Below are 144179 nucleotides of genomic sequence, written 5' to 3'. Positions count from 1 at the left end.
TTCCTAATTAGCAACCTGACCCTAGCCTCAACTATCAATAGTAAAATAAGCTGCTTTTGAGACAGCCAAGGACATGAAGGCTTTGTGCCTCCAAACGTTCCTCTGGCAGAGGTCATCTGCAGTTTGAGGTCCAGCACAGCACAAATGGGGGGGGCACACATGTTCCCCCAGGAGCCCCAGAAGGGCAGGGACTTTGATTCAGAGTGGCTGTTTGGTCTTGATAGTTTGCACAAACACCTGAAACTCTTTTGTAGGCAGGACCCAGGAGAGCTCTCCTTCCTGGGGCACAGCCCACACTCCCAGCCCCTCTGAGTGACCCAGCAAGGGTGAGGGAGAGGCCAGGAGGCTCCAAGGCATTGACAGGGATGCCTTCCAGTCTGTGCCAGCAGGGCAGCTCCTGGGTGTGCGGCCCCTCCTTGCTCCCTGCCCCACCAGGCTCTCTGCCAGAAGGTGGGCCGTCTCCGGGAAGGGCCCTTCTTCTCCTGGGAAAAGCCCATCGAGATGTCAGAGAAAAAAAGTGAAGAGCTGTCATGCTTCTGGCATTGCTGCCCAACTGGACTTTGAACACGAAGGGAAGAAATTAAAATTCCTGATGGCCTTTTCGTGAGGCTTAGCACTGCTCACTGTGGTGGTTCCAGGACACGGCTTAGATGGCTTTACAGGCACTGCTTCTTTGCTCTTGCTAATTTACCTTGTGCCTAAAACAGCTTGAGGGGGTCCCATAAATGGCAACGCTGTTTTCCCAGACTGAGATCTCAATGTATTGAGTAGCGAGACAAAAGCTGGAACTTTATTACTGAAAAGGCTGATACAGAAGGATATGGCTGAGGTCCACGGCAAAGGACTTTCTCATACTGAAGCCCAGAAGTGAATGGACAGCAGCGCTGGCCAACCACAGGCCCTCACGCTGACACCTGCCCTGGTTACGCTTCCTAGTCCGCTCACCCCGAGGAAGAAAGGGGCCGAGCTGCACGTGCCCATTCCCTTGTCCCAAACACACCTGTCAGGGAAGAAGCCAGGAGGGTTGTACTAACTTGTCCTCCACATGGAAGGGAACATCAGAAATGGGGAATAAAAACTGAAATGAGCATAGAAATTTCAAAAAAAAAAAACCAATGGGGAATAAGAGTTTCCTCTAATGGCCTCCTACCTGCTTTGCCAAACCCTACCCAGCCTTCCACACTCAGCCCCTGGGTCTTCTTTTGTGACTCTGGTCCACGTCAGTGGCTTGCATTCCACTGAAGTGTTAAGATCTTCAAGGGCCAGAATAGTCTTCTTCATCTACACAGTGGCTCGGAGTGTAGGCTATGTGACTCTGCATTTACTAGCTGTGTGGCTTCGTAAAAGTTACTTAACCTCTGTCTGTGGGCCTTCATTTCCTTTTCTGTAAATGGTGCAGTAATAGTGCCTACCGCATAGGGTGTTGTGAAGATTATTTGAGATAGTTGTTGGAACAGTGCCGGGGCTATAGTTTCGATGAGGATGGTGGTAGTGGTGATGGTGGTGGTGGTGATGCTCTGTGTTGCCAATATTTGGCAAAGGCTCATTTGTAGAACGGGATAAAATGGAACAAAAGGGACTGCCCTGCCCTGTCTCCTTCACTTGACCAGCCTGGCTCCCACAGGTTCTCTGGCAGCCTCCCGCCCCTCATCTGCCCCCTTCCCTGGTGGCAGGCCAGGCCAGGGCCCCAGGCCTCACAAGGACTTGAGTAACCCAGGGACCAGCAGCCACAGCAAATAAAGATGAGGACATCTCAAAGGATATTGCCCCAACCTGCTGGTCCAGCTCCCCTGGACCAGAATATGTAACTCAAACAAAAGAAATGAGAGATGAGCCTTGAGATCCCTGTTGCCTATGAGTAATGACATGGGCCACGACAGAGACCTGGAACACCTGTTCCCAGGTCCCAAAGTCTGCTCCCTGCTGGGAAGCCCCAGGGCCCCAGAGTGGGATAGCTGAAAACCAATCTCCTCACTGAGCTCGAGGGATGGGGGCCTCGGAGAGCCTCCTATAAAAACAGCTGTAGTGGCAGCACATTTTCCTGACGGAGCCCATGAAGTTGATTTCCACAACGGGAAAGCCAGTAACCTGGGGACCGAAGTTAAAACCCAGGCTGGCCTGGTCCAGCTCTAGCCCCAGCCCCAGACCAACCCAGCCCTGGCCTTAGCCCAAGCCCAGCACCAAACTCCCTCCCTCCCAAGCTGAGGCAGACTCCTGGGCCTGAGGGGTGGGTTCGTACATCTGGGTCTCACAAGCCCAGAATCACCAGATGATTAAACTTGCCTTTTATTGTGGCCCTGAGGGTTATAAACAAGCAGGACCAACATGTGGGTCATTCCTGATATTCCTGCTTCATTGCTTTTAAGGGCCCCTTGGTGGTAAAGAATTTCAAAGCTGCTGACTCCATAGTATATTAAAGTGGAATAAATTCCTCTGAATGGTCCTCAGGTGAGACCCAGTGCTTAGCAAAGGCCTCTCGGCTTCCTCTTGAAGGACACAAGACTGACCTCTGGTGGTCTCTTAGACCAGCTGAAGCACGGCCTTTCCCCATGTCCATTTTTGAGACTCTTCCCTGTCTGACTCTGGCTCCCTCTCTCTCTCTGTCTCTCTCTCTCTCTGTTTTGGTCTTTCTCTCTTTCTGTGTGTATCTGTATATATGTGTCTTTCTCTCTGTGTCTCCCTCTCTTCTCCCCATGAAGCTCCCAACCCCTTAGAAATGTAGGTGTAATAGGATTTTAGAATGAGACTCTTGCCTTAGTTTCAACGGAGGCAGCAATCTGTGATAAAGCAAACAGGGAGATACCAGATACCAAAATGAGTATAAAATCGAACTCTCCAAATATGCAAATTTACTAAGGAAATAGTCTCCAGAATTTGTTCCATAGCCTTTTAGAGCCCCTTAGTCAGTTTCAAAAGGAGGTTGTCACTAACCTTTCCAGCTTCCTTTGCATTACATGCCCACTCTCCCTGTGTTGTATTGCTGGCGAACTGCTCACCTCTGTGCCCCAGCAGGCTGGAGGCTGTCAGGCCTCGCTGCCTGGGTTTATCCTGCCTTTTCTCCTTAGAATACCTTCCCCTGTCTAGCTTCTCATATTCCTGTTTATCCTTCAAAGCCAACCTCAAATGCCTGTCCTTCCTAAAGCCATCCCTTGTCCCCCAGGGATGAACCGTCCTCTGGGCTCCCACCTGGGCTTTTACCATAGCTCTCAGTTCTTCGCACCTGGTATCAGAGAGTTGTGTGTGCACACCTGTCTCCCCTACCAGCCTCTGAGATCCTTAGGGCATGGGCTACATCTGGGTCATGCCTGTCAGAGTGTATGTACATTGGTAAATGCTTGGTGAATGAGTTAGTGAGTGGATCCTATTGGCAGGGCTCTACATTCTTAAAGCAGAAGGATTGACGGCTCTTTAAAGATTATCTCAAGGTTTTTGCTAAACATGTGCAGGCTTTGGCTTTAATTTTTTAATTGAATTTTTAGGGTAATTGTAGAAACATATGCAATTGTAGAAATAATACATAGAGATACTTTGTATACTTTTCCCAGTTTCCCCCATGAGTAAAAAAATATTTTGTTTAGTTTTGCAAAATTATAGCATAATATCACAACTAGCATATTGATATTGATACAATTTACCCATCTTATTCCAATTTCCTCAGTTTTACTTGTACTCATTTGTGTGTGTGTGTGTAAGTTCCATACAATTCTGTCACCTGTGTAGGATCATGGCATCCACAACCTCAGTCAAGACATTGAACAGTTCCAACAACACAAGGATCCTTCATTTGCCCTTTTATAATCACATCCACCTCCCTCCCATATCTCTTCCCTTCTCCTAGTCCTAACCTCTACAAACCAGAAATCTGTCCCCTCATTTCTAAATATTTTTCATTTCAGGAATATTATATAAATGGAATCATACAATATGTAACATTTTGGGATTGGCTTTTTTTGCTCAGGAGAATTCCTTTGCAGATTTATCCAAGTTGTTGCATATATCAATGGTCTGTTCCTTTTACTGCTGAGCAGTATTCCATGATATGTATGAACCACAGTTTGCTTAACCATTCACCTGCTGAAAGACATCTGGGCTGATTCTAGTTTTTGGCTTTTACAAATAAAGCTCCTATAAATATTTGTGCCCTATTGTGTGAACATAAGTCTTCATTTCTCTGGGATAAATCCCAAAAGTGCAATTGCTGGCTTGTATACTAGTTTTTATTTAAAAAAAAAAAAAACTGTCAAACTGTTTTCCAGAGTGGTTGTACCATTATTTTGGCATTATATATATTCTAGCCATTTTCTAATTGGACTGTTTGGTTTTCTACTGTAGAGTTTTGAGCATTCTTTATATACTCTAAATACTAGTCCTTTGTCAGACATGCGGTTTGCAAATATTTTTTCCCAATCTATAGCTTTTTTTAAATCCTCTTCATATAGGCTTTCACAGAGAAAAACCTTATAATTTTAATGAGGTCTAATTTATCCATTTTCTTTTTTTCTTCTTTGTAAAATTTATTTTCTATTTTATTTCATTGAAATCTAATTAATATACAATATTATATAAGTTACAGGTGTAAAAAATAGTGATTCACAATGTTTAAAGGTTATACTCCATTCATAGTTAATTTGTCCATTTTCTTATTGTGCTTTTGGTTTCAAGTCTGAGAACTCTTTGCCTAGCCCTAGATCCCTGAGATTGTCTCCTATGTTTCTTTCTAAAAGTTTTATAGTTTTATTTCCTACAATTTTCCACTTTGAATTAATTTTTCTATAAAGTGTGAGACTTGGGTTGAGGGGTGTTTTGTTTTGTTTTGTTTTGTTTTTTGCCTATAGATGGCCAATTGCTCCAATACTATTTGTTGAAAAGGCTATTTAACTTTCATTTTAATCTAGGCTAAATCAAGGGTATTTGAGGTTTATAATTATTCCCCACACAAACAGGTGTAAACAGCATAGAGTTTGTCAATGGTCAACATAAGTATACATATTTATAGCTAGTTACTAACCATCTAAAATAGTGATATTAAACCTTTTTTCCAAAAAGAAATATTTGCAACACATGTCTTAGTTAAAGGTCTAATATCCATAATACATAAGGAACACTTAAAAATTGAGGACACAGGGGCCAAACACCTGAGAGACAAATGGGCAAAAATTCATGAACAATTTACCCCCCAAAAAAGATATTAAATGGTTCTGAAACTTATGAGAAGTTCAACTCATAAAAAGAGAAATGCAAATTAAAACTACACTGAAATATCATTTATCATCTATCAAATTAGCAAAAATTTAAAAACTTGGCACTACATTGTGTTGGCAAGGCTGAGGAGAAATAAGCACTCTCATCCACTGCTGTTAGGAGTGCAAAATTATGCAGCCTTATGGAGGGGAATTTGGCAGTATTTAATAAAAATATATATGCACTTACCTTTTGTTCCAGAAATCCACTTCTAGGAATTTACTCTGAAAATACACCTGCAACAATACAAAGTGATATATACACAAGTTTATTCATTGCAGCATTATTTGTAATTGCAAAATATTGGAAACAACTTAAATGTTCAAACATAGATGTGTTGAATAAATTGTATCCACACAATGGAGTACTGTGCAGTGGTAAAAGACAATAGGGATGGTCTATGAAGTGATATGGAGTGACTTCCAGAACATATTTTGTAAGTAAAAAAGCAGACAGCAAAAGGATATATATAGTATTCTAAATTTTGTGTGAGAAGAGGAAATTAGAAATTTACACGTAATTGCTTACTTAATAGCAAAAGGAAAGTGAGAAAAGACAAACCAGAAACTAATGAGAATTGTTAGCTACAGGTGTGGATGGGAACCAGGTGGATAAAGCAGTAATGCTTCAGTGAGAGTAACTTTTTATACAGTTTGGAGTTTGGAATCATGTTAATGTTGTTTTTTTTTTTAATAAATTTATTTGTTTATTTATTCATTTTTGGCTGCACTGGGTCTTCGTGGCTGTGCATGGGCTTTCTCTAGTTGTGGTGAGTGGGGGCTACTCTTCCTTGCGGTGCGTGGGCTTCTCATTGCACTGGCTTCTCTTGTTGCGGAGCACAGGCCCTAGGTTTGCAGGCTTCAGTAGTTGTGGTGCACGGGCTTAGTTGTTCCACGGCATGTGGGATCTTCCTGGACCAGGGATCAAACCTGTGTCCCCTGCATTGGCAGGCAGATTCTTAACAACTGCGCCACCAGGGAAATCCCATGTTAATGTTTTAAAGACTTTTTTTTAACAAAATAAGTCAAATCAATATGGACGTCAGTTTGAAAACTCTAAAGTTGAATATAAGCAGAAAGAAAAATGAACCTAACCATAATTTAAAAGAATAACGTAACCATAGTGAAGGAGAAAAAAACAAGATAACAAATCCAAGTAAGATTTAAGCACAGTGCTTTGACTATGTACCTTCAATATAAAGGCAAAAAAAACCATGTAAATAAATAGTTCTACTATAGGCTTTGTTCTTGCGGTATGGGTTAGCAATTCTGAAACCACTTTCTGTGAAAAATTGGATTGAGCAAATGAACAAATAGATTGAAATGGTGGGAGCCAGGTGTCTCACTGTGAGAGACAGTTGTTACAAACATGGAATGGGAGTTTAGGATGAACCCTGTCGTGTAGAATTGGAATTAGAGGTATGGAATAGAGAGACAGATAGCTGTGTGTGTGTGTGGGGGGGTGTTTTCTAGATCTGTAAGCTGAAAGGGCCTAAAAGCAATGATATGCCAGTAACAATGAACACACCTATTGCCCAAATCTTCTAAATATTATGTCTTATAATAACATACCAAACCAGGGTTCCTTGGAGAAATAGCTGATTCCAAGGTTGAGACAAGAAGGACCTAGAATATCTTGTCACAGAAAGTAAAGAAGTGCTCAAAAAATTATAGAAGCATACCAAAAAATATAGGAACCAACTTGAGGGGGCTCCCACTAGCCAAATCTGGGTCAATGTGAGTATTAAAATAAATAGTGATAGCAATGACTTATAACCCATTGAATAAAATAAGATCTATAAGTGTATAGAAATACAATTAAATATGTGACTAAATAAATGGGAGATAAAAGAAAGAGCTCTTTTATAAAATTATGCCAACTAATTAATGTAGAAGAAATGATGGAGTTAGAAAAATCACCATTTTGCAATCATTATAATAATAATAGATTCAACTAGGAATTATCAATGGATGCTAAGATAGTTTGATAAGGAACAGGATATTTACATAGGTTTTTGTTGTTGTTGTTGTTTTTAACATTTTTATTGGAGTACAATTGCTTTACAATGGTGCGTTAGTTTCTGCTTTATAACAAAGTGAATCAGTTATACATAAACATATGTTCCCATATCTCTTCCCTCTTGCATCTCACTCCCTCCCACCCTCCCTATCCCACCTGTAGGTGGTCACAAAGCACTGAGCTGATCTCCCTGTGCTATGTGGCTGCTTCCCACTAGCTATCTATTTTACGTTTGGTAGTGTATATATGTCCATGCCACACTCTCACTTTGTCACAGCTTACCCTTCCCCCTCCCCATATCCTCAAGTCCATTCTCTAGTAGGCCTGTGTCTTTATTCCCATCTTGCCCCTATGTTCTTCATGACCATTTTTATTTTGTTTTTTTAGATTCCATATAAAGGTGTTAGCATACGGTATTTGTTTTTCTCTTTCTGACTTACTTCACTCTGTATGACAGTCTCTAGGTCTATCCACTTCACTACAAATAACTCAATTTCATTTCTTTTTATGGCTGAGTAATATTCCATTGTATATATGTGCCATATATTCTTTATCCATTCATCTGTCGATGGACACTTAGGTTGCTTCCATGTCCTAGCTATTGTAAATAGAGCTGTAGTGAACATTTTGGTACATGACTCTTTTTGAATTATGGTTTTCTCAGGGTATATATGCCCAGTAGTGGGATTGCTGGGTCATATGGTAGTTCTATTTTTAGTTTTTAAAGGACCCTCCATGCTGTTCTCCATAGTGGCTGTATCAATTTACATTCCCACCAACAGTGCAAGAGGGTTCCCTTTTCTCCACACCCTCTCCAGCATTTATTGTTTGTAGATTTTTTGATGATGGCCATTCTGACTGGTGTGAGATGATACCTCATTGTAGTGTTGATTTGCATTTCTCTAGTGATTAATGATGTTGAGCATTCTTTCATGTGTCTGTTGGCAATCTGTACATCTTCTTTGGAGAAATGACTATTTAGGTCTTCTGCCCATTTTTGGATTGGGTAGTTCGTTTTTTTGATATTGAGCTGCATGAGCTGCTTATAAATTTTGGAGATTAATCCTTTGTCAGTTGCTTCATTTGCAAATATTTTCTCCCATTCTGAGGGTTGTCTTTTCATCTTGTTTATGGTTTCCTTTGCTGTGCAAAAGCTTTTAAGTTTCATTAGGTCCCATTTGTTTATTTTTGTTTTTATTTCCATTTCTCTAGGAGGTGGGTCAAAAAGGATCTTGCTGTGATTTGTCATAGAGTGTTCTGCCTATGTTTTCCTCTAAGAGTTTGATAGTGTCTGGCCTTACATTTAGGTCTTTAATCCATTTTGAGTTTATTTTTGTGTATGGTGTTAGGGAGTGTTCTAACTTCTTACTTTTACATGTACCTGTCCAGTTTTCCCAGCACCACTTATTGAAGAGGCTGTCTTTTCTCCACTGTATATGCTTGCCTCCTTTATCAAAGATAAGGTGACCATAGGGATTCTGTTGTTTTTGGATGGAATGTCTTATAAATATCAATTAAGTCCATCTTGTTTAATATGTCATTTAAAGCTTGTGTTTCCTTACTTATTTTCATTTTGGATGAGCTGTCCATTGGTGAAAGTGGAGTGTTAAAGTCCCCTACTATGATTGTGTTGCTGTCGATTTCCCCTTTTATGGCTGTTACCATTTGCCTTATGTATTGAGGTGCTCCTATGTTGGGTGCATAAATATTTACCATTGTTATATCTTCTTCTTGGATCAATCCCTTGATCATTATGTAGTGTCCTTCCTTGTCTCTTGTAATAGTCTTTATTTTAAAGTCTATTTTGTCTGATATGAGAATTGCTACTCCAGCTTTCTTCTGATTTCCATTTGCATGGAATATCTTTTTCCATCCCCTCACTTTCAGTCTGTATGTGTCCCTAGGGCTGAAGTGGGTCTCTTGTAGACAGCATATATACGGGTCTTGTTTTCGTATCCATTCAGCCAGTCTATGTCTCTTGCTTGGAGCATTTAATCCATTTACATTTAAGGTAATTATCGATATCGATATGTGTGTTCCTATGACCATTTTCTTAATTGTTTTGGGTTTGTTATTGTAGGCCTTTTCCTTCTCTTGTGTTTCTTGCCTAGAGAAGTTCCTTTAGCATTTGTTGTAGAGCTGGTTTGGTGGTGCTGAATTCTGTTAGCTTTTGCTTGTCTGTAAAGGTTTTAATTTCTCCATCAAATCTGAATGAGATCCTTGCTGGGTAGAGTAATCTTGGTTGTAGGTTTTTCTCGTTCATCACTTTAAATATGTCCTGCCACTCCTTTCTGGCTTGCAGAGTTTCTGCTGAAAGATCAGCTGTTAACCTTATGGGGATTCCCTAGTGTGTTATTTGTTGTTTTTCCCTTGCTGCTTTTAATATTTTTTCTTTGTATTTAATTTTTGATAGTTTGATTAATATGTGTCTTGGCGTGTTTCTCCTTGGATTTACCCTGTATGGGACTCTCTGTGCTTCCTGGACTTGAGTAATTATTTCCTTTCTCATATTAGGGAAGTTTTCAACTATAATCTCTTCAAATATTTTCTCAGTCCCTTTCTTTTTCTCTTATTCTTCTGGGACCCCTATAATTCGAATGTTGGTGTGTTTAATGTTGTCCCAGAGGTCTCTGAGACTGTCCTCAGTTCTTTTCATTCTTTTTTCTTTATTCTGCCCTGCAGTAGTTATTTCCACTATTTTATCTTCCAGGTCATGTGTCCGTTCTTCTGCCTCAGTTATTCTGCTATTGATTCCTTCTAGAGAATTTTTAATTTCATTTATTGTGTTGTTCATCACTGTTTGTTTGCTCTTTAGTTCTTCTAGATCCTTGTTAAACGTTTCTTGTATTTTCTCTATTCTATTTCCAAGATTTTGGATCATCCTTACTATCATTATTCTGAATTCTTTTTCAGGTAGACTATTTCCTCTTCATTTGTTAGGTCTGGTGTGTTTTTACCTTGCTCCTTCATCTGCTGTGTGTTTTTCTGTCTTCTCATTTTGCTTATCTTTTGTGTTTGGGGTCTCCTTTTTGCAGGCTGCAGGTTTGTAGTTCCCGTTGTTTTTGGTGTCTGTTCCCAGTGGCTAAGGTTGGTTTAGTGGGTTGTGTAGGCTTCCCAGTGGAGAGGACTAGTGCCTGTGTTCTGGTGGATGAGGCTGGATCTTGTCTTTCTGGTGGGCAGGTCCACGTCTGCTGGTGTGTTTTGGGGTGTCTGTGAACTTATTATGATTTTAGGCAGCCTCTCTGCTAATGGATGGGGTTGTGTTCCTGTCTTGCTAGTTGTTTGGCATAGGGTGTCCAGCACTGTAGCTTGCTGGTCGTTGAGTGAAGCTGGGTCTTGGCGTTGAGATGGAGATCTCTGGGAGATTTCTGCCATTTGATATTACGTGGAGCTGGGAGGTCTCTTGTGGACCGGTGTCCTGAAGTTGGCTCTCCCACCTCAGAGGCACAGCACTGATGCCTGACTGGAGCACCAAGAGCCTTTAATCCACACGGCTCAGAATAAAAGGGAGAAAAAATAGAAAGAAAGAAAGAAGATAAAATAAAATAAAGTTAAATAAAATAAAATAAAGCTGTTAAAATAAAAAATAAAAAATAATTATTAAGAAAAAAATTTTTTAATTAAAAAAAAAATGGACAGACAGAACCCTAGGACAAATGGTAAAAGCAAAGCTGTACAGACAAAATCACACACAGAAGCATACACATACACACTCACAAAAAGAGAAAAAGGGGAAAATATATATATATCTTTGCTCCCAAAGTCCACCTCCTCAATTTGGGATGATTCGTTGTCTATTCAGGTATTCCACAGATGCAGGGTACATCAAGTTGATTGTGGAGCTTTAATCCGCTGCTTCTGAGGCTGCTGGGAGAAATTTCCCTTTCTCTTCTTTGTTCGCACAGCTCCCGGGGTTAAGCTTTGGATTTGGACCCGCCTCTGCATGTAGGTCGCTTGAGGGCGTCTGTTCTTCGCTCACACAGGATGGGGTTAAAGGAGCAACTGATTCGGGGGCTCTGGCTCACTCAGGCCGGGGGTAGGGAGGGGTACGGATGCGGGGAGAGCCTGCGGCGGCAGAGGCTGGCGTGACGTTGCACCAGCCCGAGGCGCGCCGTGCGTTCTCCCGGGGAAGTTGTCCCTGGATGACAGGACCCTGGAAGTGGCGGGCTGCACAGACTCCCGGGAGGGGAGGTGTGGAGAGTGACCAGTGCTTGCACACAGGCTTCTTGGTGGCGGCAGCAGGAGCCTTAGCGTCTCATGCCCGTCTCTGGGGTCCGCGCTGATAGCCGCGGCTCACGCCCGTCTCTGGAGCTCCTTTAAGCGGCGCTCTTAATCCCCTCTCCTTGCGCACCAGGAAACAGAGGCAAGAAAAAGTCTCTTGCCTCTTCGGCAGCTCCAGACTTTTTCCCGGACTCCATCCCTGCTAGCCGTGGCACACTAGCCCCCTTCAGGCTGTGTTCACGCCGCCAACCCCAGTCCTCTCCCTGGGATCCGACCGAAGCCCGAGCCTCAGCTCCCAGCCCCCACCTGTCCCGGCGGGGGAGCAGACAAGCCTCTCGGGCTGGTGAGTGCTGGTCGGCACTGGTCCTCCGTGCGGGAATCTCTCCGCTTTGCCCTCCGCACCCCTGTGGCTGCGCTCTCCTCTGTGGCTCCGAAGCTTCCCCCCTCCGCCACCCGCAGTCTCCTCCCGCGAAGGGGCTTCCTAGTGTGTGGAAACCTTTCCTCCTTCACAGCTCCCTCCTACTGGTGCAGGTCCTGTCCCTATTCTTTGTCTCTGTTTTTTCTTTTGCCCTACCCAGGTAGGTGGGGAGTTTCTTGCCTTTTGGGAGGTCTGAGGTCTTCTGCCAGCGTTCAGTAGGTGTTCTGTAGGAGCAGTTCCACGTGTAGATGTATTTCTGGTGTATTTGTGGGGCAGAAGGCGATCTCCGCGTCTTACTCTTCCACCCTCTTGAAGCTCCTCCTATTTACATAGTTTTAAAGTATCTTTCCACAAATTACTTAATTACAAACAGGAAAATGAGAACTTACAGTGGAGAAGCCTGGAAGACACCACCTCAATCAAGGGATGAATGTTACCAGCACCGATAATGGGAAAAAGCAACATCATGTCCCTTCCAATACAATGTTCGGAAAAGGACACAGCATCACTTCTGTGATATTCAAGCTAAAAATGCGTGATCTGAATCCTGTCCTGAGGAAACACTATCCAAACCCAAATTGACGGGTAATTTACAAAATAACTGACCTGTACTCTTCAAAAATGTCAGGGCCATGAAAGACAAAAGCTGCGGAAATATTCCACATTAAAGAAGACTGGAGAGACATAACAACTAAATGCAATGTGTGAACCTGGATCAGATCCTGGACCAGGAAAAAAATAGCTATAAAGACAATTGGCAAAATTTGAATTTGGACTGTGGATTGGATGATAGCATTTGGTCCATGTTAAATTTCCCAATTTTGATAATTTTACTGTAGCACAAATGACAAATTACAAAATGCCCTCATTTTTAAAAAATACACACTGACATATTTAGGGGTAAAGGGATTATAATTAATGCCTACTTACCCTCAAATAGTTCACATATGTTTGTATTTCGAAAAAGAGAGCAGTGATCATGTAAATGGGGCAAAAAGCTAACTCTTGGTGAATCTAGATGAAGGATATATGGGAGTCCTTTGTACTACTGCAATTTTCTGAACATTTAAAATCATATCAAAATTAAGAGTGTCAAAAAAATTTTTTTTCACCAGTGGAATATTTTCTTAAATGAAATCCAATCTGGAAAATCAATGTGTTCAACATACAAACTCAGAGTTATTCTGAATGAAACAGGGATGTTGGATCCATAGATCTGCACTCAGACTCCCTCCCACCCTCCACAGATTTTCCACCTGAAGTCAAGACCACAGAAACTTGGCTGTTCACTGCCAGTCCCTCTGCACCAAAGCACTGGATTTGCCGAAGGTGGCACCTCTGGCCTCATCCCTGTGTGGATCCTCTTCCCTGAGCACCTCTGCTCTCCAACTACCTCTGACCTACGCTCTCCATACTTATCTGGCCTTTTCCTAGTATTTATGCAAATATGTCAATTGCCGAGAATTTTCAGTCTCTGTGTCTACAATTGCCTACTGTCCATGATGCTCAGAAATGTTCTTTCCCCACTGCACAGATCTTCACAGCTGCTGTTTCCATGTCTGCTTCCAGCTGCAGCAGACCATGCCTATAGCAAGGAGGAACTTCCTGAGGAAGGGAATGCCCTATGCTGACCCCCTCCAGCTCTCCTTGCCCCTGGAAAATACTTCTGACTGCTGCAGTGGAACTCTTTGGCATCAGGCAAGGAAAAGATACTTGCATTCTTTTCCTATGGCTGCTGTAACAAATTACCACAAAGGTGGTGGCTTAGAACAACACAAACTTATTATTTTACAGTTCTGGTAGTCAGAAGTCTGAAATCAGTTTCACTAAAGTCAAGGTACTAGCAGTGCTGGTTCCTTCTGTGAGAGGAGAATCCATTTCCTTGTCTTTTCAGCTGCGAGTGCCTGCCTGAATTCCTTGGCTTGTGGCTCCTTCCTCCATTTTCAAAGGGCATCACTTCAGTCTCTGTTTCCATCACCACCTTGCCTTCTCTTCTTTATAATCTCACTCTGCCTCTCTCCTATAAAGCCACCTGTGGCTACATTTAGGGCCCATCCAAAGAATCCAGGATACTCTCCCCTTCACAAGAGCCTTCACTTAATCACATCTCTAAGGTCACTTTTGCCCCATAAAGTGACAATCACAGGTTCTGAGGATTGGGATGTGGATATCTTCAAGGACCAGCCTACCACAGATACCTAGATTGATTACTACTGTCCAACAGCCTTTCCCTGTTACTCAAACACCCCCAGTCTTTTTTCTTCCAGTTTTATTGAGATATAATTGACACACAGCACTGCTCAAGTTGTACAACATGATGATTTGACTTACATTATGAGATGAGGACCACAATAAGTGTAGTGAACATCCGTTATCTCATATAGGTACAACATTAAAGAATTCGAAAAATATATATTTTTTCTTTGTGATGCGAACTCTTAGGATTTACTCTCTTAACAACTTTCCAATATAATGTACAGCAGTGTCAATTATATCTATCATGTGTGCATTATACCCCTAGGACCTATTTATCTTATAGGAAGTTTGTACCCTTTGACTATCTTCATCCAATTCCCCCTTCTCCCACTCCCCCAAATATCCCCAGCCTTTAGGATTATTTGCTGTCTTTCACTTAATTGTTTCCCCCAAGTCCGCTGATTCAAGTTCGAAACTGCCGGTTTGCAAGAGTCCGCCTTACTTTTACTGCTCTGTTATGCCCCCTACCTGTAGATGAAGTTACAGAGCTTGTGTCTACCCAGCTCTTCCTACCCCACCCTTTATCAACTGAATTGATAAATTGCCTTGGTCTTGTATAGCACTAGCCAGGGATGGAAGCCCCTGAAAGCAACAGAAAAGGGGTTGAGCAAGAAGATCCTCTGCTAATTTTCCAAGGCTATGGCTGGGGTGGGCTGAGGTCTCCCCAGGAGCTCTCGTCAACAACAATCACACACATAAATCAAAAAGGAACTGAGCCACTGTGCTCCTTGAGAATGAAAGAGAAAAAAGAACATTGGTTCATGTTTGGGCTGATTCTAAATTATATGGGAATGAAAGCCTTTGGGGTGATGAATTTCCCTTTAATGCTGTCACATCTGTAGTCCTGGAGGTTTAACCTCTGATTTTTGGCTGTAAAACCAACATTATTTCTGCAAACTTGATACCAGATGCTGCCAGGGAGATGTAGCTGAAGTGATAAAAATCTATTTAACAGATTTAGTGAAGCAAATACAAACTAATTAACGATTTTGGAATTGGGATTAAACACTAATTCTTTTAAACCATAAAAACTGAGATGAACAAAAGGGAAAATGTTCTGCCTCTGAATAACTCAAAGGAGCCATCTGTTTGCCATTGAGAAAATGGCCCAACTGATAGATTTTGAACAAATTCTGACATATTTTTATCTGGATTGGAATGCATATGGACAGCCATCCCAGAAAGAAGGCACATTACTTCCTGGCTAACATGTCAATCTGAGCTTCCCTGAAGCTCCAGAAAACAAGTTATTTGTGTACCGACTCACAAATGAGGAGACAAAGAATAAAGTGATATCTTCATAAATTCTGCCTGAGACATATGTTTCCAGCCATTAGGAAGGAAAGATGGCCTGAGGTTCCTTCTAACTTCATGGCGCGGCAGCCACTGGTGGGATGAAGCTCTTTGGCTGTGCCTTCAGTGTCATCTTTCAACAAGAGCGGAAGGGCCTCATCCGCTACTGTTCTGAGACTTTCCAAATTAAGTGAGGTCGGAGCTATGAGACTGTAGAAACTGAACTTGCTGTCCTCCCAACTCCCCACCTGGACACTCTCGGCATCAAAGAGCAGTCTAATTCTAGAACGTAAGCTCTCTGCTAATCCCACCCCCATCGGGGTTGGGTGATAGGGGAGAATTCTGTTTGCTCTGGCCCCAAAGTCAGTGGATTGGGCATCAAATTAGTCCAACCGTTAACCCCACTCTGAGTGGCTCCTGAGAAGACCTCAGATCTGTTATGAGCTACCTGAGGGTGGAGGTTGGCAAGCACTCACTGCAGGAGAGGTCTGGCAGCAGACAGTCAGACACAGAATGAGAGTCGAGGATCAGAACTCGTACGAGTAGTTAGGCTGCCTCTGTTTCCCCAGTAAATCTGAGAGCAGACCAGCTTTGAGGAGATATAGATTAAAGCAGATAGAAACTAATCTGGGCACCCTCTGACAGTTTAAGAAGTCCCTCGTTCTCCCCTCCATTTCCCACACCAGGGAGACAGTCAGGCCATCGGGCTTTTCACACTCGTGTTTCTCAAACTATACAGCCTTGGGACATTTTCTCTGGGTTCATGAGTTTTTGACATTTTATTTGAATTCTGTGTTTTCATTTTGATGAAAATCTAAAAATAATCAATACAAGTATCTTGTGGATCAACTGGCTGACAAGCTCAACCACAGAATTTCCGTATCCGCATGTAGGTTTGTGTTTATGACAGCATAGGGGACAAAGAGAACTGTTTGCTAACTCAGGCTAATGGAAGTTGAACAGGACGACTTCCACACAAATGATGTGGTCATTGTCAAGTGAAAAACAAATGCCCTCACTACATGCTGTAGAAACAAAGATATCATGATATTTATAATGGAGGCTATTTAGAATAGAGGAATATTGTTAGATTTGTGGATTTGTTTATACTTTATAAATTTGTAAAGGTTTATCTGAATGATAACATTTACACAGTGTTGTTTTATTTAAATGTATACATTTGTTTTGGTTTTTAAGGAGATTATACCTAGGTTAATGTCTACACATATTTAAGTTACTTATGATAATAAAATAACTGGTCAGCATTTTTTCCTTTAAAAGGGGTCCATACATCATTTAAGTTTGGAGCACTATTATTTCCTGAACATTACATCATCAGTTTCTCTGATACAGTGGAGTTTCCCCTCTATTGGCCAGTGGGTATGGTAAATATTTTTGAGGGGTCAGACTGACTTCTTTACTTTTTTATGGCCTCCTTGTTCACAGTCCTTTCCCCTGAAGAATGCTGAATGGGCCAGCAGTTTGAATGGAGAAACAGTTCATCTGAGCAGTTTAACTGTTCTAAATAGGAACAGAAAGTTCTGGAAGGTCCTCAAGGGCTAGCATTTGGTCAGAGGGACAAAGCAGAAGCCTCACAGCAGATCAGGTAAGAATTAGATCCAGGTAGGCAGCAGGACAGCCTTCACCCCCATCCCCGCAGTATCTTTCCTCCCACCTGCCCCACTGAAGACAGGACCAGCTCCAGAGCCTGGAGGAAGGAGGCTGGGAGGACAGAGCCTGAAGCTGAGACTCCATTTACCCTGACTGTGGAGGGGGTGAGGGCTGGGAGGCAGGAGCCTGACTAGTAGACTCACAGATCATTGGCTGGCTGCAAAGAAAACAAATTATTTTAGACACAGTTGACTGTAGACAGTGAAACACCAAGGCCATCCCAATAAAAGATCACATTGCTTTTGACTTAAGTTGAACTAAAGAAGGGAAGCAAGGATCCATTAGAAGAAATTGTTGAAATGTAGAGGCTTTGCCCCTAAGTCCCATCCATGGCCCTTTCAATGCGGGCAGCCTGCTCGTGGACAGTGCAGGGACCTGGGAAGGAGGTGCCACCAGGGAGGGGGGACAGTCAAGGCCAACAACGTCTGCTCTAGGACACTGCTCAGGGCTGCTCCTGCGTATCCTGAAGCAAATACCCACAAAGCCCAAGAAAATACTGTGAGTGAAGGAGATGGCCAAGCTCTAAGACACAGATAAACTTGGTTTATACATAAAACACATATGAATGTTTTTTAATCCCACAAAGAGGGCTTCCCTGGTGGCGCAGGGGTTGAGAGTCTGCCTGCTAGTGCAGGGGACACGGGTTCGAGGCCTGGTCTGGGAAGATCCCACATGCCGCGGAGCAACTAGGCCCGTGAGCCACAATTACTGAGCCTGCACGTCTGGAGCCTGTGCTCTGCAACAAGAGAGGCCGCGATAATGAGAGGCCCGCGCACCGCGATGAAGAGTGGCCCCCGCTTGCCACAACTAGAGAAAGCCCTCGCAGAGAAACGAAGACCCAACACAGCCATAAATAAATAAATTTTTAAAAAAAGAAAAAAATCCCACAAAGAAATATTCTTTCCACTGTGTTGCATAAAATACGCAACCCCTTTTTGGTCAATTTTTTCATTAGTGTTACTAAAGATGTGGGTGTAAGGAAATACTTCTCTATCATAAGGAGAGCAATAGTGTAAAGGTGATGCAAAAGATAACGGATGCACAGTTTAAGGTCCAGAGACGATTGAGCATGGTGGGGACTGTGCTGAGCTGAAGAGCACTCGTTCTGTCTGAAGATAGCAGGCCCTGCTCAAGTCTGCTGAGACTCCTGCTTGCTTTGCTAAGGCAAAAAGTTCTGCTCAGCATTAATTCCAGGAGTCTGCAAAGGGATGGAGGATGATGGCTAAAGGGCCATCCATCCTTCAAGTGTGGGCCAAGCACTGGCCGATTTAACCAGTTTGGTGCTGAGCCTTTTTTCCATAATACATTTATCAGTTAACAACCTGTAACAGGTAATAGAGGTAGATTGCTGATGCAGAACATTATTATGTGTCCAGCCACATGTAATGAGGCCATTCCCACATCTTGACCAATGGCCCATAATAACACAGCTCTGCTGATGTGAGGATCACGAATTCTATTAAATGAAGAACTCAACATAATAGCAGCTATTAATACCTTCTAATAGTAATAGGTGGCATTCATCTTATGTAACAGAATCTGTCCAACTTAGCAGGCACTTCATTTCGCAGCTCTTCCCCAGCTTCTTTAAGTGTCTTCTCACCACACTGACCACTGTCTGCTGGACACACTCCAATTTGTCATCACTACTAAGGTGGGGACAGGAAGGCAGCACAGAAAAAGTAGCCCAATTTAGGACTCTAAGGCTCTCCTCTTCTCACCTAGAACCTCATCCTTCAGATGTCAGTTTAGGTGCCGCTTCCATCAGGAAGCCTGCCCTGCTTGTCTCCTGCACCTCAATGACAACAAGAACTGAATTAAGTGCCCTCCATTAAGGTTCCCAGAACTGTTGGTTTGCCCATATCTGCCATCACCCTCTGTAGGCTCCTTCCAAGCAGGGTCCTGGCATCCCCGGACCAAAGCATAGAAAGCATTCAAACAAATGAAAAAATAATTGAATGGATTATTAGGTGGATGAATGGATAGATGTATGGGAAAGTGGATGGATGGATGGATGGATGGATGGATGGATGGATGGATGGATGGATGGATGGATGGGTGCTGTCTGCCTTTTTAGAGGTTCTACATAGAGGAAGTGATTCTCCAATACGATGTTTTAATAGAGATCTCTCCACAAGATGGCGCTCACAATTTTCTTATTGTTTTTTATAGAAAATTTTCAAATCTCAAATTTTAAGCTGTCTTAGAATCATTATGTAGGTTTCACAGTCAATTTAACTTGTTTACCATACTGTCCATGTTTCTTGTTCCATCACATTTCACACAATTACAAACATGTTCTTTCCCCTGGACGTCAAGACACAACCTTGCATTTTGTTTTGACATTGGTTGGGCTGCTTTGTGGCTTGCCTGATGGCCGCAGGGTGTGAGGAACAATGTCAGTCACCAGATAGTACAGGAAATGAAGGCATAGTTTTTCCACGACTCCATCCCCAACAACAAAGAGTCAGCAGAAAAATGAAACCTTGGCTTGAAATAGCTACTAACCTTTGGATCCTTGAATTTTGCCTTAATAAAATAATAACCTCTCACACTGTACAGTGCTTTATGCTGTACAAAGCAATTTCTCATCACAGTCATAGTTTCTGAGCTCCTAAAAACTATGCCAGGTACTTCTGATGTATTATCCCCTTTCAACCCTCATACCATGAGTTAGGACTTAATACCTCCCATTTTACAGGTAATAAAATGAAGGTTCAGAGAAGGGATGTAATTTGCCAGAATGATACAGGTGGTAAGTGGCAGAGCTGTAATTGGGACCCTGGTTTGTCTTTACTCCACATTAATTTGCCTCCCATTAAGGAAGGTATTAGACAATAAGGGGGAAAGGGAATTGCCATGTATACCTCCCTGTGAGGCACCTGTTATCCTGTATTCATGTGTGTGCACACACACCTTGGAGCAGCCCTATAGGAGAGTAATAATTACTATTTTCATGTACCCACAACAGGCCAGGCACAATGCCAAGTGCTTTCCCATACATTTCATTTCATCTCTATCTACCTCTGTGAGGAAGATATTATTATCCCATTTTAAAGAGGAGGAAATTATAGCTCAGAGAATGGTTTTCTCTTATGTCACAGAGGACCCAAGTGCAAGGTCTGACTCAAACTCAGTTCCATCTGACTTCAAAGCTCCATGGCACCATATGAGGTTGCCAAAGGCCACCTGTGTGTGGGTAACTTGGGAATTCTGGGCAGGATTCCTGGAGCTGCCTCTTTATCTGCTCTTGTCAGACTGCCCAGTTTCCCCAAACATTCCTCTGGGCCTTTGCACATTCTATTCCTCTGCCGAAAATGCCCTTCCCTACAGAGTCTGCCTGGAAAACTCCTACTCGCCTTTTGAGATCCAGCTCAAATGTCTTTTTTCCCATGGTGCCTCCTCCGCTGGCCCCTTCGCTAAATATATACACATATCCTCATGCTATGACCATTGTCCTTCCTCTGGGTCCCACCATCCATCCACCACACACACACACACACGTGTGCGCGCACACACATCCTGTGGTTCCTTACAGAACAACACACATCCCCCTGCGTGGTGTCAAGAACTGTGAAGGATCTGAGCTTTCCCCTGCCTACAAGCTAACAAGCTGACCTCCGCTTGCTCAGATGCTGGCAGAAGACCCAGATTCTGTCTTCACTCTCTCTCCAGGTCCTCTAACAGCGACCTGCTCATAGCAGGCGCTCCAGCAGTGATTGCCGAATGACTGAAAGAATGAGTTCAAAGGAAGGTTCAAGGTTCAAATCTTTGATGGTACGTAGCTATGAGACACAGATTATTGGCATATCCATGTGGAGGTGAAGAAGGAAAGGGCAGAAGGGCAGTGAAGAGAAAGACATACACAGCAACAGCAGATGGAGTCTGCGGAGACAGGAAAGTTCCCATCCATGGACCAGTTAGAGCATACGTGTCTATTTGTAAGCACTAAAATCCCCAGCTAGAAAATTCAGGAATCCCTGTGTATTCTTTTTTTTTTTTTTTTTTTTAACCCACCTAGACTTACTCTATGCCAAGCACCAGCTTGGAAAGCTTCAAGTACATTAACTGTGTTCATTTTCATAGTCTTTGTGACTGCCACAGGGCACTGAGTTGAATGTGGCAAGGCGTGACCCTCTGTGGCTTCAGAGGCCGTGTGAGAAAAGGTCATGCACATTTGCCAGTTTCTCTTGGGACGCTTTGAAGCCTTTCACCAGTAAGAATTTCAGCTACCCTGAGGCCACCAGGCAAAGAGCACAGGGAAAGGGAGAGAGGCGCCTGAAGAGCCCCTCTTGTTTCAGGTCCAGCTGCTTGAATGTTTTCAGCCCCTACCTCAGACTGAGAAGAACTTTCCATGTGACCCCAGCCCTTACCACCACTGTGAGAGATGGAGAAAGGACGGCCTCACGGAACCCTGTCTAATCCCAGACTCCGCAGCAAAATAAATGACTCTTACTGTTTTTTTAAAATTATTTATTTATTTATTTATTTATTTATTTATTTATTTATTTATTTATGGCCGTGTTGGGTCTTCGTTTCTGCGCGAGGGCTTTCTCCAGCTGCGGCAAGCGGGGACCACTCTTCATCGCGGTGCGCGGGCCTCTCACTATCGCGGCCTCTCTTGTTGCGGAGCACAGGCTCCAGACGCGCAGGCTCAGTATTTGTGGCTCACGGGCCCAGTTGCTCCGCGGCATGTGGGATCCTCCTGGACCAGGGCTCGAACCCGTGTCGCCTGCATTGGCAGGCAGATTCTCAACCACTGCGCCACCAGGGAAGCCCACTGTTTATTTTGTTTGTTTGTTTGTTTTTTTAACTATTATCATTGACATAACAAAAAGCTGTAAATATTTAATGTATACAAGTTGATGAGTTTGGAAATAAGTATATATCCGTGAAACCATCACCACAGTCGATGCATAAATATATCTGTCACTTCCAAAAGTACAGTGTTGTTGACTACAGGCTCATGCTACTCAGTAGTTCTCTAGGATTTATCCATCTTGCATAACTGAAACTTTGTGTCCTTTGACACAAACCTCCCTGTTTCCCTCAGCCTCCAGCCCCTGGCAACCATCATTCTACTCCCTGCTTCCATGAGTTTGACTATTTTAAATACCTCATATAGGTGGTATCATGCAGCCTTTGTCCTTCTGTGTCTTGCCTTATTTCATTTAGCATAATGTCCTCCAGGTTTATCCGTGTTGTCCCAAATCGCAAATCCACTCAATATTATCTTTTTGAGATTTACAGAATTGATACGTGTATCTCTAGTTCATCCATTTTAATTGCAGTATGACATTTCATCTTATGAATAAACCACAGTTTATACAACACAGTTATGTAACAACTTAATGGGGGACAATTTGGTTGTTTCCACTTTTTCTCTAGTATTCTTTTTTTCATTTATTTTGTTTTGTTTTGTTTTGGCTGCATTAGGTCTTTGTTGAGGTGTGCAGAATCTTTTGTTGTGGCACACGGGCTTCTCTCTAGTCGTGGTGCACGGGGTTCCAGGGCACTTGGGCTACGCAGTTTGCAGCACGCGGGCTCTCTAGGTGAGATGCGCGAATTCAGTAGTCATGGTGCGCGGGCTTAGTTGCCCTGTGGCATGTGGGATCTTAGCTCCCTGACCAGGGATCAAACCCATGTCCCCTGCATTGGAAGGCGGATTCTTTACCACTGGACCACCAGGGAAGTCCCTCTAGTATTCTTCTTAACAGTGCTGTAACAGACAACTTGGCATACACCTCCTGTGCACAAGTGTATGAACTTGTCTCAGGTATGTTCCTAGGAGTGGAATAGCTGGTCAAAGGGCAGAAGTGTGATTAACGATCTTTTGTTCACCCTTCCAGATACTACCCTCCACCCTTTTCATTCCTTCTCTAGAGCCCAGGAAGCTGAATTACGTGGACTAATCACCAGGCTCCTTGCCTTCTGCCTCATGTTGTGTTTGGCCAATGGAGAGGACCAATGGGAGATTGGAGGGGGGAGGAAAGTGAGTCATGGTTTTTATTTCCCTAGAGCCCTCCCTATGGGATTGCAGCTGGCTGGCTAGGTCCCTCCATTAGAGGTCGCAGGTTGACTTCTCCTCAAGGCCATCTCTGTCTCCAGATTCCAATAACAGCTCCCTCATCTTTCCCTTTTGGGCCTGGGTGTGGTAAGTTCCCACTAACACTAGTTCCTGGGGAGTGCACTATTCCTTGTGCTTTTCTGGCATCTTGTCCCTGACTTTCTAAATAGCCCCGTTATTAAACTCTCCTCAAATTATACACTGGAGTGTGCCACCTGTTTCCAGCCAGAACACTGGCTGATACAACATGCATCTTCAATTTTACAGTCTGTAAATTGCTCCCCAAAGGAGCTACATTCATCCGCACCCTCACAGATCTGTGTATGAGATCCCACTTCCCCACATTCTCTCTAAAACTTGATGTGATTTGCTTCAAAACTTTTGCCAGTGAGGATGAGCAGGAGCATCTTTCTTTTTTTTTTAATTTTAATTTTTATTTATTTATTTATTTATTTATTGGCTGTGTTGGGTCTTCGTTTCCGCGCGAGGGCTTTCTCTAGTTGCGGCAAGCGGGGGCCACTCTTCGTTGCGGTGCGCGGGCCTCTCACTATCGCGGCCTCTCTTGTTGCGGAGCACAGGCTCCAGACGTGCAGGCTCAGTAGTTGTGGCTCACGGGCTCAGTCAGGAACATCTTTCTACATGTTTATTGGTCTATAAGTTTCTTCATCTATAAGTTGCCTGCTTGTATTCTTTTCCTGATTTTCTGGCTTTTTCTTTTTCTTACTGATTTAAACGAGTCTTTTTGGTATACTGAATGTTAATTCAACTTGGACTGAAGAAAATCTTCTCCCAGTCTAGGTCTTGTCATTTCATTTGATTTATGGTTCAGCTTTCAGTTTTAAGGTGGTCAGCATCATCGATCTTTTTCTGGTTTTGCTTTCTATAATTTACTTAAGATAGTCCTTCCTAACCAGAAAGCCTTAAAGATATTCTCTTTTATTTTCTTCCAAAAGTTTTACAGGTTTGCTTTTCAATTTATATCTTTAACCTATCTGGAATATATTTTTGCATTTGGTAAAAGGTATGGATATAATTTTATTTTTCCATATAAATAACTAATTTGTTTATTGATAGTCTCTCCTTCTTCACCAATTTATAATGCCACATCTGCCATGCTTCAAGACTCCATGTTTACATGGGTTGTTTCTGGGCTCTCCTATTGTCTATTTCTCTATTGCTCTCCCAATAACACACAGTTTTTATCAAAAGTCTGGATATTTGGTAGAGAATCATCCTACCACCTCCTGCCCAAACCTGCTTCTTCTCCAAAATTATCTTAGGCCTGCTTTTGCATGTGCATTTTGGGTTTTTGATACACTACGTCAGATCATGACAATTTTCTTCTAACTTTCTAATAATTTTAATAATAAATGACAACAATATATTAGTAATATATATTATAAATGATATGTACTCTATTATATGTAATAATAAATTATATATAAACTTATACATAATGATTTTCTGTATTAAGAAAATCATATGAATTTTCTTTTAATTTGTTAATGAGGTATATTACATCAACGTATTCTCTCATATTGAACATTTGAATTCCAGAGATAAATACTGCCTGGGTGTATTATTTTTCTTACTACAACTGGTTTACCTAAAATTTTTGCATTTATGTTAATAAGATAGATTACTCCGTAATTTGTTTCTTATTTTATCCATGTCTGTTTTTTGTTAAATAGCTCACAAATGGTAGCTTTCTTGCTTTTTGTATTATGTGAATTAGTTTAAGAGGGATTATCTGATTTTTGAAGGTTTCCTACAACTCTCCTGTAAAAACATCTAAACCTGGTAGCTTTTGAATTAGATTATTAAGTATTATTTCTAGTTCATTTCATAGTTATAGGTCTAGTCAAGTTTCCTGATTCTTGCTGAGTCACTTTTAGTATGACTAAGTATCTATTAGTATCTATTTCTAAGTATCTATTTCAGGAAAGTTTTCAAAAGCATTTTGTAAAGGAGCAGCTCTGCCATGGCAGCACAATGACCTTGAACATTTCCACATGGGCCACACAGCCAAGGCTTCTCCACGGTCTGACCTATATCTTTGCAGAACACCCTGGCATCCTCCCAAGAACATCGCCAAGATAGGCAGTCTTGTGAGGAACCGTCCTCTCGCTACCTTGCAGATTGTTCCCTACTTTGTGGGAGGTTGCCATGAGACAACAAAGTTTTGCTAAATGAATGAAACTCAGACCTTCCGTCTCCAAATCCATTAGGCTCCCCTCTGTCCCATGCTACCTCCCAGTCATCACAGGAAGGATCAAGCCCACCTGGAGTAGCCTCACACCCAAGTGCTTCTGAATCCCTATTCCTCCTCTAAGGTCAGGGTCTAGCTGGGGCTTTTGCCTTGGTTGCGGGGGTGGGGGGGGCGGGACTAAAGCCATATGTATGGCTGTGTCCCTCTCTAGGCTGGGCACAGTATCTGGCACAGGGCCAATGACATCCCAGAGGCTCAGAAAGCCTGGGTGATTGAGATGGATTGGCTTTTTGATTTGAGGAGCCTCAGGCACAGAATAGTGCTGACTCGAGGAACTATGCTCCTGCCGTGACTCATACAGCAGGACCCTTTAATGGGGAATTATGGAAAGGTACTGCCTGGAGCTGTCTTAATTAAGAACAACCTGATCTTGATAGCAGCCTCTGAGAGGACTCTCCTCCTCGTCCTCCTGTCTCCTTTTCTCCTTGACATCTAGAGGCAGAATCTGGCTTCCTTTGACAAGGCTTTCCTTCTCCCAATAACACTGCTGACAGGCTCAGTTTGGAAACAGTTGAGCTAGTTGGGGATGGCAGCCCTTCAGCCAGGCTCCCTAATGGGCAACTTAAATCAGTGGTTAAGAGAGATCTCACTGCACCTGTGTTGCCCTGGCTCTCAGGAAAGGCTGGGGCTGAGGTTAGAAATAGGCTGAAGATAATCAGGTTGGCTGCTCTTCCCAGCAGCCACTCTCCCTACCTATCCAAAGCTAATTTATCCTGGAGACTATATTCTAACCAGAGAATAAAGATGGACTCCCTCTAGCCCTACCACCTCTCATCTCCAGTCCCCAACATGAGGGCAGGCTGGGCCTGAGCCCCCAAAGGAAGGAAGGGTACCACCATTCTCTCTCCGTGTGCAAGGACATCTTATTAGGATGTTCGGGGGCCACAACAGAGGACTGGGCTTCAGGAAGTTCTGGCTTCCCAAGCCAAGTTCCAAACCCTAGCCCAGAACCAGATACCACCTGACAGCTTCCTGTCAGCCCAGATTCCCTCACTCAGCCTCTCCCAGGAGTCTCCATCACTGGGCTCCATCCACTCCATCTTTATTCAGTGCACATTTACTAATGCATGTGAGGTCCTGACACATTGTGGTTCCATGTCCTTCCTTCCCTTACACCTTCTCCAAACACACACACACACACATTATACTTTTAAAGTCAAGTATTTATTGAACTAATAAGAGTTTCCAAAGAAGCTTTATCACCAGGTACGACTCATCTTTTAGTTGGTGGCTTTAGGTGTCTCTGGTGCCCAGCTTCTCCAGAGAGTAATTAATAAAGTGTAAACAAATATTTAAATCATTTGGGAGATCACTAAGTAAAAGCCCTAGGGGTGAGCTTCTTGTAATGATATGGCCACTCCTTAAATCATCTGTGGGCGAAAACTTCTTAAACAGGGAGCCCCTTGAATAGAAGTCCTACTTGAATGAACAGAGCCATTAAACTTCACCTGGCAGGACAAGATGGGGAATACTGTATATCCACTGTCCTTGATATATTCAGCTGCCCTAACTGGTTCTCAAGGGATACCAGAACGCTAATCTCAGAAAACAGATCCCTCTTACCTGGAGCCCTGGCTCTGCTTCTGCTACCTAACCCTGTCCATTGGCTTCCTATTACCCAAATCGGTAATTCCTGGAGTGTGGCTCCTGGACCAGCAGCATTAGCATCACTTGAAATATATAAGAAATGCATATTCACAGGCTTCACCCCAGACCTACTAAATCAGAAACCCTAAGGGTGGGTCCTCACTATCTCTGTCTTAACAAGCCCTCCAGGTGATTCCAACGAGCAAAGTTTGAAAACCACTGCCCCCAATAGAGGTGCACTCTTAGCAAGATCTGCAAGGCCCTCCACAGAGACACTGCTGGCCCATAGGAGCTTTTTTGTAAATTAGAAGTAGAGCCTCATCTGGGAGGATGTAGCTATAAGCACGTGCTTACCAGGTGGAGCCAGAGCTGTATTTCAGCCCCTCCGCGCCTTGGCAGGTGTCCTCATAAAGCGAACGGCCTGCAGTCACACACTGCGGCCCTGCCCCCAGGACCAGACCTTCCAGCCCTACATCCCACCACTTGCCTCCTCATCCCTATGTTCCAGCCACTCCAAACGTTTTACAATTCCCTGAACACATCCTGGTACTTTATGCTTCCTTCACAACTTTGCCCAAGCTATTCTCTGTACCTAGAATGCTTTTCCCCCGTTTTTCCACCTAAACTACCACAACCTTTAAGACTCGGCTTGGTCATCTCCTTGTCCAGGAAATATTTGCTGACTGCAGGAGAGTCAGATTCTACTCCTCTAGGCTCCCTTATCGCATTGTGTTCACCTCTCACATTGCCCTTGCCTGGCTGTATTTTAATTGCTGGTTTCCTTGTCTCCGTCCTCTGTAAAGCAGGATCTATGTTGGATTCATCTTTGTATCCCAGTGTGAAATTAACCAACAGAAACCTCAAGTAAATAGAGTCAAGAGACCAGAAGACCAGAAGGGGGAGCTCTCATGCCCTGCCATGACAGCGGAACCCAACAGGAAGAAGACTCTTCTATCCTAGCAACAACGCAGCCAATGAAAAGCCATGGACTCTCTGTTTACTGTAGCCCTCCCAGCTTCCTTTTCCCCTCTATAAAAGCGTTCTCCTTCCCTTGTTGTGTGGGGACTTGGAGGTGGCTCTCCATGGTTGCAGACCTCGAAGTACAATTCTCTGCTGGTCTCAAACAAACCCATCTTTGCTGGAGATATATCTGGTAGTCTGTTTACTTGGGGTCAACAACAGTGTCAATGAGTATCTGGAATGTTCATACAATGACAAAATACTGAATATCAATCCTGTGCAAGGCTCTCAGTGCTAGAGATACAGTGAAGATCATGTCAGACAGCTCAACCTCATGGAGCTAATTCATAATTAAGGGCCTGGTACAAAGAGAGGAACAGAGGGAAGGAAGAAGCAAGGCCCTTGCAAAATGGTGGGAGGCAATTGCTTTTCTGAATGATTTAGAATGATTCAGAAGCTGCTTCAAAAGCAGGGTGACTTTCTACTGCTCTGGGAGGATGAAATCCTGTCCTTTCCAGATTCACTTGTGAAGTCAAAAAAGCCAAGACCAGTCCCATGCAGAAAAACATCTTTAATAGGGAGACCTGTCCTCCCACAGGGCTTGGTTCAGCCCCAGCCACTGAAGAGCCATCTTATAGTCCAGAATGTTCCCTCCCATGGCAGCTGCAGCCAGGAGTGTGAAGAGGGATAAGACTAGATTAGGAATCATGATGCCTCTTCTCCTTGTAATTAGGGCTCAAATCACTGTATCAAGACTCAAATCAGGTTGGGCTGCCCCTGCTCAATTAGCGGCTTATCTAATTAAAAGACATGAATTGCAAGTTTCAGCTCACTGCAGTAATGCAATAGTGGGGTTCCTTGTGGAAGCCATTTGACTTCTGGACTCATTTCTACACCCAGTGAGGAATGGAGGAATAAAATAGGAGTGCAGTTTATATGCAGAAAACATGAATTTTCTCAAGTAAAAGAATGATTTGAAGGTAGAAGGGAGGAGACGCTGAAGAGGCTGTTGCCATGGTCATGAGCAGAAATGCACGAGGGCAAGGCAGTGGGGATGGGGAGATTATTGTAGACAGAGAGCTGTTTGAGATATAGAACTGGATGTGGGAGAGAGGGTGAGAGGAATCAGGAGGGAGAAGAAGGGGTCTAGTCTGGAATCTGAAGGCATTGCAGGAATAGTTAGGACAGATGTTCTGATAGACTTTATTAGCATGGTCCCCAGCCTGAGCCCAGGTCTGTGTGCACGCATGACACACACACTCACATGCACACGCACAGAGTTCCACTCCTTTATTGACATGACCGTGCTATAAAACCTCCCCTTTGGAAAGCTCACCAAGCTCAGTCAAAGACCCTCTCTGGGGACTTCCCTGGTGGTGCAGTGGTTAAGAATCCGTCTGCCAATTCAGGGCACATAGGTTTGATCCCTGGTCCAGGAAGATCCCATATGCCGTGGAGCAACTAAACCCGTGGCTCAACGCCACAGCTACTGAGCCTGCCCTCTAGAGCCTGCGTGCCACAACTACTGAAGCCCGCGCGCCTAGAGCCGGTGCTCCGCAACAAGAGAAGCCACTGCAGTGAGAAGCCCCCACTCACCGCAACTAGAGAAAGCCTGCACACAGCAACAAAGACCCAACGCAGCCAAAAAAAAATAAATAAAATTAAAAAAAAAAAAAAGACCCTCTCTGTATTCTATTCCCAGCTTCTTCAGTTTCTCTCTGTAATGACAAATCATTTGCCCTTTGCTCCCTGGTGCCAAAGAGCTGCTCCTGGGGCAAGAAAGCAGATCGTGTGGCTGTCAGAAAGGAGAGAAAAGAAGCTCAATTATGGTGCTTATCCATGTGCTGAGAAAGGCCAATTCTCACATCCTCACTAAAATTTGGAGTGGACTCAGACATGAACAGAGATTCATAAATACACGCATATACACAGTATGTGTACACACATACATAGAGACAATCCAACATGCAAACCGCACACACACAGATTCACAAATACATGCATATACACTGTATATGTATACACACATATACAGAGACACTCCAACATGCAAGACACACACACACACGCACACACAGAGGCTTCCTCACTCAGATTCACACAAACACAGAGAAAACATGAAATTGCATATGTGAACCCATCACACAACAAACAGGCACTCTGACAAATGCACATAAATACATTCACTCACTTAAAACAAGAGTTTGGAAATAATTATTCAGAACATTAAAACAAAAAATAATTGTGTCAATTACCTGGTTTTTTAAAAATAAAAACTGAATTGTTTCCTTGAAATGTCTCGCCCACGATTCTGAACCCTCTCCAGCAACACCTTATATTTGCATGGTACATTTTACTTGTCAAAGGAAATTCACAGATGTATTCTCCTTCACATCTCACGGGGCTCTTTGAGTTGTATGTTTTTTTGTAATTTCCAAATGTATTTTGTGCTGGTTGCTGACTGTTAGCACTCAGCACCATCCCTGCCCCCTGAACTCTTCCTGTATCCACAGAAGCAGGAAACCTAAAGACTACATTTCCCAGATTCTCGTGCGGCAGGGTTCTCGTTTCGAATCCACGAATGAGAGCCATTCCCGCGAGATTTGAAAGGTGGAGGAGAAACGGAAGCCATGATCTCTTCCCAGACACAGGTCAGCGAGCCAGCTTCTGCAGGTGCTGGAAGGAGGTTCTGCCGCGGCTTCCATTCGTCCCCCTATGAATCGCCTACATCAGGGTTCCAGGCAGCTGAGATCACAGGTGACGGGACTTTTGGTAATTTTAATAACGGATTTAAAGCTCTGATTTTATAGAGTTTTAAGCAAAAAATAAGGACACATTCCTGGAGTAGCTCACAGAATTAAAAAGATAAAGAAGTAAGCAGTTGCAGGAGCCGCAGGGGCTGGGTTCCCCAGGAAGCGGATCTTAGATGGATATTAGCATGGAGGAAGTTTGCTCAGGAGAGCTGTGGAGGGAAGGAAGCAGGACTGGGCGGAGGAAGAACCTGAGGTGTGAACCTGTCATACTTGACGGAAGCCCCAGGCCACCTGGGGAGCGTTCTGAAGCTGGGATGACCCTTCACTGCTGAGGAGAGGATGTCAAACCTTTATCCCTGCGTGTTTAGCAGTGGTCCTGAGTTAAGGAAGCAAGGCTTTGATGACCAGCAAGGCAGCTTTCTTTAGCTGAGGCAATCCCTGTAGTAGACGGGCAGCTCCCAGGCAGATGGAGGTAAGCAGTCCTTCATTCCCATTACAAACTGGAAGTGTGTGTCTCCCCCACTCCCCAAATTCAAACTTTGAAGCCCTAATGCCCAATGCGACTGTATTTGGAGATAGGGCCTGTGAGGATGTAATTAAGGTTAAATGAGGTCATAAGAGTGGAGCCCTAATCTAATAGGGCTGGTGCCCTAATATGAAGAAGAGACACCAGAGCTCTCTCTCTGCCCTGTGAGGACACAGTGAGAAGGTGACCAACTGCAAGCTGAAGAGAGAGCCCTCTCCAGCACCTGACCATGTTGGCACCTTGATCTTGGACTTTTCCTGTCTCCAGAACTGTGAGAGTATTAATTTCTGTTGTTTAAGCCACCCTGTCTATGGTACTGCGTCATGACAGATCAAGCAGATTAATACAATTCCTGAAGGAGAATATGGGCAGCACATAACAGGGTCCAGCACAGGAACTGAAACAGGGACCCAGTTACCGTCAGCTTTCTCTCTCTCTCTCCACTCTCCCCACCTCTGCCTTTGCCCCCGCAAGTTGTGAGAGAGATCATGACTACCTCCAGCCCCGCCCCCTTCTGAAACCATAATCCAAGAAAGAAGAGAGCTCTCTCTCAGGCTCCAGTTTGGAAAATCAGAGGGAAGGGCTCTGGTTCACCCAGTCCCCACCACATGCACCCTCCTGGACCAATCCTGGGCCCATGACATGGGGTACTATGACTGACTTTGCCTTTGGCCAGTTATGCCAGATTTGTTATCAAAAGGCAAAGGGCAAGTAAAGATGTTGAGCAGGAAAATAAACTAGAAAGGACACCCTTTATTTTACCAATGATTTGCTCAGTCAGATTTCAGTAATGCACCGACCATGTGACATCCAGCAAGTGACTTCGCCTCTGTGAGCTTTGCTGTCCTCATCCATCCAGGGGAGATGGCAGCGGTTGTAGTAAGGAGGAAGGAGGGAATGCGTGTGACAGGCCTGCCTAGCACAAGGCTGGCACACAGTAAATGTCCAGTAAAAGGTCACTTCCATGGTGGTTTAACACTGCTGTAAGAAAGAAAATATCATTTTGCATCTCAAACCTCTGAATCAATTTTCAAAACATGGAGGAAAAGCAAAATTCTATCGAGGGCAATTATATTGCCCCAGGTCCAAAAACTCTTAAAGTTACCTGGAATATGCATTTCTCAGATAAGAAAACTGAAGCTGCAAGAAGTTAGTAACTAGCCCAAGATCTCACAAAGAGAAGAGATAGGGCCGGGATCAAGAACCCTGAACTCTAGTAATATGCCCGGGTACCCCTCAACCAGCTGCCATTCCACCCTGCCATTGTCTCCACATACACCCTCAACCAGGCCCCTGATGCATCCCAACCCAGGGCTGCAGCCTCTCTTTTCTTTCTCCCAGACACCCAGCCTGTACGTCAAGCCCAGGGCTGCTCAGCAAGCATCGCTGAGATGGAATTGAAACCCACGGAAGTATCTGGAAAGCAAATGGGGTATCTGGAAGTAATAAACTTCCGACTGCTTGTTCATTGGGCACCCAGTGGGGGTGGCACAGATTTCTCTCATTGCTCTTTCTTAAGAATCAATAAAAAGTTAGTGATGCATTTAGCAGAGATCAGATAAATGACATTAGGTTTCTTTTTTAACCTTTTATGGGACTGATACTCTGATCTTACTCCTAAAAGTTACTCTAGGTCAGTCTGACTCATCTTTTGGTAATTGCATTGCAAATTTTAAAGACTGAGTCTCAGTGTGCTGAGAAGAAAAAGAAGTGTTTGATTGGCCAGGGGAGGTGCAAGCAACAAGGAGAAAGTAGCATCTTTGGCTGAGGCTGAAGGATGGATGACTAAGTAGGGGGTGGGCATTGCAGGCAGGAAGAACCAGCAAAGATGTGAAAAGAAAGCAACATGGAATGTGTTTGGGACTGTCAGGACCAAGTGGGAGTTTGGGGATCCTTTCGGTAAGTGTCAGAGCTGACTGGGGTCGGAATAGGGCTGGTCACAGTGGCCAGCAATGCCCACAGGCTAAGGCAGAGGTAGTTGGGCTGCAGACAAGGGCATTTCAGAGTCAGAAACAATAGACTTGGAGGACAAACTTGTCTTCTCTGATCCTTACAGGGGAGTCCTGGAGGAAGACAGACCTGAGTTCAAATTCCGCTGCTGCCATCAACTTGATGTGGGATTTTAAACACATGTTTTTTAGCCTCTCAAAGAACCTCTGTTTTCTCAGGGGCTGGAGGCAATAATAGTTCTCCCCTTAGAGTCTGCAAACTCAATGCCTACAGATGCCAAGGCAGGAAAAATAAATGACTTTTCCTGGGTATAAAATAGCAAGGGATTGCATTCAACTTCTAATGCTAGAAGTAGGCAAACACAAAATATTTTTTAAAACACTGTGCAACCTAAACAAAACACACTTGGCCAACGTATAAACAGCATGTAAATTCTTGATTATCTCATAAGATTGTTGTGAGAATTAAGTGAGATAATGCATATAAAGTGCTTTGCAGAGTCGAGAAGCTAAACAAAAATAGGCGTTCATTTATACGAAGTTCAAGAACAGGCTAAACTAATCTATGGTGATAGGAATCAGAAGAGTGTTTATCTGGGAGGAGGAAGGGCATTGATTGGGTATGCAGGAACCTTTATGGTGTGTTGGAAGTTTTCTATTTCTAGTTCTAGGTTGAGTACAGGTCTGTAAACATGTATAAAAATTCATTGAGCAGTACGCTTAAGCTTTGTGAACTTTGATGCATAAAAGTTACACTTCAATCACAAAGGAAATTTTAAAAGAAGTCCTTCACAGAGTAGTAAGTAATTAATAAATGGTTGTGCTTTCCGGGCGGCGGGGAGGGAGGGCGGGCGGGCTGGGTCCGCGTGGCCTCGGGGGCCGGAGCCCGGGTCCCCGCCCGCCCCAGCGCCCGCTGCCGACCGAGCCCCACCCCCGTGTCTCCATCGTGGGTCGCGGTGGTCGGATGTGCGCCCGGGTTCGCAGGACAGGCGGGCGCAGAGGTCCCTTGTGTTGGCGGGAGTGGGTGCGGCGAGGTTCCGGCGCCTCCGCGGAGCATCGTGGGTCTGGGGCTGTGGGCGCCGCGGCTTGCTATCCTCTCCGCACTTTCCCGGCTCTGAAGCCTCGAGAACACGGCTAGGCAGCAGTAGTTTAATGGGGAGTTTGCCTGCTGGGAACAAGGGGCCTGCTGGGGTCTCAGTTCTTGGCTGGCCCGGGAACACGAGGTTGCCAGGTGTGTGACGGCAGCAGGTAGGAGTGACCCGCTGGTGCAGTGATGAGCAGGAAAGGAAGGACAGTGGCTGTTGGCCTGTGAACCTCGGCAAGAATGACCAGCCGACACAGTCCAGACCAAGGTCCGTGGGCTCAGCTCGGTCCTGTGCGTCTGGTCAGTGGAATAGACCTGCAGGTGTGGCTCTTGTCACTCTAGGACTGGCTTCAGGACAGATTCTGCTGATGCGCCCAGGGCACCGTCCTCAGTTCTGCAGGAGAGTGCGCCAGAGGGGAGCCAGGGGGTGTGCCCGACTCAGCACGGTGGCCACGCACATCCAGTGTGCTGGCGAGGGCACTGGGCAGCCAGGGGAAGTCATGGCCTTGGGAATGTCCTCTGATGAAAAAGAACCTGCGGGCTTATGAAATAACTTTTGTGTGGAATGTTGGTGTGTTGCAAAGCAGTTCTGTGTGCTTTTCCCCCTTGGTGTGGATCAGCAGTGCTGAGGCTGCAGGTGTGATACAGAAGTGTGAGCGGAGACCGTCTGGAATCCCCAGACTCCAGGGAAACTAGAGGTGACAGCCAGCCTAGTGAAGAGGACAGGAGTTGGGACCTGTGGCGGCAGCCCAGCAGGCACCCCTCGTCTCAGGGCTCTAATCCTGGCTCCAGCCGGCTGGTCAGGGGAGCTGCAAGGTCTTCTGGACGAGCAGAGCCCACAGTCCTGAGCTGTTCTGCTCTGTGTTTGGGTCATCTCCCCCCATCCAAGGGGAGAAATCTAGATGAGGTTTAAGAATCAGTGCTTTAAGACTGTGGATCTCGGAGTTGAAACCTCGAAAGACATGTTTTCAGCACAGGGTGTTAAAGTGAATGGAAGGATTCAACCCCTTTTCAAGGAGGGTGTCTCCATGTGGGCAGAACTAGAGAATAAATGGGTCTTGAATAAAAAAAAAAAAAAAAAAAAAGGTTGTTATAGTTGTTATTATCATTACTACTTTTATTCTTAACATTATTATGATGATTATGCCACAAGGTCAGTAAACCAATTAAATGAGCAACAAACATTCGATAAAGACCCACTGTGTGCTGGGTGCTTATGTCAGATTATATGTATGTAAGTATGTATCCCTCCCACATGCATTTGCTACAGTGTGGGAGGTAGGTTCTATGCCCCCTCTCATTGAACCTGGCAAGGGCTTGTGACTACTCTCATGCATAGAGTGCAGCGGACATGATGCTCTGTGACTTCCAAGACTGGGTCATAAAAAGCACAGAGCTTCCGCCTGGCTCTCTGTTGGAACACGTGCCTTGGGAGCCCCTCTTGTAAAAAGCCCTTCCTGTAAAAAGTCTGGCTACCCTGAAGGCACCATGCTGGAGAAATCACATGGAGAAAGCACATTGAGAAAGACACGTGAGGAGTGCTGGCTGTTCAGCTCCTTGCTGTTCAAGTCTTCTTAGCCCAGGCCCCAGACACAGGAGTCAGGAAGCCTGTAAAATGACTGCAGACACCATCTGACGGCAACCTCCTGAGAGACCCTGAGACAGAACCACTCAGCCAAGCTGCTCCTGAATTCCTGACCCACAGAAACTAGGAGGGATAATAAGTGACTATCACTGTTTTAGCCAATAAGTTTTGGGGCGTTTGACCTACATTAGCAGCAACAGGTAACTAATGTAGATTTTGGTACCTGGAAGGGGTATGATACTGTAATAAAAATACTAAAAACGGAACAGTGGCTTTGAGGGCAGAAGGTGGAAGTGTATTGAAGAAACTGTGGAATCTGATGGCCTTCAAGGATGCTACCCATGAGGACGTAAAGGAAAGTAAGGAAGATCACATTGGAAGATGGAGGAAAAGGGATCTTTGTTAGATAGTGTGTTGTTCTGCGCGGGCTGCCATAACAGAATACCACAGACTGAGTAGCTTAAACAACAGAAACTTATTTCTCACAATTCTGGAGGCTGGGAAGTCCAAGATCAAGGGGCCGGCCAATTCAGTTCCTGATAAGAGCTCTTCTGGCCTGCAGATGTCCACCTTCTCACCGTGTCCTCACATGGCAAAGAAAGAGCTCTCTGGTGTCTCTTCCTCCTCTTATAAGGGCATCAGCCCTAGAGATTAGGACCCCACCCTTGCAACCTCATTTTACCTTTATCACCTCCACACAAGACTCATATCCACACATGGTCACATTGGGGGATAGGGCTTCAATATATAAATTCGGAGGGACATAAGCATTCAGCGCATAATACAGTCAGGGAAACTTTAGTAACACTGTCTTCTGTGGTAAAAAGGAGAATACAAAATGTACTAAATGAATTAGATAATCTAGCAATGGCGATTTCCAGGCGGAATATCAAAGGCATCACCTGGCTTCTTCTGGCTGCTTATAATCAAATGTGAAAAGAGAGAGAACATGTTAAGGAAAGAACCATTGAGCACAAAGGAGTCAGGACTCGCTGGGTTTGAAAATTAAAATGTCTTCTAGAGACTGTCATACAGAGTGAAGTAAGTCAGAAAGAGAAAAACGAATACCGTATGCCAGCACATATATATGGAATAAAAAAAAAAAAGGTTCTGAAGAACCTAAGGGCAGGACAGAAATAAAGACGCAGACATAGAGAATGGACTTGAGGACACGGGGAGGGTGAAGGGTAAGCTGGGACAAAGAGAGAGAGCAGCATGGACATATATACACTACCTAATGTAAAACAGATAGCTAGTGGGAAGCAGCCGCATAGCACAGGGAGATCAGTTCTGTGCTTTGTGACCACCTAGAGGGGTGGGATAGGGAGGGTGGGAGGAAGGCTCAAGAGGGAGGAGATATGAGGATGTATGTATATGTATAGCTGATTCACTTTGTTATACAGCAGAAACTAACACACCATTGTAAAGCAATTATACTCCAATAAAGATGTTAAAAAAAAAAAAAAGAAAGAAAATTAAAATGTCTTATTCTCGACTCTCCAGGCAGGAAATGATGCTAAAATTTTTAAATGACCTCTAGGCAAAGATCAAACCTAGGGTACTGTCAGGATGTATGGTCTGAAGATGCCCCTGGGGAAGTGGACATAAAACCCTTTATTAAGACCTTGGAAATACGTGAGGCAGTGATTCAAACAGAAAAAAAAGTCCCTCATAGAGCCTCACCAATAAACAATAGGGCTTCTGATAATCTTTTTTTTTAATTTTATTGTAGTTGATTTACAATGTTGTGTTCATTTCTGCTGTCCAGCAAAGTGATTCAGTTACATACATACATATACATATTCTTTTTCATATTCTTTTCCATTATGGTTTATCACAGGATATTGAATATAGTTCCCAGTGCTATACGGTAGGACCTTGTTGTTTCTCCATCCTTTATATAATTGTTTGCATCTGCTAATCCCAAACTCCCAATCCTTGCCTCCCTACCCCCACTGAGGGCTTCTGATAATCTTAAGTGTGGTGTCCCCTAGCAGCTTTACAGGGAACTCAAGGTAGAAAAGGGCTTATGTTATTGATATTTGTGGTTGTGAGTTTTATCTAATGGAGAGAACAGCAGTAAGATTCATAGAAAGCTCACAATGATTTTAAGGTGATTGCACTGTCTGAAACACTACCTGTTTGGACAAAAAGGTGCAGAGGCAGTACAGTACGAAAATTGGTCTTTGGCCCTGCAAACTATCATATAAAAGCAGGCTGAGAAAATGACTTAGCTGCAAACAATGACCATTTCTTATGGAAAAGAAAGGATGGCTCAGAGAACTTCTGCCTCTGAGCCCAGAGGGTGGAGCCTAGAGCCATGGAGAGCCATTCCCAAGCAGCAGGGCTGAGTTCTAATCCATAAACTACCCATGTGCCCAGCAGAATTTCAGAATTGTTAAGGATCCCTGTGTAACTCTCATTTTCCTTTTTCTGTTTTGTTTTGGTTTTGTTTTTTACAAGAGGACCTATAGTGGTCATCCTGTGCCTCTCCCACGGTTGTATATTAGGTGGAGTGAAGGCAACCTGTTTCTTTAGTTCACAGGCCTACAGATCAAGAGGAACTGTACAGGAGGAGCTGTATTTGAGAAAGTCATCCAAGGAGCCTCATCTGAACCTGGACCTGATTAGATGACAAGACCCAGGACTTCAAGTTGAGGCTTCGGTGGAATGAGACTTTGGGGGACCTTGGAAAGGGGTGAGTGTATTTTCATGTGCGACATGTCTGGATCACAGGAGCCGGAAGGTAGACTGAGGTAGCCAACCTCCAAGGATGCCTGGCTCCTGGTATTCTTGCCCTTGTGTAATCCCCTCTCGCACTGCATCAGGGCTGGCTGGCCCTGTGTGACTAACGCAATACAGAGAAGATGAGGCTAGGTCATAAGGGCCTGGCAGCCTCTTCCTTGGGCTCAGATCTGCTCTGTGGGAAGCCTACTGCCATGATGTGAGGACACTCACACTGCCCTGGCGAGAGGAACTGAGGCCCTGCCTATAGCCAGCAGCAACTCGCCGGCCATGCAAGTGAACTGGCTTGAGAGCAGATCCTCCAGGGCCAGTCAAACCATGAGATGAGGGCAGCCCCAACTGACATCTGCCCGTGGCCTCGGGAGAGGCCAAGCCAGAACCTTCCAGCCACACTGCTCCAGAATTTCTGTCCCAAAGAAAACATGAGAGAGAAAAAAATGATGATTGTTGTTTTAAGCCACTAAGTTCTAGGGTGATTTGTTACACACCCGTAGATGATGAACACAGCTCTGTAGGGTATGAAAAAGAGAATCCAGTGTAATCACTGGCGAGAGTAAAAAGAAAATGTGTAGACACAGGAGAACACACAGTGTCGGGCAGCATGATAAATGGCAACTTCTCTCTCCTGGTGGGTGTTGGCATCAGGGATCAGGAGGTGAGGTGCTGGGGGAGGGTGAGACTTGGGGAGACAGTTTCAAGAGGGGAGCAGGCCTTTTAGATGGGAGCCTTTCCTTTCCTCACTAAACCCTCTCAGGTCCTGGCTTGTTGCTACGAAGGAGGCCTTTCCATTTACAGGGCTCTTTTACATCCATCTGTCACCGTCTGGCAGAAACAGGTCAGGGATTACCAGCCCCATGGCACAGAGGGCAAAACTGAGGGTAACTCAGTTTTGGGTAACTGACTTGTCCAGGCCCTGGGCACTTTCTGCTCCCGTAACAGCTCTTAGCAGCTCAAAGCTGCCTTTGGCTGCCAAAGGAATCAAAAAATCCAAAGAGCCTCAAGGCTGAACCTGAAACACAGAGAATGCAGGCCATCTGCTCTGATGGGAACTCTCCATAAGTAATAACCAACTGTGGCTGCCTTAAAACAATCTTTCACACCTGCTAAAATCTGGGCCTCGGGATGCTGAAGCTGAACTAGTATCATTGCCCTGATTATGTCCTCTTCGCCATGTAGCCTCAGGCCTTTCTGGGTCTCTGAGGCTCTTCCCTGTTATGTTGGGTTCAACTGGCTGGTCTCAAGGCTCCGTGTGGCTCTGACATTGTAGGATTCATGAGCAATTGGTGGGACCTTCAACAGTGATGTTGACATACTAATACCAGACTCCCACTTTGAGTCTCCAATCTACAAAATCAATGCCAAACAGGAAATTGCAGGCAGTAATTTATTCTGCATTTTCCCACCATGGGACTTGCTTTATATACATTGCTACATGGACTCTAATAAAATATTAGGTAGACAAAAAGGTTCTGCCAGCTTCCCCTGCCCCTGACATATCGCTCCCCTTTCTGCCAGACACCCCTGGAGAGGGGACCTCCCTGGGACTGCAGCTGTGATCAAGAATAACTGCAGAGACTTAGAGAGTAGACTTGAGGACACAGGGAGGGGGAAGGGTAAGCTGGGACGAAGTGAGAGAGTGACATGGATATATATACACTACCAAATGTAAAATAGATAGCCAGTGGGAAGCAGCTGCATAGCACAGGGAGATCAGCTTGGTGCTTTGTGACCATCTAGAGGGGTGGGATAGGGAGGGTGGGAGAGAGATGCAAGAGGGAGGAGCTATGGAGATATATGTATATGTATAGCTGATTCACTTTGTTATAAAGCAGAAACTAACACACCATTGTAAAGCAATTATACCCCAATAAAGATGTTAAAGAAAAGAATAACTGCAGAGAGCCAGGCAGAGGTCGGCTGTGAAAACAACCAAGCTCATAAGGTAAAATGAAATGATATAGAATAAAACAATACAATAGGAAACAAAATAATAAGATGAACAACTTAGATGAATGTCAGAGGGCTGTCTGCCCAGCACCCACTCTTGGCGGGTCTGTGGGTCTTGGTGGTCTGTATATCTAAAAGGAGGGAGACAAGTTGGAGTACCGTCCTGTCCAGCCCTACCCAGTTGACTTGGCCTACCCAGGCCCTGGGGCAATGGGGTCACCCTAGCAAAACTGGAAGGTGAAGTGGGGTCTGCATCGACCACAGTCCATGCTGGCACCTGGTCTGCTGGACTTGGCTCTGGGGACCCAAGCAAGCCCTGGGCTGACACCTTGCAGCAGCCAATATGCCTTCACATGGGAGAAGAGCAAACTTCCACTGCTTCCCTGTCACAGTAATCTTTGCAGTAGCACACAGGACCAGGAATAGCTAGAAACCCAGAAACACAGTCATGAAAACTCAGTCATTGGAAGGCTAAATTTTGATCCCCCGAAGCAGGAATGCCTGAGAACTCTGGGTGAGCAAGGCGTCTGCTCTGAAAGGAAAAATGACCAGGGTGGAGCCGTGCAGGTCATGAACTGGAGTGGGAAGCAGAAATGGGCTGGCAGAATATGCAGAATCAGGACAAGGCAGGCGGCGGGGGAACCGGATGGTGCTTAAGTGGCCTGTGTCTAAAGAGGTCAATGTCACCTTGGGGAACTGGGGCTGGCAGTGAGCACATGGCCCTCTCTGAAGTGGAGCCTCGTATTGTGTGTGGCTGACGTTAAGTGTAGTCGTGACGAAGTTAACTGAGTCAGCGAAATGCAGGGGGCTCACTTCTTAGCTAAGCTGTTTGTGGTCTTTACAAATTCCTAAATAAAGGGTGCTTGTTTGTACCTTTGAGGGCACAGGTGAGGTGTACAGTAGCCCCCCATGATTCTCAGCAGGGTCAGACTCAGGAAGCAGGTCCCCTGGCCCTCCCCCACAGAGGAAAGGGAGCCAGCCTTTTCCTGCTCAAGTACACGAGCCTCTCCTTACCAACTTTAATTCCCCTTCTCACTCAGTGAGAGGCAGACCCAAGACGAGATCTCATGTCCAGTGCTCTTGCCGCTGGGCTGTGAAGAAGCAGAACTCAGAGCCTAGGCTCAGAAACTAACACCACATCTCTATCAAGTGAATGTGGAACACTGAAACCAATATCTCCATTTCCTGTCTCGGATCCACATGCCTCCCAATTCCTTCCCCTCTAGAGCATCACACACTTGGCGTGTGTACACACAAGCCTGCCCACTGCTAGGCGTCAGCACCCAGTGTGGATTGTGGGGTGAAGATGTGAGAACAGAGCTGTGGATTAGCCCAGTTCCCAGGGAACACAGAGGCGGGTTGCAGAGGATATGCAGCCTGGGACTTGGCCTGGCTGCAGGATGGCAGATTAAGTAGATACTTTGCCCCCTCCCAGAGATGCAGACAACACACCCATGCACACACCATTCCCTGCCAGCCCATAATCACTGTGTGGACATAACTGCCCTTACTTATCACTAACCTGCCTCCTCTCTGACCTCATCCCCTTCACCATCCCCACCCCAATTCCAGCCCTGGAGATGTTGCTTTTGTACAAGGGCCGTGACACCAGAACCTCACCTCTCCCATGTGAGCCATGACTTAGCTCATCCTGAAGACCTCAAGGCACCTAGTATTCCCATCCAGCTGCACTCCTGAAGACATCAGTTCAAATGCCATCCCCTTGGCCAGTGCCTCTGCAGGCCTAGCTGCCCCGGGCAGGGTAAAGACAGACAACAGGACACTCCCTCTATTCCCTGCACCCAGGAGATTAGGAGGCTACAATCTAAATAGACATTTCTCCAAAGAAGACATACCTATGGCCAACAAGCACAATAAGATGCTCAACATCATTAGTCATTAGGGAGACACAAATCAGAATCACAAAGAGACACAACTTTATGCCCATTAGGATAGCTATTATCGACAAAACAGAAAATACAAGTGTTGGGGAGGGTGTGGAGATGTTAGAACTGTCGTGCACGGCTGGTAGGAATGGAAAACAGCATGGCCACTGTGGAGAACAGTTTGGCAGGTCCTCAGAAAGTTAGATGTAGAGTTACCGTATGATCTAGCAATTCCACTCCTAGGTGTATACCCTCCCCTGCCAAAAAAATTAGAGTAGGCTGCATTGAGGAGGTGTATTTGAGTGCTGAAGACTTGAAGGAGGTAAGATTTCAAGCCATAGAAATATCTAGGTGAGGAACAATCAGGACAAAGGGAACAGAGCAAAGGCTCTGAGCAGAGGGTGCCCGCCACGTTAGGAAAACAGCAAGAGGGCCAGCATGTGTGCATCAGAGTGAGAGGAAATCACAACGGGGGCGGGGGGAGGGGAGTGGCCAGGCAGGTCACAAAGGGCCTGGTAAGCCACTGTAAGGTCTCTCCGTTCTATAAACTTGCTCCGAGGCCCCAAGGCTCCCAGCCCCTGGCAACCCCTCTTGACTTACTTGGGCCCCTGGTGGGAACGTCAGGGCAGGGATGCCTGCCCAGCCTGTTCTGCCAGATGGAGGCCATGGCGCTGTCTCAGGAATGGCTGCCATGTGTCTTGGCACTGAACTTGGCAGCCTAGACCCAGGCATGCAGTGTGGCCCTCACACAGGCTGTGTGCCCAGGGCCTCTCCTGCCCAGTCCCATCCCTCAGCAGGGATCACTCTCCCTCTAGCTCAGCCTATCTCCCCATTGCTGGGCACAAAGGAGGTAGGAAGGAAGGCACTGGCTGTGTCCTGGGTTGTTGATGCTTTTTTCCCAACCAATGCCATTACTGCTAATTGACCTTTATTGCACCCTCCATCACTTGGAAACCCATTATAGCCCCCATTGCTCTCCATGCATATGATTAGTAAAAAATCACTGGCTTCTAACTGAACAATAATTATCTTGGCATTGCGAGGCCAACCAGGTCCCTCACCCTCGCCCATTACCTCCCTCCTCTTTCCAACTTGGAAAAAAATATATGAATCAATGTAAGAAAGTCATTTATTCTCCACTTTCCAGGCTGCACACCAAATAGTTTGTCAAGGCCTTTTAAAAGCCACTCACCTCACGCACATTCTGCTCAGAAGGTTGCTTTTTCTTTTCCTCAGCCATTGATTTTTGCATCTTGTTAGGATTGTTCTGTGCTCCTAAATAATTAATAACAAATTAGCCAAAGTCTGTGAGCTGCAGCTTAGCCAGCTGGGCTCACCTGGACAGCCAGTCTGGGCTCTCTTCCTTTCTACTTGGCACCAGGAGAGCGGGGGTGTCCCCACGGATGGCACCTGGGCTGGAGTACAGCCTCGGGGGGCCTGATCTAACTCTGCATTGCCCAGGAGGAATGGGGGACTGCTCTAGGCTTGATCTTGTAGTCCTGAGGATGGAGTGTAGACCTCTGGAGATAATAGGGGAACCCACAGAATGGTGAAAGTATGTGGTTTTGGAGCCAGACAGATTTGAGTTTGAATCCAATTTAACTAGTTACTGGCTGTGTGGCCTGGGCAGTTGTCCTGGTGTTTCAGGGCTACAGGGGTCCCAAGAGTGTCATAACAATGGGCATCCAGCTGCCCCTCACACTGGGTCTCAGCAGTGGAAGGGCTAAGGAGGGTGATAAAGGATGCTAAGGAAGAGCAAGTCTGGAGTCAGGGGAGGAGCCTGACTACAGAGCAGAGCCCTGGATGGGAGTCCCAGGAGTCCAGATCTCAGTGTCCAGACTGGGATCACTGAATAGTCAGGTCCAGTCCAGGCTGGCTTCAGTGTCCAAAAAGTTCTATGTGGGCCCTTGGGTTCAGAGAAGCACTCTAACTGGGACCTTATACTACATACCAGAGAAGAAACAGCACAGCAGCTAAGAGCATGGACTGCGAGACAGACTTCCTGGGTCCAAATCCTATGCTTAGGCAAGTCTCTTAACCTTTTGTGCCTCAGTTTCCTCATCTGTAAAATAGGTCTAATCATTGTACCCACTGTGGAGTTATTATTAAGATTAATGAGTTAATATACGTAAAGGGCTTAGAAAAGTGCCTGGCCCCTAGTAAGTGCTATAGAGAGTTAACTTAAAAAGAAGAGAAGGGACTTCCCTCATGGCGCAGTGGTTAAGAATCTGCCTGCCAGTGCAGGGGACACAGGTTCGAGCCCTGGTCTGGGAAGATCCCACATGCTGCGGAGCAAGTAAGCCTGTGTGCCACAACTACTGGGGCCATGTGCCACAACTACTGAAGCCCACATGCCTAGAGCTCGTGCTCCACAACAAGAGAAGCCACCGCAAAGAGAAGCCCATGCACCACAACGAAGAGTAGCCCCCGCTCGCCACAACTAGAGAAAGCACTCATGCAGCAATGAAGACCCAACGCAGCCAGAAATAAATAAATAAATTTATAAATAAAAAAAAAAGAAGAGAAAAAAAATAAGGGCTTGCCTATCACAAAAAATTTAATCCCAATTTCCCCTTCCTGTCCACTTGTAGCGTGAGTAAAAATGATGGATGGCTTTACAAACCCAGGCTTCATCTCATGTGCCTCCTTCCCCACCACCAGCCCAACCAATCACCAGGTCTTTCTGCCCCTTCCACCACCGGCCCAGGCACACCACCCCCATCCCCTCTGGACTATTGCACCACCTCCCGTCCTACTGCTCTCTGGTCTCCCTATCTCTGGTCTCACATTCCCCAATCCACTCATCACACTTCCCGCAAAGTGATCTTTAGAAATCACAAATCTGGTCCTATTGCCCACCTTAAGCCATTCTGTGGTCTATAGGAGTCATTGTAACTCTTTGGAACACGAGGTCCTACGTGGTCCTCAACAAAGTCCTGCAGCTTCATTTACTGCCCTCTGCCCCACTGTTTATAGTCCAGCAACACTGAATGGCCTGTTATTCACACCACACACACACACACACACACACACACACACACACACTCTCTATGCTCCATTTATTCTGATCTCTCTGCCTGAAGGATCCTCCCAGCTTCCCCCACCTCCCTCCACCCACCCCTCATCTCAACACGGCCACTGTCCCCACAAGTCTACCCAGCTAGCACCAAGGACCCGGGGTCACTTCTTCCTGGAATCCTTCCCTGAAGCCACCAGTTGGATTAGACATCTGTGTCCACTAGGATAATCCTAGATAACAAGTAAATTCCTAAATGTAAGTGACTTAACCCCTTCGAAGTTTATTTCTCATCCCAGTATAGTTGAATGTAGTGTCGCTAGCCAGCAAGAAGCTTTCCCTCACATGGAAATTTAGGGGTGAATCTTCTGGCTCCATAACCCTGGAATCTCAGAGTCTTCTGCATCCAGCAGATGGGAGGGGTGAGAGGAGCTGGAAGGGGCATATCTGCTTCTTAAAATCCCTGGCCAGAAATGGTACACCTCACTCCACTCATCCCATCGTGAGAACTAGCCACAAGGTCACTCCTGGACGGAACATGTTCCTGTGCCACCTGGTGGGCAGCCACCCCTTGCCACCTCAGACTCTCCCCTGGCACCCTGTCCCTACATCCACCTCAGAGTTGTCAAAATGTATGGCTGTGATCTGTGTACAGGCCCATCTTCCCCAGCGGACTGTGAGCTCCTGAGGGCAAGGGCCCCATTCCTTTCACCTCTGTGTCACCAGCACCTGGCACTGGTGCTTGGTACTGTGTTGGATGAACGGATGAGCTGAATCAGAACCAGCTCCACAACCGGGTGGGTCTGGCCCTGGAGGCAAAAGGTCCTCCCTGGAAGCAGCTGAGCCTGGGGAGGGCAGGGGCTACCAGGACAGAGACTGAAGGGAGATCTTCCCAGGAAAAATAAAAGACAGAGAGAATGATTTGGCCCTTTGGAGAGGTTTTCATCTTCATCTCCATGGCATCTCTTAGGCTGGAAAGGGCTCAAACTCTGAGAGGTCTGAAACACATACTCTTCGTAGCTGACACTTACAGGCAGCCCACGTCATGTGTCAAGCACTGTTCTAAGTGCTATGCAAGCATTAATTCATAAATCCTCACAATTACTCCATTTTGCAGATGAGGAAATGGACGTCCAGCTCAGAAAGGTTCAATGACACCTGATATTCTCTCTACCCGTGGCCTTGTCTTCCTCCTCTGCAGCCCCTAGATGCCCTAGGACAAGGATGGTTTCAGCCTATCTTCCAGCATTTCTCTCGTGGGAATTAGATGTGGGGGGGACAGCAGAGATTTGACATCCTGGAGGCCAAAGCAGACCTTTTGGAGCTTTCTTACCCCCAATCTGATCCTCAGGGCTCAGGTAATAGGCCAGAGGCCCGAGAATAAATTTCCAAGATTATTCTTCACTTTGAATGCTAGGCATTTTGCAGACTAAGAAAGACTGGACTTTCCACTGATGTTTATGTCTCACAATTGTCCTTTGGTCAAATTAAAAAATAGTAGAGGTTGGAGCCAAATAATAAATTGCAAGTATCCAAGACCATCTCAACCTGATGCTTCTGCAGAATTAACAGTGATAATGTTACGACAGGAGGCTGATCTCTCTGCATACAATGCCAGCGCTGAATACCCAGAGGCCAGCAGTGCACCAACATGGCCCCACTCAGCCAGGCTTCGCCTCCCCAACGCTGGGCATTTCCATGGTCTTAGGTGGATAACAGCCACGTCCCCTCCTGCGAAATCACTGCTTTGGAAATGCTTTACACCGATGACAAGAGAAGCAGTTATGATTTGTCATTATAGAAATACCCAATGATCAGGCCACTGAGTGATGACTGCAGCCTCCTGCCCTCGCTGTCATCAGTCTGGGCTCCGAGCTACACACCTGTCATGACTGGAGGCTACCAGGTGACAGCCACGGAAGAGCCGGCTTCCCGCCCCATCACGTTGGGAAGGTCCAACAGCCCCTGCCTCTGGCAGAAGCAGGTGCCTCCAAGGCCTCCTCCTGAGGTATGCGCAAGAAGAGTAGATTATGAGCAGCCACACCTGCTGGCCCACCAACCCCTAAAACACAGCCGCAGAAGTCACTCTTCCTCCTCGCCTTTCCCACAAGTGGATGGAGTGACCTGTGACAAGTTAAGGCACTTGGACTTCGAAGCCAGGCAGGCCTGTGTTCCATCCATGTCTCTAGGACAGCCTAGCTACGCAACCTGCAAGGCACACTGGGGACAGAACCTTCCGTGGGTGGAATGTCCCAGGGAAAAAGCAAGTGAATGGAAAACAGCCAAATCGGTACAATAGCAATAAGCTAACACTTATGGTACTAACTGTTTTACATGCATTAACTCATCTTTACAACAACCCTACACAGCAAGTGCTTTTATTATGTCTGCTTTATAGTTGAGGAAACTGTGGCAAAGAAAGGTTAAGGGACTTAGCCAAGGGCACCTGGCTATGAATGGCAGACATGGGATTCACCCCCAGCAGTCTGGTTCATGGGTTGTGCTCCTAATGTTTGTTTTTTGTTTTTCTAAAAATTTATTTATTATTTATTTTTGGCTGTGTTGGGTCTTCGTTTCTGTGCGAGGGCTTTCTCTAGTTGTGGCAAGCGGGGGCCACTCTTCCATCGCGTTGCGCGGGCCTCTCACTATCGCGGCCTCTCTTGTTGTGGAGCACAGGCTCCAGACGCGCAGGCTCAGTAGTTGTGGCTCACGGGCCTAGTTGCTCCGCGACATGTGGGATCTTCCCAGACCAGGGCTCAAACCCGTGTCCCCTGCATTGGCAGGCAGATTCTCAACCACTGCGCCACCAGGGAAGCCCGCTCTTAATGTTTTATACTCCTCTTAACAAGTGTGACTGTTATCTGTGTCCCAGGCGCTGTGTTAAGTTATTTATACATGTTACATCAATCCCCACAATACATTATCACCAGTGTACAGAGGAGTAAACTGAGGCATAGAAAACTTAAGTAACTTACCCACATTCACACACGTTCTAGTAGCAGAGCTAGGACTCAAATCCAGGGCTTCTGGCACAGTCTGTGTGCCAAGCCAATGTGTATACCTACTATGCTGTGATATCTTGATTACTTGTATGCACACTTGCATTTAATTAATCCTCCCAACAGCTCCTGAGAAAGGTACTACTATTAAATTCGTTATATAAATTGGGAAGGTGAAGATTATACTATCCACGCAACTTACAGTCAGTAATTGAGGATCCAGGAGTCACATCCAGATGTTGTCTGGAACCCTCTATTTAAACCCCTATACTGCAGTAACTTCCTACCCTAACCCAGCACCTGCTCATACACAGAACATGTGAATTTGAATTCACTTGACCTAAAGTATGAATGATCCGCTCAACACCCAGTTCAAATGCCACCTCCTCTGAGACGACCTCCCTGGCTTTGGAGTGGAAACTGAAGAGAACAGGAGGGTGATTTCTGAAAGAACCCAAACCCTTTCATGCTTTGACAATGAAATAAATAGCTATAATCAGACTGCTGTACTCTTGCACCACCTTAGAGTTTATTCATTCATTTATTCAACAAATATTGATCAAGGTCCCACTGTGTGAAAGTAGTTTCACATCCATTACCTCTGATGATCTGGCTTTAGAAATTAGAGGGAAGTAGTGTGGGCTTGTGACTCCCTCTTTCGCCAAGTTTACACAGAGGCCACCGACTCCCCTGGGAGGGAGAGAGTTGTTTCTGGTCCTGTGATGCCAGGGGGGTAGAAGAAACAGAGGCAGGTCGGCCCCTCTGAGCTGCAGTGGATGCTCCTCTGGTGTGTCTAAAATGAGACATCTCACCACCCAAGGGTCAGTTTCCTTCCAAACTAGTTCTTGCCCCCAAGATAAACTCATATTTGCCATATTAATGGGGTGCATGAGAGAATGAGGTAGGATGTGGAAAGAGGTGTCTGTTCTCCCTTTTGTGGAATATTTGTGACCTAGAAAAGGGATGTCGTTGAAGTTCTACACCCTCCCTGATGAGTAGAGAGGAATCTGCGTGGAGTACGGTTTGGTCCTATGAAATATGCCCTTCCTGAGCATGCTCTGCTCACTGTAAGTCCGCAGAAATTCTGGACAGCTCTCCTGTCCCCTCCACAGGGAGCCTGTATCACCTCCTCTACTTGGGAGGCAGTTGTGACTTTCTTGGCGATGTCCTCTTCCACAGGAGAGGTGTCTGAGCTATTTGCCAAGATGTGACTGAGACTGCCTTAGGATCAAGGTTCACGGAGGTAAGACCAATGACTCCTCGTGTGAGGAAGAGTCACCAGGCATCTATCTTCTCATCAGGGTAGCTACTGTAGCATGGAGGAAGAGAGGAAAGGAGGAAGGGAGAGAGGTAAGTTCAAAGTGAAGATGATTCGGAGCTCTCCCTCTGCAGCCTATTTAATATCACACTTGGCTATCAGTCACTCCTTTCATCACAGACTCCCCGAATCACAGTCAAGACAGAGGGGGGACTAGTCAGCACTGAGATTGTTTGTTGCACTTGCCTGTTGTGCAAGTGCACAAGCTACATTTCAGAGCCAAAAGATGAGCTAATATTCTACTTCAGTGTCAGCAGTAGAAAGCAAATAACTTAGGGCATGAGAACCAAGAAATAAGAAGGGAGCTTTAATGCTTCCATAGAGAAGCAAATATTTGCACTTACTAATATCCTGAAACCCATGTTGCCGTGAATAGTTCCTTCTCCTTTTATCCCACGCCTTTTGTCTAACACAGTGATATATTGCCACCCTTTCAAAATCCTGACACAGATGACATTGAAGCAAATTATATACCTCAGCCAGATTTCTCAGTTGAAATGGAGATAGCTGGAGTGTACATTTTTCCATCTAATTAACATTCCACAGTTTGAATAGCTGTTATCATGCCCTGGGTCCCATATGAATGGGTGAATAGCTAGAAAGATCCATAAACAGCTTGGCTTGCACAGAATGAGATTTCTCTTCAGACAAAGAGAAAATGGAAGGTATCATTGTCATCTGGATGGTAGCAGTCACCAGAGACTAGCACACAAGCCCTCTCTCCCCTGTGTGCAGAGCGCAAGTGTGTTGCCTAGCACCAGCAGCCATCTCTGGAGGATCTTTGCCCACTCCCCATCTCTGCATTTGGCCATGTAATTTTTTTCACCCAGGTTTCTGTTTGCACAGTGTGGTGGTCTCCAAAATATGTCCCAGATTTTTTGATACTCCTCCACTCAAGAGGTGTAGATTATTTCTCCTCCCCTTAGACTTAGTGATTCACTTCCAACAAATAAAATATGGCAGAAGTGATGGTATGGAACTTCTGAGACTAGGTCAAAAAGTGCATTGCCCTCTCCCTCTCTCCAAACACTCACCCTGGGGAAAACCAGTTGTCATTACGAGAGGCAGTCCTATATAAGACTCATGCAGTCCTATAGAGAGAAACTGAGGCCTCTTGCCAACACCCACGTGAATAAACCATCCTGGAAGTGGATCCCCAACCCCAGACAAGCTTTCAGATGAGACCACAGCCCTAGCTGACATCGTGACTGTAACTTCATGAGAGATCCTGAGCCAGAACCACCCAGCTAAACTTCTCCTGAATTCCTGACTCTCAGAAACTGTATGAGATTTGCCATATTAATGGGGTGCATGAGAGAATGGGGTAGAATGTGGTGATCTACCAGGCAGCGAAAGCTAACTAATACACATTGTGACTTCTCTTGACTCTCATCACCATATTTATGGGAAAAATTTTTTCTCATATATTTTCTCAAATATTCAAGGCCAGAATGACTACAGCCTCCACAGCAAGACTCCAAAGCCACTGCAAAGTGAGTGTGAGGGCATCAGAAGCTTGCTCAGGTCTTCAACAAGCTAGCCAAATCTCTGGGAACTACACAGCTTGCTGGAGAATGAAAAACAGAGATCGAAGGAAAATGTCAAGGGCATGCCTCGGGCCACTCATTACTCACTCCCTCCTTCCTCTGTGCATCCTCCAAGCACTGTCTCACCTCTCACAGAACTCACCATGTTCTGCAGCCTCTTTCACCAGCAGTATGCATGCTCTTGGCCCCTACCTCGCTCCTTGTACACTGGTCTTCCCCCAGAAACCTGCAGCTGGCCACACTGGTGTTCACACCTGCAGACCCCAGCCCATGGCAGGTCCTGAGCCAAGCCTGGCCAGGACAGGCAGTGTCAGAGGTAGCTCAGTGCTTTTAAAGCAAGCTGGACATGGAGATTCCCATAAGTAGAGTAACTACAAACTAGCAGGGTGGTTAAAGGTCTCTGTTTTGGAGCTAGAGAGAAATGGGTTTGATTCCAGAATCCAGTGTTAACTGATTGACCTTGGACAAGAAGAGTAATCCTTGGCTTCCTCCTCTGTAAAATGGGAGCATAATACTGCATATCTTCAATACAATTATATTAAATCTATGCAACCTCTTAGTACAGGGCCTGACACTTTGCTCAGTAAATGTTTCTGTTAAGACCAGAAGTGGAAGGGTTGATATCACAGCTTAGAATCCCTTCCTAGCCCTGTTCAGTAACTTCATTCCATCTCATTATAAATTCTGGTGATTCCTCATACCTGATGTGGGTGGCTAGTTTGGGGGGTTTTCCCCTGCTGTTTTGCCCATTCTTCTCTGGTTTCTATCAGCTCTGGTCCTGGCTTCTGGCTCTTGCCCTTACTCCCAGCCTATCCCTAGGCCCCCATCATGCTCTGCCCTTGCTAGTATCTGCCCACACGCACCTTTGAACACCCCTGTCTCACCTGGCCAGCCCAGCTAGTCTGGGGGAGATGAAGAGGAGCTCACCACCCGGACCACAACGTGTTCCTACACATCTTCAAAAGGTTTCCTGTCTGTTTTGTCTTTGGGAGGAAAGATGGAACTTAGTCACCTCCCTTCATGCAGGCAACTGCCTATTCTGGGGAGAATCAGCTGAGGTAATTTAAATACCCTGCTTAATTACTTCACTACCAGACTCCCAGCTAAGCTGCCCTAGCAACACCTAGCAACCGGCTGCTGTCACCAGCAGCTTCTGTAAGAGAGTTCTTCTAACTGCTTTTGTTTTTTTTTTTTAACATCTTTATTGGAGTATAATTGCTTTACAATGATGTGTTAGTTTCTGCTTTATAACAAAGTGAATCAGCTATACATATACATATATCCCCATATCTCCTCCCTCTTGCGTCTCCCTCCCACCCTCCCTATCCCACCCCTTTAGGTTATTTGTAGTGAGGTGGATGGACCTAGAGTCTGTCATACAGAGTGAAGTAAGTCAGAAAGAGAAAAACAAATACCATATGCTAACACATATATATGGAGTCTAAAAAAAAAAAAAAAAACGATTCTGAAGAACCTAGAGGCAGGACAGGAATAAAGACACAGACGTAGAGAATGGACTTGAGGACACGGGGAGGGGGAAGGGTAAGCTGGGACGAAGTGAGAGAGTGGCATTGACATATATACACTACCAAATGTAAAATAGATAGCTAGTGGGAAGCAGCTGCATAGCACAGGGAGATCAGCTCAGTGCTTTCTAACTGTTTTATAAACAGTCTTTATTGGTGGCCTTGGTGCAGAAACGAGTAAGTTGAATACGACTCAGAATGATATGTAAGCCAGTTCCCTGCCATCCCCACTGCTTTGCCTCCATTCTCCTGTGTAGGCCCAGTGGCCTTCCTCCAGGGCTGAGCACTCCCATTCAGAGATGGGCGGAGGCAGTCATCAGCAGTGTTCCAGAGCACATCTTTAGAGTCAGATGGACATTCCAGCTGTGTGACATTGGGGCTATTATTTAACCATGCCGTGCCTCAGTTTCTTCATCTGTAAAATGGGAGTGATAATGCACAGTGCCTGGCATACAGTATGCATTCAGTGTTGGCTGCTATGATTATGAATAACCTAAGATGAAAAAACAACGGTCATCTTTCCAAATGACTGCAACAGGGCCAGCCAGTCTGGTTATCTATGTGATTGTGAAATGCAGACAGTCTGCCCCTGGGGTTATACAAACTGTGCCCCTCACCCTCCTGCCTGGTCCCCTAGCTGCCCCCCACCCCTTGTGTCCTATCCCCACTCCACCATGACATAAGCTCCGTGAGAGCAAGAATTTTTGTCTATTTTGTTCACTACTGTATGCCAACACAGTGTTTGACATGTAACAGGTGTTCAATAAATATTTGTTTGATGAATGAATATTTGCAGAATATTGCCTTATGCATACAGGTTCCCGTAGGAATTTCAAGTGCTAGGATATGGGAATTCCTGGATCCCTAACTTTATACATCGTAGAAACATACCAACCCCTAACAGCTGCCATGCTTTGTCTTTGTATATAGCCAGGTCTAAGCAAAACCCCAAATGTAATATCTAAGACCATCCTAAGTGGTCATTTCATTACCAAGACTATGCTATGTGGATATAGATCACAAACTTTTTCCTAAAATTAAAGTTATGAACACAAGGGGAAAACTAAAATGAAATCCAGATTCTCAAGACCTGGTGTGAACTATAAGGCAGAGGTAGAAGGGGGTGTTCCCAGTGTGCCATTCTCAGGTTGTTTCTCTAACCCAATAGATCTGTCCTAAGCAGAGAGTCTAGCGGGAGAGGGAGAAGGAATGTCCAAACCAAGAAGAGAGAGCTTGTCTACAGTATGAAGAGGATGCAGGACCAGAGCCAGGGCCTGCCAGCACCTGGAGTCAAGAAACCAGAGTTTTAAAGGAGGCCAGAGGATCTAAGCTATGTATTTGGAGGAAGCAGAGGAAAAAGCCACAAGTGGGGGTAACAACAGATTCATTGCCGAAGTGATCTGGGAAGTGAGAGAGGCTACCTCCTACAGATTACAAGGATCTTCCCAACTAGGCATCTTTGAAAGGCCCAAGCTTCACCTCGCCATTGGGTCTTCTGTTATAAATCAGAAGAGTTTTGTGAATCCAGAGGTAGCTTATGCTCCCACCAGGGCCAATCTCTTGTGATCTAACCCATGTCCTTCCAAATTTTCATTTTGGAAGCAAAGTTGAGAGGATCCCAGAGTGGAACAGTTAGCAGGCTGCCAGGGTCCCTGCATAGCCTGAAGATGACCCTCCCTGACCTCTGCTACGGGTCACCAATAGAGGGGAAGTTTGCTCTGTTATTCCCAGTGCCTGGTTCCCCTGAATGTGGTCCAGGAAGCAGCCTCTCCCTGCTGAAGGCAGAATGAAGACCCTGCCGCTAGGGTTCCAAAGCAGATGTGGATCAAGCTGGGCCAAATATCAAAGACTCAGCAGCCAACTGCACCCTGGCATCCATGCCCATCTCTCCAGCCAACCTCTTTAGAACACAGGCTTTGCCTCCTAGAGTCACAGCCTGTGAGACCATCCAATGAAAACCCTTATTTATAAAATTGTTAAACTGAGATTTAGAAAGGAGGCGTGACTTCCATGTCACAGATCAAATCCATGGGCAAGCTGGGACTGGGACCCAGGGCTCCTGGCTCCTGGTTCCAGGTTTTCTTCCCACGGCTTCCAGACTCCCCACTAAGTCTCCTGGGACCTAACAATGCATTCCCTGCTCTATCAGGAATATATTAGGTACACTTCACCTCTCATCTCCAGCCCCTCCAGGGGCAACTAGTATAGTGGGGAAAGCATGAGATTAAGTGTTAAAAAAGACCTGATGTAGTGCCCAGCCCACCTCTCACTAGCTGTGTGATGTAGGCAACTCCCTTAACCTCTCTGATCTGCATTGGGAATAACTGCAAGGTGGGAGCAACACTAAAGGCTGTACTTCATGAAGTTGTTTGGAGGACTCAATGAAAAATGTGTGAAAGTGCTCTGTATTTTCAAGAGTAATATACTTATTTTCTTCCCCATGTTTTTCAGTGTTTTCCAAATTATCTACAATATTGATTTTAAAAGAAAGATTATACAGAACTTTTAAAGAAATGGTACCTTTTACCTATCAAATTGGCAAAACTTTCATTTCTTACTCCAACATTGAAGGGTACACGGAGATGAGCATTGTCATGCACTGCTAGTGGGAGGATAAATTGGAACTAACTTCCTGGAAAATTATTTGGCAACAGGCATCAAGAGACTTAAAAATAGTTTATATCTCTTGACCCAGTAAATCCACTTCTCAGAATCTATGTAAAGAAAATTATTAGCTATTCAGTTAAGAATAATTATAATTAATAAAGCAGTTTGTACCAGAATTTTTCTTAAATATACCTAAAAACTAGAAACAACCTAAATGTTGCCCAGTGAGAAACGGTTAAATAACTTATGGTACTCCTTACAATAAAATATTATAAAGTCCCTTAAAATCAACTTTTCAAAGAATATTTAATGAACTGAGCAAATATTCATAACATATTATAAAGTGAATCAAATAGAATATTATACTGCATAAGTAACAAAATTCCATTTTTTAAACACAGAGAGACACACAGAGAAAGAAAAACTCACAAAAACAGCATTAACAGCATTCCCTCTGGATGATGGGATATAAATACTCTTTATAATTTTTTCTGCATTTTAAAATTAATTACAGTGAGCTTATTTTCTTTTACCACCTGAAAATGCTGTTACAAATAAATAGGTAAATAAATATTTAAAGTTGTAGGATTTTACATTCCATTTTGTCGCCATGGTAGCAATTATTTACAAATATCTGTATCAAACCCTCTCTCATTAGCGGTTAGAAGTTATTATTAACTTTTTGTTTCTGTAACCGGTTTTTGTGCTTGCTGCTGCTTCTTTCCAATCCCAAATTTCCCATCTTGCATTTTTGTTTTGATTCATTTTCATGTAATTTGGAAAAAATATTTGAGTCATTTTATAGAAAGGGTGCTTGGGTGGTACCTTTTCTTAGCCTTTGGAGATCAGAGAATGTTGTCATGGATTGATGACAACATGGCTAGGTGTCAGTTCATTCGGGCTGCTGTAACAAAATACCATAGACTGGGTGGCTTATAAACAACGGAAATTTTATTTCTCACAGTTCTGTAGGCTGGGAAGTCCAAGATTCCATGTCTGGTGAGGGTTCACTTCCTGGTTCATACAACCTCACATGGTGGAGGGCAGGAGGGAACTTTCTGGAATCGCCTTCTAAGGGCATTAATCTCATTCCTGAGGGCTCCACACTCATGACCTAATTACCTTCCAGAGGCCCCACCTCCAGATGCCATCACATTGGGCATTAGGTCTCAATATATGAATTGGGGGTGGGGGACACACAGACATTCAGTTTATAGCATTAGGTAAGAGTTCTCTATTTCTGTAGGCATTGTACCACTGACTTCTCAAATTTATTGTTTTAGAGAAGAAATATAACATTAGGCAGATTCCTGTAAAGGTATCCTAAGTTTTTCAGCTTATTTGCTTCTGGGACTACTACATCCTTGAAATTAAATTGTACTATGACTGTTATTGACCCTGGAACCCAAGTGTCAGAAATGAAAGCAACAGCCAAAGCCCAGCTCAAATGAGTAAGCTTTCACTAAAGGTTTCTCCATTGTGCAATCATCCGCATTCCATTCAGAGTTCAGACTCACCTCTTCTCACCAAAACAACCTCCATCCTATCCTCCCATTTACCTTCCTCCTTCTCAACTCCCAGCAAAATCAAGGATCAAAAACTGATGTGTGTCTTCACACTTTTCTCTACTATCACACATTCATGAAATTATACACACACACACACAATTTGGGGGATTAGGCATTATTTTGCAAACACAAAGAAAATGTGATTTTACTGTATACCCTTCTCTATATCCTGCTTTTCCCTCCTAACTGAATCTCTCTGTGTCAACTGGTATAGATAGAACTCATTTTTTTCTAGGCTACACAATGATTCAATTATGAATATATTACAGTTTGGTCAACAATCCTTATGTTGATGGATATTTAGTTTACTTTTTGTTATTCTTAATTGTAGCTTTGTTTTGTTATTGTTGTTTATTGCCACAACAAAAAGTATTGCAATAAACACATTTGTGGACACAATCTTATTTCTTGGTCTTTTAATTTCTGCAGGACGAATCCCCAGAAATGAAATTGTTGCATCATGAGCATGTGTATTCCCCTTGGTAAGTGCTTTTAACAATTCACGTTTCTACCAGTTATATGAGAGTGCCCTTTCCGCAGCAAAAACCTCTACTAATTATTACCTCTGTTTAATTTTTCCCAGCATGGTGTGTGAGAGGTATTATCTCATTGTCCCTCTGATTTTCACTTTCCTAACATCTTTCACGTTGTATCTGGATTTTTTCTCTTAGACGAATTGTCTATTCATATTCTTTGTTTATTTTCCAACCGGGATGTTTTTCTTTATCAGTTTGTAGAGGTGTTTACATATTTTAAACATTAATCCTTTATCTGTTTCATATGCTACAGCTTTTTCCCAGTCTATCATTTGTCAAGTAAATGTGACTGTCTTTTCCATTATAGCATCTGCGTTTATTGTCTTGGTTTAAAGATCTCCCAAGCCACCAAGTTATAAGTGTGTTCTCCTAAATTTTGCCTTTGTATTATTTTGCCCATCCTTTACATTTAAATGCTTAATCCATCTGAAATTTATTTTAATATGTAGAAGGAGTTAAAGTTCTCTTCATTTTCTTCTGGATGGATAGGGTCAGTTGGAGAACATGGTATAATACATAAGCCAATCTTTTTTCTCCCACCAGGGCTGGCTTCATAGATGTGTTACATGTGCAGTCACACGGGGTTTCACACTCATGGCCCTGTGTGCCTGGTTTAATGCTCTGACTTTGAAATTCTTAATAATTGGATCTTTCAGCTTGTGTTTTGTAAGTGAATTCCAATGGGGCACTGAGCCGGGGGCTTGGATCCTCAGCACAGTTCCATCTCTCACTGCCTGTCTGCCTCCCTGGGATGGTTCTGGGCCTCCAGCTCGCCACGGGCCTGGTGCTCTGGCCCTGCTCAGCTTCCCCCCACCACCTTTGCTCTTCTTCAGACCTTTTCAGACACACACGGTCTCAAGGAATTTAGCTACATGCACCCTTTCTGAAAAAGAAACTGGAGGATATACTCCAGCAAAGCGAGAGTAAAACAAGACAGAGGAAAATACTGAGTTCTAGAAACAAGGACCCAACATGGTAATGAGAAAGGGGGGTTCAGTAAAGTTCAGCTGTTCCTGAGGCTAGAGAACAACCAGTCCAAACCACATCAAGAGGACAGAGGGCTGTGGGAGGGATGTACCAAGGGAAAGAAAGGGAACTGCTAGATTCCCTCATGTGCTTGCTTGACTTACTCCAAGGAGTTTTACAGCTCTGTGGAAGAGTTTGGGGGGAATGGGGAATATGTTCACCAAAAAATCCCTGGAAACTGAGAAAATAAGACAGTTTTTAACTCCAAGGAAAAAAAAATGCCATGAAAGAAAGGAAATGTATTCATAGGTTACCTATTGGCTATCTGTGGTTTAATTAAATAGTCATAAGCAGGTAAATATTGAGTGTTGATCTAACTAAGAATTATGGTGTGACTCTTTGGAGAGGATGATGGAGAGAAGTTTGAGCAGGAAGGAGAAAAGGAGGAAGAGAACTGGAAGATGTCTTCATCTCCCATCTTGGGAAGTTAATAGGAAGCATCTAAAATTGGAAGCGTAAGAAATAACAGTATAAGCCTGTTATTTATAAATAAGGATATAAATGCCTATAGAAATAACCAGAGTTAAATGTGTCTCTAGGAAGCAGAAATCAGGCATGGGTTTCTGGGGACAGGCATAAAACAGCTGCTTTTTATTAAAATCTGTAGAGTACTCTTTGCCATTTTAAACTATATAGTCATATTACTTTTTCAAAATTAAATTTTTAAAAAGTAACAGGCATGGAAATTCAGGATGTGCCTCCCTTCACATAGGTGAGACCAGTTCTAGTCGTTCAAGGCAGGTTTTTAATGACCAGGCCAGTCTATGTCTAGTTTGAATGCCAACACTTAGGTGTGGATTCAAGCTGATCAGTTTTTCTGACTTCAACTCTGTGAAACCATCTAAGATCTGCATGATCCAAAGATGGTTAATCTTTAATTTCAGCATTTTTAAAAATTACTCAATTGTTTTTCATGTAATTCTCTTAACAGTTTCTGACCCGCTTCTTAGTCTTTGAGTTTTCATATCTGTTATCAGCTTTTCCATCTCTTTCAACTCATATTTTCTTTAAATTCTGGGAGTGGTTTTCAAATTTGACCTCTACTCCAGAGATGGAACTTTCCTCTCAGCTTTTAGCACTTGATCCGTTTCTCATAAATGGCCTAGGACTTTTTAGCACCAAGAATAAGTGAGAGAAAGTTCAGGGCTTTTCCTTAACGGAGAATAAAGAAAACCAGAATTACAGAGAGCAATAATCGATAGCAATTGAAATCTAGCATGAGAATCTCTATGTTGTACTTAACGTAGTTATATTTATTTCACTATTAATTCTGAATTATCATTTTATGTATATTTAGTAACAATTCAATTATTTTAATACAGGATTTTGATGGGAAAAGTGTAAGTGACTAGACAGTGGCTCTCAGTCACCTGGGAAGCTTTTAAAAACACTAATGCCAGAGAGGGTTTCACCCTGAGAGATGCTGATTTAATTGATCTTGGTGCAGCATGGTCATAGGAATTGTAAACTCCCCTTGTTATTCTGACATGCAAAAAAGTGGGGTACCACTGCGTTGGATCATGTGTTCTCTCTCAGTTAAAACATCCAAGAAAAATCTAATTCAGTAACCATAATTCAGGCACTAAGTTCACCTGGTAGCAAGTGCCCATATGGCATATGAATTCCTGGAGGAAATAACCAGTGGCTCTTGCACAATTAAACCTTAAAGTGGCAGGAACTGTCAAACAGCCATCCCTGTACCTCCTCCTCATTTGCAATAGGTTTCCAAAATGGTGGGCCAAGGAGAGCATGGATGACTGGTAACACCCCCTCATTGTGGTTTCCCTCTGCACGGACAGTGCTCATTCCTTGTCAAGCAGTTTGTTCGAATTATAATACAACATTGCCCATTTTAGAGCCACCCTGATTGCCCAGACAACCAGCTTCCCTGCACTTTTTAATCAAAGAATTGGATGGTCCAATTCTAATCAGTTCTGGTTAATTCTAAGTCCTTTTGTTGTGGTCCCTGGAACATTTAATGAACAAAGGTTTTATGGAGCCCATTTCCTATGTGGAATTGGAGGACGTTCTGTGAGCATATGTGAAATGGCTCTTCAGCAACTACAATGGTGTCTGCCCCCCCTTGGAGGGCATGTGTTTGGAGAGGATGAATCGAGTCCCACAGCTGAGACCCGAGATTGGTGATTGCAGTCAGCAGTTGGTGCCTATTAGTGAAGCAGGCAAGGAGCTGTTGAAAGGGGGGCTTGCTGAACCGAAAGCCACAATTCAGACTAGGCCAGGGAGAGCATTTCTGAACTGCAGCAGGCAAGGTGTAGGTGCCATTGGGCTGATCTGGATCCCAGGTAGAAGGAATCGGGCTGACATGAGGCCATACTGGCCTGACTCTCAGGACAGAATCACTGCCGGACCTCCTAGGAATGCAGGGCTGGGCTCAGGGAACAGAAGAAGGGGCCGGAGAGGAAAGAATGTCATGATCATCTTCTTACAGATGATCAGCTGTCCTGTCTAATTGCTGGAGGAGTAGGGGAAGGAATGAGGACCCAGGGAGCATCTCTGGGGTCATCACATCTCAGAGCCAGAGGCCTCCAAGAGCAGAAAGGGAGCCCTTATGAAATACCTCAGCCCTAAGCAAAGCCATCTACCCAAGCCACAGCCTGCAGCCCTTGATGCTGCACATATCCGGGTGGCATGTCCCCAGCTGCTCCATAACTAGTTTGAGTGTAGTCAGGCCATTGTGCAGGAGCTCAGCTCAGAGCTGAGTGAAGGGGAACACTCTCAGAATAGCCCCCTGAGTCTGGGCCTGGTAGAGGCAGAAAACCATCACTGAGTAATGACTGCAGCAGAACTTAAGTGGAAACAGAAGGGCACGCCTAGTCAGCCCTTGGAAGGCTGGACCAGTTTCTAACTTTCCTTCTTATACTAAAGAACCAACATCTTTCAGCTAATGTGTGAGATGGAACATGGATGCAAACTCCATCCCAGTTATTAATGAAAAATGCAAATTGTTATCCTCCTCCATACATGTTTAAAATAATCTTGGTCTCTAAATATTGGAAAGTCAGACCCAGTCTTCCTAAACCAGTCCTGTTAGTTCCAAAACCCTTTGAAGGCCAAAAGCTCCAGAAAAATACTGGTCTTTCTTCCTAGGTTCTAAGTGTTGAGAAATTGCTATAGATTTGCAAAAGATATTAAACAGAATCACAGAGCTATGGTCTGTAATATCTCAGGTCATCAAATGTTCACTGAGCACCTATTTTATACTAGGAACTGAGGATACAGAAATAAATCAGACTCAGTGCCTGCCTCTAGAGGCTCTCAGAGAGGGAACGATGCAGAAACAGATCATCTTAGTACAATATAATGCATGTAAACCACAGACATAGGAATAAGTGATGGGGAGTTTGGCCCTGCATGAGGAAAGGCTTCATGGAGGAAGTAGCCCTTGATCCTAACAATGAAGAAAGAGCAAAGTAAAAGTTGAAATGCTAGCTGTGTTATTTTATAAAATAAGAATAAGGTCATTCTTCCTGTACTCAGAAAACTATAAGACACTGATGAAAGAAATCAAAGATGACACAAACAGATGGAAAGATATACCATGTTCTTGGATTGGAAGAATCAAGATTGTGAAAATGACTATACTACCCAAAGCAATCTACAGATTCAATGCAATCCCTGTCAAATTACCAATTGCATTTTTCACAGAACTAGAACAAAAAAATCTTAAAATTTGTATGGAGACACAAAAGACCCCGAATAGTCAAAGCTATCTGGAGGAAAAAAACGGACCTGGAGGAATCAGACTCCCTGACTTCAGACTATACTACAAAGCTACAGTAATCAAGATGATATGGTGTTGGCACAAAAACAGAAATATAGATCAATGGAACAAGATAGAAAGCCCAGAGATAAACCCACGCACCTATGGTCAACTGATCTATGACAAAGGAGGCAAGGATATACAATGGAGAAAAGACAGTCTCTTCAATAAGTGGTGCTGGGAAAACTGGACAGCTACATGTAAAAGAATGAAATTAGAACACTCCCTAACACCATACACAAAAATAAACTCAAAATGGATTAAAGACCTAAATGTAAGACCGGACACTATAAAACTCTTAGAGGAAAACATGGGAATAGCACTCTTTGACATAAATCACAGCAATATCTTTTTTGACCCACCTCCTAGAGTCATGAAAATAAAAACAAAAATAAACAAATGAGACCTAATGAAACTTAAAAGCTTTTTCACAGCAAAGGAAACCATAAACAAGATGAAAAGACAACTCTTAAAATGGGAGAAAATGTTTGCAACTGAATCAATGGACAAAGGATTAATCTCCAAAATATACAAATAGCTCATGCAGCTCAATATCAAAAAACAAACAACCCAATCAAAAAATGGGCAGAAGACCTAAATGGACATTTCTCCAAAGAAGACATACAGATGGCCAAGAGGCACATGAAATGATGCTCAACATCACTAATAATTAGAGAAATGCAAATCAAAACTACAATGAGGTATCACCTCACACCAGTTAGAATGGCCATCATCAAAAAATCTACAAACAATAAATGCTGGAGAGAGTGTGGAGAAAAGGGAACCCTCTTGCACTGTTGGTAGGAATGTAAATTGATACAGCCACTATGGAGAACAGTATGGAGGTTCCTTAAAAAACTGAAAATAGAATTACCATATGACCCAGCAATCCCACTACTGGGCATATACCCAGAGAAAACCATAGTTCAAAAAGACACATGCACCCCAATATTCATTGCAGCACTATTTACAATAGCCAGGTCATGGAAGCAACCTAAATGTCCATTGACAGATGAATGGATAAAGAAGATGTGGTACATATATGCAATGGAATATTACTCAGCCATAAAAAGGAATGAAATTGGTCATTTGTAGAGATGTGGACGGACCTAGAGACTGTCATACAGAGTGAAGTAAGTCAGAAAGAGAAAAACAAATATGGTATATTAATGCATATATGTGGAATCTAGAAAAATGGTACAGATGAACCGGTTTGCAAGGCAGAAATAGAGACACAGATGTAGAGAACAAACGTATGGACACCAAGGGGGAATGGGGGGGTGGGATGAATTGGGAGATTGGGATTGACATATATACACTAATACGTATAAAATAGATAACTAATGAGAACCTGCTGTATAGCACAGGGAACTCCAATTCATTTCACTGTGCAGTAGAAACTTACACAACATTGTAAAACAACTATACCCCAATTAAATAAAATAAAGAATAAGGTCATTCTTTTTAGAGCATATTAGAAAAATAATGATAATATTTGGGGAGGGAAACTTCTCCCATCCTAGCTCAACAATTATTTGAGCAGGGAAACAAGATGGCGTGAGGTTAAGGGGAAAGGTAGCAACATCAGAAACCATGCAAAAATAACTAGCTCATCACAAGTGATGGCAGGAAGGATTAAATCAGCATGGAGCACAGATTTTTATGGGCCAAACAGGCTAGCTCATGTGTGAGGAACTACAGTAAAACAGCAGCTGTGAAGGCTTGGGGGTGGGAATGTAGAACAGCATTGGAAGTAGGAGGATATAGGCTACAGAGGAACTCACATGAGTCTCTAGGACCCACAAGGGAGGGGAGCTCCTTGGGGAAGAAGCCCTGAGACATAGTCATTTCACTGTGCATATGTTGTGGGGCAGGGGAGGAAGAAGCATTCTAGCAACAAGCAAATTGTATTACAAGTGTGGTGGCTATGAATCGAAGATCACAACTCAAGCACACAAGAAATATGACTTCACTTTTCCATAACTCATTTTCTTTTGAAGCCTCATTCCACTGAGTTTCCTTTCTTTTTTTCCCAGAATTATAGAGCACCAGGGCATTGAAGTGGAAATGCTATTCTGGTCTTCTGCTATCATCTACCCTCACTGATAAAAGCTCAGATGTTCTTTTATCACCTGTTATTCCCAGCTGTACACCCCATTCAGGTTCATCTTGTCCAGCCACTACCATACCCCTCTCCAGTGCCTAGGAATTCTGCTCTCCCACACTGTGCTGGCCATGTGCTCCTCCCACACCAGGCTGGACCTCCACAACTGTGGAGCTGTGTAAGACCCTGTGGATATCCACAACAGCCTGGCCAAAGGGAACTTATGACCAAGACACACGACCCAGTTGTGTATTCTCTGTCATCTTCTCACTTCCCTGGGACGCTAGAATGAAATGACTATGGTGGCCCCAGTAAAATAAACAGTTTTAGATTCACTCCTGGGCTTCAGTAATTATAACTAGCACAGTGCATTGGTTAGCATGCCTTCAGATATAAGTGTAATAGTTATCTATTGCCACATAACAAATTATCCCAAAACTTATTGCCTTAAAATGATAAACATTTATTATCACACAGCTTCTGCAAGTCAGGAATTTAGGAGTGGCTCAGCTTGGTGGTTGTGGCTCAGATTCTTTCATGAGGTTGCAGTCAAGATGTCAGCTGGGGCCACTGTCATATGAAGGCTTGACTGGGGCTAGAGAACTCACTTCCAGGATGGCTCACTCACATATCTGGTGACTTAATGCTGGTTGATGGCAGAAAGCCGCAGTTCCTGAGCACATGAACCTCTTCATAGGGCTGCTTGAGTGTCCTCAAAACATGGCCGCTGACTTCCCCCAGAGTGAGTAACTCAATAGAAAAAGCAAGGAGGAAGTTACAGCATCTTTATGTCCTAATCTCAGAAGTCACTCACTGTCACTTCTGCCACAATCTCTATTCATCAGAAACAAATCACAAAGTCAATCCCACACTTAAGGGTAGGGGATTTAGGCTTTATCTTTTGAAAGGAGGAATATGAAAAAATTTGTGGTTACATTTTAAAAACCACCACTATAAGCAACAGATAAAAACCAATTCAAATTAGCTTGAAAAATAAATGAGATGTATTGATTCACGCTAGAATCCAGAGATAGGGCAGATTTCAGGATGGTGATTCATCCAGTAGCTCACTGAAGTCATCAAGGACCCAGAATCTTTCTGACTCTTCTGTTATCCAACGTATCATTCTAAAACTGGCTCTCCTCATGGTCACAGAATGGCTGCTAACAGCACTAAGGGGTATATGCTTCCTTGTTCATATCTAGCCAGAGAAAGAAAACTGGACTCCTTCAATTATAAAACAAAAGTTCCCTGTGGTCAGGGGAGACTCATGTGCTGATTAGCTTAGACCTGGTCTACATGAGCCGATCATTGTGGCTAAAGGGTGGGACTACCTGACAGGTTTAGACCTGGATCGTGGGATTGAACATTCCCTCCCAAACCACAAAGTTCACACAAGGAGTGAGGGAGGTTGTGGATGTTGGGAAAGTTCACAACAGAAGGCCTAAGCAGGGGGTGGGCTGGCAGGCCAAGTGCTGGCTCCAGGAGAGCTAACGTTAATAGCCAGGGCTCAACCCCCTGAAGTTGCAGAGAAACTGGAAGTCCCCACTCTCACTCAGCCTCCCCACCCACCCCACTCAAGACCCAAACAGCCCACTGCGTGGAGATGCTGGTGGTTCAACAAGCTTTTCCTTTGGGAGGCAAATAGTCCATAGGTGTGAATCTATCAGCCACCTTGAGTTCCATCACTTCCATCCCAAGATTCCAAGAGCTCAGGCTCCAAGGGTTAGAGCTCAGACTGGGAGGGAGATGGGGAAAGGAAAGGGAAGGGAAGGGGGACATTCACACAGGCCGTTCTCATCACCTCCTCCCCTGAGCCCTCACACACAGCCTCCCTCTCTAATTGCATCAAGGCCACGATGGGCTTTCCCAACTTACAAGAGCCCTAAGCCTCAATGTCAGGCACATACAGAGCAGGGACTCACTATGTAGAGCCCTGCCTTGGTTGCCTAGGGCGGCTGTAGCAAAGGATCACAAACTGGGTGGCTTAAAATAAGAGAAATTTATTCTCTCACAGTTCTGCAGGCTAGAAGTCTAAAATGAAGGTGTTGGTTGGGCTACACTTCCTCTGCGACTCTGGGTAGAATCCCTCCTCGCCTCTTCCAGTTTCGGGTGGTGCTCAGCAATCCTTGGCATGACTTGGCTTGCAAGTGCATCCCTGAAGTCTCTGCCTCTGTCATCACGTGGCGTTCTCTGTGTCTCCAGCTTCACGCGGGATTTTCCTTTTCTTGTAAGGACACCAGTCACATTGGATGAGAGCCTACCCTCATGATCTCATCTGAACTTGATTACCTCTGCAAAGACTATTTCCATATAAGGTCACATTCCCAAGTACCAGGGGACTGTGGACTTCAACATATCTTTTGGGGGGACACCGATTCAACCCATAGCAGCCCCCTTTATTAGTTCTTCCTCCAGTGCTTGTGGCAATAACTAAGGAGCAACTGCACTTCTTTCCCATAAAAGATAAGCATGTAATTCCCCGTCTACTCATCCTCAGTAGATTTGGAAGGCAAAGCAAGGGGATATCCTGTCTGCCGGTCCTTCAGAAATATAAGATGATGGCTCACCCGTGGCTGTGGGGTTGGCGATTTCTCTGTTAAATCTTCCTGTGTGCTGACTGTTCACCCTGCTTAACGGCTTCCCGACCCAGGGAGTCCTACGGCAGCTGCAGTCAGGCCCTGGTTACATCAACCCTCTCCCCTCAGGGCCTTGGTTTCCTCATCTGTAAAGTCTAAAGAGACTTCTAGTATTTGACGGTTACTATAAAGGGAGCACATCTGGCCCACATCAGCTCCACATCCAAATTCCCAATTACTATATGGCCATTCAGTGAGTGTCCCTTGAGATCTGCGGGAAGGCTTGTTAGAGTGACTAAAGCACCTCCCTGGGGACAGCATGTATCTTCATATGCAGATTCTGAATAGAGGTAATAAAGAAGCTCCTGCTCTTCTGTTCCCAGGAGCCTATGCTTTGTATTCACACCGAATATCTGGACACCCACGCAGACACCACTTACATACATACGTATGAGAAATTGTGGAGGGTGAGAGCCAAATGCAGGGCAGAATGTCTGAATTACAGAAGAGGTGGAATCACCCAGCAGCCAGTGTCCTCTTGACTTCAGTCTGGCAACTGCATAAAAGCTAAAGAGCTTCCCCTACAGAAGGAAGGGAAAGAATCTGTGGCCCAGCAGGACAGAGACTAGAACAACACACAGCTGGAGGGCCGCGAGGGTCAGCAGGGCCATCCAATAACCACAGCCAAAGCCACAGGTCCCTTGGGCGGCCAGAGCAAATCCAGCAGTCAGCTGTGAGCCCATCCAGCAGGGCCCTGCTGAGTGAGGGCTGGGGATTGAGAGGACAGGTCCAAACTCTCCAAGGAGGGGGCCCCGCAGAGAGGACCAGGCAGAGAATCAGGACCCAACCACACGGCTCCTTCATGCCAGGGCAGGGCTCCCAGCCCAGCCTGGAAGCCCACACCCATCAAAGGATCTGACGGGGTGGATGTCGATTGAATGGGGGTGGGGGGAGAGGACAGATAGGAAGGGAGAGAAGCAGGAATTCAGTGATCAAGGACAAGCCATGTAATGGGAGAGAGAGCCTTTGACTTGGTGGGCTCTGGAGATTCAGGGCCCCCCCAGGCATGTGAACCATCAGGCTCCTGAGTAGCAATTCCAGACCCACCCACTGCCATTCCTCGCCCTGGATCAAATGGGCTGAGCCAGGCATGGCTGGAGGGCAGAGACAGACTATACTGTGCACATGTGACCTGTTCCTCCGGGTCCCCTGCTCCACTCTCCTCCACCCATCTTCCCCATACCCATCTGTTGGTAAAAGGCATTGTGGTCAGAGAACAAGATCTGGGCTCAGCCTTCACCAGTAATGCTGGGCAAATTATTTAACCAAACTAAGTCACTGCATCTTCATCTGTAAAATGAGAAAGTAATAGTATCTGTTTCCCAGGATTGTTGTGAGGAAAATTAAGTAGCATAAGTGGTGAACATGCAATAAGCCCTAAATATATACATATTCCCTTGCTCTTATAGAAAAATGAGCTTGTGAGTGAACCGAGCATTGTCTGCGGGACAGAACCCAGAGTCAGTCTTAAAATCCCTCAATGTGGCAGATTCCACGCACCTATGGCACTTGGGGCCCCCAAAGGCACTGCTTCATGTCTAGAAACAAGACAATCAGCAAACAGAAGGCCTCTTTTTCCAGATCAAAGAAGGCTGCTCATCCTAGTACCAGTAGTTCTGGAAAAGGTGCCCTCTCACTGCCTCACTCACTTGTCCCCAACTAATTAACAGTCTGGCTGCTGCCCCAGGTGACTGATTGCTGCCCCTCCTCCTCCTCCCTGGGAGGCTGGGGGTGGGGCATGTCTCAGGGAGGTTTCTGCTTGCACTCCCTCCACCACCTACTCCTTTTACTGAAAACAGGAGATACTGAAGGATGTGCATCCCCCTTGCAGAGCCCAGACAGCTCAGAGGCATGGCCTGGCCTCACTGTGGCCTGAGGAAAGAGGATCTGTTGGTAGAGAGCAAACCCTCGTGACTATCCTGATACACTCAGAGCCCCTCCGTTGGCTCCCCCAAGACAATTTTTCTGGGTTAGTCCTGGGGCCAGAGAGCAGAGCAGCAGGGAGAGGTAACAGCTTGTCTTCTTAAATGAAGACGCCTAACTAAAACCTTTGCCTTTGCCATCGGCCCATCGCAGCCTTCCATACCAGCTGGAATCTTTTCCCAGGTTCCCCACGTGTTGGTCTAGATCAGTGGTTCCAGTATATCAAAATCATTTGGGGAGCTTTGGCAAAACAAGATGCTTGGGTTTCACCCTGGACTAATGGAACCACCACTTCTGGTGGATGGAACTCAGGGAATCTATGCTTTTTAGAAGCTCATGAGGTGATCCTGATGCACAGTGAGGGTTACAAACGACTATTCTAGACATTTGTCCATAGGTTTGCTGGGTCTTTCTGAATGAGAGGAGCTGCTGAATACAAAACTGTACCCACTCTAGGCCCTATGTTCACGCAGGCAAACGCAGGTACACGCGCACATACACACAGCATGAGGAACTTAGGGTGATACAGCTGAGTCATGAGTTCAAGTGCCTCTTCCCAACCCACCCACCCAGGTGAGTTGCGTCATAAGAGCAATAACTACCAGCTGTCCCCGTCCGTACTGTTTACCAAGCTCTCTTCAGAAAGACTAGTGCCTTTGATCTTCTCAGCTGCCTGTGAAATCTTGATTATTACAGGAGATTATGACATAATATCTAATGAAAAACCAGGATTTCAAATTGTATCAGCAGTATGATTATAACTATGTAAAAACTTCACTTAAAAAAAGATGGAAGCATGTTCCTTGTGTTTATCTTTCAGTACTTGAACCATGAGTTATATTTTTCTTCTTTCTATTTATCTGAACGGTGTTTTATTAATGCTTTATTAATGAATATTATGGAGGGCTGAACAGTATAAACGAATATTATGATAGACCGCCCCCAAAAGGTGTCCATGCCCTAATCCCCAGAATCTATGTTCTTACATGATTAAAGGGGTTTGGCAGGTTAAGATCTAAATGAGTGTATTGTGGGTTATCCAGGTGGGCCCAATGTAATTAGAAGGGTCCTTATAAGAGAGAGGTAGGCGAGTTAGAGTCAGAAAGGGGGATGTGATGGTGGAAGGAGGGATTGGGGTGATGTGCTCAGGAGCCAAGGAATGTGAGCAGTCTCTAAAAGCTGGAAACGGCAAGAAGTCGATTCTCCCCTAGAGCCTCCAGAAGGTACACAGCCTTTGATTTTAACCTTGTAAGACCCATTTTCAGACGTCTGACCTCCAAAACTATAAAATAGTGAGCTTGTGTTGTTTTAAGCCATGGGGTTTGTAGAAATTTGTTACAGCAGTAATAGGAAACTCCTACAAGACCCAGAGAGGTAAAAAAACAAAAAAAACCCCGAAGTTACACAGCTAGTACCTGGAAGAGCTGAGACCAGAGCTCATTCTCCTCCTGCTCTAACACTCCAGGGGTACCCGGAAGCCAGGCGCAGCATACAAGGGGAGAAGGGACAGCTCTGCTATGTGCACGCACCCCTCCAGGGCTGTGGGCTTCTTGGTTATACCTCTGTCAGTCCTGCTGCTGACCTGCCTCCCTTCCTCCACAGCCCCCTTCCTAGGGATTGCAGGGTGCTATACAGGGAAGAGCAGAGGGACCGACTTGAATATAAGCGCATTTTCCTTTGGGAGCCTCTGCTCCGCAGCCACCAATATCTTTATAGTAAATGACTACCCATAGCAACAAGGTCTGAAATCCTAAAACAGATGAAAAGCTGACAATACTTAAAGGCAGAGTGGGAGTCCTACCATTTTTAAAGCTGCCTGCAATTGCTAAAAGGGCTGAATCCTTTCTTTTTTTTAAGAGAAACATTAGTCATGGAATTGTAGCGTTCTTAGGGCTGCAAACTTTGAGTGCCTACTGCTTGGTTTTATTTATATATTTGGATGCCCTATCATATTTCAGAAAAGTTTAATACACTCATTCTGCAAATGCCTTTCTAAGCAGGGCTCTTTTGTGGATCAGAGGTGGAAGCTGTAGATGTAGAGGGAAGAGCCCTTGCCTGGGAGAGAGAAATTCAAGACTCCAGTTCTTAGCTCTGCTGCTAACTTGAATGCGATCCGAGTTCACTCAGTTCCCTCCATGCTGCTGTAGTGGGAGACAGTACAGGGGAGAGGTTGAGTCAGAGATCTTGGATGCAAGCAACAGAAGGGACTCTGGCTAAGTCAAGAAGAAGGGAATTTACTACTCCTACTGCAGGAATAGAATCAGGGGAGATTGGAACACCTGGCTTGGACTAGCCAAGCCACCAAAACCCTGGGCAACACACAATACTGATGGCCCAATCAGCAGGAGGCTGCTGTTGCCCCTAACAACCTCCCACCAATCCAACTTAGCCTTGCAACATTTGCTCCAGTCTCCCTGAAAAAATAGCCCCACTGGCTGAGCAAAGGTCGCAGCCCACCCACTCTAAAGGTGGGCACCCAATGAAAGAATTTAAGCTCTTTGACTTTTGGCTTTAAAATGAGAGTACAATGGCAGACCGTGTGAGGAAAGTAATTCCTTTACAGTCGTGGTTCTCAAAGCGTGGTCTTGGGACCAGCGATATCAGCATCATCTGAGAACTTTTTAGAAAAGTACATACTTAGGGCCCACCCCAGATCTACTGAATCAGAAACTCTGGGGTGTGGCCCAGCAATCTGCTTCCACAAGCCCTCCAGCTGATAGTAATACACACCAGTTTGAGAACCACTGTCCTACAAGAAATCCGAATGCCACTGAAAAGGTTGAATGTCTGCCATCATACCAAAAAATAACGATTGCCCGGTTTGATAGGTTAAAAGCCAGAGTTTAGAACCAACTGGCAATAAAACGAAAATAAAATATGGGGTGAAAGGCTTCTTTAGACAACGTTTTTTTTTCTTACTGACGTGTGACATAGCGTGCTTGCTGTGCAAACACAGCTTCAAAACAAATCCCCAACCCTTCCTTCCAACTACACTGCCGCCCCTTCACCCTCCTACAAAAACTCTGGACCCTCCTGTTTCTCAGCCCCCACTCCAACCTCCTTCCTGCCCTCCCTCAAATTATTTGACCCAGGAAGCAGCCCTCCTATTCTGCAAATCTAAAACCTTCCTGTTTCCTTTCTTCAGACAAGTATAATGAACTTTCAATGTCAGAACATTGGGACACTCAGAAGCAAACAAACTGCCATCCTCTGGCCTTCTGTCCCCTCTGCCCTTCAGGCCATAGTGCCTTTCCTGCTCCAGCAGTTAGAAGCTGGCTCGATGGATTACGGTCCTCTCAGCTCCGACTAGCCCTTGCCTCTCAGCCAGGCGGAGACTGGAAGTCCGTAGTCTGAAAGGTTTAGACTGAGCTGGAGGGACACCATGTGGCCATACCCGGTATGATACACCAAGCCAGGGGTCTTCTGCTCTTTTTTGTTTTTTGGCCCTGTGCAAGGCTTTGGGATCTTAGTTCCCTGACCAGGGATTGAACCCAGGCCCTCTGCAGTGAGAGTGTGGGGTCCTAACCACTGGACTGCTAGGGAATTCCCGGGGCTTCTGTTCTTTATGTTATGTTTTTGTAAAGACTATGACACAATGACCTAAGGATATTTTCTGAAAGTAAAAAAACTAAAGTTCACCCACAATCATGCTAACAGGATTATTTTTATTTGTTCCTACTCTTAATTATTTTCTGACAATTAACAACCACAACACCCACTCCATGAAGCATCCCTTTCTTTGCCATGGATCTCTGATCATCAGTATTTTCCATGCTCATTAGAGGTTTTTGCAGTTGTTCTCTTCATTGACAGTCAATAGCATGTTAGTGCAATGAAATGGAATGAAAAGGCATTAAACTGTTCGTCAGGCATGTCGTTAAGCGCCCCGTTTCTGGAATGACACAGGCAGGGGTTCAAAACCCAGCTCTGCTACTTACTAGCTGGGTGATCTTTGGTGTGTTTCTTAACCCTTCTGTATCTCAATTTCCTCATCTGTGAAATGGGGCAAGGGAAGAATATGATCTACTGTATAGGACTGTTTTGAGGACGAAATAACAATATGTGAGGGGACCCTTAACACAGGGCCAGGCCATAGCCCTGACATCAGCATCATTATCATTTTTAAATGCATCCCCATGGGAACCATCACAACTGATGCCAGCTGAAGACCTCTCTTGGATGGGAGCCCTGAAACTGCAAATCTAAGAGTTGACTCATAGCTGGAAAAACATAAAATGAGGCAGCCTAGATTTTAGAGACTAGGACCCTGGGAGAGGCAAATGGGATTCCCGGTCAGGTCCCTCTGTTCCCACTCCTCCGCATCACTACCAAGCAGTATGTCCCTTGTCCTGGCTCTTCCCAGTTGCTGCAGGCCCCAGGTTCCTCACCTACAAAGAAAAAAGGAGTTTACCTACCACCGCCTTCATCTAAAACACAGTGTGCTCAGAAATGTGGGAACAAGCTTAGGATTCTCTCCAGGACACATTACCCCATGAGGTCCTTGAGAGTCAGTCAAGGTCAACTTGACTTATAACTGCCTAAAATCTGCTGTGTACTCTGACCAGAAATTTCTCTACAGGAGATCATCTTGCTGCCAAATGAGGCCCAATGAACAAAAGAAAACAAAGGGAAGAAAAACCCAGAGACCCCCTAGAAGAGGATGTAAGGGGATTCCCTCTCACTGGCATCCTCTAGAGAGCCAGACACCCATTTGGTGAACAAGTCTTCATAAGATTCTCTACTATGTGTCAGGCCAGGGGGTAGAAGATAAATTTGGCCCTGCCTCTGTCCTCAAGGCCTCATCTTTTTGTAAGAGACAGGCATAGGGAGAGACATAGACACACACAGCAACGACTCTGATAGTTTCATAAGTTATAATACAGGGCCGTCCAAGGTGCAGTGGAAACAGAAGTGAGCCATTACTTCTGCCCTGAGCAGTCAGGGAAGTCTTCACAGAGAAGACCTCTTTTAAAGGAGGATCAGGTGAGACTAAAGCAGGGCTGGATCCATTAGAAAGCTGTTTATTATACTGCACACAATAAAGCCTGAACTAGGACAGGGCCTTGGGCTAGCATGGAGGGAAGGGATGCAACAGAACTGCCTTGGGGAGCAAGTTAAAATACAGATTTCCAAGCCCTGCCCAAAGACCCAGATCTAGTAGGTTTGAAGAAGGGCCCAAGAATCTGAACATTTAGCAAGCCCCTCCCCCAGGGTGATGCTATTGCAGGTAATCCACATTCCCACCGCTCTCATTAGCCCCACAGCCATCAGAGTCAGCCCTCCTTCTTACGGCTTCTGTGGCCTCTGCCTGGGAGGTTCCTTCCCTTCTGCTCCCACTTGGCAAATGTCTTCTCCTTCAAGACCCAACAGCTCAAAAACACTGATAGGTAAACCCTTTTGGAGTATCACTTTGTGCCAGGCACCATGTTAGTACTTTATATAGATTATTTCATTTAATCCTCAAAACAACCCTATAGAGTAGGTCTCCTAATAAACCCCATTTTCCAGATGAGAAAACCGAGGCACAGAGCAGTTAAGTAACTGGCCCCCGGTTGTACTGCTGGGATGTGTGTTTCATCTGTAACCCCCACTAGACCGCTCACAATATGTGGCTGAGGCTATGTCTCTGTGGTCCTAGAGTCTGGGGCAGTGCTCAGCATGGTTGCTCACTTAATGTTTGTTGAACAAATAAAAGAAAAAATAAACACCACCTCCTTCCATCTGTGACCCTCAGCCAACACCCAGGCAACGAATCTGCCCTCTCCTTCTGCTCTCCTCCCTGCCCTCCCCACTGCCACCTCCAGGAAGTACTCAGCATCCCTGGCACAGCCCGCCCTGCTGTTGACTAAGTGACCCAAGGACCAAGGAACATGCTTCCCTGTTTGTTGAGCCTTTTTATTTGGTCATATCAAAGAGGGAGCTCTCTCTCTCTCAACTGCCAGACTGGCCTCCTCAAAGTCTCCTCCTCCTCCAGGCTGCCTGCCAAGCCTCTCCCTCGCAGCTGCCTCCCCTCCCTCTCCCTCTGGCTCAGGCTTTTTAGCTCACCTGCCTTTTTGCTCCCTTCCCTGCATTCTTCCACCTTCCCTTCCCCCTTTATCCCCCTCCCACTTCTCTCTAGGTTTTCCCCCTCTTTCTTTCTCTCCCCTCCCCTTGTCTCTCCACCCCCCATCTCCTTCCTTCTCTCTCCCCTCCCCTCCCCACTCCCTCTCTGCCGCTGGCTCTCTTTCTGTTGATGTGTGTGTGTGTGTCTCTGTATGTGTCTCTCTCTGTTTCTCTCTCCTCTGTCTCTCTGCCTCTCTCCTCTTTTCTCCTGTCTTCCCTTTCTCTACTTCTCCCCTCACTTCAGCTCCTTTCCTCTCTCCCCCCACTGAACCCAGCACCACTTCCTCCCTGGCCTCTGCCCCACTCCCCGATGGATGGAGGTCATCTGGCTGCCCTGGCTCCTTCCTTTCTGTGTCAGAGCGTCCAGGCTGGGGGCCTCTGGCCCCTTCCCTCCAGCTTCCCCACTCGTATCCCTCAGGCTTCTTTCTCCGCTGAGTCCTCATTAAGGCCTTCTCCCCTCAAACCCTGCCCCACGTCCCTCCCGAGGGCGCCCCGGTCTGCTGGGGACTGTTCTCACCAAGCTGCCCCGCAGCTCTGCCTCCCGGGGCCCCTGCAGTGCTGGTGGGGGGAATGTTATTCCTCCGGCTGGGCCTCGGGTCCTGCCAGCCTAGGCCCTGGGCCTGGGGGCCTCCACCGGCCCCCTCTGCTGCCTTCAAACAAACTGCAGAAACCCTGGAGTGGAGCTGAAGGGGCCAGTCCCTGCTTGGAAGCCACCCAAGTGAGAGGCGGAGGGGCCCTGCACAACAGCCCTCAACACGGGCTTCTTTGAGCCGCAGCCTTAGGCCCTCCTGGGGCCTCTGGGGCCTAACTGGCTCACGGGGGGCCGAGGGGTGTCCTGCCACCTCAGAGGGGCATTCGGTGCCCTGACGCGACTTGGGCCGCAGGGCCCGGGCTCTCCGAGAAGGCCCAGAGCTGCAGGGAGTTCAGGACTGTTTTGCCCTCGCTTGAAGCCTTTCTTCCCGCGGCAGAAGCTGTCAGGAAGACTCCAAATACGCTTAGAGGTGATGGTGGAGCCCAGAGGGGGCTTAGCCAGTGAGCATAAAGCACGGGCTGCAGGGGAAGAGGAGAGCTCATGGAGCCGGTACCCCAGACCTCCAAGCAGCTCCCTCTGTTCTCTTCTTCAATAAACCCTTAACAGAGAGCCCAGTGTATGCCAGGTACTGGGTACCAGAGATAAGCAGAATGTTGTCCCTGCCCTTTAAGGGCTGGTGAGAGAGAAGAACAAGTAAGCAGCAAATACAATGTGATAAATGCAATCATAAAAACAGATAATTATGAAAGGAAACATTGAGCACATGTTAAATGCTGTAAACTGGCCTAAGCATTTTATGCTACTTTATTTCAATCCTCATCTGCTCAAAGGTTTTATCTCCATTTTACAGACGAGGAAACTGAGGCTCAGTTATGTAACAATTGCACAGCTAACAAATAGCAGAGCTATGATTCTTAAACTGCCTAAATGACCCCAAATTACTGCTTCCTACTGATATAAGGTAGCATGGACAAACAGAGTTACCAGCAGGGGGTGGTGGGGGTTGGAGTATAAATGGGCAGAGTGGGTGGGAAGGCTTCAAAGAGAAGGGAAAGCCTGCTGGGTTTTTGAAGGATGAATAGGAGTTCCCCTGGCTGCCAAAGAGCACAAAGGCAATCCAGGCCAACAAATGGTATGTAAAATCTCCTTTGATTTGTTGCAGATTTTTTCTCTAATGAATTTTTTTTTCCAAGCTATTCAAACTCCAACAACATTTATTTACTAAGTACCTACTAAGTAGCAAGCACTTTTTAAAATTTAAGTATAGTTGACTTACAGTATTATATTAGTTTCAGGTGTACAACATAGTGATTTAATATTTTTATAGATTATACTCCATTTAAAGTTATTATAAAATAGTGGTTATATTCCCTGTGTTGTACAATATATCCTTGTAGCTTATTTATTATATACATAGTAGTTTGCACCTTTTCATCCCCTACCCTTATCTTGCCCCTCTCCCCTCCCCTCCCCTCTCCCCATTGGTAACCACTAGTTTTTCCTCTATATCTGTGAGTCTGTTTCTGTTTTGTTATATTCGTTTATTTTTTTTTAGATTCCACATATAAGTGATAACATACAGTATGTCTTTCAGCATAATACTCTCTAGGCAGAATTTTTTTTATGGCTGAGCAATATTGCATTGTATATACACACCACATCTTTATTCATTCATCTGTTGATGGACACTTAGGTTGCTTCCATATCTTTGCTGCTGTAAATAATGCTGGTATGAACATTGGGGTGCATGTATCTTTTCAAATTAGTGTTTTTGTTTTCTTCAGATAAATACCCAGCAGTGAATTGCTGGGTCATATGGCAGTTCTATTTTTAGTTTTTTGAAGAACCTCCATACTGTTTTCCATAGTGGCTGCAGCAATTTACATTCCCACCAATAGTGTACAAGGGTTCCCATTCCTCCACATCCTCACTAACATTTGTTATTTGTAGGCTTTTTAATGATAGCCCATTCTGACCAATGTGAAGTGATATCTCATTATGGTTTTGAGTTGCATTTCTCTGGTGATTGGTGATGTTGAGCATCTTTTCATGTGCCTATTGGCCATCTGTAATATCTTCTTTGGAAAAATGTCTATTCACGTCTTCTCATTTTTAAATTGGGTTTTTTTTTTGATATTGAGTTGTATGAACTGTTTATATATATTAGAAATTAGTTCCTCATCAGTCATATCATTTGCAAATATTTTCTTCCATTCAGTAGGTTGTCTTTTTATTTTGTTGATGATTTGCTCTGCTGTGCAAAAGCTTTTAAGCTTAATCAAGTCCCATTTGTTTATTTTTGCTTTTGTTTCCTTTGCCTTAGGAGACAGATCCAAAAATAATATTGCTACGATTTATGTCAGAGAGTGTTCTGCCTATCTCTTCTTGTAGGATTTTTATGGTTTCCAGTCTTATATTTAGATCTTTACTTCATTTTAAGTTTATTTTTGTATATGGTGTGAGAAAATGTTCTCATTTTATTCTTTTACATGTAGTTATCCAGGTTTCCCAGCACCATTTATTAAAGAGACAGTCTTTTCGCCAATGTATATTCTTTCCTCCTTTGTTGAAGATTAATTGACCATAAGTGTGTAGGTTCATTTCTGGGCTCTCTATTCTGTTCCACAGATCTCTGTGTCTGTTTTTGTGCGATTACCATACTGTTTTGATGACTGTAGCTTTGTAGTATAGTCAGAAGTCAGGGCGTGTGATACTTCCAGCTTTGTTCTTTTTTCTGAAGATTGTTTGGCTACTCAGGGTCTTCTGTGAGTCCATATAAATTTTAGGATTATTCATTTGTTCTAGTTCTGTGAAAACTGTCATGGATATTTTGATAGGGATAGCATAAAATCTGTACACTGCTTTGGGTAGTATGGCCATTTTAACAATATTAATTCTTCCAATCCATCTATTTTTAAAATCGGAATTTCTGGTCACTAAAAATTGCAAATAACTTAGTTAATATTCAATTCAGAAATTTCCTTAGGATGCCAACATGACTGGGCTCATTGAAAAAATAGTCAGTATTTAACAGTAATCTTAAAGTCAAGTTTAAAGAGGAAAAGAAAATCACCCATAATGCCACCATCCTAACACAGCTTTTTTAGTCATTCTGTTTGCTTCCACTTCCTGTCAATAAATGCATAAGCATTTAACATGAGCAGTGTGGAAGACAGCTTATTAATTTGCTTCATTAGTGTAACCAAGCAAATGTTAGAGTCTTGGATGAGATTTACAAATATCCTCTAAGTGGGTGCTTGTTCATTAGCAAAATTTCTCTAACTATCTGAGTCAGTATTTTTATGTAGGAGAAACAATCTAATATCTCTACAGAAGTCATTCATTTCTTGCTTTACAAAGAAGACACACCCAGTATATGTGCACCTGCTTAGGGGAACTGTCTTCACAGAGGAGACTGAGTCCTTACTTGGTGGCCAAGCTTCCTTCTTGCTCCCCAAAGCTTATGCTAGTGTCAGGTAGCCACACCTACCCAATGTTCTTAGAACATACCAAGTACATTCCCATCTCTAGGTCTTTGCTCTTACACTTCCACCTGCCTCCAGTATCTTTCTTCTCTCTGCTTTCCCAAGGTATTTTCAGCCTCCATTCTTTAGGATCCAAATGAAGTCCCAGTTTGTCAATAAAGCTTTTTCAGAATCCTCAGGGACTTTTCCTGCCTCTGAGCTCTTCCAGTTTTAACAATCAATACCACTCATTGCCTTATACTGTTGTATCATTTACAGGCATGCTCCATCTCCTAGATTTGAAGATCTTAAAGGCAAGGACTAAATTTGATTTCTCCTCCCCTGCCTTCTGCCCACAGCTGACAGTTTGCAAATGCGTGTTGATTATAATGATGCTGTTCATATGTGATACAAAACTCTAGATTTCTAGCCATAAAAAAAAAAAAAAAAAAGAGTGTGGACTTGAAGTCAGAATGAGCCAGATTCAAATCCTACTGCATCCATTTACTAATGATGGGAACTTGGAAAAGCCTCTGAACCTCTCTGAGCCTTAGTTTTCTCATCTGTAAAATGGGGGCAATAATAGAGTTATTGGGAAGATCTAATGAGGTAATGCTTAGCACAGTGTAAAAAGTGCTTAATATATCATAAGCACTGAATACATAGTTGATGCTGTTTTCTTCCTACTAATAATAATGAAAAATAACAAGCGACTGGAGTTTGCAAATAGATTTCGAAGAGCATTAATTTAATCAAAGTCATTATCCACCAATATCATGGAAGTGTCCATTAAAGAATTTCACATTAAAAACTTGTGACAATTGAGTGGTTCTAGGGACTTTGCACTTGAGTTGAGTTCCATAGCTCTGAGATTTCGCTATCCAGTGCCAAATGTCTGTGACCCCTGCTCAGAGTTACCATGGATACCCTAATTTGAACAGTTGTTACGTTGTTTCCCTATTTCTAAATGACCCTCCAAGCTAGCTCAGTCTCCTAGAATGTTGGAACTGGGAGTAACTCTAAGGACTGCCCCCTTGTTCTGCAGACAAGGAAGCAGCAGCTTTCACAGAGTCACTTGGCAGGTATGTGACAGAGCCAGAATTTTGAACCCCAGTATCCCAACTTCCAGGTCAGAACGCAGCATTCACCATATCATGCTGACTCCTTGGAGAAAGAGTGACTCTGAGAGACTTATGTACCGTACACAGGGGCACTGGGATTTGATCTCAAAGTGTATTTATTACCATGAGCTCCACTGAGTGGTCATAGCTACCGTGGCTGCTATTTAATTATTCCATTATCTGATAATGAGACTAGTTCATGCACAAAGATGCTAAACAATAGCTACAATATGCATCTTCTCTCAAGTGTTCCTGCTCAGCATTTGAATCCAGCCTCTATGCTGGAATTCGAGTAACCTCACTCTTTAAAAGGTAGGTCTGGCAATATTAAAGAGTCACCAAACCTCCTGGGATTCACATGTAGAGTCGCTTTTGTGTATGGAAGCAAGCAGGAGGAAAAAGCCTGCATAGAAGCGTGCCATGCTCCTGGCACATTGTGGGCCCAAATAAGTGATCTTTCACTGCTACAGTTTCACCTAAGAGGAAAGCAAAGAAGGAAAATGGTGTTCGTTGCGTGAACGACTGATTACCAAAGGTGTAATTCAGTAATCACTCACAGCACCATCAGTCATGCCTGAGCAATTAAAATTTCACAAACACAATCATCACTCCGACAGGGCAAAACCTGGCTCTTATCTCAATGTTCTGGGGCTTTCTCAGATGACAGATTGTATGAGTTCCTGGCATGGAGATCTCACAATAAAATTTACCCAGCAGTGCATCTTGCCTGAATCAAATTTAACAGTCATGATGGCCCTATAAATGCGCTGGACAGGGAGGGTCCATCCCTGCTGAGCAGACACGTGCCTTGACTGATGAAGCTCCATCAAATTTCAGACCCAGGCCAAACCCAGCTGAAGCTCCCTTCCGTCTCTCATCTTCTATGAAATCAGTTATAACTCTTATCCAGAGAATCAAACAGACCTGCTTCTGGCTCAGTGTGACTCTATCAAGTCTAGCCCTGACCTCATCCCCACACATGTGGCCTCAGAGCCTTTCACTCATGATTCGTGGCCCACACACATGACAATAACCTTGAGTGCCAGTACTGTACACTGGCTGACACCACAGGGTCCAGAACCCACCATGCCACACCCTCTAGAAAGAGTGACGTGTGCCGTGCCCCTCAGGCTAACTCTCTGGGTTTATAGCATTGCATCTACGGATGCAAAGAATCCCAGATGGGCCCATTGAGCGTTTACCGTGTGTCAGGGACTTAGCGAAATATTTTAAAGGCATTATCTTATTTTATTGTCCTGATAGCCAAATGAGGAAGATTTTATTATATCCATTTTCTGTGTGTGGAAACGAAAGTCAAAGATCAAGTAACTGGTCTGAGGTCACACAGTGAACAAGTGGCAGAGCTAGGATTAGGGCCCAGATGTGTCTGACCCCAAATCCCAAGCTCATCACCTCTGTGCTCTACCGCGGCCTCTGTCACGTCGTCCTTCATTGCTAAGGTACAGCGCTGCACACGCATGCGTGAAGACCGGGCAGGCAGGACCAGAGGCGGTTGGAACTGCTCTTGCCTAGCCTCCCTCACCCATCCGTTCATCCTTCCAGCAGATGTTGATAACTGCTGCAGGCCAGGTGCTATGGCAGGAAGAAACAGCACAGAGGTCCCCTCCTTAGCATGAGGACCTCAAAGACAAACAAGGACTTATTTTGCAGGCTGCTCAGTCTGCAGCCCATGTGTGTTCACTTTTCTCTCCAGGGGTCATCTTTACCAGGAGCTTTAGGGCTGGACCTAGTTGGCTCTTGAGAGATTCCACAAAGTCCAGAACACAAGGCTGGTGCCACTACTGTTGGTCTCAGGCTAGATATTTATCCCAGGGGAACTTCAAACCATGGAGTATTCCAAAGCCTCTCCTTCCCACCTGTCTGGAATTGCTTTTTGACTACACCTTTGCATGACTCACTAGCAGCAATATTTCTGGAGCGCTTCCAATTCAAGTGAAAGTATTTGGTGTTTCTTCAGTTACTGGCTTAACCTGATGTAAAAGGGCTGGAAGGTCCTGAACAAGTTCTGCTTGATGGACCCAACACCCCCTAACACTCCTCATGCAGTTAATGATAGTTTCTTCCTTCTGGTGGGAAACCATTGGGATTAGACAGTTGTAATTGACCCTCGTGCTTAAGTCACACCAAGTCTGTGGGCACCCCTCCAGAAGACTATGCTTTTTGTAACCAGTGGAACATGAAATGGATGCAAATTTTCTGTAATAATTTCTCTGTGTCCAAAAATTATGTTCACTTGTCCTTTAAATATTCTTGTTAAGGGTAGAGAAAGCCTCCCCGCTGGGACCGCCTACATCAAACAGAGGAACACTCCATTTTGTTCCCCAGGGGTAGTAGCCAAAGGAGCTTGATAGTGTTCAGAGGACTTGGCCAAGAGCTGCAGGCAAATGACTTCTGTCTTCACTCCCTAAGACCAAGTGGACCATTCCAGCCAGGGGGTCCTAGACTACTCAAACTTCCAGAACAACCCCACTTTGGGTAAAGAGCTGCAAAATAACACAGGTCATATCTGAATGTTGCTCAGCAATGCTTTCTATAGAGAATGAAAGTAAACAAAGAATATCCCTTTCACTAGTCTCCAGCTCTTAAATGTCCTAAAATAGTCATCTCATTCCTTAATAAAAAGAATGCAGGTCAGCCTAGCCCATAGAAGGTACATAGCTGATACTGGCAACACTCTAAACAGAAGCTTCTTAGGAGGATAAACTGTTGGTCAAAAAAGCATGTTGTTCACTGATGGGAAAATGGCATAGGTTTTCAGTTTTATTCCTTTTGTGTACCAGTGGTTTTATATTATGCTGGTTTATGGCAAGGCGCTCCAAATGGTCTTTGTCCCTACGAAGTAGATACAATCTGCTCCTCCTGTGCCTACTTGATGCTACCCAAATACAGTTCCCCACTGAAGACTTGCCTCCTCCAGGAAGTCTGCTCTGACTTGTATCCTGAGAATTTTCGCAGCCTTTGTAGGGTGCTCCCTCTAAACGGTGGTCATAAAGCACTAATGGCCTCATATGACTTCAAAACAGGATAGCAATAGTCATCTGGGAAAAAATGCCTTTTGCCCACTAAATGAGAAAGCAGATGGAAAATTAGAACTGCCAAATGACTTTTCAAGAACAGCTCAAGAGTCAATCAGGTGACCTTTCCCGGGAAACTACTAAATGGATACAGCTTAGTGTTCTTGTGCAAAGTAGCAATAAACTACTGATATTTCTTTTACTTCTCTGCCAGCTATGGAAAAAAAAAATTGTCTATGAAAATTGTATATGGCGGTACAGCTTTTCTGGGGAACAAATCCACTTCTAAAATTTATCCTAAGGAATTAACTGCAGCTGTACACAGCGCCAGATGTCCATTGCTATATTATATAACAGGGGAAAAAATGTTGGGACACATTTGTAAGTAAATTGTGGTACATCCGTTGGGAGAATACTAAGCAATCGTTAAAAATCACATATAATAATATCTTAAAATATGGCAAAATATTCACAATATATTGTTAAATGAAAAAAGTTATGTTGTATGCATGGCATTATCCCAATTTTGCACATGAAAAGAATTTATGGCATAAACGCAAGGAAAAAAGATAGAAAAATGATTATCCCTGTTTTTTTCTGTATTCTCCAATTTTTCTGCAAGAATATGTTTTTTTCTTTTCGTTTTAAGTAAAAAGAAGTTACTTTTTAAAAAGATAAGCTAAATAACTGTAGCAAGAATTTGGGAAGAGAAAGTCTCTGTAATTGAACACTAACACAGCTTTAAGCTTTCTGATAGCTGAGGAAAAATATAAAGTTTTCATGTTTCATAGTGATTATTAGATAAATGTGTATCTTCTAAAGAACACTTTTCTTTATCCTCAAAGTAAACTTGTGAGCTAAGCTTGTATAACAGGAAAACCTTTTTATACTGTAAATTATTCTAAGGGGTCGAAAAGGGGGTGGACAATTTTAAAGCACTGTTTGTACTGGGTATCAGCTGTTTTCACTATGCAGCACGCATATAACTTTCTTCTGGCAACTGCTCCCTGATTTTCCTCTCTGGAACCCACCCTCACTCTCATGAAGTCCCTGTGCAAAGGGCAAGGTGACTAATCCCTAATTTCAGGGACGGACATAAACTCAGACCTGGTCAATTACAGTATCACAGTCCCCACCCCATAGTAATTGCTTAAGGGATAAACTTCGACCTAAACATAGCCAGTGAAATGCAATAAAACTTCTGTGGGACTCCTGAGAGAGAAACACATGCTCTTTTCTACTGGACTTAAATCTAGGAGGACAAAAGGCTACCAAAAACCTTCTTTTCCACCACTTAGAGTCTGAAGATGAAGCCAATATAAGGAGAACCAGTACCAAGAAACAGAGTGAGATTTGGACCTAGTATCAAGCCTCTGGGTCAAACTATACCTGAAGCTCTGTCTATCCTTGTGCTTTTTAGTTGCATAAGCCAATAAATTCCCCTTTTATTGCTTAAGCCAGGATAGGTTGAGTTTTTTTATTTGCAACCTTAATACCCATTTCCAATCCTACAGGGATGGTCAAACACACCTTTTAGAAATTATAAATATACTGCAGAACCTGAAAAACTCCCCATGAGAGTAATTAAAGGAAGCCATGATAAAGAAAGTGTTATTATCCCTATTCAGAAATCCGAGACCAGATGTCTTTTTTTTACTTTAATCATCCTCTTTGATTGGATAGTTATATTCCTGAATAATAATCCCTCCCTCAGAGTGTTGTTATGAAGAATAAATGAGGATAAAAATATATGAAAATGCTTAGAACAGTGCCTGGCACCCAATAGGTTCCCAAGAAATTTTAGTTTCCTTCCCCCAGAATATTATTGTCAAAAAACAAAATGCAGGGACTCCCCTGGTGGTGCAGTGATTAAGAATCTGCCTGCCAAAGCAGGGGACACAGGTCCGATCCCTGGTCCGGGAAGATCCCACATGCCGCAGAGCAACTAAACCCGTGCGCCATAACTACTGAGCCTGCGCTCTAGAGCCCGTGAGCCACAACTGCTGAGGCCACATGCCACAACTACTGAACCTGCGTGCTGCAACTACTGAAGCCCACGTGCCTAGACCCTGTGCTCCACAACAAGAGAAGCCACCGAAATGAGAAGCCCGCACACCACAGAGAAGAGTAGCCCCTGCTTGCCACAACTAGAGAAAACCTGCACGTAGCAACAAAGACCCAACGCAGCCAAGAAATAAAAGAAAATGTGCACAGACAAGACACTTGTAAATTATCAAGACTTGCACAGTTGTCCAAAACAATGTTCTTTGGACCTCTTTTGAACTGAAACATGATCAGAGCATAGGGTATTTGCAAGAAAACATCCCCAAAGCAATGATACTGTTATATTTACAAATGATGGACCAAAGTGTATGCCTTAGGAGAAGGACATCACAGTGGGCACTTTTGCGGAACTATGGCCACACAGGAGAACTGACCCTGAGCAGAGTTTGTCAGATGGGAAGCAGGAAGGCCTACGAAGGACTAGGCACAGTGACATGTTTGATGTGTCAACTGAGAAAGCAAGGAGCATGAAAACAGCTCCAGGGATGACTCCAAAGAGATGTATGTCCCGAAAGCTGGACTTCTTTTTGGAAATGTTGCAGGTGCTCCTAAGAGGTTAATGTGGTACCAAGAGCGTGTGTTTTAAGTTATACACACCTAAACTACAGTCTCAGCACTGCCACTTACCTGCTAAGTGATCTTGAGCTATTTCTTAAACTAACTCTCAGGTTTTTTATCTGTGACATTTGAATAACAGTATGTACTGGTAGTAGCTCCTTTCCTCCAAGATGTGCCAAGCATTAGGGAAGGTCACAGATAGCCCTGTTCTCCTGTTGGGTATATGATGGGTTTGTACTTCCCTATCGCCTTGGAAGTGGGGTGTATTCTTGTAGTTTGCTTTGGGAAATGAAATGTGAGGTGAAGTGCCTTGTATCTGGTGAGGTGGAAGCTTCAAGAGCCAGAGCGTGATTTGTTAGGTCCCCTTCTACCTGACGAGGTGATTCTAGACACAAGATTGGGTCTCTTGTCAGCCTGAATTGCCTGGTGTCTATAATGAAAAAAACTCCCCTGGTGAACTGCACTGAATATGGATCATGAACGAGAAATAGGTTTTGAGTTGCTCCTTACTGCAGCACAACCAAGCCCACCCTGTTTGATGCACCAAGGTAGCCCCTCTTACTTACATGAAGTCATTTAGAGATATTCAGCATGTAATTTAATTCTCTCAAAACTTTGAACCTCTCCATATGTTACAATCAATGTCAAAGTACTTCTAGAACTTTACAAGCAAAATTAGGAAGATTCAAAGTAAAATGGATGTGATTAGAAAGGATTGCTAATACCCAGTGCCAGTGAAGATACAGGATGACAAATATTCTCACACTCTGTTATAAAAATGTAAATTGCATAAGCTTTCTGAAGGACAATCTAACCCTTTCCCTGGATAGGGAAGTGCAAACCTATCATTTACCCAGCGGGAGAACAGGACTATCTGTGGCTTCTCTCATGACTGGCACATCTTGGAGGCAAGGAGCTACTACCAGGTACATATTATCATTCAAATTATCAAAATTTAACCTAATTTAGAAATGTCTTCTTAGAAAATTATGAAACACTTATGCAAAGAAATACGTATAAGTATGTTCTCTGATGTACTAGTTGCAAGAGTGAAAAGTTGGAAATGACCCAAATGTCTAACACTAGGAGGTCAGTTATATAAACATGGTAAATACATATATGGAACGCTGCTGTGCAGCCATGAAGAACAATGAGGTCAATCCATATTTCTGAACACAAGTATATCCGTGATATATTATTTGTAAAGGGCAAAGTGAAATAGCATATGCTGTATGATTCTGTTTTCATAAATGTATATTTGCAATACTGAAAAAAGAGCTACCTAAATGCAGTTAATGGGTTATCTTTCTGTAATAAGCTAAAATTGATTTCCACTTTCTTTGTTTTTCCTTCTGAGTGCCTGATTCTTTTCTTTTTTACAATAAATGTAATTATTACTTTTTTAATCAGAAAAAAAGTAATAAAGCTATTTTTATTCTGAAAATGGAGGGGGATGAGTGGGAGGTAAGAGGCTGAAGGAGAAAGAGTCAGAGAGATGGAAAGAGTGACCAAGAGGTTGTCTATAAACCAGGGCTGCAGTGATTGGGAAACACCCAAGTTCTTTCGAGAAGAGTTATGTTCTTTTTCTTTTCCATTATGGTTTATGACAGGATATTGAATATAGTTCCCTGTGTAATACAGTAGGACCTTGTTGTTTATCCAATCTCTATATAATAGTTTGCATCTGCTAATCCCAAAATCCCAATCCACCCCTCCCCCTTGGCAACCACAAGTCTGTTCTCTATGCCTGTGAGTCTGTTTCTGTTTCATAGAAAAGTTCATTCATAACCATAGTTCAAAAAGAGTCATGTACCAAAATGTTCATTGCAGCTCTGTTTACAGTAGCCAGGACATGGAGGCAACCTAAATGTCCATCAACAGATGAATGGATAAAGAAGATGTGGCACATATATACAATGGAATATTGCTCAGCCATAAAAAGAAATGAAATGGAGGTATTTGTAATGAGGTGGATGGAGTTAGAGTCTGTCATGCAGAGTGAAGTGGGTCAGAAAGAGAAAAACAAATGCAGTATGCTGACACATATATATGGAATCTAAGGAAAAAAAAAAAAAAAAAAGGCCATGAAGAACCTAGTGGCAGGACGGGAATGGAGACGCGGACCTGCTGGAGAATGGACTTGAGGATATGGGGAGGGGGTGGGGTGAGATGTGACGGGGTGGGAGAGTGTCATGGACGTGTATACACTACCAAATGTAAAATGGATAGCTGGTGGGAGGCGGCCGCATGGCACAGGGAGATCAGCTCGGTGCTTTGTGACCACCTGGGGGGGTGGGATGGGGAGGGTGGGGGGGGGGGATGCAGGAGGGAAGAGATATGGGAACGTATTGTGTGTGTATGGCTGATTCACTTTGTTGTAGAGCGGAAGCTAACACACCATTGTGGGGCAATTATACTTCAATAAAGATGTTTTAAAAAAAAAAAAAAGTTCATTCATGTCATATTTTAGAATTCACATATACGGGATATCATATGGTATTTGTCTTTCTCTTCCTGACTTACTTCACTTAGTATGATAATCTGTAGGTCCATCCATGTTGCCTCAAATGGCATTATTTCATTATTTTTTATGGCTAAGTAGTATCCTGTTGCGTACATATACCACATCTTCTTTATCCATTCATCTGTCCTTGGACATTTAGGTTGTTTCCAAGTCTTGGCTATTGTAAATAGTGCTGCTATGAACATAGGAGTGCATGTATCTTTTTGGATTATAGTTTTTTCCAGATATATGCACAGGAGTGGAATTGCTATGGCAGCACCAATTTACATTCCCACCAACAATGTAGGAGGATTCCCTTTTCTCCACACCCTCTGCAGCAATTTTTTTTTTTTTTTTTGGCTACGCTGCGCGGCATATGAGATCCTAGCTCCCCAACCAGGGATTGAACCCACACCCTCAGCAGTGAAAGCGCAGAGTCCTAACCACTGGACCACCAGGGAATTCCCTATTTGTTGACTTTTTAGTGATGGCCGTTCTGACCGTTGTGCGGTGGTACCTCATTGTAGTTTTGATTTGCGTTTCTCTAATAATTAGCGATGATGAGCATCTTTTCAAGTGCCTATTGACCATCTGTATGTGAGAAGGGTTATGTTTAAAATAGTTGTAACCAAGTGATACCAAAAGCTAATCAACTATATTCGGCCCTGAGAAAAGACATTTTTTAAAGGTTGTTCAGCATGGAGTGTAGGAAAAAAGTCCAGCAGCCAAAATGTGTCATTGTGTCCAGAGCCGCTCTATCCAAGAGAACGGCCACTAGCCCCACAGCTAATGAGCATCTGGAATGAGTTTAATCCAAATTGAGATGTACCATGAGTGGAACATAAACACTGGACTTTAAAGACTTAGTATGAAAAAAAGAATATAAACTATCTCAAGAATTTTAACATAGATTGTGTGTTGAAATGATATCATTTCAGATATATTGGTTTAGATAAAAGACATTATTTAGATTAACCTCACCTGCTACTTTTTACTTTTCTAATGTGGCTACTAGAAAACTTAAAATTCCATGTGTGGCCCACATTTTATTTCCACTGGACAGTGCTGGTCTAATTATTGTCCAGAGGAAAGATTGTCAGCTCTTGCTTAACTTACCTAAACCCAGTCATCCAGAATTTATATTTATCAAATATACAATATTTTATGTCTGATAGAATGGTTTCCATTGCTTTTTAAAAGTTTGACTTTTTTTTTTTCTATTTGCCCACTTTTGAGTACTTTCAATATATTTAAGCCAATTTATCTAAAGCTACTTGTTTCAATTTTAAGCTTAAATACTAATCAGAAGGTGAGAATATTTGGAGAAGGTTGGACATATTCAGAAAAGGGGGAGATTATTCCCTATGACTAGGAAAACAACATAACATTTCACACCTTTCTGTCACCACTTTTCTTTCTTTTCAGTGAAGAGGGAAAAGGCAGCTCAGTGCAAAGAACTCAGAAGTGCAAATCAGGCCCCCTCCTCTGGGTAAAATTTTAGCAGGTACAGTAAGTCCCCTACATACGAAAGAGTTCCGTTCCAAGAGCGCGTTCGTGTGTTCAATTTGTAAGTCCAGCAAAGTTAGCCTAGGTACCGAACTAACACAATTGGCTACATAGTGCTGTACTGTAATAGGTTTATAATACTTTTCACACAAATAATACATAAAAAACAAACAAATACAAAAAATAAAACATTTTTAATCTTACATACAGTACCTTGAAAAGTACAGTAGTACAGTACAACAGCTGGCATACAGGGGCTGGCATCGAGTGAACAGGCAAGAAGAGTTACTGACTGGAGGAGGGAGAGGAAGTGGGAGATGGTAGAGCTGAAGGAACGTCAGCAATAGGAAACGGGGGCAAGCTGCAATTTCACTCACGCCTGACGTTGATGGAACGCATGTTTGCATCTTTGAAAGTTCGCAACTTGAAGGTTCGTATGTAGGGGACTTACGTAGTGATATCCTCTCCATAGATTTCATACCAACATAAATTCCAGATGGATTAAAGAGACACTTTTAAACCATAAGAAAAACTAGAAGAATATTAAATGTACTGTGTATTTAACCATTGGGACAGGAGGATTTTTTGCAAACAATAAAAGTATCTTTTAATTCACTGAAATAAAAATAACAACATTTAATTTTAAAGTAAGGCTTGACTCTTTGTCTTCACATGCTCAGCCCAGGACACATTTTGTGCTCCTTCCTTCATGTATACAGTTAGGCCACCAACTTATAGATTGGCATATAGGCTCAAATTAGAGGTTGTCCTGACTGACCCTTGCCACTCTCTTAGAATAAACTAGCCTAGCTTTTTTTAAAATTGGAGTATAGCTGATTTACAACATTGTGTTAGTTTCAGTGTGTAGCACAGTGATTCAGTATATATACAGTAGTGTGTATCTGTTAATCCCATACTCCTAATCCATCCCTCCCCCACCTTTCCCCTTTGGTAACCATAAGTTTGTTTTCTATGTCTATGAGTCTCTTTCTGTTTTGTAAATAAGTTCATTTGTATCTTTTTTTTTTTAAGTTCTACATATAAGTGATATCCTATGGTATTTGTCTTTCTGTGGCTTACTACGCTTAGTATGAGAATCTCTAGGTCCTTCCATGTTGCTGCAGGGACAGGAGGACTTTTAAAGAAGCAAAGAAAAAGGTGGAAAAAAGGATGGATAGGTTAGACTATGTACAAATTTAAAACTTACAAAGTATAGAAATGAGACAAGAGAAAATAATTATAGCAAATATCACAAACATTAAAGAAACTTTTAAAATGTATAGATATTAGACAAGTTAATTTTAAAAATACTTTGAGGGCTTCCCTGGTGGCACAGTAGATAAGAATCTGCCTGCCAATGCAGGGGACACGAGTTCGAGCGCTGGTCCGGGAAGATCCCACATGCCGCGGAGCAACTGGGCCCGTGAGCCACAACTACTGAGCCTGAACTCTAGAGCCCACAAGCCACAACTACTGAAGCCTGCGTGCCTAGAGCCCGTGCTCCGCAACAAGAGAGGCCACCGCAATGAGAACCCCGTGCACCGCAACGAAGAGTAGCCCCCGCTCGCCGCAACTAGAGAAAGCCTGCGTGCAACAATGAAGACCCAACACAGCCAAAAATAAATAAATAAAATTTAAAAAAAAATACTTGACCCCCAAATGTAAAAGGCCTGAATCAATAATTCATCAAAGAAGAAGAATAACTGTCAAATAGCACCATGAGAAAATGTTCACTCTCCCTTGTAAACAAATGAATGCAAATTAAAACAAAAGTAAGTTATCTATTCTACCTACCTGATTGGCAAAGTTATTATTGTGATTGTTGTTTTGTTTGGTGCTGGTGAGAATATAGTAAAATGGGTACTAATATATATCTTGATGGCTCTGAAATTTTATATAAACTCTTTGAAAAACATTTGCTGTAAAAAGACTTTGATAAAGTAATTCCATGTCTGGAATCTATCCCCAAGGAAAAACATAAACACAAAAATCTTTATGAGCAAAAATACTTGTCACAGAGTTATTTATAATATTTAAAAATTAAAAACAACTTCTAATTTCCAAACAATAAGAAAAGGCTTAAGTAAAATATGGTATATTCACTCAATGGAATACTATGTAGTCAATAAAACTGTTTGCCCAGGCTATGTACTAACATGGAAAATGGACTATGATATAATATTTAGTGAAGAAACAGGGTTTCAAATTGTATACATACATATACATTGCATGATCATAACTATGTAAAACTGTTCATTTAAAAAAAGATGGAAGGAAATATTATGTTTACCTTTCAGCAGTCGAGCCATGAATTATATTTTTCTATTTTTCTGAAATGTATTTTGTTAATGCCTATGAGTGATTATTATGGTAGGCCAAATAGTATAAATGAGTATTTCTATAGACTCCCCAAAGATGTCCATATCCTTATCCCCAGAACCAGTGAATATGTTACCTTACCCAGTAAAAGGGGCATTGTAGATGTGATTAAATTAAGGATCTCAAGATAGGGAGCTTATCCTGGATTATGTGGTCCAATGTAATCACATAAGTCTTGTAAGAGGAAGGCAGTAGTGTTAGAGAAAGAAGGCAATATGATAACAGTAGCAGAGGTTGTAGTCAGGGAGAGATTTGAAGATGCTTCACTGATGGCTTTGGAGATAGAGGAAGGGACTGTGAGCCAAAGAATGCAGGCCACCTCTAGAAGCTGGAAAAGGCAAGGAAACAGATTTTCCCCTAGAGCCTCCGGAAGAAGCACAGCCCTGCTAACACCTTGATTTTAGGATTTCTGATCTCTATATCTGTAAGATAATAAATTAGCGTTATCTCAACTAATAAGGACATACTCTATAGCACGGGGAACTCTGCTCAATACTTTGTAATGACCTATATGGGAAAAGAATCTAAAAAAGAGTGAATATATGTATATGTGTAACTGATACACATTGCTGTACAGCAGAAACTAACACAACATTGTAAATCAACTATACTCTAATAAAAACTTTTTTAACGTTTTTATTGGAGTATAATTGCTTTACAATGGTGTGTTAGTTTCTGCTTTATAACAAAGTGAATCAGTTATACATATACATATATCCCCATATCTCTTCCCTCTTCCATCTCCCTCCCTCCCACCCTCCCTATCCCACCCTTCAAGCTGGTCACAAAGCATGGAGCTGAGCTCCCTGTGCTATGTGGCTGCTTCCCACTAGCTATCTACTTTACATTTGGTAGTGTGTATATGTCCATATATACACTACCACTCTCTCACTTTGTCCCAGTTTACCCTTCCCCCTCCCTGTGTCCTCAAGTCCATTTTCTAGTAGATCTGCATCTTTATTCCCATCTTGCCCCTAGGTTCTTCATGACCATTTTTTTTTTTTTTTTAGATTCCATATATATGTGTTAGCATACGATATTTGTTTTTCTCTTTCTGACTTGCTTCACTCTGTATGACAGACTCTAGGTCCATCCACCTCACTACAAATAACTCAATTTCGTTCCTTTATATGGCTGAGTAATATTCCATTGTATATATGTGCCACATCTTCTTTATCCATTCATCTGTTGATGGACACTTAGGTTGCTTCCATGTCCTGGCTATTGTAAATAGAGCTGCAATGAACATTGTGGTACATGACTCTTTTTGAATTATGGTTTTCTCAGGGTATATGCCCAGTAGTGGGTTTGCTGGGTTGTATGGTAGTTCTATTTTTAGTTTTTTAAGGAACCTCCATACTGTTCTCCATAGTGGCTGTATCAATATACATTCCCACCAACAGTGCAAGAGTGTTCCCTTTTCTCCACACCCTCTCCAGCATTTATTGTTTGTAGATTTTTTGATGATGGCCATTCTGACCAGTGTGAGGTGATATCTCATTGTAGTTTTGATTTGCATTTCTCTAATGATTAATGATGTTGAGCATTCTTTCATGTGTTTGTTGGCAATCTGTATATCTTCTTTGGAGAAATGTCTATTTAGGTCTTCTGCCCATTTTTGGATGGGGTTGTTTGTATTTTTGATATTGAGCTGCATGAGCTGCTTGTAAATTTTGGAGATTAATCCTTTGTCAGTTGCTTCATTTGCAAATATTTTCTCCCATTCTGAGGGTTGTCTTTTCGTCTTGTTTATGGTTTCCTTTGCTGTGCAAAAGCTTTTAAGTTTCATTAGGTCCCATTTGTTTATTTTTGTTTTTATTTCCATTTCTCTAGGAGGTGGGTCAAAAAGGATCTTGCTGTAATTTATGTCATAGAGTGTTCTGCCTATGTTTTCCTCTAAGAGTTCAATAGTGTCTGGCCATACATTTAGGTCTTTAATCCATTTTGAGTTTATTTTTGTGTATGGTGTTAGGGAGTGTTCTAATTTCATTATTTTACATGTACCTGTCCAGTTTTCCCAGCACCACTTATTGAAGAGGCTATCTTTTCTCCATTGTATATTCTTGCCTCCTTTATCAAAGATAAGGTGACCATATGTGCATGGGTTTATCTCTGGGCTTTCTATCCTGTTCCATTGATCTATATTTCTGTTTTTGTGCCAGTACCATACTGTCTTGATTACTGTAGCTTTGTAATATAGTCTGAAGTCCGGGAGCCTGATTCCTCCAACTCCTTTTTTCTTTCTCAAGATTGCTTTGGCTATTCGGGGTCTTTTGTGTTTCCATACAAATTTTTTAAAAAAGAAAATCATACAATCTCAAAAAAAAAAAAAAGAAATTTACATTATCTTAAGCCACTAAGTTATGGTAATTAGTTACAGCAGCAACAGGAAGCAGATACAAATATATACCATTTTTATGGTGGAAACAAAGTTTTTTTGGTTAAAACTCACTTTATTTGATTTTAAAAAGCTTTAAAAATAATATGTGGGTTAATATTTGTAGTCCAGTGGTGTTACTTCATCATTTAGATGTCACAAAATATAAAGTGCAATAGAGCTTAATATGTTTCTGATGAACTTGTCTCCTCTTTCCACTCTCCCTGTCAACACAGAAATGCCTCACTACACAGCAATAAACACTGGATTTGGGGTAATTTGCTTAATAATGAAATCTAGTACACAAATGTCTGAGAAGCAGACAACAAGCAGCAGGAAGGAGAAGTTTTAAAAAGGGGATAAAGTCTATGAATCATAAGTAAAAACACTCCCTGAGCTGAGCAACTCCAGATTTATGCAAATTCAACACTGCACAAAAATTTCCAAAAGACACATAATATGATTTTATTATGATTTTATTATGATTTATTATATAGTTTTTATTATAATATAATAATATAATTATTATTATTATCTCAGAAGTCTGAGATAGTTAATGGAATGGAAATACAGAACAACTGTTATTATTTCCTCACTTGCTTTCTGCCTGTTCTCCCTTCAGTCCAGTGTCTTGTCCCATCCTGGACTCCAGGTTTGATTTCATGTTGACAGGTCCTGCTCCTGCTGCTTTGATCTTGGTGTTTCAAGTCACCTGGAGGGTCTGGTTCCTGACCTTCAGCTCCCCCTCCAACATCCCCACCCCACAGTCTAGTTTAGATTCACTCCACCCATTTTCTCTCTTGGACACTATTTCTGGTCTTCATTAGCTCACCTCTGAAGACTCTACCTCCAGTCTTGGGCTCTAGGAGATGAAGGGCAGGGGGGAGGTGGGAGGGAGCATGGATAAAGGTGAGAAGGTGGACAACCTTCAACCAATGGGCAAAATTATCTTTGAAATAGGGGTAGAAGAGAAAGGAAGGAGGGAGAGGGGGAAGGAGGAAGGGAGGAAGGAAGGAAAGGAAGGAAAGGAGGAGGGGAGGAAGGAAGGAAAGAAGGAAGGAAGGGGAAGAGGGAGGGGAAGAGAAAGGGAAAAGAAAAGGAAAAAAGATGGAAAAGAACTATATAACATAAAACAGTTACCAGTCGCCTTAGGGGAAAAATACTCAGAAAGCTGTGGAAACCATTCCATCACACATGAAATGTTTTAACAAATACTCATTTAAGGTAAATGGCTCATTAGCTGACCTGGCCGTTGGGTGAACTGGTTTTTGTGAGGTGGCCTGTTTTCCAAGTGTGCCCTAGCACGTGCACACTTGTACACCACACGGCAGGTTTGGCACATCCTGGACCTGGGGAAAAGTGCCTGTGGCCATCCTCACATGCAGACAGTCTGCTCAGATCCCCTAATTATCTGGTTCGTCTACACTCATCAAGCTGCCGTCTCATTATAATGTGGCTTCCCATGTAGATTTTCCCACTGGGAAAGAACAGGCTGACCTGTAAGTGGGAGTATTCTGGTCCCACTGGCAGTTACTCTGCACGGAAATTAATAAATCAGTCTTCTCTTGGGAATTTGATTTGTAGGTCCATTCTCAGAGTCTAAAAATTTTTTTCCTGCACTAAAAGTAGTTATGTTATTGTCTTAGTTAAGGCAATTCAATGAAACCCACTTTAGGTAGTATTAACACAATGTAGGAATTTATTACAAGATGGTGGTGGTGTGTCACAGAACTCAAGGGCAGAAAGGGCAATTAGGACTAGAACCAGAAACCAGAAAGCAGTCAGGATTGAAGCTGCTGCCCCTGCTGTTGGTCTGCATCTCGCATTCCCAAGGCTGCCCCTCGTTTCTGTCTCACACATGCTTCATTTTTTTCTCTCTACAGATTAGCTTTCTCTGCTTCTCAGACATGCAGCTGAAGAAGGCTACCTCTCACCTGCCTCAGCGCCAGCAGCCAAAGGAGACAAGCACCTGTGAGTCCCAATTCTAAATTCCCACAGATAGAATCTGATTGGCCCGATTTGGGTCAGATATCCACCCTAATCAAATTCTCTGTGACTGGTTGGGGGAGCTGGGAGCCGGAGGACAGGTTCAGGCCCAGCTCCATGAAATTGAGAACAATTCCCAGAAGAAGAAGGAAGATTATGGAATGGATGGGGCAAGCATCCCCCAGATTGCCACAAACTCTGAGTCAGAAATGATCCAGAGTTTGGAACATTTTTTTCTTTTTGGAACTTTCTGGAATTTTTTTTTGAAGTATAGTTTATTTACAATGTTACTACAGGTGTACAGCAAAGTGATTCAGTTATGTATATATATATATATATATATATATATATATATATATATTCTTTTTCAAATTCTTTTCCATTATGGTTTATTACAGGATGTTGAATATAGTTCCCTTTGGTAACCATAAGTTTGTTTTCTATGTCTGTGAGTCTGTTTCTGTTTTGTAAATAAGTTCATTTATATCATATTTTAGATTCCACATATAGGTGATATTTTATGTTATGTCTTTCTCTGACTTACTTCACTTAGTATGATAATCTCTAGGTTCATCCATGTTGCTACAAATGGCATTATTTCATCTTTTTATGGCTTAGTATTCCACTGTGTACATATTCCACATCTTCTTTATCCATTCATCTGTCGATGGACACTTAGGTTGCTTCCATGTCTTGGCTATTGTGAATACTGCTGCTACGAACATTGGGGTGCATGTATCTTTTTGAATTAGAGGTTTCTCCGGATAGATACCCAGGAATGGTATTGCTGGATCATACAGCAATTCTATTTTTAGTTTTTTAAAGAACCTCCATCCTGTTTTCCATAGTGGCTGCACCAATTTACATTCCCAAGAATTCGGAATTTTTTATATTCTAGGATATGATCAGGTACCTCACATAACATCACCCCCCCAGCAGAGTCTAAAGCAGCTTCCTATAATCAAACACATCAATATTTTTAGAATGAAAACATGAATATTCATACAAAATAGGAAATAGGATTATAAATAGCCTCACGTGAGTTCAGGTTTTGCCTCCAAAGGAGTTACAAAAGTGCTTTTGGTTTTCAGATCATTAGAATTTCAAAACTGCAGATGAGAGGTTTAGATTACACTACTCTGGGCTTGCAAAGCCGAAGACAGACCATAATAGTATCAAGGCACTTCCTCCTAGGGACTCCCTAGAACCTTACTCCTCCGAGTGTGGTCTCTGGACCAGCAACGTCAACGTCACCAGGGACCTTGTTGGAAGTGCTGAATCTCAGGTCCCATCCTAGCTCTACTGAATCAGAATTTGCATTTTAAAAAGGTGCATAGTGTCTTAGTCCATTCAGGCTGTTATAACAAAGTACCATAGACTGGGTGGCTTATAAACAACAGAAATTCATTGCTCGTAGTTTAGGAGGCTGGGAAGTCCAAGATCAAGGTACTAGCAGATTCATTGTCTGGTGGAGCCCTCTTCCTGGTTCATAGACAACTGTCTTTTTGCTGTGTCCTGACATGCTGGAAGGGGTTAGGGAGCTCTGTGGGATCTCTTTTATAAGGGCATTAACCCCATTCATGAAGGCTTCACCCTCATGGCCTAAGCAACTCCAAAATTCACCTAATATCATCATCTTGGGGGTTAAGATTTCAACACAGGAATTTTAGGGGGACACTAACATTCAGTCCATAGCACCCCAGTGCTTTGTATGCATGTTAAAGTTTGAGAAGCACTGTTCTAAGTGGCCCTGGACATACTATTTTTGTTCTCACCTCCCTGGTTCTCAGATTCCTGAATCCCTAGCCCAGCCTCCGATGTTATCTCCCTTAAACCCACCCTTCATGATGCATCCAAAGTAAATCTTCAGTTATGTCATTCCCTAGTTTACAACAAAACAAAATAAAACAAATATATGTTTTTAAAAACCTCAATGCTCCTAATTCCCTACCACAGAGATTCTTTTTTTGTTTGTTTCTTTTCTTTTTCTACAGCAGAGATTCTTAATATGGATGGGGTTAGAGAATATCTATATCCTCTAAAATTAACTGTAAAATTTTGAGTGCATATTTATTTTACTAGGGAGTAGATCCATGGCTTCCATTAGTTTTTCAAAGGGGTCTGTGACCCCATGAAGGGTAAGGATTCATCTTCTTGTAACTCTGATCTATTTATAGTTTCCCATGCCTTTGTGTGTGTGTGTGTGTACGCATGCTTATAACATTTCCTCTGCTGAGATTTCTTTTATAAATGCACTGGATTGAATGTCTACCATGTGCTAGATGCTACAAATACCACAGTGAACAAGCCAAGAAGGCTCCTCTCGCCATTTGGCATCTGGCTTTTGCTCATCCTTCAAGGCTTAGCTCAGCTTCATCTCCTCCAGGAAGGCTGAGATAAGCCCTTCATTTTTTTTTTGTGATGTTTTCAAACCATCATACAAATTATTATTGTTTATTTATTTATTTCTTTGTTTATTTATTTTTGGCTGCATTGGGTCTTTGTTGCTGTGCGCGGGCTTTCTCTAGTTGTGGCGAGTGGGGACTACGCTTCATCGCGGTGCGTGGGCTTCTCATTGCGGTGGCTTCTCTTGTAGCGGAGCTCGGGCTCTAGGCACCCGGGCTTCAGTAGTTGTGGCACGTGAGCTCAGTAGTTGTGGCTCGAGGGCTGTAGAGCACAGGCTCAGTAGTTGTGGCGCATGGGCTTAGTTGCTCCGCGGCATGTGGGATCTTCCCGGACCAGAGATCGAACCCGTGTCCCCTGCATTGGCAGGTGGATTCTTAACCACTGCGCCACCAGGGAAGTCCCAAGCCCTTCATTTTTGACACCTTGACACCTTATCTCTGACATTTACAAGGAAGGTATTTGTTTATGTGTCTTCTTCCCTACTATTAGCAACATGTGGGTTCAAGCTAACTTTATGTACAACTCCTTTGTACAATAAGGGTTCAATAAACATTTGTTGTACTGGAAAAAAAAAGTTCAAAATTGATTCTTTTTCCTCTGGAATGGAAATAAACGGTCTATTCCCTACTGGTTTCACAAGACTATTGGAAAAGTTACAACAGGATAGAGACTATTATAAGACTCTATTCAGAATCAAGGTGAATTTCACAGTTAATTTATCCTTCTACTAATCTCTGAGATCCGAGTCAACAGAAAAAATGCTAAGGATGATGGTGCTGTGAAAAAAATATGAGTGGCTACAAAATGAGCCTTATCCATGGGACCTGCTGTTGAAAAAGATCCCATATTTCAACATGATACAGACTCAAGAATGGAGTCTGGGATTCTGCAGTGTGCCCCTCCAGCTCCGTGGAGCAAGACCTTTGGGGGCAAGACCTCTGCTTCCTCTGACTTCTCACCTGCTCCAGAAGCTTCATCCTCCACAACTTTTTTAAAGGCATGGCACAGTTGCATCCTCCAGGAAGTCTTCTCTGGCCCCACCATCCAGGCTAGGTCCTCCTAGGATTGCTTTCTTAGAATTGTTCTCCTTTCCTTCTAAGCCCTTGCCTTGGTTTTAATTAATCACTCATTTGTGTGACTGTTTGACTAGTATCTGCCCCCACGTTCACATTAGACTGTAAGTTTCATGAGAAAAAAAAAAAAAGGCATGGCACAGTAATTCTTAAACTGTAATCAAGGTGCTTTTCTCATTTACATTTCCTTGTACTCCATTTCTCCCCATGAGACGTGTGTATTGCCACAGGGCAGATTAAGATTGTTATACTGGAATACAAAGAAAGAGACTCCAAAATGAGTTGATGAAATCATTCAGTAGTCATAGCTGTAGGAACAACAACCAAAAAAAAGCACTTTGCCAGAACTAAGCTATTTGATAGAAAAAGGGAGAAAGGGGAATTGTTGAAATTCAAAGGACAAACCATTAAGGAATAAGGAATGATATTTGTCCATTAACAAAAAAAAAGTGAGCATTCTACCAAAATTGTTAACCAAATATAATCAAGCCTTTAAAATTAATTTCCAGCTTACAGGGAAAAAAAACTATATTAAAAAAAAAGTTAAATGACACCACAAGGAAATGGTCAGGCAAATCAGAAGCTGAGACTCTACATGACAGCTCAAATGTCAATGTAACTTAAAAGAAAAAGGTGAGGGGATTCTTTTAGAATAAGAGAGATTAAAAACCATAACAACAAGATGCAATTCATTAACTCTGATTGGATTCTGGTTCTAAAGTATTAATTTCAAAAATTTATGTTGGGGACAACTCGGGAAATTTGAATATGTAATTTAAATTAGATGATATTAGCAAGTTATTATTCATTTTCTTAGGTGTGATAATGGTATTATTATGTAGAAGAATAACCTTATTCTTAGGAGATGCATATTGAATACTGAAGTATTTAGGAGAGAAAAGTCTACAATTTGAAGTGTTTCATATATAAAACTTTCTCTTAAAGTAAATATGGCAAAATGTTAACAAGAGTTTAATCAAGATAATGTACATACAAATGTTATGGTTCTGCTCTATCTCTTCCGTATGCTTGAAGATTTCTGGAACAGTCCATTGAAAACATAACTTGAAAAGAGAACAGAGATTGGCTCAAGATGGCGGAGTAGAAGGATGTGCCCTCACTCCCTCTTGCAGGAGCACCAGAATCACAACTAACTGCTGAACAATCATCGACAGGAAGACACTGGAACTCACCAAAAAAGAGACCCCGCGTCCAAAGACAAAGGAGAAGCCACAATGAGACGGTAGAAGGGGCTCAATCACAATAAAATCAAATCCCATAACTGCTGGGTGGGTGACTCACAAACTGGAGAACACTTATACCACAGAAGTCCACCCACTGGAGTGAAGGTTCTGAGCCTCACATCAGGCTTCCCAACCTGGGGGTCCAGCAATGGGAGGAGGAATTCCTAGAGAATCAGACTGAAGGCTAGCAGGATTTGATTGCAGGATTTCTACAGGACTTGAGGAAACAGAGACTCCACTCTTGGAGGGCACACACAAAGTAGTGTGTGCATCAGGACCCAGGGGAAGGAGCAGTGACCCCATAGGAGACTGAACCAGACCTACCTGCTAATGTTCGAGGGTCTCCTGCAGAGGCGGGGGGTGGCTGTGTCTGACCGTGAGGACAAGGACACTGGCAGCAGAAGTTCTGGGAAGTACTCCTTGGCGTGAGCCCTCCCAGAGTCCGCCATTAGCCCCACCAAAGAGCCCGGGTAGGCTCCAGTGTTGGGTCGCCTCAGACCAAACAACCAACAGGGAGGGAACCCAGCCCCACCCATCAGCAGAGAAGTGGATTAAAGTTTTACTGAGCTCTGCCCACCAGAGCAACAGCCAGCTCTACCCACCACCAGTTCCTCCCATCAGGAAACTTGCACAAGCCTCTTAGATAGCCTCATCCACCAGAGGGGAGACAGCAGAAGCAAGAAGAACTACAATCCTGCAGCCTGTGGAACTAAAACCACATTCACAGGAAGATAGATGATATAAAAAGGCAGAGGGCTATGTACGAGATAAAGGAACAAGATAAAACCCCAGAAAAACAACTAAGTGAAGTGGAGATAGGCAACCTTCCAGAAAAAGAATTCAGAATAATGATAGTGAAGGTGATCCAGGACCTCAGAAAAAGAATGGAGGCAAAGATCGAGAAGATGCAAGAAATGTTTAAAAAAGACCTAGAAGAATTAAAGAACAAACAAACAGAGATGAACAATACAATAACTGAAATGAAAAATACACTAGAAGGAATCAATAGCAGAATAACTGAGGCAGAAGAATGGATAAGTGACCTGGAAGACAGAATAGTGGAATTCACTGCTGCAGAACAGAATAAAGAAAAAGGAATGAAAAGAAATGAAGACAGCCTAAGAGACCTCTGGGACAACATTAAATGCAACAACATTCACATTATAGGGGGCCCAGAAGGAGAAGAGAGAGAGAAAGGACCCGAGAAAATATTTGAAGAGATTATAGTTGAAAACTTCCCTAACATGGGAAAGAAAATAGCCACCCAAGTCCAGGAAGCACAGAGAGTACCATACAGGATAAACCCAAGGAGAAACACGCTGAGACACATAGTAATCAAATTGGCAAAAATTAAAGACAAAGAAAAATTATTGAAAGCAGCAAGGGAAAAACGACAAATAGCATACAAGGGAACTCCCATAAGGTTAACAGCTGATTTCTCAGCAGAAACTCTACAATCCAGAAGGGAGTGGCATGACATATTTAAAGTGATGAAAGGGAAGAACCTACAACCAAGATTACTCTAACCAGCAAGGATCTCATTCAGATTTGATGGAGAAATCAAAAGCTTTACAGACAAGCAAAAGCTAAGAGAATTCAGCACCAACAAACCAGCTCTACAACAAATGCTAAAGGAACTTCTCTAAGTGGGAAACACAAAAGAAAAGGACTAACAAAAACAAACCCAAAACAATTAAGACAATGGTCCTAGGAACATACATATCAATCATTACCTTAAACGTGAATGGATTAAATTCTCCAACCAAAAGACATAGGCTCGCTGAATGGATACAAAAACAAGACCCATATATATGCTGTCTACAAGAGACCCACTTCAGACCTAGTGACACATACAGACTGAAAGTGAGGGGATAGAAAAGATATTCCATGCAAATGGAAATCAAAAGAAAGCTGGAGTAGCAATACTCATATCAGATAAAATAGACTTTAAAATAAAGAATGTTTCAAGAGACAAGGGAGGACACTACATAATGATCAAGGGATCAATCCAAGAAGAAGATATAACAATTATAAATATATAAGCATCCAACATAGGAGCACCTCAATACATAAGGCAACTGCTAACAGCTATGAAAGAGGAAATCGACAGTAACACAATAATAGTGGGGGACTTTAACACCTCACTAACACCAATGGACAGATCATCCAAACAGAAAATTAATAAGGAAACACAAGCTTTAAATGACACAATAGACCAGATAGATTTAATTGATACTTATAGGACATTCCATCCAAAAACAGCAGATTACACTTTCTTCTCAGGTGTGCATGGAACATTCTCCAGGATAGATCATATCTTGGGTCACAAATCAAGCCTCAGTAAATTTAAGAAAACTGAAGTCATATCAAGCATCTTTTCTGACCACAACACTATGAGATTAGAAATGAATTACAGGGAAAAAAACATAAAAAACACAAACACATGGAGGTTAAACAATACGTTACTAAATAACCAAGAGATCACTGAAGAAATCAAAGAGGAAATCGAAAAATACCTAGAGACAAATGACAATGAAAACACGACAATACAAAACCTATGGGATTCAGCAAAAGCAGTTCTAAGAGGGAAGTTTATAGCAATACAATCCTACCTCAAGAAACAACAAACATCTCAAATAAACAATCTAACCTTACAACTAAAGGAACTAGAGAAATAAGAACAAACAAAACCAAAAGTTAGTAGAAGGAAAGAAATCATAAAGATAAGAGCAGAAATAAATGAAATAGAAACAAAGAAAACAATAGCAAAGATCAATAAAACTAAAAGCTGGTTCTTTGAGAAGACAAACAAAATTGATAAACCATTAGCCAGACTCATCAAGAAAAAGAGGGAGAGGACTCAAATCAATAAAATTAGAAATGAAAAAGGAGAAGTTACAACAGACACCGCAGAAATACAAAGCATCCTAACAGACTACTACAAGCAACTCTATGCCAATAAAATGGACAACCTGGAAGAAATGGACAAATTCTTAGAAAGGTATAACCTCCCAAGACTGAACCAAGAAGAAATAGAAAATATGAACAGACCAATCACAAGTAATGAAATTGAAACTGTGATTAAAAATCTTCCAACAAACAAAAGTCCAGGACCAGATGGCTTCACAGGTCAATTCTATCAAACATTTAGAGAAGAGCTAACACCCAGCCTTCTCAAACTCTTCCAAAAGATTGCAGAGGAAGGAACACGCCCAAACTCATTCTATGAGGCCACCATCACCCTGATACCAAAACCAGAAAAAGGTACTACCAAAAAAGAAAATTACAGACCAATATCACTGATGAATATAGATGCAAAACTCCTCAACAAAATAGTAGCAAACAGAATCCAACAACACATTAAAAGGATCATACACCATGATCAAGTGGGATTTATCCCAGTGATGCAAGGATTCTTCAATATATGCAAATCAATCAATGTGATACACCATATTAACAAATTGAAGCAGAAAAACCATATGATCATCTCAATAGATGCAGAAAAAACTTTTGACAAAATTCAACACCCATTTATGATAAAAACTCTACGGAAAGTGGGCATAGAGGAAACCTACCTCAACATAATAAAGGCCATATACGACAAACCCACAGCAAACATCATTCTCAATGGTGAAAAGCTGAATGCATTTCCTCTAAGATCAGGAACGAGACAAGGATGTCCACTCTCACCACTATTATTCAACATAGTTTTGGAAGTCCTAGCCACAGTAATCAGAGAAGGAAAAGAAATAAAAGGAATACAAATTGGAAAAGAAGAAGTAAAACTATCACTGTTTGCAGATGACATGATACTATACCTAGAAAATCCTAAAGATGCCACCAGAAAACTACTAGAGCTAATTAATGAATTTGGTAAAGTTGCAGGATACAAAATTAATGCACAGAAATCTCTTGCATTCCTATACACTAATGATGAAAAATCTGAAAGAGAAATTCAGGAAACATTCCCATTTACCATTGCAACAAAGAGAATAAAATACCTAGGAATAGACCTACCTAGGGAGACAAAAGACCTCTATGCAGAAAACTATAAGACACTGATGAAAGAAATTAAAGATGATACCAGCAGATGGAGAGTTGTACCATGTTCTTCATTTGGAAGAATCAATATTGTGAAAATGACTATACTACCCAAAGCAATCTACAGATTCAGTGCAATCCCTATCAAATTACCAATGGCATTTTTTACAGAACTAGAGCAAAAAAATCTTAAAATTTTTATGGAGACACAAAAGACCCCGAATAGCCAAAGTGGTTTTGAGGGAAAAAAACGGAGCTGAAGGAATCAGACTCCCTGACTTCAGACTATACTACAAAGCTACAGTAATCAAGACAGTATGGTACTGGCACAAAAACAGAAATATAGATCAATGGAACAGGATAGAAAGCCCAGAGATAAACCAACGCACCTATGGTCAACTGATCTATGACAAAGGAGGCAAGGATATACAATGGAGAAAAGACAGTCTCTTCAGTAAGTGGTGCTGGGAAAACTGGACAGCTACATGTGAAAGAATGAAATTAGAGCACTCCCTAACACCATACACAAAAATAAACTCAAAATGGATTAGAGAGCTAAATGTAAGACTGGACACTATAAAACTCTTAGAGGAAAACATAGGTAGAGCACACTTCGACATAAATCACAGGAAGATCTTTTTTGATCCATCTCCTAGAGTAATGGAAATAAAAACAAAAATAAACAAATGGGACCTAATGAAACTTAAAGGCTTTTGCACAGCAAAGGAAACCACAAACAAGATGAAAAGACAACCCTCAGATTGGGAGAAAATATTTGCAAACGAATCAATGGACAAAGGATTAATCTCCAGAATATATAAACAGCTCATGCAGCTCAATATTTAAAAAGCAAACAACCCAATCTAAAAATGGGCAGACGACCTAAATAGACATTTTTCCAAAGAAGACATACAGATGGCCAAGAAACACATGAAAAGCTGCTCAACATCACTAATTATTAGAGAAATTCAAATCAAAACTACAATGAGGTATCAGCTCACACCAGTTAGAATGGACATCATCAGAACATCTATGAACAACAAATGCTGGAGACAGTGTGGAGAAAAGGGAACCCTCTTGCACTGTTGGTGGGAATGTAAATTGATACAGCCACTATGGAGAACAGTATGGAGGTTCCTTAAAAAACTAAAAATAGAATTACCATATGACTCAGCAACTGCACTCCTGGGCACATACCCAGAGAAAACCATAATTCAGAAAGACACATGCACCCCAATGTTCATTGCAGCACTATTTACAATAGCCAGGACATGGAAGCAACCTAAATGCCCATCGACAGACGAATGGATAAAGAAGTTGTGGTACATATATACAATGGAATATTACTCAACCATCAAAAGGAACGAAATTGGGTCATTTGTACAGATGTGGATGGATCTAGAGACTGTTATACAGACTGAAGTAAGTCAGAAATAGAAAAAGAAATATCGTATATTAACGCATATATGTGGAACCTAGAAAAATGGTACAAATGAACCAATTTGCAGGGCAGAAGTTGAGACACAGATGTAGAGAACAAACGTATGGACACCAAGGGGGGAAAGCGGTGGGGGCATGGGGGTGGTGTGATGAATTGGGAGATTGGGATTGACATCTATACACTAATACGTATAAAATAGATAACTAATAAGAACCTGCTGTATTAAAAAAAAAAAAAAAGAGAGAGAGAGAGAGAGAAAAGAGAACAGATGGAGACCTAGACTATCCAACCTCAAGAGGTGGAATTGGAGTTGCCGTGGGTGAGTGGGTGGGGGCACCAGAAGGGAAGTCAGTGGAGCCTCCAAGACCGGAGGGGCCATTCAAAGATGAGAGTCAGCACCACCTGGGCCCAAGTAAGCACTGTCACTGGGCAGTGCAACGTGCCACATGGGAGCTCGGCCAATGACCAGAATTCAGCCAACACTTGTGGCCTGTGCCAGTGAGCCCCTTTTGCTGCACTCATTGTCCCCAAGGGAGGGCATCCCACCAGGAGTTGCCTCTGTGAAGCAACTATTCATGGTCCAACAGGGACAATGCCCACCCATGCCTTGATATTTTCTTAGTCCAAGAGACCTATTTAATGAGAAAGATCCTATTTTCAATGGCTCAGGACACTTATAAACCCCACCGAGGGGAGGATGGGGATTTAATAGGTCCTACCCTCTAGTGCCTGTACTTGTGTAGGACTGAATGGAACCATTTGGAGAATTCTTCTTGGGATCAAGAGTTGTTAAAACCCACCCACATGACATGTAGAAATCCCCAAACACATTCCTGAAGGAAACTAGCATAGAATGGCTCAAAAAAAAAACAAACTGTCACTTCTGAGCAAGCACCCTCCAGATCCCAGCGGTCTAGGACAACGATGAATGGAACATTGGAAGAAGCAGAAACCACTGATGGTGTGGCCACTCAGAAGTGGAGAATGATTTGACAAACTTCCACATAGAAAAACTATATTCCATAGGTTTCAAGACTCGTTTGCCTCCTGTTTTCTCAATGTCTTTTTGTTTTCTGAAAATGTGACTAAATCCAAAAAGCAGACTATAATAATGATGATTTCATCTGTTCCCAAAGTCCCTGTTTCATAAATGAGCCAAAAGTTAAGAGGCGTAGTCCGTCTGTATCAGCAATTTGTAGCTCTGCTGGAAACAAAACATTTTAAATTAAATGAGATTATTAAATTGATAATTTGTTGGAATAAACCACATCATCATTATGTTATTAACAAATCAAAACATATGTAACCTGAAGGTTCCTGAGCCTCACCAGCCAGGAGGTACAGCTAGGGTTACATTCACATTAATATCTGAATCCATTGGCCTGGACCCCCATCCAGTCAGTCAAGAATTGCAGTGTCGGGCTTCCCTGGTGGCGCAGTGGTTGAGAATCTGCCTGCCAATGCAGGGGACACGGGTTCGAGCCCTGGTCTGGGAAGATCCCACATGCCGCAGAGCAAGTAGGCCCGTGAGCCACAATTACTGAGCCTGCACGTCTGGAGCCTGTGCTCTGCAACAAGAGAGGCCGCGACGGTGAGAGGCCCGCTCACCGCGATGAAGAGTGGCCCCCGCTTGCCACAACTAGAGAAAGCCCTCGCACAGTAACAAAGACCCAACACAGCCATAAATAAATAAATAAATAAATAAAAATTAAAAAAAAAAAAAGAATTGCAGTGTCTTACAAAGTTCTCCCCAGGACTTTCCAGAGTCTCTAAGGGGGCTTGCATATGAACATGAATCAGCTCAGCCTCCCCACGCTGCAGGCCTCTGTCCATGCAAAACGCAGCTGCTAACATGCCCTCCACCAGGCCCGACATCTGGGATTCCTGCCTGGATCACATCATCACAGACCTAGCCCACCACTGTCACTGCGCTGACTCTGCTGAGCTGGATGGAGACCCTCTCTCTGACCCCAGATTGCTGAGCCACTGAGGGCCATGATGTGCTTCTCTGTTCGTCATGGGGAACATCCTGCTGTAACTTCCCCCAGCAGGTTTGCTTTGGGTCCCAAAGCATTACCGAGTTTAGTCAAAGAGGTCTTCTAATTTTCACATCTGTCTCCTCCTTCCAGGGTACTCGGGGGTCTCGAAGCTGCTCCCCTCAGGTGCTCATGCCCCACTGCTGGATCCGGCTCACCATGCCAGCCTGCATTTTTCCCTTTCAGTGAATTCTCCCTCAAAGGGTCAAATTGCCTTCCTGAAACATGGCTTCAGTCAGAACCCCACAAACTCTCAGCTGTGACACCATATGCCTGAAGCCCTTTAGTGGACATGGTTTAAGTGTTCTTTCTAAGGGGTTCTTCCCTCCCCAGGTGAATCATCAGGTATAAATTAACACTTGGAAGGAAGGGCATTGCCCAGCAACACATGCCAGATGCTGGCCTCTCAGCTCCTCCCCAGCTGAGACTCAGATACAGATACACAATGTATTTCATTCCTTATTTAAGAAAGTAACTTTGCAGCTACAAACCACACAAACAAAGAAGTAGGTATGTCCATTTAGCCTTTCCCTCCTAATTGACCGTAGTTTCTAGGAGAAAATGTTGGGTTTTTTTTTTTAATCTATTGCTTAAAAGTTTCTGAAAATTTTCTCTCTCTGAAAAGAAGCAGATGTGAAAGAACCTGGAGGACATTATGCTAAGTGAAAGAAGTCAGACACAAAAGGACAAATATTGTCTGAGTCCACTTGTACGAGGTCGCTAGAGTAGTCAGACTCATAGAGACAGAAAGGAGAATGGTGGTTGCCAGGGGCTGGGGAGGGGGAATGAGAGATATTGCTTAATGAGTTTCAGTTTGGGAAGATGAAAAAAGTTCTGGAGGTGAATGATGATGATGGCTGTACAACAGTGTGAATATACTTAATGCCACTGAACTCTACACCTAAAAATGGTTACAATGGTAAATTTTATGTTATGTCTATTTCACCACAATACAAATAAAAGAACTTATAGATCGGTCTTAAAACAAAACAAAAATTATCCGAAGGTGCTAGAAATGGAGTTAAGGGGTTGGTTCGGACTCAGGAGGCCAAAGTGAAGTGATTTGCCTGAGATGCTGAGGACTGAAGAGAAGAGAAACTGTTTTTTTGTTTGTTTTTTTTTTTAATATGGTGTATAGTCATAATTATCGCTCTCAGGAATGCAGGATTTTCGTTTTCCAAGCACTTCCAGGAGTGATCTAACTTGCTGTCATAACAAGCTGGGAGGTAAAGGATGAAGGGCAGGGGTTCAGATTCCAGGGCTACAGAGACAGGGAACTGGCCCTGCCCAAGGGATGCTCACAGCTTCCTGGGGGAACTGACACCCCATGTTGCCAACAAGGGAACTGAAGCTCAGGGAGGCGGACTGACTTGCCCCAAATCCCAGTGATTGGGATTGAAGAGAAGAGAGAAGAGAAGAGACTTGATTGAAGTCTCTTGAGTCACTACCTAGTGCTCTTTCTGCAACCAAGTGTGAATAAAAACAGAATGCAAGTGAGAAAATCAAAAATAATTCCTGACTGCATCAAAGAATGAAAGAATCCCGATTCTGCATTAAAACCCAAAAGACAAAAGGAGATAGCTGGGGGGTATATTTTAAGCTTTATCTAATCCTCCCACCCCGCCTCTGAGTAGGAAAGTGGGTAAAAACAGAATCTGGGGTGAGAAATCATCTGACTCACCCATGACGTTGTGGAGAAGAATCTGTAAGCAAACACCCTGTGTTTATTTCCAGCGCTGCCTCTCCTTCTGTCAGCCTTGGCAGCCGGCCTGCCGCGTTTGCTTCGGGGACCCTCCTTCGGAGACATGGTCAGAGCCCTATTTGAAAACAACAGAAGTAGCCTAAAACCTGTGACCATTAAGTTAGGATTTAAAAGGACACGAAATATTGCCATTTGCAGCAACATGGATGGACCTAGAGAGTATCATACTGAGTGAAGTGTCAGAGAAAGACAAATATTATATGATATCACCTATATGTGAAATCTAAAAAATAATACAAATGAATTTATTTACAAAACAGAAACAGACTCACAGACACAGAAAACAAACTTACGGTTACCAAAGGGGAAACGGGGGCAAGGGATAAACTAGGAGTATGGGATTAACAGATACACACCATTATATATAAAATAGATGAACAACAAGGATTTACTCTACAGCACAGGGAACTGTATTCAGTATCTTGTAATAACTTATAATGGAAAAGAATCTGAAAAAAAAAATATAGCTGAATCCTTTTGCTATGCACCTGAAACTAACACAATGTTGTAAATCAACTATACTTCAATTTTAAAAAGAAAGAGTGAACTAAAAAATAATAATAATAATAAAATAACAAAAGGATAGACACAAGCAGAGGACGGATTAAGCCGTCTGGCTGCCATGGTATGCTAGGGGTTAAGCATCCAGATGTGTATTCTGGGCCTCGCCTGACACAGCACAGCCTTATCCACAGAACACCATCCCTGTGTCCCGGCCTGTTCCAGGAAGCAGCCGGCAAAGTTGCCTGCAAGAGAAAGCACGTGGTCTCAGAGGTGAACCAGGGACATCCTGTGAGGTGCCAAGGATTTATCTGAGCAGCCAAATGTACACTGACAGACAGGTCTGTGTGTGCTGGAGAAGTTCGTTCCACAGCTCAGATGAACGACTCGTTGTGGAATTCATCCACAAGGGGAAGTGAGTTAATGACTGGGGCGTTTCGCCCTCTGCCTAGATGCGTCATAAAATCAACTTGTAAAGCCTGGCTCTGAGAATACACTTGCTCACCCGCGTGGGGCTTTGAAACATTTCAAAGCGGGAACACTCACAGAGGAGAAAGTTCTTAGGCTCTCTGTGCTAGGAACGGGGCCAGTGGCCTGAGCCTGACAGCTGGTCCAGGCGTGGTCAGATCCACTGACAAGCAGTCCTGAGCTGCCCGTAGCATCTGCTCCACATCTGGGACTTGTGACTCATCAGCCACTTTCTCCCGCAGCCCTACATTCTCCTGCAGGCCTAAGCGTGCAGGCCCCAGGGTGCTGAGGGTCCAGCCCATCAAGATTCGTCCTTATCTCCAAGGCTGCCTTCCTCTGCCCCAGAGACTCAGCCTGGTCTGCCAGCTCCAGGTCCAGGGCAAACTGTGCCTAGACCATCTCAGACCCAGACTGAGCTATTATAAGAGGCTCTCAGGCTGAGATGGGTTCCGGGTCTCCTGGACACTGGTGTCCGTTCTGGCGCTTTAAATTTAGCAGCCCACACTCCCACCATGCCCAGCTGACCCACCAGAGTGGGCTACCAGCAGCACCTGTTCTAAGCCAATCCTGTTTACCCTGGACATACTATTTTTGTTCTCACCTCCCTGGTTCTCAGATTCCTGGCTCCCTAGCCCAGCTGCCATAGCTGCTTCTGGCCCCTTCACTTCGGTGACCCTTTGGATTTCCCTTTTTAGACCACAGCTTCTCACATGTTTCTGATTCAACTTGCTTCTGCAGTGCCGGCTTCTCTCTTGGTCTCAGGTGAGGAGCCATGATTCAGCTCCAGCCTCTGGGTACCCGCTCAGTGGGCATGGCTCCCGGGAAAGGCAGAGGGTCAGGATTTTTTCCTAAGGCCCCTGCCTGCTTCTGACTCCTCGGCATTGCTTTGCCCTCCAATTGCAGCACCTGTGGGAGCTCCCCAATCACGCCTCTGGCTTCTGGCCCCAACTTAGGTCCTGATCCCTGGAGCCCATCCCTCACCCAGGACAGCTCTGCCCTGGGCTCAGTGTCTGATTTCATCCTGGCCTTGCCTGGGTTACACCAGGCCCACCCACCCCTACCCCCTACCCCCTACCCACTATCTCATTGAGATTGGAGTGGGGAAGGGTCTCAGTGGGAGTGGGGGTCTGAGAGGAGAGGGAAACGCTGCCTCAAGCGGAGCCCAGACAGGGCGCAGAGACTGGGGAGAGCTTCACCTCTGTCTCCTCTGTCTGGGAACATTTCCGTCTACGGATTGAGGGTTACTGATAGAAGCCTAATGGGCCAGTAGAAGACAGGGCACTTGCCATCTCAGGCCCTTGCGTCCTGCTCTCTAAATTGTGCACATGGGGTGGAGGTGGGGTTGGGCGGGTATGTTGCTCCAGATGATATCTCAGACAGCCTTCTGGGCGTAAGACTCTGGAAGTTAAGAGTGGCCCCGTATGGTTCAGTCCCTTTTCCTCATCTGCCAGATCCCATGTCTGACTTCAGGGACATGTCTGTCCCTCCCGCCCCCTCCACCAAAGAATAAATGAGTCCACCCAGGGTTCCGCCATTCCCAACCTCTCCATTCCCTCCCCTCCAGAAGGTGCAGAAACCAGGGCCAGGACCAGCCCCTGCGCCCCTCTTCCTCCTCTCCAGCCTTCGTCATCCCCTTCCCTAGAGGCCCAGGGACCCAAAGACCATCTTCCCCTAAAAGTTCTGCCAGCCACTCGATTTTCTTTTCCATGAGCCCCACAGGGAGCAGCTTTGCTAAATGGCCATTCACATGGGTGGAATGCTGAGGAGCAAGACTGGTGCCTGGGCCCCAGGGTGACTCCAGCTCTGCCACCTACTGGTGATGTGACCCCAGACAAGTGATTTAACTTCTCTGTGCCTGTTTTCCCACCTCCAAAATTGGGATACTAATAGTCCCTCCCTCACTGCATTGTTGTGAGGATTCTGTAAGTTTATTCATGCAGGAATGGTGCCTCTCATGTCATAAATGTTGATGCTACAAGCTCACATTTATTGATTACTCACTCTATGTCAGGACTTATTCTAAATACTTTACATCCAATCATTCATTTTTCCTTAGCAAAGTAAAACAAGGACAGAGGATCATTCCATAATTCTAATTTAAATTATCACTAATGTTTATTTTGCCCATCAACAGGAGTTGAAATGCACAATTCCTATTTCTCCAAAGAATCAAACTGTTTTTAGTTTTTAGTGCCCTCTCTACTGGCCTTGGTAAGGTTTATGTGTAATAAATACTCACACCTGGTCAAAAAATAAACTAAGTTGTAAAAGCTTAGAGAATTTCCCCCATCTGAACATAAACCCCGTGTGTAAAGATGACAAAAATGAAGCACCTAGGGGATGCCCAATGGTGCCCCTCCTATGTACACGAGCCTGTGCCATAGTGCATCATAGTATAGACACAATTCTGTATGTATCTTTTGATTTAACATTAAATCATGAATAGTTTCCTTGTTGTTTCCAGCGGGCACGGGGTGGAGGGCGGGGGAGCAGGAAGAAAGAGAAAAGAACTAGCATATGCTGTCAAGTGTCAGGCATCATGCTGGCTTCAAATTGAATCTTTGATGTGCTGCAATCCGGCCTCTCCAATTTTGTTGTCATTAATGTTGTTTTGGCCATTTATGAAAACATTCACCAAGCAGTACATTAGGAGCTTTGTTCACTTGATCTCATTTAATCCTCACAGCCATGCTCTGAGGAAGATATTATTATCCCCATCTTACAAAGGAAGAAGCAGGAACTCAAAGAGATTAATCCAAGGTCGCACAGTTAATGAATGGAAGAAACTGGGTCCAAACTTACGCTCTGTCTGTTCTGCCACACTGTGCTCCAGCCCTTCCCCCAGCCCTGAAATTACAGATGGGATTTTCACCCTCTGCTCGGTATGGTTGGAGGGAATGCTAGAGATGGGAGCTTGGGGGAAGGGTGAGCTGCAGGGCTGCTCTGAAGAGGACTGAACCCTCCTGGCCCTCTGCCCACAAACTCTTTCCCTTTTCTTTCTTGCTGGTGAAAAACATAATATTATAAGTGACTTTGTTTTATACACACACATACACACACACACACACTCCAAGGAGAGGGCTCCCTATAAATAGAGGATCCACCACCTACCAAGATGCTGACCAAGGACTTATCAAATGTCCTTTGAGGCTAAGTATCTCTCAGAACAGGTATTACTGAAACTGAGCACATGGACCGAGCCTAGCCTTATGTTAAAATAGCTCTCCCATGGAATTACGTGATTTGCCCCAACATTTACCAACTTTGCCTACATTTTAATATCTCAATTAAATATCTAACTGCAGAATATATTCACTCTAGTCTTTTTTCCTTCATTATTTTCCCTTCATATTTTGAAACATTGTCTCTCCCAAACACATTGATTTGATAACTATCTTTAGTGTTGTGTTTGGATTCCTTTTTCTTTCTTGTGTGTATATCTATTTTAGATTTTTGGTTTGTGGTTGCCATGAGGTTTTGATGTAGCAGTCTATATATACACATGATTGTTTTAAGTTGCTGAGCTCTTAATTTCAAATGCATTTCCAATATCCTGCATTTGTACTCTCCTCCTCTGCCGATTACTAGTTTTGATATCATATTTGTGTGTGGGTGATTTCCTATGTTTATTGTATATTTGCCTTTACTGGTGAGCTTTCCCATTTCGTTATTTTCTTGTTTCTAGTTGTGACCTTTTCTTTTCCACCTAGAGAAGTTCCTTTAGCATTTGTTGTAAAGCTGGTTTGGTGGTGCCAAATTCTCTTAGCTTTTGCTTATCTGTAAAGCTTTTTATTTCTCTGTCAAATCTGAAAGAGAGCCGTGCTGTGTAGAGTATTCTTGGTTGTAGGTTTTTCCCTTTCATCACTTTAAATATATCATGCCACTCCCTTCTGGCTTGCAGAGTTTCTGCTGAAAAATCAGCTGATAACCTTGTGGGGATTTCTTTGTATGTTTTTTGTTGCTTTTCATATTTTCTCTTTCTCTTTATTTTTGTCAGTTTGATAACTATGTGTCTCAGTATATTCCTCCTTGGGTTAATCCTGTGTGAGACCCAAACACATCAAATTCATAAAATTCCAGATGTTGCTTAATGATGCCTCTGGGCCATTGTTACCTGGCTCTCATGGTTAGAACTACCTAGAAACAGGCTGCAGCTGGATATGGTTATGGAAAGACAGGGGTTGGCACCCACACAGAACAGGGAGCCCACATTTAGTGAAATGAATGGGTTAGGAGCCACTGCTTCGGGTGGCAGGAGATCATCTTGATGGCTCCATGAGTTGAGTTCTGCAGTACGCTGAACTGTGCACACCATGCATTCCTTAGGCCTCTTTCAGATGCAAGTGACAGAAACCTGACTGGTTGAAGCAAAGGGAATTTATTGGCTCCTAGCTGAAAATTCTGAGGGTAGTCTTCAAGTGTAACTGGATCCAAGTGCTTAAATGTCATTAGGAATTCGTCCCCATCTCTTTGCTCTGCTTTCCTCTCTTCAGAGGAATGACAAGATGACCACCAGTAGCTCCAAGCTTATTTTCCACAGAAATCCCAGTGGATGGAGAATATGTATTACTCAACTGTCCCATTAAAAGTCCCAGGACAGACTCTCAGTTGGCCGGAATTGGCTCACGTGCGGAACATCTTCAGCTTGACCTTCAAATCTGCTCTCCATCCTTCTTCCTGCTCTGTAGCTGGGAGGCTGGCCTGGGCAGATGCTCCAATGGCTCCTTCCTTTGGGTGTTGTCAGTGGGAAGACCAACAGGAGACTGAAGGAAGACAGAAGAATGACATCAGAAGGTTCATTTTCCCCAGATCCTTTTGCAAGGCTCTGCATGGGGTATTTGTGTCTCTTGGCCAATAGTCAGAGGTCCTGCCTCAGCTCTCTCCACACATCTTTCCCTCTTTGAGTTCCCATAATGGCTCCTCAGTCTTGCCTCTACAAGCTGTGGGTGGTACCAATGACCCACTATGAGTAACCCCAGGAACTGCACTACTTCTTATGGTTTTCCTATACTCTGCCTACTCTTATATGGGAAGGTTATTTGAGAGTTTCATCTGTTCCCAGGATCCTGATTGATACAGCTAACATACCCATCTCTAAATAAAATCCATGGTTCTCGTTGGACCGGCCTGAATCACATGTCTACCCCTGAAACAAAGGTCTGAAATCAGCTCCATCCAAACCACAGGTATTGAGAGTGGAGGGGGCAGTTGACTCGCAAAGGGACAGACAAAAAACAACCTCTGATCATTGTATTTAGCAAAGTAGATAAGACGGAGTTTTAATCCATTTTAATAATCAGTAAGTGTTAGATTACCAAGCATTCTTCAGAAGCAGCACTTAACATATAAAGAAGGATGAGTTTCTTCATCCTTTGCTGAAACAGCAGTAAGACTGCCTTTCATCCATGAGGCACTCAAACCAGTGCCTCCAAAAGACCTGGCCACTCATTTGCTGAGCTCTGGGCCTGTTGACAACTCTCTTCTGAAACAAATTGAAATTTCTGTCATCAATTCACTTTGAAATGTCATAAAGTAGCTTAGGCCTTGGCTGGTTGAGCAATAAAGCAGGCCCTCTTGGCAGCTCAGATGAGCTGCCCCTGACCACAGGACAAGGGACAAGGCATTAAACCTTGCCAAGAATGGACAATTTGGAAGCCGCCTAGTGGCAGAAATGACAAGGCCAAAATCATAACCACTTGGAAAAGAATGACGTAGGTTGAAGGATAAACATAAAATGGGGCAATAGCAACATCATTGCAGGGCTATAAATGCTTAGAAGAACATTTAGCCTGATGTCCTTATATCTTAGCAGAGAATTCTTTTTATATTTGGTCAACCCCCATGATAATGACTGGCTCTGCCATGGATGAGTCACCTTGCAGGTAAAACCATGGACCACTACCTCAGTGAACCTCAGCTCATAACCATTACCTAGAAAACTAGTAGTGCAGATTTTAGTTACCTCATCACCCAACCCCATGGGTTTTTTTGTTTTTTGCTTTTTGTTTTAATTTTATTGAAGCATAGTTGATTTACAATGTTAATTTCTGCTGTACAGCAAAGTGATTCAGTTATACATATATATATATTCTTTTTCATATTCTTTTCCATTATGGCTTATCACAGGATATTAACTATAGTTCCCTATTCTATACAGTAGGACCTTGTTGTTTATCCATCCTATATATAGTAGTTTGCATCTGCTAATCCCAATCCTTCCCTCCCCCACCCCTCTCCCCCTTGGCAACCGCAAGTCTGTTCTCTATACCTATGAGTCTGTTTCTGTTTCATAAATATGTTCATTCGTGTCGTATTTTAGATTCCACATATAAGTGATATCATAGGTATTTGTCTTTCTCTTTCTGACTTACTTTGCTTAGTATGGTAATCTCTAGGTCCGTCCATGTTGCTGCAAATGACATTATTTCATTCTTTTTATGTCTGAGTAATATTCCATTGTATATATGTACCACATCATCTTTATCCAGTCGTCTGTCAATGGACATTTAGGTTGTTTCCATGTCTTGGCTATTGTAAATGGTGCTGCTATGAACATAGGACCAAACTGTGTTTTGTTTGTTTGTTTGTTTTTAATAAATTTATTTATTTTATTATTTATTTATTTATTTTTGGCTGTGTTGGGTCTTCGTTGCTGTGCACGGGCTTTCCTTAGCTGCAGCGAGCAAGGGCTACTCTTCGTTGTGGTGCGCAGGCTTCTCATTGTGGTGGCCTCTCCCGCCGCGGAGCACAGGCTCTAGGTGCGCAGTCCCCAGCAGCCGTGGCACACAGGCTCAGTAGTTGTGGCTCGCGGGCTCCAGAGCACAGGCTCAGCAGCCGTGGCGCATGGGCTTAGCTGCTCCGTGGCAGGTGGGATCCTCCCGGACCAGGGCTCGAACCCGTGTCCCCTGCATTGGCAGGCAGATTCCTAACCACTGCGCCACCAGGGAAGCCCCCAACCCATGTTTTGATGGAGCCTCCACTATGCCTTTTTAATTAACAGGTTGACATTCAATGACATGCTAAGGATATTTGGCTTCCCTGGTTGGCTTTCTCCATAAAGCCTCAGCTACTGCTTTGAGTGGAGTTCAGGAATATGCATTTGCCAGGAAGACAGGCCTCCTGAGCCAGTTGTGTGCCTCTCCTAGTCCCACTAATAACTCCTTAGTATACAATTCCATCACAGCTCTCTTCATCCACAAAGACACTTGGATATCAGCTTTTGGGGGGAAAGAGAGATCTAAAGGATCCATTTGCTTCAGTGCCTCTGAAGTCTCGGAAATGAAAAGTTTAAGGCCCAGCAAGAGAAGATATCCAAGGGCTCTAGCCAGTAGAATCCTTTAGCCACACCTGGACACTATGGGTATAATGGAAAGATTATGAGCATCAGAGGCAGACAGACCAAGTTCAAGTCTTAGTGTGTGATCTTCAGCAAGTCACACCTTTATGAGTTTGCATTTCCTTCTCATCTAGTATTATTATTAATTAATATAATATTAAATTATTATATATTAATAATATTATTATTATATATTATAATATTAATAATAATTATTATTATTTCCTTCTCATCTAGTATATTATCTAGTATTATCTCATCTATATCCAAGACACTAAAGATATGGTAAGCATTAAAAATAAAAAAGTGAGTTCTGCGAGCCCAGGCAGCTCTGATCAGTATTTCTAAGGACATTCCTGCTTTGAAGGACCCATCTAAGCAAGAGTTATCAGTAAACTTAGAGGACAGAATAGAGTAGTGGAAGCATGCTGAAAAGGTTTCATCTCATCAGCCATCTCTGCCTGATTCATAGTAGCTCCCTGGAACACTGTATTCAAAAACATTCTGAGGTCATATCTGGGTTCCTATCTGGGTTCAGAGGGAAAGAATGCCCTGATCAACGAGTACAAGAGGAGGGTCTGGCACTATGCATGACATCCCTGTTGTAGTGATTGAGAGGACTGAGCTTGAAAGTCAAATCTTGGTGGAAGAAATGTGTATTAGGTCTTGCCTTAATAACAAACAACAAAAAACACAATTTCCGTAGCTTATAAACATAAACACTTATTTCTCACTACACAGAGGGTCAGGCTGTGGATTGGATTGGGTCTGCTCCACAGTTTTTCTCATTCCAGGACTCAGGCAGAAGGAACAGCCCTTATTTGGGACATGCTATGCTTGTAGCAAAGAGCAGAAACTCAAATGGCCAAACCAAATCAGACATTCATGTTTAAAACTTCTGTTCAGACATAGCATAAGTCATATCATTCTCATTTCATTGGCCAGAAGTAGCCATATGGCAAAGCCCAAGTCAATGAGGAAGGGATATATAATCTTCTTACTGGAAAGGAGGAAGTGAAAAACTGCAATCAATGCAATATACCAGATGGTGTCTGAGAAAGATACTTTCAGTATTAAGACACTATGTCGGTTTTCTTAATTTTTTCTACAATATGCATGTAATTTAAAAAATGAAAAGTTAAAAAATGCTAGTGTATCTTGTAGATATTGGGAATCCCTGAGGAGGGAGCAAGCTGATACTTGGAAAGAGGAGGGCACCTATGCTGATGGAAGTCGGGGGAGAGAAGAATGCAAAAAGCAGGGAGCTCATCAAAGAATGTGTGAGTGTAAAGGAGGAGATGGCAAGGGAACTAATTAGATGACAATTACATCCACAATAGAAACCCAAGAAAAGCATCAACAGGAAGTTGATGAACAAGTGAGGTCATGCCCAGGAGGTGCCACTTGGATAAGCTGATCAGCTCAAGACCTGCAGAAGGCACAGAGCTCTCCGAACAGGGGGATGGAGGAATGGAGTGAATGAATGAATGAATGAATAAGATATCTGAAAAACAAGGATTATGGAATACTGGTAAAGAATATAGTTGTCATCTAAGATAGCCATTTCAACAGAGTCAAACATCATTAAATCATTGAATATTTACTGAGTACTTACTAGGCACTGAGTCCCATACTGTGTGCCACAGGTACACTGGTGCACAACAAAAGAGACACAGTTTCTGCACTCACAGAGCTCAGAGTTGAATGGTAGAAACAGACAACAATGGAATCTCAAATGGATACTCAATCTTCTTTCAATCTGATAACACTTCCCTAGCATGTTTGCTTTCTACCATCCAAAACAACTGTTTTCTTCTTCTTCTCCCTCTTCAAATCCATTACCCCAATACTGCTGCCCCTACACACAGCATATAACCTCCCCTCATACCACCTACCCACTCAGCACACATTCTCTTTGCTTCCTTTCCATTACTATGAGCAACTCTTAGATCCTATCCCATTTTGTATTCAGTCTTCACTTCTGCAATTATCCCTTCTCTCTCTTGCATTTTCCCTCCCTACTAGATCATTTGCATCATTACACAAGTCATAGTTTGGAAGGTGGGAAGGCAGGATTTTCCCTTCCAAGAAGAATTAGGAAATGAATGAGAATGCATTTTGACTGTCACAGTGACCAGGGAGCCCTAGTGGCACTTAGTAGGGGCTAGGGATGCTAATTGTGTTCTCTCTCATTTAAAAAGGAAAACTCCCTTAAAACTCACAATTTCTACCAATAATTACCAACCAATTCTCAAACCCTCCACAGAAAAACTTCTTGGTAGAGTTATCTATATACACTGTCTCTACTTCTTCATCTCACAGTCTCTCATTCATCCACTCAAATCACATTTCTGCCCCCAGAGACTGCTCTTTTCGGAATTATCAATGACCCCCATGTTGCCAATCCAGTGGTCACTTCTTGGTCCTCATCTTATTTGATGTCAGACAACATTTGATGCAATGGTCCACTCCTTCCTTCTTGAAAGGTTGTCTAAAATAGACATTTTAAAATAACAAAACTGAACAAAAAACTCTTGATTTATTCTGTAGCCCAAGCAACCACCCAACCAATAAAACAAACAAAAAAGACCCCCTACTCCTCTTCTCCTTGTCTCAGGAAAGGCTATCCAGGTATGCAAGCAAAAAAAAAAAAAAAGTATTATCCTTGAGTTCTCTCTCCCATTCCCTACATAAGTCCATCAGCAAGTCCTGTCCACTCAAGATCCAAGATATATCTCAAAAGTCTACATTTCCCTCCATCTCCATTATTGTCCCTCTGGTCAAGCCATCAACATCTCTTGCCTGGAGTATAGAAAAAGCCTCACTCCTTTCCCTGCCCTCCACCTGTACCTGTCTACTACCCATTCTTCATACAGCTCCCAGAGTGAACTTTTTAAAATGTAACTCCCATGCTTGAAACCCTCCACTGAATTTTCATTTCACTGAGAACAAGTTCCACACTCCTTACCTTATCTTACAAAACCCTGCATGATCTGACCCTTGCCTACCTCTCTGACTCCAGTTGATACTGATATGTTCAGCCACACTGGCCTTATTTCCATCCTTAAAATACCAATCTCATTCATAACTTTTTGTGCATCAAATGTTAAAGGATTTATTGCATAAAAGATTTGCTTAAAGCAGATGTTATTTAGAAGTGAGGTAGGCTAAATATCCACTTTACCACTCTAGATCAGAAAAAGCCTCTGATCAGAAAGACAAAGAAAGATATTATATATTGATAAAGGGGTCAATCCATCAAGAAGATATAACAGTTCCAAACACATACATACCTAACAACAGAATCCCAAAATATATGAAGCAAAGCTGACAGAATTGAAGGGATGAAAAGATCTAGAAGAATAGTTGGAGATTTCAATACCCCACTTTCAATAATGGGTAGAACAATTAGAAGATTAACAGGAAAATAGAGGAATTGAATAACACCATAAACCAACTAGACCTAATAGACATATATAGAACACTCCACCCAACAACAACAGAATACACATTTTCTCAAATACACAAGGAAGAGTCTCCAGGATAGACCACATGCTAGGCCACAAAACAAGTTTCAATTAATCTAAAATGATTAAAATCATGGGTTTCCCCCGTGGTGCAGTGGTTAAGAATCTGCCTGCCAATGCAGGGGACAAGGGTTTGAGCCCTGGTTCAGGGAGATCCCACATGCCACGGAGCAACTAAGCCGGTGCACCACAACTACTGAGCCTGTGTTCTAGAGCCTTCAAGCCGCAACTACTGAAGCACGTGCGCCTGAAACAAGAGAAGCCACAGCAATGAGAAGCCCATGCACTGCAACGAAGAGTAGCCCCCGCTCACCGCAACTAGAGAAAGCCCATGCACAGCAATGAAAACCAAACACAGCCAAAAATAAATAAATAAAATAAATAAATTTATTTTAAAAAAATAATAATAATAAAAATAAAAGGATTAAAATCATAAAGTATTTTCTCCAAACACAGTGGAATGAAACCAGAAATAAATAACAAAAGGGGGAATTCCCTGGCAGTCCAGTGGTTAGGACTCCATGATTTCACTGCCAAGGGCATGGGTTCAATCCCTGGTCAGGGAACTAAGATCCCGTAAGCTGCACGTGGCCAAAAAAAAAAAAAAAAAATACAGAAGGAAGTCTGAAAAATTCACAGATACATAGAAATAAAACACACTCTGACAAGCAATTGGTCAAAGAAGAAGTTCTTCGCAGAATTTTGAAAATTCTGCCTCCCCTAGCAACCTAGTAATTATAATACCTGCTGCCTTAATATCCTAGAGGAAGCAGTTGTATGATGTCTAGGCAATGCTATGAATCCCTGTACAAATCAGCTTTTGCTGCGTCATAAACCGCCATAAACCTGTCATGCAAGAATTAGCATTTATTCTCACGCTCACAAGGCTTCAGATTGACTGGGACAGCCTGCTTTAGGCTGCAGGTCTGTGGGGGAGGTGGAATGTTTAGGCAGAAGGAACAACAGCTACCTGAGGGCATTTTCTTCTCCTGCCAGAGGACAAAAGCTCCCAGAGCAATGAAGGGATGCACACAGTTCCTCTCAAGGCTCAGGCGCACATGTTGTATGTTATCACTCCTGCCCACGTACCTTTGGCCAAAGCAAATCACACAGCCAAGTCCAACATCAGTGGGAAAGGGAAGAATACTTACCCCTCTCATAAGGATTGGAGGGGAGGGAATGAATGTTTGCGAAACAATAATCTACTCTTCCACAGTCCCCTTGGAGAAGAGCTTTGAAAAATGGGGCTATTGTTACTACTATGGATGCTGAACAATAATGTCTTCTTATTAACCATGTTGGTTGTATTACAAATGAATGAGACTAATCTTCTTACTGTATTTATAATTATTAAAAGCCATACAGAAATGTTAAATTCTTCAAAGCCATTTTACCCAGATTCAGTCAACAAGTATTGATTTACTAATTTATTCTTAGCTGAGCAACATCATCACCTCAAGAAGAACTTTTGCTTAGACACAATTTCTATTCTAGGACTGAGTAGGAACTTTTTTAAGTGTCTGCATGATATGCCAAAACACGGAAAGTGAATCTGACACCACTAATAGGAATTGATTTAGTAGACCTTTTCTGAAAATCTTCTTAAAAGAAAAATCCCTGTGACATCTGAATTTTTGATTTATTGTAGAACACTTCAACCCTCAGAAGGAAACTTAGTGAACTTTATCTCTGCTCAAGTAAAAAATATCCAATACAGAGTCTAATCTTTGATGTGTTGCTAATATTTTCACATGCAGAAAAAACTGATTATGAATGATGACATTATCCTGAATTCTGCATTACTCAGTCAATTGATGGTGCATAGTTCCCTCTCCTTCTATAACCCCCCTTCCAATAAATATCTCTCCCACAAATATTTCCATTCTATTTGTTTGATTTAGAACTCGGTGAAAAGAAAAACATTTTAATCTTAATTTCATGACAGAAAATATGAAGCCATGAAAACTTACTGAAAAGGATAGACATTTTTAAAACAGGATCTTAAGAGCCAGGCCCAATGCCTGTTGCCAAATTCAATGAAGAATTGTTTGGAGTAAGAACAGAACATTGCTCTGGGATTGAGCCAACTAGAAAGGCTGATACACCATGACATCTCTGGCTTGTATAACCTCCCTGCCCTTGAAATGAACTCTGGAGGGAGGCAGCTTGGCCAAAGTTGACAATGAGGTGAAGAGTCCATCTCTAAGTCACAAAGTACCCAAAACCTCACTATTTAAACCCACCTAGTTGGGGGAAAGATCCATCTAAATTAGTGGAAAATCCAAATTCCCATTATTTCCAAATACAAGGAATACCTATGGATTTAAGAAATTGACAAATGGAATCAAAGTTTTTTCCACTTCTCCTTCCAAAAGTGCCATTGAAATAACAAAAATATAAAAAGAAAAAAAAAAAGCAGTACTAGAAAAATCGAGAGGAATGCTATTACCACCAAAGAAATATTGATGAATTCCTGAACGATATGAAGCAGGTAGGCTAAATATAACTCGATGTACATTTTAAAATTTATCTCTAAATATAAACATTTGACTTACTGATCAAACTGATAAGGCAGATAATGACAAAGTTGAGCACCCAACACAGGCAGAACGGGATAGGGATGTACGTGGATAAGGTTTCCCCAAAATACTGTAGAAAAAAAAAATCAGGTTCAGCACAACAAGGACATAAAGAAGAGTAGGCTGAGGGAACTCAAGACTAGCATATTAAAAGACTTAAATTTTAGAACTGTGTCACTGTCTCATATGCTGGACTAGCAGATATCATTGTGAGGCCTGTGAGATAAAAACTATTTTCAAAATAATACTGACGTGCTATTTGCCTTTTTCACTGTGTTGACATCTACATTGATGGAACAAAAATAATTGTGGATGACACTGCTGATGCCTTAGACACCTAACTGGTACTAGCATCCATTGTATTCTTCATCACCAGACACAGATGGCGGGGGGTGGGAATCCGTTTCCCATAAGAACGCCCTAAAGAAGCAGTAAAAATTATTAATGTTATTAAAATATCAAGTTTTGGATCTTTTTAATATTCTGTGTGACAAAATGGGAAGTACATATAAAGCACTTCTATTGAATACCAAAATATGATGGTTGTCTCGAGAAAAAGCACTTGTACAATTGTTTGAGTTGCAGGCTGACTTAGCTGCATTTTTCATGGAACATCATTATTTCTTGAAAGAATAGTAGGCAAACTATTAAATATCTGGCAGACATTATCTCAAAAATGAATGAAGTGAGACTGTCACTGCAAAGGAAACAGCTGACAGTGTTTGTTGTCAATGACAACATTCTAGCTTTCAAGAAAAAATATTAGAATTTTTGAAAACTTGAATACACCACCATAAGCTTGCCATCATTCCAATATAACATAAGACTTTTTTGATAAGCCCAGTGGTTTAAAAAAATGTTTTTTGATGTTGTATTATTAAATGTATCAGTACTTGAAAGATCTTCATAATTCAAGGAACCAATATTTTCCAAATGACCAAAGAATGATGTTACAAAATCATGCATGTGCAATCAAAAATTTCAAGGTGCAAAGTAGATCACCTGATTTTAATGTAATAGAATAAAAAACATTCACTGCTAAGGTTTCAGATTCCACATTTGAACCATCCTTAAGAAACTTGCACTGGTCAAGTTTCAGCGTAGTATCAAAGAAGATTATCCACATTTATCTGAAAAAGTTATTAAAATACTCCTCCCTTTTCCAATTACACATCTGTGTGATGCTGAGTTTTTTTCATCTGCTTCAACCAAAACAATATATTTTAGGAATTCCCTGGCGGTCCGGTGGTTAGGACCCTGCACTTTCACTGCCATGAGCCCGGGTTCAATCCCTGGTAGGGGAACTAAGATTTTACAAGCTGCGTGGCAAAAAAAAAAAAAAAAAAAATTTTAATAGATTGACTCTAGAAGCAGATGTGAGAATCCAACTGTCTTCTATTAAGTAGTTATTAAAGAAATTTGTCGCAGTGTTAAACAATGCTACTCTTCTCACTAATTTTTTGCTTTGAAAAATATAGTAATTTTTCATAAAATATGTTATTTATTATACATTAACTTGTAATGGGTTTCTATTGTTATTTTTAAATAAATATTTAATTTCTCTAATTTTAATTTCTAATATAATATAGTTACTATCAATAGATAATAATAATAGAAAACCATCACAGGGAATTCCCTGGCGCTTCAGTGGTTAGGCCTCTGCACTTTCACTGCTGTGGGCCCCGTTCGATCCCTGGTCAGGGCATTAGGATCCCGCAAGCCAGGCCGCCAAACAAACAAACACAAACAAACAAAATAAAAAGTCATCACAAACAAAAGCTCTTTGGGATCCTCAATAATTTTTAAAAGTGTGAAGTGGTCTTGACGCCAAAATTTTGGAGAATCAGTGCTGTATTCGCTCTCATGGTTGCCATGGTTGGTTTCTACCTTCTGGGGTAGAAAGCAGATGGAGTTGGGGAAGAGTGAGCATGGGTAGTGTCCCAACTGCAACCAGAGTGGAAGGGAGGATGACAGCAGTGAAGCCCCTTAACTTTATCTGCTGTTTGGATAAATTTCCTCATACCTTTCATGAGGCTTAAAGTCCTGAGGGAGCATGGACACCCTAAGATCCATCGGTAGATGCTGGAAAAGTGATAGTTTGAGAGCAGGATTGGGAAAGCAGATGAAAGGGTTTCCATACAACCCATTCAGACATGGAGCTGCTGGCCTGGCCCCATACCGATTTGAGAAAAGTGGGGGGATAAAATGAAGAAACTATAATGAAGAGAAAAATCATCTGATTTCAGTTGATGACTCCCCACCTTCAGGCAAACACACTATGAGCTTGCAGGCTATGACAGGCACTTTCTTCCTCTAGGAATGACAAGGTCAGGCCAAGAGCTAAGAGTATTAAGGCTTGGTGCATTTACAACCAAGAAAATGTTGGTTTGGGATTTTAAAAAAAGGTTTAGATATACATGGATCTGCTACCAGATATACTCTCCTTCAGACTATCACAAATTTTCTCTTTTTTTTTTTTTTAGAAGTGGTTTGTTGGGCTTCCCTGGTGGTGCAGTGGTTGAGAATCCGCCTGCCAATGCAGGGGACACGGGTTCGAGCCCTGGTCTGGGAAGATCCCACATGCCGCAGAACAACTGGGCCCGTGAACCACAATTACTGAGCCTGCGCGTCTGGAGCCTATGCTCCGCAACAAGAGAGGCTGCGATAGTGAGAGGCCCGCGCACCGCGATGAAGAGTGGCCCCCACTCGCCGCAACTAGAGAAAGCCCTGGCACAGAAACGAAGACCCAACACAGCCAAAAATAAATAAATAAATTAATTAATTAAAAAAAAAAAAAAAGATAACTTCTTTAAAAAAAAAAAAAAAAAAGAAGTGGTTTGTTATTCTCAGTCTAGAAAACAAATTATTTCTAAATCAGTGATAAGGTAAAGCATTTCAGTAAATCTATAATGTTTCAATAATTCTGGAAACACAAATATCATTCTACTAAAATTATCAGTGAAATTACTTTCCAAAAATATCCAATGTAGTTTCTTTGGAGAGTGATAAAATCAACTGCTTTTCATATCTCAATTCTGGTGACTTAATTTGAAATTTTAAAAAGCACATCATTGATGGAGTTATGAGTCCTGAGAGAACTGGAAAATGGCTAACACCACTTACTGATAACACACCATTTAGTTTCCTGTGTAATTGCCCCCATTTCTCATTTTTATTTTTGGTAACTAGGAGTGAAGTTTTGAGAACTCCTCCTCCCTGGTCTGCTATTATCCTCAACAATCTTTGAAATTCCCACCCCTCCCTAAAGTGACTCACCAGTTTTACAGCAGTCAGTGATAAAAATATTAGAGAGCTGGAAGGCAAACACTTCTTATTACTTCCTTTAGCATTTCTAGGAAATTGTGACTACAGGTGTGTTCCAGAAAAGGAAGACTATGTGTGTGTTTATGAGAGAAGAAAAAAAGGCAGAGGGAGATTATTAAAAGGTGGTTAAGAGATGGTATTGTGTCCATCTCAATGCCATATCTTCCACTATCATTCTTGGGCTGCAGAGGAGATACCATAGAGCTTGTCATGGATCCTTGTATCTTCCTCACTAATGAATTTAATCCTTTAGGGAAGGAAGTCTCCTCTGGAACCTCTTGGGAGATGTAAAAAGGAGGTAACACCAACTGAGTAAGAATAACTCCATCCTGTGTTTCTCCTACACTCTCGCACTACTACCACATCCACAATGCTTCTGACCCCAGATGTGTGGGCGTTTCCCATGCCAAGCAATTCTGCGACACTACCTGGGTGTCCTACAATTTAACTCAATGCTGACACTATCTACCTGGAGATAGCATAAGATCCCTCAGGTTAAGGGCTCAGTCCCATAAAACTGACCCCCTCTTCAGATGCCAACTGCAAGTAGTAGGTCCCAGGTTACCCACAGTTTCTCTCAGGTTTGGCTACAGATCATAGTTTTCCATGACCTCCTCCCCCTTGGATTTGACTATTTACTAGAACAGCTCACAGAACTCAAGGAAACACTTACGTTTACCAGTTTCTTATTCAATAAAGGATACGACAAAGCATAAAGATGAACAGCCAGATGAAGAGATATATAGGGTGAAGTCTGAGAGGGTCCTGGCATAGGAACTTCTGTCTTTGTGGACCTGAGGTGTGTCACCCTCCCAGTACGTGAATGTGTTCACCAGCCTGGAAGCTCCCTGAATCCCATCCTTCGGGTTTTTGTGAAGGCTTCATTATATAGGCATGATTGATTAAATCATTGGCCATTGACAACTGAGCTCAATCTCCAGCCCCTCTCCTCTCCCTGGCGGTCAGGGGGTATGGGACTGAAAGTTCCACCCCTCTAATCACTTGATTGGGTCCACTGGCAACCAGCCCCCATTCCTAGGGGCTTTCCAAAAGTCACTTCATTAACGTAAACTCAGGCGTGGAAAGGGGTTTGTTATAAATACCAAGACACCTTTCTCGCTTTTATCACTTAGGAAATTCCATGGATTTTAGGAGTTTTGTGCCAGAGATGGGGACAAAGACCAAATGCAGATCTTCCTCAACTTAAGATGGGGTTAGATCCCAATAAACCCAGTTGAAAATATGGTAAGTCGAAGGTATATTTAATACACCTAACCTACCAAACATCATAGCTTAGCCTAGCCTACCTTAACCATGCTGAGAACACTTACATTAGCCTACAGTGGTCAAAATCATCTGACACAAAGCCTGCTTTATAGTAAAGTGTTGAATATCTTATGTAAGTTACTGAATACTATACTGAAAGTGAAAAACAGACTGGTTGTATGAGTGCAGAATGGTTATAAGTGTATCGGCTGTTTACCCTCATGATCACATGGCTGACTGGGAGCTGTGGCGCTGCCACTGCCCAGCATCATGAGACAGTGTCATACCACATATCGCCAGCCCAGGAAAAGATCAAAATTCAAAACTTGAAATATGGTTTTTTACTGAATGCATATTGCTTTCCCACCATCTTAAAGCCAAAAAAAATCATAAGCGTAACCATTGTAAGTTGGGAAATGTCTGTATACATTTCTTATTATAAGTCACCATATCATAGCAGGTCACACATGAAAATCTATTCCAACATTCCCACCTACTTAGCCTTTGGAGTCCTTCCGTATATTATGCAACGGAAGTTCTGGCACCAAACTTAACTGAATGTAGGCCATCACTGAGTCCACAATTTAGTCATCCAAGCAAGCTATTTGAGCCACTTCTAGCTTTAGCTAAAACATTAAATCCAGAAAATCTGGTAAATGTACACATATTAATATATTAATCCTGATACAAAACTATATTCTGTTCTTTTTGGCCTAACACCCTTCGAATCTATTCTCACACATATTTCCTGGGCCTCTACTAATCAAACTAATCAAACTCCTGCATTTATTTTGAAGTATAAGCAATTTCTTCCCAGGTCAGAATCTTCATTCGTTCTGCTTGAGCATACTAAGGTCTGACTTTAGTTTACATATAGAATAGAAAATAATGGACAATGAAGATGGGACTTGAGGAGTATAAGAATCCCCTTGCAAGGTAGCTGCCTCAAGTAAGGTGATTACTGAGTCTTCAAGAAGGAAAGGTCGGTCTTCTCAGTCATAAGAAGAGGGGCTCTGCTTGCTCAGAGAGATGTGGACATTTACTTTCTTCCAAGTCCAATCCAAGTCTCAGAATCCCACTTGTTCCCAATGCCCTGACTGTCACATAAACAATTTGGTGAGTCTGTGAATTCAATTTCCATTATGATTCTGCAACCCACCCAGTCACATTTTTAATAAAGTTAGTCTTACAGCTATAAGAAGGCCTCTTTAGGGTTGCCATAAAAGTTCTCTGATGTCTGAATGTGACTTGAGCTTAGACTTTAAAGCCTTGAGTTTTGTCATTTTCTGTCAGTTTTCTAGTGCAGTCATAAGATAACACCCCACCCACAGTTCTTGTTGTCATCATTACTACCATAATAGTTAAGTGCAACATCCACTTAGTCTCAAAGGCAATTACTTCAATAGGTACATCTTTCCAAGCAACCCCAGGTGATACTTTAATTAGTCGTGATCCTACTGTATGTTCTAGATTACCAGAATCCCATTTTCTGTTGACAAGGAACTAAGCACTTTATTCAAGGCCAAGGACATCTACAAATCCATCCCAGAATTCTATCTTTGAGGAATAGAAGGAATAACTTTAATTAAGTGGTACTGAGCTGGCACTACAGGTGACCCTCATTATGTCAGAGTCCAGTCAGAAAAAGAAACCACACTAGGTATTTCAGCAGAGGGAATTTATTATAGGGAAATTGGTGTTAGAGGGCTGAAAAGGGAAAAAGGAAATGCTGAGGTCACCTAGAACTAATAACCTCAGGAAGCCGCTACTGCCTTTAGGCCTGAAGGAATGAAAAGAAGAGAATGAGGTAACCAGAACCTAGAGGCCCAGAATAGGAATATACCCTTAGAGCTAGGGCTCAAACCTCTGAGGAGGGTAGAACCACCTGACTGCTCCTGGTAATCTCTGAGGGGGTGTGATGAGGCCGGTTCCAGTAGTACTGAATGAAGCTGGAGGCTGGACCAACTGCCAAGACTGGGAAGAAGTGCTGCTGCAGGTGAAGAGCTGCTGGCCCTGCAGGCAACACTAAAGAACAACAGGAACTGGAAGTCCGTTCTCCCCTTCTCCTGCCTCCCAGTCTCCCTCTAGTGCTCCCTATTGGCAGAACCTAACAAGAAGCAAGCTGACAAAGGAGTCTGGGAAACAGTTTGTGGAGAACTAGCCCCAGCATCCCAGCATACAGAAGGTGGATTTGGAGCTGAGACATAACATAATTGGCATAGATGGAGTTTATATCCAGTGTTTCTTTATAACTAGGTGGGGTTTATCCCCAAAATACAAGATTAGTGTAACATTTGAAAATCAAGTAGAGCATAGTTTTTCATAGATTATTAAGCTAACAATTTTTAAAATTTCAAATTTAAGGATTTAACAGTTTGAGTGATTGTGAAAACAGAAATACTACATTTTAACCTGTGTACTCTCTCCTTAGAGAAATGATTTAATATTTCAGTTATTAGAAATGCCATAATGTAACTGTAGTTTTTTATTATTGCTTTGTCATAAGTCACACTGTTTTGTCTAGTGTGTCCTGGATACTAGAAGTTTTCTATCCATAAAGCCCAGTGAACTCTCTCACTGTGGTCTGTATATATGTGTCTATATTATTTGTTTTGCCTTTGAATAAAAAGCTTTTCTTGTTTAAAAAATTTATCTCTTTTTATACTAGAAATGAATACATAGACACCAAAATTTAAAATACAGTACTATTTACAATCACTCAAAGGAAAAAAAAGGAAATGAAATATTTAAGTACAGATTTAACAAAATATTCACAGAATTTACATGCTGAAAACTACAAAATGCTGATGAAAGAATTCAGAGAGGATAAATAAATGGAGAGCCATGCCATGTTCCTTAACTGGAAGACTCACCATAGTAAATATGTCAATCCTCCCCAAAATCATATACAGTTTTAACACTATTCCTATTAAAATTCCAGCAAGATTTATTGCAGATATAGACAAAATTATTCTAAAATTAGTATGAAAAGGTTAACAGCTAAAACCATTATGAAAAAGAAGTCTGCCCAATTTCAGCAACCAAGACTCTACGGTATTGGTGGAGGGATAGACACAGAGATCAATGTAATAGAAAAGAGAACCCAGAAACAGACCCACAGGAAATATGCCCAAATGACAAAGGATCAAAAGAAATTCAATGGAGGGAAGATATCCTTTTCAACAAATGGTGCTGGAACCATAGGACATACATGGCGGGCGGGGCGGTGGGGGAAGAAGAAGAATCTTGACCTACGAGAATATTAACTCAAAACGAATTATGGACTTAAATATAAAACGTAAACTATAAAAATTTTAGAAAAAATAGGAAAAAATCTTTGGGATCTCAGGCTAGGCAGAGAGTTCCTAGGTGACACAAAGGCATGATCCATAAAAGGAAAACTTGTTATATTCAAATTTTTAAAATTTTGCTCTGTGAAAGCCCATGTGAAATGGATGAAAAGATGAGCTACAGACTGGGAGAAAATATTTGCAAACCACTTATTCGACAAAGGACTAGTATGTAGAATATATAAAGAACTCTCAAAGCTCAACAGTATTAAACAAAAAACAAAAAACAAAACAAAGACACATTACACCTATGAGGACATACAGAGGGCAAATAAGTACATGCAAAGATGTTCAACATCATTAGCCACTGGGGAAATGCAAATTAAAACCACAATGAAGCATCACTATGTACCTATCAGAATGGCTAAAATATAAAATGGAGACCATGCCAAATGTTAGTGAGGAGGCAAAGAACTGGATCACTCATACATTGCTGGTGGAAATGTAAAATGGTACAGCTAAACCGGAAAACAGTTTAGCAGTTTCTTAAAAAACTAGATATGCAACTACCCTACACTGACTATTATGCATACGATTGCATCTTAGGTATTTATCCTAGAGAAATGAAAATTCATGTTCACAAAAAAAATCTGTACATTAATGTTTATAGCAGCTTTATTCATAATAGCCAAAAACTGGAAATTACCCAGATGTCCTTCAAAATGGTTAAACAAATTGTTGTACATCCATACTATGGAATACTGCTCAGCAGTAAAAAGAACAAAAGATAGATATATATTCTGGGTGAATCTCAAGAGAATTATGTTAATTGAAAAAAAATCTAATCCCAAAAGGTTACATACTGTATGATTCCATTTATTTAACATTCTTGAAATGAAAAAATTATAGATATGGAGAACACATAAGTAGTCGCCAGGGATTAACTAGGGGTGGGATAGGGAGAGAAATGACCACGGCTATAAAAGGGCAACATGAGGGATCCTTGTGATAATGGAAATCCTCTTTATCTTGACTACATCAATGTTAATATCCTGGTTATGGTATTTTACTACAGTTTTGCAAGATGTTACCAATGGGGAAAAGTGGGTAAAGGGTACATGGGATCTCTCTGTATTATTTCTTACAACTTCATGTGAATCTATAATTATTACCACAAAAAACTTTAATTTTTTTAATCTTAAAAAAAAACTGTAAAAAGTAACAGCAATTAATTTGGGGAGTGGAAAGTGGGTAACTGGATGGATGTATAGAAGACGTAAAAATGGCAGAATGTTGGTAACTGTTGAAGATTGGAGATAGGTACATGGAGGTTCATAATTATTCTGTTTACTTTTTATATGTTTGAAGTCTTCCATACTGAAAGGAAAGTAAAAGAGACCCTGAGAGAGGAGAGACTTAATAAACATGTCAACCAAATAAGTAAGTAAATAAATAACTTTTCTCTTACCAATAGTAAACAATTAGAAAATAGAATGAAAAAATCCTATTCATAATAGCAAACATAACTATGAGTAGCAAACATTGTAAGAAATCTTAAGATTTAGATAAATAAAGCTATATAAATACACTGAAAATCCTAAAATAAGGCCTAAATACTAAATGAAAAACCCACAATGCTCCAGAATGGAAAGACTCAATATTATAAAAATGCCAACTCTCCTACATTTAATCTATAAATTAAGTCCAATTCAAATCAAAATCCCAAGCTTATTATTTATAGAATCTGTAAAGCTTATTCTAATGTTATTATGGAAGAAAAAAATGTACAAGATATAGCCCTGCAATTTGGGGGGAAAAACAATAATGAGGAGAAACTTTCTATACCAGATATCAAGATAGACTATAAAGCTGTGTAACTGTAAAATATTACAATGTTAATGCAGAAATAGACAAATAGCTCTATCTAGACAGAGAATCAATAATTATGAATTTTGATATTTTTGAAAGATGGCATCTCAAATCATTGGGATTAAAATGAACAATTTTTGATTGATTTGAAACAGCTGGCTAAACATTTGGAAAAATATTAACATAGGTCCCTTTCTCACAGCTATTCAGAATAATACACTCCACAAGGATTAAACAGTACTTGGTGCTTTTGTAAACAGTAGGAAAATAAGAGAATGCTTTTTTATAATCTTGGGATAGAAGTGGTGGAAGAATTTCCTTCTTAAGCAAGATATAAGTCCCAGAAGTCATAAATGAAAAGATTGATTTCATAAATATTAAAAACTTTTCCTCAGGGGAAAAAAATTAACAATATCTTAAAAGATACACGGTAAGTTGGAAGAAATATGCTTAACACAGCATTCATAATCATAACATTTTCAGAGATTTTACCAAGCAATAAGAAACAGGGAAAATGAGAATGCCTCTGAATGGGCAATTCACAGAAGAGTAAATATGAATGGTTGATAAACTTATAAAAGGATGCTTAACCTCATTTGTAATCAAGAAAATACAAATTAAAATGAGAGTTTTTAATCTATCAAATTGCAAAATTTAGAAAGATTGATAACATACAAAACAATGTTGGCACAGGTATGGGAGATGGGTACTGTCATGTGCTATTTCCGGAAATAGGTAGCAGCTTTGGGGGGCACAATTTAACATATACCCTTAAAGGCTTAAAGTTTAAGCCAATAATTCCTCGTTAGGAACGTAAGCCACAGAGGTACACACATAGATGCACAAAGACACACAAGGACATTTATTGTAGCATTTGTTTTTAATGCTACAGGATTAGAAACAATCTAAAAATCTTTCCATAAGAGAATGATTAAATAAATTAAGTAGAATACTCTGCAACTGTTAAAAAGAGTTTTACATGCTAACATGAAAATGTCTCCAAGGCATATTGATAAGGCTAAAACATGTTGCAGAATAATTGATAAAATATGTATATCAAACAATTATATACATTTGTACGTGTACATATGTATCTGTATAGACAAAAAAGACTATTAACCGTGATTACCTTTGGTGAGTGAGGGGAATGGGAGGGATAGGAGGAGATAAAATGAGATCATACTTAAATCTTTTTTGCTCATTTCTATAAAAAATTATAAGAATAATTTCTTGTGAAATGTTTGTAATTACAGGTTTTTAAAGAATACACGCTACCTGGGAAGCGTTCAAAGCTTCTCAGAACAATGCTACTGCATAAATTCAAGACACTGATATCACCATTGTTATTTATTATCAGCATCCTTACCCTTCACAACTATCAACACTGATGTGCCTTTCATCAGAGACATTTAAACAAGATTTACAAATAGGGGTTTGTTTACTCATAGAGCACATCTTTGAAGCAAGGCTGTAATTCCAAAATACGGACATAATAAATGACTTGCCCAGATTCTCAAACAAGTCAAGAAATGGTCCAGAGCCAGGACTCCACTCTTGTACAGATAAATATATATTCTGGCTCTTGGCACAGAACCATAAATAACTCCATCCCCTGGCATTTTAGTCTCTCCCCAAGTAATTGAATGATTAAATGACTTGCAAACCTTCACTTTGGCTTTAAAAAATGCCCACTGTGGCATTCTTTTTAAAGGAATGCCTTTGAAAAGTTTAGCATCAACCTTCCAAAGAAAGTAAGAGAGTAAGATTAGTTTTCACCTTCTTTAAGAGGACAGCCCTAGAACATAGTGCTTTTCCAAATGACAGCTCGGATCATATTATTTAGCCTAAAATCAGTAACTTAGCAGGAGTACTCTACAACAGCATTAGCCTAATTCGGAAAACTTTCTAAAGAAAAAGAAGCATGAAAGACACTGATCCGAATCAGGAAAACTGATCCAAGCACTGCCTCTGCCAGTAACCATATGTGTGACCCTGCATAACTCCATCAACTCCTCAAAACCTGAGACTCCTCATTTGTAAAGTGGGAATAAGAACACCTCCCCGCTTAACTAAATGGATTGTCTCAAAGTTCAAATAAGAGAGATCGTGAAGCTGCTCTGTAAGGTATGAAGTTCCAGGTAAATTACTATTAATGTACAAAACCTGAGTTCTTGATACAAGTATACTCTCTGCCCCCACCCCCAAATGTGAGAAAACATCTGATTTGCCACATTCAAGCCTCTCAATTTGGGAGCCAATCATTTGTTTTTTCTAGACCAACAGGTCTCAACTGCAGTGTCTAGAAAAGAGGTGTGTGGCATTTATTTGTGATGTGTGTCACAATTTAAAGTGACAGAGTGACCTAAGCCTTTTATAAACTAAAGAGGATTATGCTGGAGATGTTTCTCACTGCAATATCTGCTGTGGTCCTTTTCTGAGTGAACTGCCCCCTCCTTCCGCTGCTCACATGATCCTTCCTTAACCACAGCCAAAGCTGGATTAAAAGGTGAACAGTTGGGCAGTTGCCCAAATCATTAATCTATAAGGGGCACTGAAATATCACTGGAATAATTAGTAACTATAAAAACAGTAAAGGCTTCTGCAGGCAAATTCTTACACACGTGGAAGAATATAAATTTGCTCCTGCTTGAAATACAGTACAGGGAAGTCGAAACTAAAAACAATAGAGTTACTCTGACATTTATTGGATGCTTATACCATACCAGACCCTATACCAAGTACTTTATGTATGATTGCATTTAAACCCAGCAATTATTGTATGTTGTCATTTTTAAACCTATTTTCATATGAAGAAATTGAGATGTACCTTGTACTTGAGACTGCACAAGTAGCAAACAGTGGAGGTGCAATTTGAAACCAGTCTTCTTCCAGGACCTGTATTCACTATGCCTGCCAGCTCTCCCCAAGTCTAGCTAAGTCTGTCATATGTTTCTGTGTCTAGTATTCATGCAGGAAAATTAGATGAAATTCACCAGGCAGACTAAATCTGAAACCAAAATTCATGGATAGTGAGTACTGTTGGCCAGGAAACCAGTGAAAATTATAAAATACAAATTTCACACCTTTTGATAGGTTCTTCAAAGAATGAGTCTGGTTCAGAAAAATTTCAAAAGAAAAGTGAAAAGATAATAGAAACTAATTTTTAAGGTAAAATATATTGCCAAATTGTTTCAAAATACTGACACTGCTTAGGGACCTATCTATAATTTTAATTGATTGAAAATTAAGCTTCTCATTGCCCCCATCAAGTAATTGTTGAACAAATATTTAAAGAACACTTTTGAAAGGTGCATTAGAATTCAGTTGTAAATAACAGATTTCACTCTAGCTAATTTAAACAGAAAGGGATTTACTAGGAGGAATTAGGGGTTTATTAAATCATTAAAAGGGCTAGTAGAACAGAGTTGAAGCTGCACTTACAGGCACAACTTCTAGAAAAGTATTGCAGAACTGGCCCCACATGGGCACCATGCTTCTGCCACACTTCTGAGGCTGGGGAATAAGGAAGCCCTCTCCATACCCGCTGACTCGGACATAATCTGAATCAGGAAAATGGATGCCCTGCTCCCTATCTCTCATCACCCATGAAATTTAGGGACTGAATGCTGGGACCTCCACTGGAGCTGTCCCAGAAAAACCAACAGGTGCCAGTGGAAATAACAGAGGTGGCAGAAATACAGCCTCCACCTCAGAATGTTCACTTTTAACTTGCTAAGTTACATCTATTTTACAGAAACTGGGTTTCATGAATCCAAGCTGTAAGGACTTCTGGGAAAACTAGTCTCTAGGTTTGTAGCCTCAAGCAACGAGATTTGCTAGAAGAGAGTTGTAATGGAGCTGAGCGCATCGATCTGTGACCTCAGCTACAATCAGACACCGAATTATTAGAGCCAGCCCAGAGCACCCACACATCATACTCTACCCCTGACAACAGCTCCCAGTAGGGACTCAAGAGCAGCCCACCCCAGGTTGGCCAGTGGTAGGTGACCTTATGAAAACATAACTTGGGACCAGATTCCTCTCTCAGGATTTTGGGATTGGGACATTGAAGGAATGAGCCAATGAATTGATGGGCTTTATAGGCTTAGCCAATGAATTGCGGGGCTTTATAGGTTTTAGGTTAAGTAGATTGGGAGTCAGAATGATAATGGGTCATGTGTGAGCAAACAGCATTATACACATATTCACTGAGAAATATGGAGGTAAATACCAAAAGGAATGGAATAAAATGTTACAAGTTGTTACAACGGAAGGAGAGGCAAAGGGATATCTTTTGTTGTTCTTGCTTATAAATCTTTTAGTGCTACTTGAATTTTTGAACGTTATGCTTGTATTACCAGGGTAAAAATTAAAATTAGAAACACCATAAGTAAACCCATCCCCTGGCATTTCAGTCAACAACAAAATGAACACCCCAACTTTGAGCATTTAAGCCAGAACAACTAACCTACATATCACATGACCACTAGTTGAAGAGAGGGAGCTCCAGACAATCCAGTCCTTCCTTGCCTCACTTCCCACCTAGCACCTCCACTGCCGTAAAATTGAAAAAAATTTAAAAACCAAACCCAGTTTAGTGAGAAACTTGAATGCCAAGCCAAGGAGTTAATCACCCCAGCAATGGGAATAGCTTTGAGTGAGGGAATGACTTTAATATGTATAGAGTGCTTATCTGTGTGCAGGATAAATTTGATAGATATTGGCGATAGCCAGGAGATTGATTGGGAGATTACTAATAGGATCCTGGACTAAATCAATGGTAGTGGAATTGAAGAGAAAAGTTGGACAAAGAAATATAGTAGTGGAGGATTTTGTGGTAGCTGATCAGATATAAGGGGCAAGGAGAGTAAATTTGGTAGGTATATTCCACTTTTCCAGAAATCCCTTCCTTTTAGGGGTGGCCCCTTACCCATTCCATGAGATTCTGGTGGTGAATCAGAGTAAACTCATATTCCCCAAACTAAAGGACATATATGTCCCAAGTTGACCACACTGAGTACTCCTTCCCTGCACAGTGTGTTTGGTTCACAGGCATAACCCAAACTTAATGAAAGACCTTTCTGGAAACCATTCCCCAGTGCTACTGGGGAAGATGCTCTCTTCCACCATGAGTTTGGGAATGCCAGAAGCCATTATACTGCCACGTAGAGAGGGCCTGTCATGAAAGAGAGAGTCAAACAGAGCCCTGACATCATTTGAATCATTGAACCCATCCATACCTATACTGATGGACTTTTTAGTAATGTGAGTCAAGAAATTAACTTTTTTGCTTATGGATTGGATTTCTATCATTTGCAACAGAAAGAGGACTTATTAACAGAGTCAAAGATGGCTTAATTTACATATCAAAAAATATTTACGGGGCTTCCCTGGTGGCGCAGTGTCTAAGAATCTGCCTGCCAATGCAGGGGACACGGGATCAAGCCCTGGTCCGGGAAGATCCCACATACTGCAGAGCAAATAAGCCCATGTGCCACAACTACTGAGCCTGTGCTCTAGAACCCGTGAGCCACAACTACTGAGCCCATGCGCCACAACTACTGAAGCCCGTGCACCTAGGGCCCGTGCTCCGCAACAAGAGAAGCCACCAAAATGAGAAGCCCGCGCACCGCAACGAAGAGTAGCCCCTGCTCGCCACAACTAGAGAAAGCCCGTGGGCAGCAACGAAGACCCAACGCAGCCAAAAATAAAATAAATAAATTTATTAAAAAATATTTACGGCATATATGCCATAGTTACATGACAGTTAAATGTCCACTACAATGGGAAATTAAAAAAAAAAAATCCTAAGACATGCCTCATACACCTTGAGATCTATTTCAGCGTTGTCACCAGTTATCAATGTGACATCAAAGTCATGCGATAACTCTGGGATTCATTCTTCTCTTCTGTAGGACGGAGGAAAAAGGGGATTACATTGTACAGTTGGCTCTATGTATCTAGTTTCCACATCTGAGGATTCAACCAACTTTGGATCAAAAATATTCAGAAAAAAAATTCCAGAAAGTTCCAAAAAGCAAAACTTGAATTTGCCAAGCATCAGCAACTATTTACATAACATTTACATTGAATTTATTACTACTTACATGCATTTACATTGTATTAGGTGTGATAAGTAATCTAGAGATGATTTAAAGTATACAGGAGGATGTGAGCAGATTATATGCAAATACTATGCCATTTTATAAAAAGTACTTGCACATCCACAGATTTTTGGTATCCAAGGGGCAGGGGTCCTGGAACCAAACCCCTACAGATACTGAGTGAAGACTATATTATTTTCTACAGATTTTCTTCAGCTCTAAAGTTTTATGATTCTATGCCACGACATGGAAGAACTAGTGAGTCACTCCAAGATTCTAAAATATGGAAGATTGGTATGCTAAACCAATTAAATGGAAAAACAATGGAAGCTAGGAAGACTGTGGCAATAATTTAGAAGGAACATTTCTTGAGCCTGGTCTAGAGAACATGTGATAGTGATGGAGGGATGTGGATGAACCTAAGAAATATTAGAAGAAAATAACAATTGGATGCCTGCACATATGGAATATGAAGATGAGTGAAGAGTGACTATTGACTCCAAAAGCTTGCTAGTTTGCGATATTAAAATAATGATAAAATCTTTAACAAAAATGAAGTCGTTGAGAAAGTACAAGTGTTAGGAGAGATTTAGTACAGTTGTGAACATGCTGCATCTGAGCTGTTGGTATATATTCAAATAGAAAGTCTACAGACTTGAAAATCTAGAACTGAAGTTCAAGTGGGAAGTCAGGGCTCATGTTATATTTTTGAGAATCATTGAACATAGAGGGAATAGTGAAAGTCCTGGGAGTGAATACTAGCTACAAAAAAACTGATAATTGACATGACTAATTTGTTTATTAATAGGCAGACATTAAAATTGTAAACTTGTATTTCTTAAGCCTCTAAAAAGCTCAATTTATAAATCTTGTTAGTCTATTTATAAATCTCATAATCTTTGCATAAAAATATGGACAATCACTTTCACTTATTCTCTATGATTTAATTAATTCACAAGCATAACAGACTAAATACTTCTTGAATATTTAACATCACTTGCATACTCCATTAATTAAATTTTCTTAGATATCTTAAACTACAACTACAAATGTAATATATCTAACATCTTGGCAGTGAAATTTTATAAGCACTTACATAACTCTTGTAAATCTAATAGCGATAAATCAATCTTATACCTGTGGTCACAAAATTCTCTTAAATGTTTCATATTTTTTCTACCAGTTGTATTGAGATATAATTGACACACTGCACTGTATAAGTTTAAAGTGTACAACATTATGATTTGATTTACATACATCATGAAGTGATTATCACAAGTTTAGTGAACATCTGTCATCTCATATAGGTACAAAATAAAGAAATAGTAAAAAGAGTATCTTGTGATGAGAACTCTTAGGGTTTATTCTCTTAACAACTTTCATATATAACACACAGCAGTGTCAATTATATCGATCATGTTGTACATTGCATCCTTAGTACTATTTATCTTATAACTGCAAGTTTGTACCTTCTGATTGCCTTCATCCAATTCCTCCTCCCCCCACCCCCTAAACTCCCACCCTCCCCCATAGATCTTAAAAGTTCACAAAGCACACAACACCACAGTAATTATTAACTTTCACAGAAATAATGAAAATTGTATTAATTTACCACCTTTATATTAAAGGTGACACATTGTGGCAGGCATGGAGATGTGCCACTCAGATCCTTCTTCAAGAAAGGACTTGCTGCCCTGCTCAGGGGCCAGTAGTGTGATCAGCAGATGGCCTCCAGCTGTCAGCGCATTCAGGGTCTGCCTCAGCTGCAGTCCTGCCCTTCCCATGGCCGCCATATACTATCTGAGGGAGAGGGGAGTATAAAGGGTGGAGTGGGGTACTCCAACCTACAATACTGAGACTCCAGAGCTCCCTGTCTCATCATCTGCTTCTGGCAAACCTAACTGCAGTGCAAATTAACTCATGCAACCAACATGAACAGAATTGCCATCTCAGACCTCTCACAGCAACTAAGGCTGCAAATTTGGGATATCAGTCAAAATTCCTGTTACTACTTCCTATGATGATTTTACGGGAAGTAACTCGGTTAGTTACTTGAGCCCCAAGTAACTAACCGAGTTCCCTTTTCATGGTGAAGCTCTACCTGCTCACCCAATATATTACTGTAATCTTACTTGAAATTGTTTTCTGCCTGATATAAATATGTACAAGCACACCCCACCCAGACACACATGGCCTGTAGTTCCCACAACCTCACTGCACTTAATCTTGGCTCTGCCAACAATTAGCTGTGGGAACTTGGGCAATTTATTTACCAATCTGTGCTCAATTTCCTTATCTGTAAAATAGGCATCGTAATCTGATAGGGTTGTAAAGAGTAAATGAGCTCGTACTTTAAAAAGTGTGTAGATAGAACAGCCTCTGCCAATACTGCATATTCAATAAATGCTAGCGAGGGAGATGCAAGAGGGAAGAGAAATGGGAACATATTGTATATGTATAACTGATTCACTTTGTTATAAAGCAGAAGCTAACACACCATTGTAAGGCAATTATACTTCAATAAAGATGTTTAAAAAAATAATAATAATAAATAAATAAATGCTAGCCATTATCATTATTGGTCTGAGTTCTACATTGTCTATACGTTTTCTTATCTGTCTCAGCAACCAACATCCTATAATAACGTATCGACTAATCAATTACAGAAAAAGTTCTTGTTTCAAGCCCCTTAATTATCCGACTTCAGATTTTTGGACCTAGGTTAAATCCTAGACTTGACTTTAGTTGAATTTGTTATCAGCTGAATGTTTTGGATTTTCCCAATTCATGAAGATGTAAACCAGATACGTGAAGATTAAATCGGGAGCATATATGTAAAAGGCTTTTATGAAATATAAAACATATGAAAATGTGGGATATTATTCCAATATTATTAAGAAGCTAGACAACTCCTGCAATTACAAAATGAAATTCTTCGCTCTTCAAGTCAAATTGAGCCCCTTCCCCAAAATGATTTCCCCCTCGGTGGTTAAAGCTCAAATGAGGCCGATTTAAGAGGAATCATTTTAAAATGATTGGATAGCCTACCATAGGGCAAAGTTCTGAAGATGCTGAAATGACTTTAAAGCATTTAGGACCAAATGTTAACATCTATTATCAGTCCTAGGAAATCATATTTTTCAGTCCTCCTGAAAATTCTGTTAAATAAAAGGTTAGACTTCTTTCAACGCCTAAGAAAGTTATTCGCATATCAAAGA

General features: G+C 42.6%; 1 long non-coding RNA gene across 1 annotated transcript; it reads left to right on the top strand.

Moving 5' to 3' along the window:
* Positions 1–30653: 30653 nt before the first annotated feature.
* On the top strand, positions 30654–96679 carry LOC137771237 (uncharacterized). The gene is made up of 4 exons (XR_011075349.1): positions 30654–30759; positions 38438–38597; positions 57488–57540; positions 96592–96679. It is a non-coding gene; the product is annotated as an uncharacterized lncRNA (long non-coding RNA).
* The last annotated feature ends 47500 nt before the right edge of the window (positions 96680–144179 follow it).

This window comes from Eschrichtius robustus, chromosome 11 (assembly GCF_028021215.1).
Source record: "Eschrichtius robustus isolate mEscRob2 chromosome 11, mEscRob2.pri, whole genome shotgun sequence".
In the NCBI taxonomy this organism is placed as follows: domain Eukaryota; kingdom Metazoa; phylum Chordata; class Mammalia; order Artiodactyla; family Eschrichtiidae; genus Eschrichtius; species Eschrichtius robustus.
Note: the sequence above shows the minus strand (reverse complement) of the source record. Positions and strands in the feature narration are given on the sequence as shown.